The 119,816-nt window shown below is 38.5% G+C and overlaps 7 protein-coding genes across 8 annotated transcripts; 4 read left to right on the plus strand and 3 right to left on the minus strand.

Annotated features, from left to right (window-relative positions):
* Positions 1–13,355: 13,355 nt before the first annotated feature.
* On the plus strand, positions 13,356–45,412 carry LOC134648101 (uncharacterized). The gene is made up of 5 exons (XM_063502570.1): positions 13,356–13,459; positions 32,407–32,515; positions 42,768–42,947; positions 44,110–44,246; positions 45,031–45,412. The coding sequence occupies exons 2-5, from the start codon at positions 32,407–32,409 to the stop codon at positions 45,274–45,276; spliced, it is 672 nt and encodes a 223-aa protein (XP_063358640.1). The 5' UTR covers positions 13,356–13,459; the 3' UTR covers positions 45,277–45,412.
* A 2,034-nt stretch (positions 45,413–47,446) lies between these two features.
* On the minus strand, positions 47,447–58,269 carry LOC134648351 (uncharacterized). Its single transcript, XM_063502867.1, has 5 exons — positions 58,108–58,269; positions 57,560–57,760; positions 56,090–56,236; positions 55,279–55,390; positions 47,447–48,367 (listed from the first exon to the last, which is right to left on the minus strand). The coding sequence occupies exons 1-5, from the start codon at positions 58,258–58,260 to the stop codon at positions 47,943–47,945; spliced, it is 1,038 nt and encodes a 345-aa protein (XP_063358937.1). The 5' UTR covers positions 58,261–58,269; the 3' UTR covers positions 47,447–47,942.
* On the plus strand, positions 49,241–55,025 carry LOC134648316 (trichohyalin-like). Its single transcript, XM_063502814.1, has 2 exons — positions 49,241–49,325; positions 52,563–55,025. The coding sequence occupies exon 2, from the start codon at positions 52,569–52,571 to the stop codon at positions 54,972–54,974; it is 2,406 nt and encodes an 801-aa protein (XP_063358884.1). The 5' UTR covers positions 49,241–49,325; positions 52,563–52,568; the 3' UTR covers positions 54,975–55,025.
* A 2,817-nt stretch (positions 58,270–61,086) lies between the features above and the next one.
* LOC134648102 (zinc finger protein 729-like) lies at positions 61,087–92,821 on the plus strand. Of its 2 annotated transcripts, XM_063502572.1 has the most exons (5): positions 61,087–61,300; positions 82,390–83,337; positions 87,816–89,242; positions 89,469–89,643; positions 89,884–92,821. In XM_063502572.1, the coding sequence occupies exons 2-5, from the start codon at positions 82,396–82,398 to the stop codon at positions 92,605–92,607; spliced, it is 5,268 nt and encodes a 1,755-aa protein (XP_063358642.1). In that variant the 5' UTR covers positions 61,087–61,300; positions 82,390–82,395; the 3' UTR covers positions 92,608–92,821. The 2 variants fall into 2 exon arrangements, with proteins under 2 accessions (XP_063358642.1, XP_063358641.1); XM_063502571.1 differs by lacking the exon at positions 61,087–61,300 and having other exon boundaries at positions 82,013–83,337.
* A 2,581-nt stretch (positions 92,822–95,402) lies between these two features.
* On the minus strand, positions 95,403–96,827 carry LOC134648103 (transcription elongation factor S-II). Its single transcript, XM_063502573.1, has 2 exons — positions 96,642–96,827; positions 95,403–96,410 (listed from the first exon to the last, which is right to left on the minus strand). Exons 1-2 carry the CDS (start codon positions 96,708–96,710, stop codon positions 95,601–95,603), a joined length of 879 nt encoding a protein of 292 aa, XP_063358643.1. The 5' UTR covers positions 96,711–96,827; the 3' UTR covers positions 95,403–95,600.
* A 5,374-nt stretch (positions 96,828–102,201) lies between these two features.
* Positions 102,202–114,142, plus strand: LOC134648374 (putative defense protein Hdd11). Its single transcript, XM_063502902.1, has 5 exons — positions 102,202–102,345; positions 104,610–104,778; positions 109,414–109,581; positions 113,196–113,296; positions 114,023–114,142. Exons 2-5 carry the CDS (start codon positions 104,620–104,622, stop codon positions 114,093–114,095), a joined length of 501 nt encoding a protein of 166 aa, XP_063358972.1. The 5' UTR covers positions 102,202–102,345; positions 104,610–104,619; the 3' UTR covers positions 114,096–114,142.
* A 1,927-nt stretch (positions 114,143–116,069) lies between these two features.
* On the minus strand, positions 116,070–117,437 carry LOC134648104 (MKRN2 opposite strand protein). Its single transcript, XM_063502574.1, has 4 exons — positions 117,121–117,437; positions 116,961–117,038; positions 116,635–116,842; positions 116,070–116,557 (listed from the first exon to the last, which is right to left on the minus strand). The coding sequence occupies exons 1-4, from the start codon at positions 117,243–117,245 to the stop codon at positions 116,324–116,326; spliced, it is 645 nt and encodes a 214-aa protein (XP_063358644.1). The 5' UTR covers positions 117,246–117,437; the 3' UTR covers positions 116,070–116,323.
* Positions 117,438–119,816: the final 2,379 nt, after the last annotated feature.

Genomic DNA, 119,816 nt, shown 5'->3' on the forward strand with positions numbered 1-119,816 from the left:
AATGATAATGTGGTGCCTAAAGGAAAGATCTGCGGTAAAGTGCACCCCCAAATCTCGCATTTCCGTCAAACGCTCCATCGGCGCCCCTTCTACCAGGTATTGATGATGTATCGGGCTGTAGGACCTGCTGAAGGACATCGACGAGCATTTAGCCACATTAAAGTGTAATTTATTGTCGTGACTCCATTGAACCACTCGATCAATGTCATTCTGCAACTCGACGCAGTCCGATACATCCTCGATTTGACATTTTTGGTGAAATAAGTTGCGCCGAATTTAATATACATCTGTTTTATCAGCTAAATAATTAACTCAAATGGGCCAAAATAGTGTCAAGTATATCCTTTTATTCGTTTTTGTGAACTCACAAGATAGCTTTTCAATAACCGGAGTTTGCGACACGATCGTATAAAACGGGACCTTATTTAAAAATTGTCAGTCTTTATAATTAACTTGTCTCTCATTCCCATGGCGCGGCGGCAAGGTCAATGTATCACCTTGGAAACTAATAACACTAAGCCGGAAATTAGGTCAGCGACCTTAGTCTAGGATAGACCTTAATCGATTTACAATTTAATAACGGCTAGAAGAAAGGCGAGTTATTGGGCAATCGATCTTAAGATGCGCTATTAATATATGGAAGTAACTAATAACATGCACACCTACATAAAGTTTAACGTCTGGCTAAGAGTTTATTACTTCTCTCTTTACTCTTGTAAAGAGAGAAAAGTTGATTGACGTAGATTGTTATTTAAGGGCGTCATCGCTAGCGGTATATTTTCGTTGTAAAACCAGAGTTCTCCTTTTACCCTGCCGAAAGGGCCCAGTTTTGGGAGGCTATAGACTTTAGGCAAAACCTTTTAACCCTTTAACCGCCAGAGTCTGATATAAGACATTACATATCCAGCTCATTTTGCCACAGTCTTATAAATAAGACAAAGATCTGATTTGGTTTTTACAGCACATTTATAACTCCCGTAACTATGCCAACCTTACTCTGCGTGGTACAATTACTGTCGGTGGCGACACGAGCACGCTCGATCAAAAATTGCTGGCGGTTAAAAGGTTAGACTAGGGCGCCAAATATTATAATATGCCACTGCCTAAAATTTTAAAACATATAATGTATAATGTGTATACTTTAAGTCGTACGTGTGTACGGTCATCATTTTATTTCTTCTGATACTATATCATACAACAAATGACCTGGCCCAAACAATAGATACGCATTAGCCTCTAAGGGCCGTGCGAAGAACTGTCACTCAGTTATGCAAAAGTTGGTTGGGCTCATTATTTAAACACGGCGATGTTAATTAAATATTTAGCTAATTTACTAGTAAAAAATTGTCACGTGGATGGGATGCATTATGACAAAAAAGTGTTTGTACAACAGTTATACTTGTAACTTGCGACTGTCATCAGGAGAGTCGTGGATTTGCGTCAATAAAACCCTGTAAAACATTTTTACTACTAATAGTAGTAGAACTTAACATTCTATAGCCTTAAGATATTAACTATATCTGAGCTATGAGCGGTATACATTGTGTAAAATATAAATATTCTTATTTGGTATTTTGCAGGATCGTATTAGATTTGGACGGTAGCTATTCTATAGTTATTTTGCTCTACTTTCCGATTTTATTTGTAGATTTATAAGCCATACTATCAATAAATATATATCTTCACTTCACTGCTTCGTCAATTGTCCATTTATCTTTGTAAGTGTCAAATAGTACATGTTTTCCATCAGGCTCAGGCTAGGACGAAACGAAGTGCTTATTTTACTTGACACCACTCAGCAAGACGATATCGACCTCTTAGTAGCATCCTTACTGTCCTTAGCAAGGTCTCCATTGGCACGATGAACTGCTATACCTTTTGATAAAAATGCAATTATAAATAAGACCTTGCTAGGAAAGTGGTTTTTAATCTTCGCGGAAGTAGAATCCATTTCAAAGTTTATCTATACTTTTTGACCTTTCGCATTGTAAAATATATTGGAGTTCTTGTTGTGGGTAATATTTTCATCATTAGTCTCTTCCTGAAAAGTTAAAAACCGGCTAAAAGCATGTCGAGTCAGCTCGATGTTGGATTTCGAAAAGAACTACGTGAAGATTAACTTTTCGATATCTCGTCCGTTGTATTTATATTTTGAGTAAATAATTAGTCCTCCTCGAGTCGTGTTTCTCATTGCTGAGAATTTTCCGTTATCTGTGTCAGAGGGCCTACCGCGAACCACGTTCGAAGTGTTACCTCCCTGTCACACTTACGTTCGTATTTACAAGTGCGACAAAGAGGCAACACGTCGAACGTGGTTCGCGGTAGGCCCTCTGTTTTTGGCATCGTGAAGTGCGATGTGCAGTAGGTACCTACTAGTTGTCCAGGGTGGAAAGGACTTGATCTGCCCACCCTTGTTGGGCTGCAGCCTCTAGGTCTTTTGCCATCAACCTCGTCAGTAACGATCAGACAGAAGAACTACAGTATTCCGCGTAGGTAAATGGTTGAGAGTCTGGTATCGATGTACAGTTCGCATAAGATGTTTGTTTGTACGCAACGCAGTCCAAGGAATCTGCAGCATTTTCCTCCAACACCACACCTGGAACGAATCAATGCCGTCGTAAATCGATCGTAAATAATTAGTACCTAGTACCTACCTAGGTATAAATTCGTAGATTGACGGATAGATACCCGACAACTAAAAAAAAGTATTGCTGTATGCACATGTGACGCACAATGCACGTACCTATAACTTATTTAAATACTAAATTAAGTGGAATATTAGTTTATTATACTTAATGCTCCTTAGATTAGTGTTTAGAGGTCTTAACACTTAACATATTCATCATTTATCTTTACTTCTTACTACAATGTCTCTAGTAGTTCGCCCCGAACTGTGAACTCGCGATTAGTCAAAAAGTCGTGCTATTGGAATAGTTAGTCTTTTATATATTTAGAGTGGATTCATATATAACATAGAATGAACAAAAACCTGTTCATTCATTCCTGCTGCTACACTAATGTGTAGCAGACAAATTGATTTCGGTGAATTTTTTAGAACTGCCTTTGGATTGTAATGTAACAATGAACCTATTAAATTCTAACGTTTTTTAGAATACCTAACTACTAGTTTGGTTCTCGCAGGTCACCGAAATGTGACCTCCTGAAACCGCAAACGGGCCGACCGCGCCGGCGCGGCGTGTCTGCTCAGCTGACTGCTGACAGATGCGACGTAAGCGGGCTAAGGTCGTCGGTGATTACATCTCCAAAACAATCGCGCCGTGCTTTGCTAATTAGACCCTACGCGATTAGGGTTCGCAGATGTCTTGATGTTCTCAAGTTCTCAACATGGTAAGAATTCTGATTGCTCCGGACGGAACGTCTGGATTTTGATGAAAGAATGAAGATTTTTGAAATCTCGCGGTTGGTAGGTACCTGTAGGTATATGTCGCAGTTTCGGCCACGTACTTTTGGAATGTCAAGTAATCGAAAATACAGTGCCTCCAGTTAAGTTGTAAAAATTGAGTAATATTTCAGGACTTTACAATAATAATAATGTTATGAGGTAGAGGTAACCCTACACGAACGTATATTCTAGAGCTATTTTCAATAACTTCTGACGTTTATGATAATAGGCACGTTAGGCACGTACGAAGACGAGGACTTGGTCTTGTAGCTAATATTTTTCATTGTCGTTAGGGTGTAAAAGTTCAAGTTGATTGGAGGATGTGCACTGAATAATGCATTGTTGCTATTCATTATCCAACTATAAATAGATAAAAAACAATCAAAACAGCCTGTTACAGCGTCAATTCTTCGGAAATATTTTCTGGGAACTTTAGTTAATTTCTGTTAAGAGCTGGTAACTACTACAAGCGATCGTTGCACTCTTTACGTATGCTACAAACTGACTGTTCGGTAAAACACCTGTATACGAATCGGAGGCAATCTTCACAAGCACTTCGCAACATGTAGGATACAAAAAAACCTCGGCGAAATCTGTCGTGAACATGATTCATTAAGTGCAGCTGTTAGCGATGCCATAACTCATATCACTCGGTACGCAATGCGTGTACATCGTGAGCCTATTTTTCCACGGGCTCCACTTGGCATGCGAGGCGCGCGACCAGCTTGGCCAGCGCATTGAAATGCGTCGCTATTATCTTGCATTCTAGGCAAATTGACATAAACGTGCAGTTTCCTTTTCAGTTTCGCAATCTTGTTTTGCTTAGGTATAAAAATGAACAGACTTATAGGCTGGAGGATCTAGCAAGTGATGCGAGAAGGCCGAGCAAGACTGTTATTCTGCGATGTAAGCGATCGCTGGAGGCGAACCAATATTAGTGTGGTATTTCATTAGGTTGTACTTTTCGACGTCACATTTATATTGGTTTATCCCATTGGTATAGGAACATCAGCCTTAGGGCGCATCGGAGTCGTGACGCTTGCACCCCGTAAATTAGCGATTGCCTATAATGAATAGAGTTAATCACCGAGATCGCTCAGCCATTTGATCTGAATAAACACAGTGCTACACAATACTGTTGCACGAGCTTACTGCAGTACCTTACATCTAATAATATCGCGATAATGTAGAGTTGCTGACTGATCTCATTGATATTTTCTCTTGTATATGTCAGAGTATAATTAGGTTTATCCGTGTTATTACTACATTATAAAAGGAAGTTGAAAACATTTACGAGTTGAAAACATATGTAGGTGCATTTTAATGAGTTCTTGGAAACAGTGATAATAATTAAAATCAAATGTAAAATATGCAGCTTAAGAAAAATAATAGTTACATTTATTATGTGTATGGAGTCTGAGTTTTCTCAGTCCAGTCTCAATAATGTCCAAATCACAATAATCTTAAAATACAAGTGCACTTAAATCTAGCGTATTTCTAAAATGTCAAAATTACAATTATATTACTAATATGTCCTAACTACAATACAGATTCAATAACTAATTACTTATATCATAAAATGTCAAGTTTGATCTCTAAAGTAATCAAAATATTCTTCAACGGAGTACATTTAGCGCCAATTCAATAAAAACATCAATGCATCCGGCAGGCCTTCGAATCTTTCTGTACATATAGCGCGTTGGTGTTCAAGACAAGTGGGACCTAGACGCATATCTTCTTTATTATTCTGCATCCGTCGATCTGCACATGCCACACTGGCATTGTTTAATAGCTGAGCAGTAGCAATGTATTTTGTCGATGGAAACAATAGCTTTCCCATGGTGCGTTATTTTTTAAGCACACAATGGCGTTTGGCAATTGAATTGTTGCAAGCACGCAGACACTTCGATGTACGACAGACAAACCTTTGTTAAACGTTAAATGATGTTAATCGGCTAATTACCTGATTATAAGTAAGTATATAAGTAGATAATATAGGTTACACATGTTTTTCTAACCCTGTTTTACAAGGTACCTACTTACTTAAGGTACGAAAGTGAGTTGGTGGTATGGTTCGTTTTTTTGAGCATTAGCAATAGCTAAACAATCTTGACGTGTCTTTTTATTGAAAAACACTTAAAATAAGTCACGGCAAATATGTTACAATTATGAATCATATACGATTACTTATTTACATTCGTTTGCTTTCATTAAGTAATAGTTACTGATTTTTGGAACGTTATTTTAAGTACTCTACTTCTACCTGTAGTCCTGTATGTACATTATGTTCATAACCGTCGCCGCTGCCCTGCATCGATGATGCACGGCCACTGCACGGCCATGATTGATTGGGCCAAAACCAAACACTTTTTGTTTTCTCCGTGCATTGCATAATCGCTCATAATTATTATTCGAGACCTCTAATACATCCTTTTAAGTTTGCTATCTGCTCGGCATGCAGTAGGTACACTAACTAAGCTATCTAAGCTGGTAAATGCGCTGCGCCGCGTAACATAATGAATTTGTAAATTTTAGGGCTGTTTAGCGTAGAGAAGAGCTTAATTGTAGGAAGTGGTAACCTACATCATGGGGTTTATCGAGATGGTTTGGATTTTAAACCTATACAGTGTGCCTTATACATTAAAGTACTTAACTATTGTAACTCTTTAATGAATACGATAATATACTTGTCACCATGTTGTGTCTTGTCACCAAAGGTTAGATGAAGAAGTACAAGCAATAGGTACCACATAAATTGACACGGTACCTATTTAAAAATGGATCGTTTCTAGCATATCGGTCCCCATGGTATCCGTATTAGCATCTTTAATGAATCTGTTGAGATAATCTATGACATCATGGTGTGATGTACTTATGTTTAATTCATACAATCACAATTGGTTGAGTTGAGCCGGAGATCCTTTAGCGTGTTAAATTACACTATGTGTTATGACCAACTGCCGTATTCGAACTTCAAGATATTCACAAGAGACGACACGTACTAGATCCATTCTAGATACGTTATAGTTTAGATTTCAACTAGTTCTCTTTTGCAGCGCAATTCGGGCAACCAATGTCACTTTTACGATAGATCGTGTTAATGTGAATTAGATCTCTAAGTAATATCTTGTGGAAATCGTTCAAAAGTATCCCCAGAATCGCGGAAATGTCAAATTTGACAGGTTAGATCTTAAACATATCGTTATCGTGTCTTGGCGATGTCTAATAGATATCTATTACAAAATCGTTTATTATCTATTATAACGTTAATTGATGGGCATGGGAGGTAATGTAACTCGGCGGCGGCTTGGATTTCAGCCGATTACCTAAATGTAGGTATGTACATTTTATTTCTACATTTTGGTACTAGTACTAGATCTAAGATCCCGTTTTCTAAGGGGACCTTGCATTTTGGAGACAAAGCAATACGGTCCCTACGTCAGAAAAAAAAAACTAAAAAGAAGATACGAGCCTCAGAGTTGTTTTCCCTGAACTTACAATCTCTTCCTTGTCTAAAGTTAAAGTGCAGCAAATAACCAGGTAAATAATCAGGTAATTCGAATAAGATAAAACGGAATCTTTAAAAGTACCTATTTATAACTTCCCCGATAATTTAAAAGCCTACAAAAGTTCACATTGGAACAAAGTTCTTTATCGTGCGTTTGGTCAGAGAATGGAAAAGATTATAGGAATATGGGGACCGACTATTTAGATCAAATCTAAGTGAGGGGTAGGATCGTATTAGGACTAAATGAACTGGGACAAAATGGTTAAGGTTGAAATATCTAAAACTAAAATGTTGACGATGTGGAATGAAGCATGTAGGTAGTAGGTATCTACGTAAAAGAGAAAGACCGAACCGACATCAATATTTCAACATTTTATAGGAAGGTATATTCCGTTTTATTTTTAACGTGACAGTAACAATTTCTGTAAAATTATGACCGAATATATAATTCGTGTTTGCTTGAGGAAAAGATAAAAATTATTTAAAATTATATTACAATTCCAATCTTCTTTGTCATTTCATATCTCCGATCAAGTAAATTACTTAACGTATTGAGGAATCGGAGCCAAAAAGACCAAAAAAGCTTGTGAATCACTCGTGTCGCATCGTAAGGTTGCGGACGGACTTCGCAGAATACTTACGGATCACATCATGACCAGTTTTCATACGAGATATCATGAATATTCATTAATTGCTTTATCCTATCAACTAGGAGAGGAATCTATAAAGGCATCTAATATGACCTATGCTGAGTTATAATGATGATAAAAAATGGAGCAATTCATTTGTATGCAGCTTCAAGATCTATACATTAGGTATATAAAGAATTAAACGGTTTAGAGGTATGTGGTTGAGCTAAGTTTGGTTTACATTTTATCAAAATTGAAAATCAATAATATTTTATTACATGGTTATGCCTTTACAAAGGTCTTAGGTACAAATGATTCATGTTTCTTTATATTCTGCCTTCTTTGTAAGGCAGTACGGTCTAATACAATATTTGGTTAGTTGACTTGTCTTGGAATAATTATTAGGTAATTATAATATTATGTGGAGTGAAGGGTCAACTGATAAACATGAACTTGTGGTATAAATACCTGTTAGTTTTATTTTTAGGTAATTTATTAAAAATACATGTTAATGAGACAACTGAGCTGTACATGAGCGCACCGAATATAAATACATAATCTTGTTTATACATTTGTTACGTACAACTAGTAGATACTATAAGTTTACACTTTTATTATTTTTCCACCTCGATACAATTTGTAAATTAGGAAACTATATAGGTCTATAAAGAAATCAGTTTGTAGCTAAGTTGCTCATATGTTTATTATAACACTGTTTGTTTCTTAATAATAAAAAAAACAAGTACGCATACACAAAATGTATCTTACCGAATGCAGAGCGCTTTGTGTTTGGCTTTGGCTCAGATTGTGCTTCCGTCGCACCTCGTGACCTCGCGATTAGTGTTGAGTCGCTCACTCGTGAGGCACCTCATTTGTACCACTCATTTTGTTAATTTGTCGCAGTACTTCGTACAGCAAAAATGTCTTACTTCACTCCTCTATTCATTTTACTTGATTCTAAAATTATCTTTCTCCTAAAAGTTCTATTCTTAACCTCCAGAATTGCACTCCAATTAAATGTTACTATTTATTTATTTATAAAGGAAGTGATGAGTACATAAATATGTATATACATTAAATATTTTTGTCACCGTTGGAATTAATGGAATAGTCGACGCTGAAAATATGCTAGTACCTCACCTCATTTGAAGTAAGACATTGTAACACCTCATTTTAGAAAATGAGGTACTCATACAAACTCATTTTAAATTGATGTCCTACCCATCACTACTCGCGATATTTATTGATGTCTTAAATGACTTAAATGAAAAGACAAATGGCGGGAATCGAGTTCCACGGATGGGTGCTCCTCAGAAAAGGGCGTGAATGTAACACGTAATTCAATAACAAGAGGTAACATGGAAATGTCGTAATAACAACCGGATTCCAGCGGTAATATTTATTAATGTCCCCGCGCCTGGCCAGCAGCCACTTCGTTAATTCTTGCAGTTTCCGGTCACATGACATGGACCCGAAGGTTTAGGTCGATCCCCTATCTTTTTTTTATATATTAGAGTCATTGACATATTCAAGTGAGTATTTCACTACAAAAACGGGCGGCCGTTTGCTCTTTTCAGTGATATGGTGGTGTAGGTTACCTATGTGAAAATGTGGTACTGTCGGCATTAATGGCAACTCGTTTTATCGAGGATATCCTAGCCAATAGAAGGGCACTGCTTATCTGAATTAAAGATCTTTAGTTAAATTATACCGAAATTAAATACCTACCTACCTAATCAGAAATATCGAAAGTTACGACTACGCTTTTATATGGAGAAAAAAATCGTGTTAACGTTTATAATAATTTTGTAATTGTACAGTTAATGTTTCAGAACTCATTTATTATACTTACTCGTAAGAGCGTCTCGTGGATCTAGTCTAATTATTATGAATTAATTTAAATATTAAGATGTGGGTGCCCAGCTAGCAAAATAAACATACGGTGATATAATAAGTAAGTAATAAAAGAACTAACTTAACTAGATACGTTTTTTTTGCTTGTTTTGCTCTATTTTTTGTTGATGGTGCGGAACCCTCCGTGCGCGAGTCCGACTCGCACTTGGCCGGTTTTTAGTATTTGTTGTTATAGCGGCAACAGAAATACATCATCTGTGAAAATTTCAAGTGTCTAGCTATCACGGTTCGTGAGATACAGCCTGGTGACAGACGGACGGACGGACGGACAGCGGAGTCTTAGTAATAGGGTCCCGTTTTTACCCTTTGGGTACGGAACCCTAAAAACCAATTCTAGCTAGCTTGCCGAAGGGGTTTTTTTTTGCTAATATAATGTTTGTTTCTATTGTTTTATGTATACCTATCTAATTATGACCCAAATCCTAGGAAATTCGTAGACCAGTACGGTTGTTGAACCCATGGCCTATCAAAGTCATGACATTTTAGTGTAGGTACTAAACACGACCTATGAAGGTTAATTATACTTATTATACATACCTTGTTATCTTAATTAATAGCAGCTTACTTGTCTCATTTGCTTACTAACTAGGGAACTATCTAGAATTACAACCATGATATTGTGGATTATTGGCCAGCACGAATAGGTAGGTCCGATTAAAGTAGATATCTACTTTAATTTATGAGCAGATTTGGGATAATCTCTAGACCCTAATGTTTCTTATTGTGTAGCCGTAGGGCCACCCCACATCTAGCGTCTTTCGAGCGTCGGCGCGTCTACAACTCTTCACGTCGCTGCGCAGTTACGTCGACGTTGCGTCGAGCAGGGCCATAAAGTTGTAGACGCCGACGAGACGCCGACGCTCGAAAGACGCTAGATGTGGGGTGGCCCTAAACGAGGGACCTCATAACATCCTCACAGTTTTTGTGAATCAAGTTGATTCAATCAACATATACCTATACTAAAATTGTAGGCGAGCTTGGTGCGTGATCTAGATTCTAGAGCAAACCCCCAGCCCCTGTCTTTTCAATGAAACATGTATTTTTAGGAAATGTGTATTTCCGTGGTGTGGAAGTAATAAAATGGACGAGGCTCAATCAATTAATTGGTTTATCTTCAAAACAATGTAAATATCGCCGGTCACATGATAATAATACCTCAAAGGTCATTGCCGGGCGGTCGCCTTCGTCCTCTGCTCCTATTAAACCTAATATACTAATATATGTATATGGTATAACCTAGAATGTTATATTCCGTCTATTTAGTTTTTTTCAGGCAAATATTTTTTTTTATCAAAACAAACTTATACCTACACAAAAAAGTTTCGTTTAAGTACATACAACATTTTAAACATTTTAAGCACTCAAAACCGGTTCTGGAGACGGAAAAAGAAACCATTGTTAGTAGAAACACACGAGTACCTCAAATCGAAAGAAATGTATTCAACTAACCAATTAGAGATATTTTCCTTAAATACGTGGGTCAGCGATATAGATTTAACCGAAGTTCTAAAGTTTTATTAGTAACATAAATATACCTAAACGTCAATGTGACCCAGTGAGTTTAAGAAAATCATGTACGGACTTTATAACATCGACTTACTCAAATTATTATCACATTTATACTGACGGTTCTAGGGATACCGGGGATTCCGGTCTGGCTATGTTTGATCCTCAAATAAATAGTAGTATTAAGTTGCGGTTGAAGGTCAAAACGTCCTCTATGAATGTTGAATTGCTGGCAATTGCAGAAGCCCTCTCTTACATTGAGTCGTTCGAAACGGGTAGCTTCGTGGTATTTACAGACTCAAGAAGCGGTTTACAACACTTGGCTCGATGCACCTCGAACTATCGAGGCGCACCGATAGCCTATAGTATATTAAGGTCAATTCGTAACTTGCAAGCAAATAAAACAGTCATAGTTTTACAATGGGTACCATCACATATTGGGATACCGGGCAACGAGGAGGCAGACCGACTCGCTAAAGAGGCGGCAACGGACGGACCGGGTACTAGGTGGTTGCCATGCCATAATGATCTTTTGTATGGAGTGAAACAGAAGTGCTTTGATATGTGGAAAGAATATTTTAATGAAAGATCGCTAAGCAAAGGTATCTGGTATCGGACTATACAACCCAATCTGCTACGGACCCCTTGGTTTGTAGGGTTAAATATGGCCAGATCGGATATTGTTACTGCTCTCAGACTGCGTTCCGGACACATACCATTAAATAGTTTCGGATTCATCATGGGTAAGAACCAGTCTCCAAACTGTACCGAATGTGGGGTATTATTAAACCTAATATTATTACCTAATATTATTACCTATATATTACCTATATATTACTATATATTACCTATATATACCTAATATTATTACCTAAATTATATTAAACCTAATATACTAATATATGTATATGGTATAACCTAGAATGTTATATTCCGTCTATTTAGTTTTTTTCAGGCAAATATTTTTTTTTATCAAAACAAACTTATACCTACACAAAAAAGTTTCGTTTAAGTACATACAACATTTTAAACATTTTAAGCACTCAAAACCGGTTCTGGAGACGGAAAAAGAAACCATTGTTAGTAGAAACACACGAGTACCTCAAATCGAAAGAAATGTATTCAACTAACCAATTAGAGATATTTTCCTTAAATACGTGGGTCAGCGATATAGATTTAACCGAAGTTCTAAAGTTTTATTAGTAACATAAATATACCTAAACGTCAATGTGACCCAGTGAGTTTAAGAAAATCATGTACGGACTTTATAACATCGACTTACTCAAATTATTATCACATTTATACTGACGGTTCTAGGGATACCGGGGATTCCGGTCTGGCTATGTTTGATCCTCAAATAAATAGTAGTATTAAGTTGCGGTTGAAGGTCAAAACGTCCTCTATGAATGTTGAATTGCTGGCAATTGCAGAAGCCCTCTCTTACATTGAGTCGTTCGAAACGGGTAGCTTCGTGGTATTTACAGACTCAAGAAGCGGTTTACAACACTTGGCTCGATGCACCTCGAACTATCGAGGCGCACCGATAGCCTATAGTATATTAAGGTCAATTCGTAACTTGCAAGCAAATAAAACAGTCATAGTTTTACAATGGGTACCATCACATATTGGGATACCGGGCAACGAGGAGGCAGACCGACTCGCTAAAGAGGCGGCAACGGACGGACCGGGTACTAGGTGGTTGCCATGCCATAATGATCTTTTGTATGGAGTGAAACAGAAGTGCTTTGATATGTGGAAAGAATATTTTAATGAAAGATCGCTAAGCAAAGGTATCTGGTATCGGACTATACAACCCAATCTGCTACGGACCCCTTGGTTTGTAGGGTTAAATATGGCCAGATCGGATATTGTTACTGCTCTCAGACTGCGTTCCGGACACATACCATTAAATAGTTTCGGATTCATCATGGGTAAGAACCAGTCTCCAAACTGTACCGAATGTGTTCCATATCTTGGTTGAGTGTGTCCGAAACGAGGCTGAGAGGGTAAATTTCATGCAAAAATACAATTGTAATTTATATGACATAGGTGAAGCTAACATAATTTTAGCCTTCCCACAATCAAAAAAGGCTATGAAAATATATGAAATTGTTAACCTAGGCATTAAGCGTAGATAATAAGAGTTGATTTGTTTTGCTATGTCACAATAAGGGTGACATTTTCAATTGTGAAAAAACCCTTTTTTCTTTAATAAAGATTAAAAAAAAAAAAAAAAACATTTTAGTTACCTTTTTCCCAGTTGATTAATTTAATTATTGTTATGTGATTGTCATTATAATTAATAAGCAAATCAGTGTGACATACGATAGGGTCCCGGCTCCCATGAACCCGCGGCGGCGTGCCCCCCATACTCGCGCGGCCGCGCGCATCCCCGCTACGCCGACTATATAAGACATCGCCCAAACCGGCCGCGCGCTATTACGACAGTGCCTCTGTGATTTTTCCCGCCGTCATATAGTATTTAATTCAACAATAAAGGTAAGTGAATTTGGGGTTAAGGATAAAAGCGGGATCATCCGGGGTCGCATAAAATTCGGGTTTATTTAACAAAACTAGGTTCATTTTAAATCTTTATTTTCTCAGTTAATTGCTTTAGTGACACACATTTATTTCGCACAGCAATCAAAAGACAAATTAGGGGCACACCCCTGACCCGCCATGCCGATTTTATAATGTTGCGTCGTAGAGCCCGAAGACTCATCTCATCACGTCATGACAGGGCCGACACAAAAATTGCTAATCCGTGCTTATCAGCGTCCTTAACGATTTGTGCGAACCGCCGGGCCAAGTACCGCCTGCAAATTACAGCGAACATCTCGTATGTATGTCAAGCCACAATTGCAACACGGACCGTCGATTCTGAGATTATGCCTAAGAGCCCTTTTCTAGTCATTTCGACACTTTCAGCATAGACGCCGAAGGGTACCAACGGCATTTATAAAGAAATCAACACATTCCAAAAAACTGACAATTATAATTATATATCGCCTATTATCGACGATGTTCAACCAAATTAATGGAAACACGATAGAGTATAACGAAGTAGCTTTTTCGCTTTAACATTTTATAATTTGGCTTTCATAATTTTATTCCTAGTCGAATCGTTAAGAGATCTAGACTAAGATTTTCGGCGAAATAAAATGTAAGAAGTTAACATTAGTTAATATCGTAGGAACCTGTTGACGTCTTGCTACATCGGTCTGTATCACGAGTTGTAAACGGCATCCGGCCAATTATTAATTAAGAATGGGCATCTAATTAAACTTAAGCTACGATAATTTAATCATAATTGAAAACTTATGCGTCAATGGACACAATTGTATATTATATTGCGGTTCTATATTTAGTACTTTTTTATTATCTAGGAAAACACCTACTCGCACTTGGAAACATAAAATAAAACAAGAGACGAACATTACGTACCTACGTATTACTTTGTTGCTGATGAATTGAACAATAAAAATTGATATAATTATAATTTTTGGGTAAGTACTGTTCGAAAATATAAGTAGCTACCTACATACATAGTAATCTAATCAAGTAATCACATATTAATGTTTTTTTACTTTGCTAAACATTTAAATTAATATTTTAGATCGTTCATATTTCTTAAACGTCATCGACTTATCGCTTTAGAAGTAAGTAATAAGTATCAAGTTGAAGATAATCGTAGTTCACATAAGTGCTTTATCAAGCCGCTTAAAGGTATTCGGCCAAGTGATAGGTTAAATCCGTATTAGGTATTATTATGTCATAAGTATGTATCATTAAGTAGCTTTACATTACCGGTTTTCCGACTGAGGGACGTCTGACATTTGAATAGTATACGCGGTTAATAATAATAACCATAAAATATAAAAAACACGTGTAATGTGTTTATTTTGATGGTATTTTTTCAGTTTTTAGTAAATGGTCCAAAACAACAACTAGTTATTGACCAAAATTAAATAGGTACTAATACATCTCTAGAAATACCAAAGTTCCTTTTGTTTTTTCTGACTTTGATTTAAGGTGACGGTAGAGGTGGGTAAATTTTCAGATTCTGTCAATTTACCCCATTTCACACACAATCGCACTTCACGCACACTACCTCACTTTACTGGGACAGGTCACTGACCCATCAAGTTTTTTTTTAAGATAGCGTTTTGAGTTTAGTGGCCTCCTTTTAGGAAAAGCGTTCCATTGAAAGAAGAAAGAGAAACAATACATTTAATCTTGCTTTCCTTGTCTGTTCATGTCACACGTGACGTATTTAAATTCTAATAATTCATTTCAAGGCCCCAACGTTCTCGGTTCTCAGTACAAAATTTATCTGTCAAGCCGTAGCCATTTTGGTGATGGGCAAGCTGTGTATGTGTGCGTTAAAATGTGTATGTGTGAGTTTATTGCACGTTTCTAGGGATGTAGATTTGTCGATTTTAATCATGTTATATATCGATACTCTCTACACAGCGGAACGTAATAGCGATTAATTGAAGCTTCGATATCTTCGATAATGAATACTTTATAAATTTTATAATATAATAATAAACTCTATTATTGCAAAAAACATATTTTATTTGGTTTTAATGTAACATTTATATATGTGGCGTTCCATGCCTCCTTTAGACAATAATTCAAATAATTATAACGGGGTCATAATTAAGAGCAACTTATAAGTAAAGAACTTCTAAATTAATGTTATAATAGTTATCTGTTCATTTTAGATAGTTTAGATCCTTTCAAGTAAAATTTAAATTGTAAAAAGGCCGTATAGTTTATCGATATGACTTTATCGTCGTGGCCACATGCCTCTGGTTCCTCACTGTAAATCGTACATAAAATGTGTCTGTGTGTGTGAGGCTACGGTGACAGGTGGCTTACGCTCCATCTTTAAAAATAATACATCTATGATTCATTTGGTTGTTGACAATTTTCTACATTATGGCTTTGTCGAGATACGCGTTTTCTAAAGTTAAACCGAATAAAACCAGATGTCATTAAGTCAGATGTAAAATTTTATTGACTACTCTATACGACTTTTCATAAGGCTCAAAATCAATTAAATGAGAATTTAAATAAATAAAGTTCCGGCAGGGTGCAAAATTTAATTAAGGCGGACAAAATAAAATTTGAAAATATATGGAAACAGTGTTGGCTAATGTACCCCTAATATCTTACACTACTTACTATTAAATTAATACAATTAAAATAAAAAATATTATACCGGTATTCCACCGGTATTATTTCAGTGCTGAAGCGATTATCTTCGATCGTAGCCTTGATAATGTAGGTGTTGATAGTTACTTACGGCGGTAGGAGCGGCAATGAACCCCGTGCAGAGTAGAACGTGAGGTGCGTTGGGATAAGTGCATATATCTACTTATAATTCTTTGGCTGGTTGGTAACCCTCTATATTTTATTTTTTGTTTTACTGTTATTAGGTTAAGGGAGTTTTAGGGAGTGAAAAAAAAAATGATTTTCGTTTTATGCGCTCGCGTGATTGCCGATGGATTATAATTAGACAAAAGAACTTGTTTTCCACGCATCGAATGTAGATCCCTATGACACTTCCTCCAAGTCTTCTCCAATAATGTTTATACCGTATTTTAATTACCTACCTTAAATGTTACATTTCTAAATATTTTTTTTGTGCTATACATACTTCAAAAAAATCGCTGGAGGCCTAGCGGTAAGAGCGTGCGAATTGCAATTCCGGCTCGTACCAATGAGTTTTTCGGAACTTATGTACGAAATATCATTTGATATTTACCAGTTGCTTTTCGGTGAAGGAAAACATCGTGAGAAAACCGGACTAATCCCAATAAGAGCCTAGTTTACCCCCTATGGGTTGGAAGGTCAGATGGCAGTCGCTTTCATAAAAATTAGTGCCCACGCCAATTTATGGGATTAATTGCCAAGCGGACCCCAGGCTCCCATGAGCCGTGTCAAAATGCCGGGACAACGCGAGGAAGATGATGATGATGTGACACATACTTCCAAAAAAATCTACAAATATTTTACGTGACAACTGCTTATAAGTAAATATTATGTAGGTACACTTATAAAGTATAAAGTAGAAAATATCTTATAGGTACATAATATAAAAACCGATCATGTACGAGTAGGATTCACTATGGGTTCCACAGTTACACATTTTTATTGCATATTTTTTGTTTAAGACCAACTCACCTATTATAGGACATAGGTCTTCCATTAATCTTTTGGCGTTGAACTATTTTTTGTATATGTATTTATGTAATACAATTCTGAGTTAGGTTATGGTACATTTTTGCTCACCTACTTATAGTTATGTATTATATCTGATATGTGAGATACCAAACCTGATACCAAAAATCGCCGCAAAGTTAAAAGTTCATTTATTTACGTTACTCATCTTCGGATCACCTACTACTTCCTTACTTGACATATGTGTACTAAATTTCAATTGAACTAGTCCAGTAGTTACGGTGAAAATTGGCTTTAACAAAATGGCAGACACACGAGTGATCTTATAAGGGAGATTATTTTCCTTGAGTGAAAGGTATGCATTTACCCCAATGCACCTCACGTTCCACGCGGCGCGGCGTGATCTGGCCCCTATTTCACCACGGTGACAGGTACGACAAAAACATCACTGTTATTGACGCCATAGGCATCCATGGACTACAGTTACCGCTAACACTGATTTAAACTTTCACGATTTTTACACATTATTAAATTGTACAACGGAACCGCAAAACGTTCAAGCGGATAAACAAGACCAAGTGCGGGTAGTTCGAAAAACTCGCGCGGTTAGAAGATGCTGATATCAACTTAAGCCAGTCTTCTCCGAGACCACGGGGACAACGCCGTCCTCGAAACGTCGGAGGTAAATCTTAAAACTTAGATACGCGATTAAGTCCCGTTGTACAATTTAATAATACAGTTACCGCTTACCATCGGGCGGGCCGTATTCGTGTTTGCCACCGTCATTGTACCTATTATTAAAAAAAAACTTTATTATATCGGATAAAACAGACATTTCTCTCGCGAAAAAATCTTGTGACAATTGTCACAAGATTTTTCAAAGAATTTTCGGTAAGTCTTGACAGGAAATGAGTTCTGTGTCGCAATTTCGATACAGTTGCCGTGTTTCTTGTGACAATTGTCATTAGCTTCGCAAAATAAGAATTTTTTAGTGGCAATATAATGGAGTTTATTTATTTATTAAAATGTTGGTGGCAAACAAGCACATCGCCTGTCCGATGGTAAGCGGTTACCGTAGCCTATGGAGGCCTGTGACGTCAGCAACAGTGATGTCGACAACTGTCGCACCTGTCACCGTGGTCGTAGTGAAATAGGGGCCAGTAAGTACCTAACAATCGCAGTGGTCTTAAGTGTCACAGACCCTACTGGCGCTTAAGTCCTTTATGACAATTTCTGCCTATTTTAAATTGTTCAAAAAAAAAAGAAACCGAATAATTATATCGGACTACCGAATTTTCACGAGAATCAGTTGAGAAATGTGATATGCAAAGGAGAAGAATTCGGACATACGAAAGCATTTTTGCCCAAGTTGAAACGGAGACCTTCGCCAACGCTCGGTCAATGATGGTTTAGGTACAGCTAGCTGCAGAGAAAAGGTACCACCCCTGCATACAATTATCTATCTGGTCGTACCTTTTCTCTGCAGCTGACTGTACACCTATAAAAATGGTTGTCCCTGCTGTAATTTTATACCGGTACCGTACTTTGTATTTCAACCGGTATAGTTTTACCTTCAAAACGAACCGGTATTGATAAATAATAACGGTACCATACCGCTTATACCGTAAAGAAAGCATGATGCAGTCTCTGCTTTGCACAATTATTGTGTGGACAAAATTCTTATAATCACCGAAACATACATACCTACGCACATAATGTCATTGAAATAAAACATTGTTATTTTATAGTAAATTTATATAATACTCGATATATACACATAACAATAACCAGACCGCAGCGGTATTAGCCTGTAAGCTTCATCTCTTGTCTCCAAATCCGCAAAAACTAGTTAGTACTAAATGCTGGTCTTGCTGTTATTTTATTCTTGAAGATTATGGCTTGTTTCTTGATTATTGAGAACAGCACGTAATCGCACACATATAGACGGAACGAACGGCAACAAAGTAGGTGTAGACACTAAGACTTTCAGGTATTAAACGAATTACGCTTCGTATTAATAGGTAAGTAATATTTAAATGAATATATAATATTCTCTAACGTAAATACAAGATTACAATTGACATCAAATGTCATTGACGTACAGAAGTCATATACTTTTTTTTAATGACGCAAAATTGATACCAGCATAATGAAAATCAATCCCAATCAGTAAAACGAGTCTTTAAACTTTTTTCATTTTAAGCGGGTTTTGAAGGAACAAGTTACTTAAATTCAATTGTAATCGTATTGTTTTAGGATAGTTTACTGCTGTTTTCGATCGTTACGACCTGTAAATAACAACAAATCAAATTTTAAATAAATTTATTTACCCTGTTTTTTGAAATACAATTTATCTACTGGTATACATTTTCGTATGCGTATATGATGAAATGTCTAAATAATGCCAAAAACGAGCTACGACGACGTACACGTCTGCTTCGATCCAAGGCCAGCGGCCATCTGACTCGAAGAAGAATTTTGAGTGATGTCGTCAATGTATGGAAATTGTACGAAAGTTTACATTTGGTATTGAATTTCTGTGTTGTATTTGAGTAAAAATATAAGTAGATAATAATTTGCTAGTTTAGTTATCTAGCTTTCAAAATCACACAACAACTCAATTACTGTTAAAGGCAAAACTGTAATGCGTGTTGCTCAAACGGAACTCCATATTTTGATTTTTGGATACTTTTAGTGTCGATTTGTAGAGAATTACAGCAAATAAAAAATATTATGCCGTGAAGGGCCGGTACACGGCTTCTTCGTGAACAAATTTACGTATAATTTAATGCAGTTATTAAACATTTCTTGAACAAATTGATTGCACAAAGTGAGCTCTAAATCGAAAACGTCATATACCGTCCCCTTAACATGTCTAAATCCTAAAATGTAATAATGGAATCGAAGATGTAAGAGTATTTTGGCCTACAGTGGTGAGCTTTAGGATTATAATCGGTGTGGTGATAGTATTAGACGCCGGGTTCAATACTTGTCGCTCGATGACTAATATGTATTTTGTAGAAAATGTTATTCTGTTAACTAAAATATTCCTTTCTTAAGTTATGATTAACAGCTGTTGACTTTGCTTTATCGAGTAGTATTTATTTGACTGATTTAAACTAACACGATTTCCAATCAAACTTTTATAACTAACACGGGACTCATTATACTTTGTCACTTTTATCTAGACTTAGACCAAGCTAAGTTGGCAGCGATTTTGATAGCCCAGACTGTGTGCCCAACGTCATAATTTCATAGAAGTTTCACGTTTAAAATAACACGGATAGGGTTTGCAATCCGGATCCGAAATGTATGCAATTATCCGGATCTGGATCCGGATCCGCGGCTCTTCCCATACATTTCGGATCCGTCGTGCAAACCCTAAACACGGACTATCGGGGCTATAAAAATCGCTGCCAACATACCTTGGTCTAACTCTACAGTTCTGCTAAAACAATCAGAAATACTAATAAACAAAGGTGTACTTAATAGTGTTATTCGATTTTACATCAACCAAATCAAAAACACGGATTAACCTTCAATTCTTTGAAATGCCATACATAATGTCTGTCCCCAGCCAACAATAAAATTAACATTCCACTTAAAATGAAGACTTCCAAAATGAAGTCCCTTGGCGACTATCACTTGTCGTTACGCATGCGTGACAGCGCTGACAGCTTGCAACAGGCGCCGCCGGCGCATCTCGCATGGATCTGTGTCAGCTACTGGGCATGCCGAACATTGTTCGATACTCATTTGTCATTGTTACAAGGTTTGAGAACATTACGTGGCTAATGTTTTAGAAAGTATGAGAAATGTGGGGGCATTTTCAAAATATGGATATCTATAGTCTGAACTATGTAGACTAGCTGGATTTGACTACCCCGCACAAATCCTACAGTTGTTTACCAAAATGTGAAAATAGATTATTATTTACTACAAATTCCAAAATATGTGCTCACATTGTTCGTCGACGACGATGTGTTTTATTAGATAGAACAAGTACAATTTAGTACATCTGGGTAGGTACATATTGTAGGTACATATATCGCATTATTTTAATAACGTTCAACCAAAAAATACAAAAATACTTCATGTTTTTACAAATATCAAATAAATTATGATATGTAATGAACAAAAAGTGGATAAGTCTTAAAACTTGATTTTTTATAAACATTGTAACAAGTATGTTCACAACTTCAAGGGCGCTTAGAAAAATAAAACATACTGGGTAATTTTATCTTTCTTGGCATTAAATTTTTTTTTATTCCATTCAGAGATCTAACGATAGTAAATGTTACCATACTGAATTGGCCTATCTATCAGCTTAGCACACAAAAAAAATCAAGCATCTACCGCAATAATTCACGTCACCATAAATAAAAATCTCATCGTACTCGGCGATAGGTGAAAAATTAAAAAAAATCATAACTCCTAAAATACGAAAAATCGCGGAACATACATGGGGGTGATTCAGATAGCCCTCTAGGTCCTCTACCTCCCAGCTTCAGCATATCACTACTTCTTGGGACAACCTGTATATAGTGTCCAAAATGATTTTAAGTACTCAACTTGAGGTAATACATTCTGAAATGAGATAATTAACAACTAATTCATCCTGCGCTTTTTTATCTGTCAGAACCGCCAGGCAACCAAGATTGATAGTATCGATTGAAATCACTTCACTGCCGTGTCAAGCCAAACTCACGTATCTTGAGATACAGTAGTTTGGGTTAACCGGGCTAAATCGATTTAAAATAGTGTCTTTTATATGATACAATAAAGATTTCATAATTTTTTGCCTTAATTATCACATAAAACTAAATTGCCTAAATACTGTAACTCTGGTTTTAACTACCTATTTATGCCATACTCCCGTATCTTTAGTTACCACAAATAAGCTTAATAAAAACCGGCCAAGTGCGAGTCGGACTCGCGCACGGAGGGTTCCGCACCATCAACAAAAAATAGAGCAAAACAAGCAAAAAAACGGTCACCCATCCAAGTACTGACCCCGCCCGACGTTGCTTAACTTCGGTCAAAAATCACGTTTGTTGTATGGGACACTTAAATCTTTATTTTATTCTGTTTTTAGTATTTGTTGTTATAGCGGCAACAGAAATACATCATCTGTGAAAATTTCAACTGTCTACCTATCACGGTTCGTGAGATACAGCCTGGTGACAGACGGACGGACGGACGGACGGACGGACAGCGGAGTCTTAGTAATAGGGTCCCGTTTTTACCCTTTGGGTACGGAAGCCTAACAAGCGCGACACGCTTGAGGTTTGCCAATCTGCTGTAACTTTCGATACATGAGTTTGGCGTAAGTAACCGTACTAGTAGGAAGTGTAGGAACTTGTTGCGGGCGCAGCGTGTTTAAGTTACGCCAATTTGAGGTATCTTTTGATTGTTTATAGGATGATAAAAAGACATAACTAGATATTGTGTGGATAGTGATGCTTTAGTTACCAAATTATTATTTTTTATGATTTTTTGATAATCCGATAACAATTATTAAGTTAAATGCTGTATTAGTTTATCCAATAATATGTTGACAACTAACAGATATAGATACTATCTTTATGTAAGAATAAAATAAAAACACATAATGTTATGTTCCAAAGAATAGGATATCAAAAATTATGTTGAAATTACAGATAAAGTACTAAGTTTGTTACAGAGGTCCCTGGAGGTTTGGTGACCATTTTTTTGTTTCAAACAGAATTTACCATTAATTATGTTCATTACTACTTTATTCATTAAACTACTTTTCAAAAAATGCGACCTATGTGATTTCAAAGCACTATTAAGTTACTGTAGATCGGCATAACACCATCCGTATCTATTGTGCTGCCAACGAAGTAAAGGCCGACGCCATATTACCGTATCTGTAGATAGTAGATACCGTATTTCGCGTAACTTAAATGGATACAATTTTAGACGGTCCATATTTTTAATTTGGCATAATTAATTCATATAAATATTTCTTTTGTTTTAAATACATCTTGTCGGTTGTTCATGTACTTTTTATTCATATTTATAAAAAAAAAAACATAAAACGGACCATAATTTTGTAAGTTATGATACATTCTTTGTTTTAACGTCGTTTTTCTCGAAATGGCCATTTTAAAGATACGTGAGTTTGGCTTGACACGGCAGTTCACTTACATTACAACGAAAAGACTTTTTCTCATCAGATATCATCGTCTTTGTTAGTTTCGTGCTTACATTTTGTTACACATATATCTCACATCGAACAGGAACTAAAGTCTGAAACACGGGCGGCATTCTAACCTAACTGCAACATGTATAGAACTACAGTTGGTGTGCAGTTAACAATTAAGTAACCAAGACTAGAGTCATGCACATATTTAAGTACTAGTGTTCATTTTAATAATATAGATATCTGCAGAATAAAAAAATTGAAAAGTTGAGTTCTTAGTAATAATAAATAAAATTAGAAGTGATAGTAACCTGTGCTCTCCGAGCTAATTTTACAGCCTCTGTTTCGTCAGGTGTTACAAATATAAATTGGTTAAAACTTTTTCAAATCAACCTTAGATTCGTAACATACTAACATATACAAACAGATAAGTAGTGTGACGCCCAACCACGTGATTTAATACAATGGTTAATTACAAATGGTGCTCGCAATAGAACAAAACCGTGCCAATACTAAATACTACAAAGCTAACTAATGAATCCATAAAAATAACTTAGTTAAAGCTTTTTCAACTCAATCTTAGACTCGTAACATAGTAACATATCCAAACAGCGTGATTTAATTACAATGGTGCATTGCCAAAGTGCTCGCAATAGAACAAAAAGTTCCAAGTCCCACGACTACAAAGTAATGAATCCGTTGGGCAACCCAGTGCGAATTGGTTCGACAACCGATCGTATCGAGAAAGATCGCTATCTTACAAGATCATGCCGATTATGAAACGTGATACTGACAACTGGTAGCAAGTGTCACTAGTCCTGGTTCCACAGCCTTTTAGTGTGGTAGAACCATTTTATTTTTTTATTTAGATGCAAGGAATAAGTGTATATATTTTTGGAATAATAAAAGTTAAGTCGAGTGGAGAAAACGAGGGTAGGCCTTTTCCCCAGCAGTGGGGACCAAAGTAGGCTAGTAAAAATAAAAATAAAGTTAAGACCTCCTTTTCCGTCAGAATAGGCTACATGACTAATTTTCATTTATGGTATCAATCGATCGGGTTTGTTATTAGGATCAAATGTCTATATGGGACCCATTGCATTAAAGTAACACAAAAGTCAGAAATTGTAGTCAAAGGCCGACAGTCGCACTTCACTCGCGAAACGCCCTTAATAAAACGATAAATGAACGTGACGTCAAGGTCTCTGAGAGCCCATCTTGTCGTATGGACAAAACAAGAAAATTGCGTTTTTGTCGGTGAAATATTGCGTTTATGTATATAGTTGCTATACAATATTTTTTTGGATAAAATGTAAGGAATTGAATGGTACCCTTACTTTTATCGTTTTAGGAAGTTAAATAAAACTTAACATTGTAACATTCAGGTCCTGTATTTTTGTAACATTTCCATATTTTATTTTTATATCCAGATTATTGTGATAAATAGCTTGTTTGCTATCTCTTTTACTAGATTTTGTTATAAAATTCAACATGTGTCATCATCCCTATTGTTAGTGAATTTTTAAATAATACTTTAAGAAATAAATCATTCTAATATCAGGTCATCTAATGTTAAAAAATACTTCGTGATGTGATCTCAGATCGAAATGGTTTCGCTCTTAGCCTACTTACGAGAAACCAATGCAACGGTACAAAAAGCAATGATCGAGTGCAGAGTGGCGTTGCAAATCAGCGAATGCACTTATTTGATGATAGGACATTAAGGCTGAAACCGGCAGTCTTTCGAAAGGCGAACTACCCGCAAGACGAGATATTTACGCCTCAGAACAAATGTCAAATGTTACGCAACCGGTCAAGGCTACGGACCTCTCGACTGTCGTGTTTTAGGTAATAATAATAGCTGGAAGTTTTTTGACCTTAACGTAAAAAACGTCCGGTTATTATTGAATTATTATCATCATGTTACGTGTCAATGAGAACTGTGGATTTTATAGCAATTTAACTATTTTATGTGCGCGGCCATGCGTTGATGTCTTTTGTATGAGTAGTTTTCAGCTAAGTTGTTTGCCAACGTTTAGTGTAAGGCCTGAGTGGACGCTCGAGTTGGGCGTGCAGCGGGGCGGAGCGTGCGTGTTAAACAAATGCAAACGTATAGTAGCGGCCTTAGTGCACGCTGCTCAAATCACTTGTGAGCCCGACGCCACGCTGCACGCCCTGCCGAACGCTCCGCTTCGAGCGTCCACTCAGGCCTTACACTTAGAAGCGAACTATGCTATGGTAAACATCGCAAAGGGTACAAGGAAGACGTAAACTAAAATATGGTCAACAGTACGGATATGATGGTCGTTCTTGTCTACGTGACAGCGTGATAAAACGGTGTCCGTCACTTTCTTTCCCACGGTGTTAAACAGTGACAGTTATTTTATCACGTGGATAAAGATGGATAAAGCTATCCATAATAGGCTGGCAGAACAAAATTTTAACTAGTAATATTTATTATTTGTATAGGTTCAAATAAACCCAAGCGTTAGTTTATGTATCGTTAAAATTCTCGCTTCTCACATGTTTAGGTCATGTTATAGGTATATTAATATTAGATATCAATTTAGCCACTATAGTTGTGCAACGGCGGTCTACGCGTAATTGCTCTTTCCTCATCGATAAAAGCCTCTATTATATATATTGTTTGCACTTACACAAATTAATGGTGAATTATTATCGAACATCAGATCCATAACCAAACTGATTGACTAATAGGTACATATACTCTTGTTTGAAGCCTTTTTAGTGATCAAGATCGTCATAGATGTTTTTATGACGATGAATATCTAAGATAAGAGACAGTAACACAATTTGTCTTAACGTAATTATGAACTTTACACGTAACGTAACAACTCCAACATTCTGCATAGTAATGTTTTTTTTTTGTATGTCAGTTCCCACGTAGCCATATCATTTACATTTTTTTAAATTAGTACTGTTACAATATACAGATTACTGACGTCTAGTCTAGTCACACTCTAGTAGTAAGTTTAATTTTGCTAAAATTATTTTTGTAGTATTTATACTAACACATATGTATATATATGTCTTGTTGGCGTCCGACGTATCGTAACATTGAACTTGAAGTACTATGTGGTTGCTAACCGCGGTTATGCCACCGATTGTCGGTAATTACTCCCTCACATTCACCACACCATTTTGACTTCTGTTCATTCAAAAATCTTCGATAAACGCGCTTTGCCGGCCTTGGTCAACTATAACTGTGTTATACATCATTTCCTATTGTTGGAATGGAGGGATAATTGACAGGAGCATTAATTAACTTAGAATTGTAATCATAAATTATTTATTTATTTATTTTAAACTTTATTGCACAATATAACAAATAAAGTACAAATCATAATCATAAATTATAGAATGTGTATGTGTGTGTGTGTGTGTGTGTAAATGTGTGTGTGGTAGAATGTGTTATCAGTTATGAATTCTACCTTTTACTTACAGCACATAACCTCAGGCCTTATTATATGACATCAACCCTTACTACATATATATTCGTATTAGATAACTACATATTTTTATATCACACCAACTGGCAACTTTAACCTCTTGAGACCTCATACATTTTTTTGTGGGTCTCCATTGTTTCCCAAATAGTTTTAAGCCATAATGTATTGTTTGCCCGCATTTTCGTTAGTCATAATTCATTTGGTTCAGAAACGCGTCACTTTTCAGGATTGCCATAAAACAAACCTAACCTAACCTAACCTATCTACAGGATAACCTAACGAAAATCCTGAAATGTTAACGGTTTCATTTATATGACTAATGATAATATGACAGACAATACATTATGACTTAAAACTTTATGGGAAACAACCGGACCCCTTTTTTTGTACATATTCGGATAAGTACCTATAGGCTTTTTAGAGTTCCGTACCCAAAGGGTAAAAACGGGACCCTATTACTAAGACTCCGCTGTCCGTCCGTCCGTCCGTCCGTCCGTCCGTCTGTCACCAGGCTGTATCTCACGAACCGTGATAGCTAGACAGTTGAAATTTTCACAGATGATGTATTTCTGTTGCCGCTATAACAACAAATACTAAAAACAGAATAAAATAAAGATTTAAGTGGGGAGCTCCCATACAACAAACGTGATTTTTGACCGAAGTTAAGCAACGTCGGGCGGGGTCAGTACTTGGATGGGTGACCGTTTTTTTGCTTGTTTTGCTCTATTTTTTGTTCCCTCCGTGCGCGAGTCCGACTCGCACTTGGCCGGTTTTTCGTCTTGGCAATGGCAATACACTAACATTTGAAACGTACTACTTTACTACAGCAAGCACTTCACCAGCAAGTGACAACCCTAGTATTAGGCCTGCAGAGGATCGTGCATCGTGACCAAAACTGACGGACGAACGACCGACCTCAAAACGCTTGCGAAACGCCCCGTGGAAACACATTGTTCAAATTAGAGGGAACCTCGCACTGCACTCGCGATTACATTCGCGAACTATTGAGCCGAGCCTTGCCTTCAGTCCATTGTGATAACGACTTGTTTGTGATCGAGTAAACGTGGGAAGTTTTGTTTAGGCCTTTGGGGTCACATTTGCGCATTTGTAACTATTTACATTCTTGTGCTTAAAATATGTAGACCGCAAATGATTGGTTTGTCCGTTGTCCGATCCCAGTTGAATTTGACGATCATACACGTATCATACAATATTTTTTGATATTAGATACCTAGTATGTACGTACTTACATACTGCTGCAGGGAATGGAATAGAAGACGTCGCATTTACAACAATAGAAAACATATAAAATAAAAATAACTTTTATAATCGAACAACCTTACCGAGTAATTGTCTTTTTATTATACGCGTCGTAAATTACAAGATGAGCCATCAAACTCAGCGGAACTGAGGTGGTTATGCCCATATTGGTGATCGGAAGTCAATTATCAGTAACCCTGAGCGTGCACGACGATCCTATATTTATTGATGAGATCGAGATGGAATCGCAATTATACCGTCACAGATCCGTGTCAAGGACGCCCTGGGCTTCCGGGTCCGTTTGCCATAAACACGACATCGCTAATCTGGTTTTTGTGAACCATATAGAATTATATAGATCCTCTTGTCGTGACTTTTTTACTTGTCATTTGGTATGCGCGCGAATAATGAGTGTTAACTGTTATGGCGAGTAATGCGGATAATTTATGTTTGAAAGTCGAACTAACCGACTTTGAAAAAAAAACCAGTAGGTAAGTCTTGGCAAGTTCAATTACTCTGTCAAAAAATCTGTAAGTAGGTTGTTTTGAAATTTCAAAAAGCTCCAACACGACAAATCATGTTGTTAGAACCTTTGCGAAAATGTTGGTTACCATTTTTCTGAATTGTTGGTTGAATTGTGAATCTTTCCGATTGAAATTATGAAATAGTATTTTATGCAACCGTTGTTTAAGAGAGGTCAAAAAAGGCGAGTGGCGTGAGTAACAATTTGAGGCGAAGCCGAAAATTGTTAATAAAGAAGCCACGAGTATTTTTTGACTCAGTTAAACAATACAATTCTTTTTCTACGACCAAGCACTTACTTTGAAATAAAATTGTAAATTTAACAAATATTTTTAATTCAAGAAGTAGCAAAAATGGAGGGTACGGGCGGGAAAAGAATGAATGAATGAATGAAATAAATAAAAAAACATGTCTATGGTTCACTTATTTGTCAGAGATGACATAAAATAAGGTTGGCAATACTGTATTTCATTCAATATTTTTTAAGTGGTCATTACACGAAGTATCGTAAAATCGCCAAAAAGATACTTCGTGTAAGCACAAATTCTTTTTTGGGGAATAGACTAAAGACTTGTCTTGACAACTATAAGGTAGGGTTTTAAAGGTGTGTGCACGACCCTTTAAATGACAAATAAAAGTACGGGAGTAGAAAAACGTGTAAAAATATTCCTTATTGACGAAAATGAGGTGGGTAGGTACTAATAATGTTAGGTAACTTGTGTGTGTGTAACATGTTCAATGTATGGTCAAGGTAATATATAAAACTTTATAGAATTTGTTTATATATGTTGGATTTGTAGTACGCAGTGGTAGGTACCTTAATTTGCAAGAATATGTTATAAATGATCGTTAGTTATCAATAAGCGCATGTTCATGTGTGACAAATACGGATCTGCGAATTTTTTGCACCCACTAAATCACCTAGTCATTACATGACTTAGTCATTACTTTAATGACTGGCTCGGCAAATATAGTTAGCTAAACGTTATGTACTTACCTACAACACGTGAATAACTAGGCACATACCGTCTTTGTTAACGTGTGCTAAGATTGTTAAATATAGTAAGAATACATTTCTGGTAAAAACGTAACTTACACCTACACCATCTAACCTAACTATACATATACTATTGATGGAGGCTGTACCTAACTATATGTCGGTACTTCATGTCGTACAGGTCTGTAGATGTTGATAGGTACATTAGGTACATACAGGTTCTTTATACATAGGGGTTTAAAAATGTTCATAGGGGGATAGCCGCTACGATATCCTATCCTAATAATCTGTAGAAACAATTGTTTGTTACGAGTTAACAAAACTTATAGTAATGCTTGAACATTGGAAGTGGGCACTGTCGCGCGTGTTAAGAATATAAATTTTGATTATCGGTTAGTGACACTGACAAAGCTAGAAACTTTGGTTTAAGTACTTTAAGTATTCATGAGAAAAGCCTTGCTGTTACCAAGTGATCTGAAGAAAGTAAGGTTCTAAAAAAATAATAATAAATAAAATAAATATCAGGGGACATCTTACACAGATCAACCTAGCCCCAAACTAAGCAAAGCTTGTTATTTCGAACCCAGTACCATCGGCTTCACAGCCTAACTAACTAAGTAGCTAGATTATTACGTACAGCCTGGTATGACACAGTTAACGGTTAAATTATCAGGTCGAGAGTTAAGGCGTCGCGTCGTGTGAGTCGTGTCACGCGTCGCCTCGGGGAACTTTACGTAACGACACTAAAGTTGACCAACGAGTGACCCGCAATCGTAAAACAATCGATGGGCTTGTACCGACGTCGGGTAGAACAAATATTTGGGGTACTGGACGTCAGTCTTTATCACCTATGTCAAGGTGATATAGTCTTTCGAGTGGGGACTCGACACGACATGAAGCGGGTAATTGCATACGATCCCTGATATATACCTAAATATTTATATTATACCATCAACTGTAAAAGTGCATGGCGACTTTATCAATGAATTCATAAATATTTTTTTCCATGCAATATCGCAGCTCACTGTACGTGGTAACTGTTAAAAAGAATAAAAATCTAGTAGACCCATTAATACTCATCTCATTTTGTTCATTGTTGATTTAAAACTTGACAAATATAGACCAGAAGGGGAATTTATTTATAAGATACAAAATACATATATTTATTTCATCTACCGTTTACCGTGTTGTGTGCTAACCTCGCTAACCCCGTTGAAAAGAAGTGCTTAATTCGTCAAACAAAAATATATTTAGTAGGTAAGTATAGTTTCAACCAAATAAAAGTGCAAATCGTACCTACTTACTAAAGCAAACAACTAGGAAAAAACACATTAGGTACTATGTTATGGCAGTTACGTATTTATGATTACCCACCAATTTTTGCTTAACTCTGCTAATATTTAATCATCAGTCATCACAGGGTGAAGTAAGAAACCTTGTTTTTCAATTTGTTTGTCCAGTCTTAGTCTATTTACCCATGACATTGCTCGCGATATGCCTCCTTGAGATCTTCAATAAGTAGTTTTCGATTAAATACCTCCCCGAAAAGGTGATGTTACCCAACGCACCGGCGCGCCCCAGTCCGTCATCCGCCTACAATCTGACTTTCCAACAAGTCGCAGACTTTTGGAAATAATTCAGGCTTTTGGTGGCGCAACTTTTTTGCATCGCAAGCACCTGCACAAGGCTTTACCACTTGTATTATTACGCAAATTGAGTTGATAGATTAGTCAACTTAATAAGATAAGGCCAAGTTATTTAAACACTAACCGTACAGCCTGCATGCCGGACGGCATCCAAACATTTACCGCGTCACATATATACAGCATAAGTTCTCAGGGAAAGTAAGGTTATCTGAAACAGCACAAGGTGTGACGAAGGACCTGTTATCAGCAAGCGCTGCCGTTGTAAAATCAACTGTAGACATCATGTCAAATTTTAAGCACAGCTGCCCATTACACTAGCGATAGACCACACAGTCTCTTCGTAGTCCTTCAAAAAAAATACATATATGCAAATAAGAATTTGTAAAGAAATAATTAATTCTGTTTCATAATTTTTAATGTGACTAATGACTTTACTATCGTAATTATTTTGTAAATCTAATTTAAACTCGATTAGTAGTATTAAACTAGAACAGCCTCATTAATACCCATGATCACATGACACAGGATGAGGTATGAGGTTGCACGCTTGCGTCACGACACGACGCCGTGAGACCCACATGCCACTCCAGCCCCGACTATATTAAATAACCATTAGTCCTACTGGCATTTAGAATAGCATAATGCATAGGCACGCTAATTTGCAAATCTTCTGGCATTCGAAATTATTATGCACATGTTTCCATTACGTTAAGCGCGGCAATAAGTGTCAGAGAGCAGTCATCTGTAGGATAATTTTATGCTAATCAAAATTGATCCTTGATCCCTTAACAGTGTATGTAATCTTACCTTTTTTTTTATGGCTTTCCCCTCTTGTGGTATTGGCAGGAGGGATTTTGCCAATGATGACGTTGAAAGACGTACCACGCACGATAAGAATGTTCGGTGAATAATTTTGATTTAGTGATAGGAATTGTGCTGGGAACCTAAAACAAAAACATTGTTATGGACATCACAGACAACACATAATCCCCTGGAAAACCTAAATACGAATAAGCAATCAATAGAGATAATATATTTGAATACCTAGGTCACGAAAAATAAATAATCTGTTGAACAAATCATTCCTCATTCAAGAATGTTGACGAATAATTTAGTAGGCGATTAATTGCTCATTCCAATAAACACATGGGCGGTTTTTATTCATGACAAAGTTTAACAAGTGTTTGTTTTGTCCTCAGATGCAAACGTGGTTGGTGGTGGCGTTCGCGGCAGCGCTGGCGTGCGTGGCGCAAGCGCAAAAGCCTGGCCGCTTCCTCTCGCTGCCCGTGCCCGATAAGTGCGCTAACAGTAAGTTCACTGCTCATCATCAGCATTAGCTTATACGTGTCACGAGTAGGCATAGACCTGCTCTTATGGCTGTGAGGAAATAATCTATAGTCTTGCGGAAAGAGAAGTGTCGTGAAATGTATGGGATCTAATACATTCTACGACTCTTCTCTTTCCGCACAGGTTCTAGTCCTGAAGATTTCCCAGTGAGGGTTAAGTAAGGTGCACCTATAAGCTATAACCCACCAAAAACATTTCATTTGCAACCCTATTTCATACAAGAAACCTAGTTCGAAACTGTACTTTGTTGTGCGTGTACAGTCAGTATCAATTATCAAATAGGTAGGTAGTAACAGCCAGAGTGGCAAAATACGTTGCAACATACCGTTGTTATCATAGGAATAAAGATGTGTTGCGATATACTTGGCCACTTTGGCAGTCACTATTTATTTGACGCTGACTGTACTATGTGCAGGTACTTGTTTACCTACAGCTGAACGAGTTTTCTAATTTCGAGTTCATAAGTTATTGGTAGAAGAGCTGCAGGTACAGGAACTAGCAGAATTGCAAAGGATCGGTCAGTATTACGTATCCTCACTGCTTATTTTGTGCTTCTACCGAAAGCATGGGTACGAGGTCATAGCCTTGTCTCAGTACCTATTGGAAAGACAAGTTAGATTGGGAACTAAATCTAGGCGCATCTAAAATACATATCTATGCATTCTTTCATCTCTACGAATAACCTCTCGTGTGCCGTGATTATTTTTTTCTAATATTTTCCTGGTACGCGGATCCGCGCTCCGGCATACGACGGCATAAACTATAATACCTATCGAACTCCATAACTAAGCGAAACCGTCTCTATATTTAGTATTTACCTACCTACTAACACTTAATTAAACTATGGTAACCCCGAGAGATCAAAATTTTTAGATCCCATAAAACAGACATAATCGTGTTTCGCAAACAAGTATTCTCTGTTGCTGGGCACTTAAGCTATAAGCGGATGTAGCACATTCTTCGATAAAAACGTTAATTAGAATGAAGAAGCAACAAAAAAAATATGGAAAACACGAAAATTTATTTGAGCCTGTGATAACTTCTCATACAGATGATTTTTATTGCCGGTTTCAGATGATCCGAAATTATGTAGTATAATATAACGTGTTTTACAAATTGTGGGTTTATTCACTTTAGAAGGTAGCTAAACCATAAATAATCACTTAATTAAATATTCTTTACCTACAACATAGTAGATATCAAATTAATTCTTCTCAGTGATTAATTATTATTACAACAATTTATTCATATCGCGCATATTTTTTTCGTTATAATTATTCCATTATCAGTATTGGTATCATGTCAATTCAATTTAATATTTTATTTTCGGCTTTATTGCATACCAGCAAAATTAAATTAAAATAAGGAAACGTTCATCAGGAACTACGTAGCATGAAGTGGTCTTGAACTTCACTTAATACCTTTAACCTTACGTGGTGTTATGTGACACGGTGATGGTCTTTTATTAGATCATCGTGTTAACATAATGTACGTCCTGTTCTTAAGGACATAATATAATCTTCGTATACGTTTTATATGATCGGAACATTCACGCTCTAAAGATTTCTCAAATCGAGAATGAAACATTCTGATATAGAAGAAATAGTCATTGGTAACCCCTTTTAGGGATATTCATTACAGTAAATAAGTTTTTGGCAAAAATTTAATTTTTGGTACAAGCTTTTATCGCTGACTGTACTTTTTTTACGACAGATAACTAATACTCATCGAGACAATTCTAAAAACCCCTAACACAATAGGTTGCGTTGTTTCATCACAGAGTTCCTATGGCCACATCCTGTCTCCATCATCAGATCAGTTCGACAGTACCATATTGTATTGTCATCAGAACTACATACAGCTGCCAATTTGCTGCCAATTAGTTACCTTAGATTCCATTACATATGTATTTACATACAGGTCGACCTAATAAAAGCTTGTTAAAAAGTAGGTATCCTGTTTATTTCGAATTGTAAGGGACTGTGTTGTCCTTTTAATTGGTATTTTCCTATAGTAAATACATACAACTAAACTTCCAAGCATATACTTACTTAATACTCGTAACTGTAAAATTTAACTTTTGTTCCGGTTCCGCCATAGTTAAAAGTAAAGAAAAATCAACATTATTCATTCATTAGTTTACTCCTGCTTCTCCTAACGTGCAGAGTATGTATTTACTCCGGAAACAAAAGCCACAGTTAATAAACAATCAAAAGGAAGCGAAACGTAAACGTAGGGAAAACTAGCGGCGCGGCGCCATAGACTAGAGGCCCGATTCGGATTTTGAAATAGACATCTGTTAGATATCTTTTAGACATCGCCAAGATATGATAACGATATGTTTAAGATCTAACCTGTAAAATTTGATATTTGCGCGATTCTGGAGATACTCTTGGACGATTTCCACAAGATATGGCTTAGATATCCAATTCACATTCTAATAGATATCTAACTCTATCTAACGTAAAAGTGACATTGGTTGCTCGAATTGCGCTGCAAAAGAGAACTAGTTGAAATCTAAACTATAACGTATCTAGCATGGATCTAGTACGTGTCGTCTCTTGTGAATATCTTGAAGTTCGAATACGGCAGTAGGAATCCTCTAGACGGAGTTTAGAGCAATTATTTCATGAAACCGATGCTGCCAAAAATACTGGGGTGCGGGGGACGAGGTGAGCGAGTCCCGTGCCGTGATTGGTCCGTTCAAAGACACGGACGTTACACAAAGACACTTTGACTCGAAAATGGAGTTAAACTACCGTATATTTGTGGCAGAGGGGGTAGCGCTACTATGCTCAATTGCTCAGTCTGGAGGATGTCTTGTCTGTGCGCGGTGCGGAGCCCGTTACCGCAGGCTCCGTACGCCCACGAAAGTAAAAGCTCATCACTTTCCCCGGTCGTTGCCCGGCCCGGGAAGGTCGCGGGCGAGGACGCCGGCTCCCGGGCGTCGGCGCTCTAGCCCTTGCCCCGCGCGTTCCAGACCCCCGGAGACCTCACGTGCGTGGAATCTGAAACGCTCGTCTTTGATCACTCTATAAGCGTTTTGAAATTTGAAAATGGAACCTAGGACAGTGTCATAAAGACGAAACTGGAGAGCTAATAAAATCACTGTACCTTGATACCAACTTGATACTGGCGAAATAGTCCTACTGGACTGAAGCCATAATTTTGAAAGTCATAAAAATGAAGAACAAATAACAATTTACTTGACGTTGGCTACGGGCAACACCGTTCTAGAAACAAAAAAAAAGACGAAACTTTGCCGCACAAACCTTTTAGCCAGCAATATTCTCACATCGTTCACATGTGTTGAAGGATGAACATGGAAGAAGTTTAAGATAGCAGATTTTAAATTTTAATGACCAGGCTCAGACACTAAATCGCCGCAAATATGCGTTCCTAACGGACCAATACGGTTTTTACGGCGCTCGCCATTGAAACACTGGGCCCATGGTCGACCGACACCAAACAGTTAATAAAGGAAGTGTCGGTCAGACTAATAGAGGTGTCTCGGGCGACCACATGGCGGGCTCCTTCTTGGCTCAAAGATTATGTCTGGCGGTTCCAAGGGACAACGCCGCCAGCATTCTAGGTTCCATTCCAGAAGCGGGTAGCTTTGGAGAGATATTTTATATTTAGTTTTAGGTTTTATGTATTGTTTCAAAATGACCTGTCAAGTAGCAGTATTTTAATGGTTAAATTAATTTATAAAAGTCATATACCTACCTCCGGAAAACCCTTATTCTAACTGCCTTAACGACTGAAAACATTTTGGAACCAGGTCATACTCGTATTACAACTTTTACGTAATAATATTGTTTGAAGTAATTACTAATATCTTAATTCATATTAATTTAAGGCTGTTAAATAACGTAAATATGTATTAATATTAATGCAGTGAAGTTCACGATACTCATTACGGTGTTGCTCTCATTTTAATCGGTTTAATTATGAACATAAACTACATAATACCGACGTAACTTATGTATTATTTCTAATTACTGTAGATATTATAGGAATATTTTCATTAAGATGTCTTCGTCTAATGCGGACTAATTAGGTAGGTACTCAATTTCTGAACACATAATATGTGGAATGACAATATAGAGTACCCAGTAATAATAATTTAATGTGTTCAGTAGTTCTAACCTGGAACAATGGCTTATATGTGCGTATTTTTTACAATACATATGGTGCTACTTTACCGCACTAGTGCGATAGTTAGCACATTACGTAACACTAGGTATGTCAAAAATCTAAAGGGCCATATGTACTGAAAAACGTTGTACGATACATGTGCGAATAGTCAATTCGCAACTCGTGTCGACTGTCGACTTAAAACCTCCCTTCGGTCGTGTTTTAATTTATTGCCACTCGTTGCTGATTTCCTATTTTTCCCACTTGTATCGTAGTTTATACTTAAAAGAATTTGGAAGTCTGTTAACCAATTAAGTATAGAGTCGCGGTCCCTTGACGAAAACATGATAAGGTACCTAACGTCATTAATCATTTCACAGAGTTGAGCAATACGGGATTTTTCGCAACTTGCAACTTTGTAAACATCTAACTTTACAAACTACGATACGACTAGATAATGAGTAAATGACAAACTTATGATATAACCTTTGTAGACATAGCAAACACTTGTGGCTGTATAAAGCTGGCCGGCTTAGCTTGTGTACACAGTTGTATTTGCATATTACTCACCCACACATCGGCTGCTATCCTCATAAATATATTCTTGACCTAGTGTCACGGAGGCGTACTCCTAGGTCGCAGGCTCTCATGTATTTAACAAAGATGCCTACTCTCAAAATATCCTCCCAGAATTGTACATTTAGTTAAACTTTTACTAGTAAATAAAACTAATTTTCCGGTTATTGTCCATATTCGCCAACACTACCTACTGTCAGTTTTTGCAGAGCAAACACATAATGTTAATTAAATTATTATTACCTATCAGAGACTTAGAAATTTTCAAGACGCACAAGCTCTATACAACATCGCGATCCTCTCGTGCCTTTTAAATACTATTAACTACATTTATCTCTTAATCTTGTAAAAGAAATATTTTGTTTCATAGAGCTAATACCTATTTCAGTGTAACTACTGTAACTAAGCTAATGATACAGTAATGATACACCTCTTGTAGAGCGTGCTTAGACACGTTATGAGTAAATACGTACGTTTATTCGTGGTCTTATATTTAATATTAGCACTTCAGCGAGGAAGCGAAATTGGATATTTTGTAATTCCGCCTTAATAGCGAAGCGTTATTACTTGACTTCTGTTTACTTAATGGCTTCTCATTAAGTTTAAATTAATTCTGATAAATAAGCACGGTAGAGTTTTGGCTCAGGGCCGGCCAGTCACGGGACACATGACTTTGCGGCGTCCTCGATACCTCAATATTCATAAAGCCGTCTCATTTTATTACCCATTCGTAAGCCGATAACGGTGTTAAGACAATTTAGTAATAAAATTGCAAGGGTCACATCCATTTCGTTTCAATCAGCAACGTCTTTTGAAACTGATCTTTACAGGCCAGACCCTTGATGAGTTTTTAATAGCATGTTGAAATATTCGAATAATTAAAAGGAAGAATGTTTTTTTATTGCATTGGTAGCCTTTAGAGGGGCTATTATTGCTGACGTGATATCGATTTAGGGATTATTTCGTCAATGATTACAGTTCCAACGGCAATCAATCTGTCGTAGAACGATCAAAGCTTTCATAATCACGTAGATGTGCGCAGACTTTTTAACACTCATACATTGTATAGCATCTCGTCTTTTGCCTACAATGTAACCGATGAAAATATTACTTACTAATAGACTCTGAGCACGGTCACTTTGCACAAACCTGGCAGTGAGAACGATACATATCCCTATAAGCTCCATACTTGACGCAGCACTTGGCATGAAAACTTAGAGTGGTCCGACTCTTAAGACAATGATTCAATGAATTTATTACGTCAATCTTGATCCAAGTCCATTTGTACTTAGTTATTTTATGACTTATTATCACCTCGAGGCGTGACTCGGATTTTGTCTATAGATGAGCACACACCACGTCTATCTTTTGATGCAAGAGCAACTTATCTCGACGATCGATACACAAACTAAACCGCACAATACAGTCACGAGACCCTCTGTTTCGCAATCTAGCCTTCGTCCAAATACCCCAGCCTCTCAATATTGCTAACGTGCAACTTATTACATCTTTATGCAGCCTCTCTATGCTAAAGCTAAAACCTATAAGCGGCGCGATCATTGCTAAATGCTAATGTTTTACGACGATGCGAGACGTAAACATGAATGTAAATGCGTCGTCATAGACGTCTAGGACTTGTTAGTCGTTTTGGTACGCGGCTACTTGAATAATGGAACGCATTAACGACGTACTTGTGTGTGAAAACAATAAGATAGGTTTATAGCACCGGAGTTGCGTGCTCGATAGACGAACAATCGCACATCTGTCTGTCTGTCACCGCGCAAGGTCCCACTATAATTGTCTGCGTGCGACTCATGAAGTCTTAACACATTCCCTCGGCAATCACCACTCGTTACTAATATTTGTGCAATTCAATGTAAGCAATTAACTTTAATGCCTTCTATTGTATCAATATTACGCAAAATAAAGAATCGGCATCTCATTGCGATTACGAGTTTTAAATCCACCAAAATTAAACCTATTGTGGGTTTTATTTCTGGCTGTTGTGATCGGCTGCAAATAATGCTTAGCAAGTAACTTACCATGGGCGTTGACCTTCTGTACAATGATCCAGCTGATCTTTCTGATCTCATCTGAGCCAGGTATACGACACAGTCTATGAGAATAGCAAATTGCCAAATAAATATTATATCTAAACGCGCTTTCATATCAAAGGATTATTAATGCAATACCTATATTATTGTCCGCCGACATTTCGGCAAATTATCGTAGTGTCGACGGCCGCCTCGGGGGCATTGTATTGTTAGTAAATAACAATTTGATGTACATTATCGCCCGCGGCTCCTTGGCCTAGTTGGCAGTGTTGGCACCGCGTGACCGGCGCATCTGCCGCTACACCACGTATGTATGCTATAGAACCTCACTTATGAAATAACTTATGAGGCAAATCAATCATTCATTCAATTCATATTAGGCCAAGAACGCACCACGATTTTTTGTCGCGCGATTATTTTGTCGCAGAAATGCAACGTATGTGTTTATATGCCAGTGCGCGCACATGTGACAAGAAAATATGTATTACAGCGCGATTTTAAAATCGCGTCGCACAATTTAAAATCGTGGTGCGCGCTTGGCCTTAAAGTTCCAAACTCGGACAGACATAGCCGCGATATTTATTAAACTAAAACGAACATAAATAATCTTTAATAGAAAAAAACCGACTTCTCTAACTACTAGCCTGGACCCACTTAACGGCGCTTATACTTTATTTGGTAATATAGCTGGTCAACCAAATCTTGTCAGTAAAAAAAGGCGCGAAATTCAAATTTTCTATGGGACGATATCCTTCGCGCCTACATTTTTCAAATTTGCCGCCTTTTTCTACTGTCAAGATCTGGTTGACCAAGTATATGTATACATTTTATGGTAATCATAGTGGTATATTTAGTTTAGGTACCATAGTGATTTTCCGGGTCACGGTCCGGGTCCGTGTCCGGATCCGAGTCCGGGTCCGAGTCCGAGTACGGGTCCGAGTCCGGAGTCCGGGGCCCAGTCCAAGTCAAAATCGAAATTCAAAATCACAAAACGTGTACTATGCGTCGTTGAAGAGTTCTGTTCTGATCATCATCAGCAGTTCCACTTCATCAAATGCCACAGTTTGTAATGTAAATGCTTGATTTTCTGATGAAAATATATAAAATCCTATACGTAATGCCTTTAAGATTTTAGAAGTTCCCTCTATTTCTCATGGATCCCATGTTCAGGACTTGAGATTGACATAAATGTGCCTAAAAACCTAACTTGCTTAACAAACATAACGAAAAGGACAAATCGCCAAATGCGAGCTATGCGTCGTTGAAGAGTTCCGTTATGATCATCATCAGCAGTTCCACTTCATCAAATGCGACAGTTTTTAATGAAAATGCTCGATTTTCTGATGAAAATACAAAAATCTCTATACGCATGCCTTTAACATTGGAGGAGTTCCCTCGATTCCTCGTGGCCACATGATGGGAATCATCAGAACTCGAGCTTGACAAAAATGTGGCTTAAAAACTTAATTTGCTTAACAAACATAACGAAGAGGACAAATCGCCAAACGTGAACTATGCGTCGTTGAAGAGTTTTGTTCTGATCATCATCAGCAGTTCCGCTGCATCAAATGCGACAGTTTTTAATGAAAATGCTCGATTTTCTGATGAAAATACAAAAATCTCTATATGCATGCCTTTAAGATTTGAGGAGTTCCCTCAATTCCTCATGGATCCCATCTTCAGAACTCGAGCTTGACAAAAATGTGGCTTAAAAACTTAACTTGCTTAACAAACATAACGAAGAGGACAAATCGTCAAACGTGTACTATGCGTCGTTGAAGAGTTCCGTTCTGATCATCATCAGCAGTTCCACTTCATCAAATGTCACTTTTTTGAATGTATATGCTTGATTTGTTGATAAAAATACAAAAATCACTATATGTATGCCTTTAAGATTTGAGGAGTTCCCTCGATTCCTCATGGATCCCATCATCAGAACTGGGTTTTGACAAAAACGGGACCAATCTGTAAGCATATACATGCAATCAAAAAAAAAATTTCAAAATCGGTCCAGCAATGACGGAGATATGGAGTAACAAACATAAAAAAAAATAAAAAACAAAAAAAAAACATACAACCGAATTGATAACCTCCTCCTTTTAGATTTGGAAGTCAGTTAAAAAACAGGCCAATCCGAGTTTTAATTTTTAGATCAGACATATTGGAAACAGATCTAGAGTAATAAGTTACTCTAAGGAACGCACTACGATTAATTTATTGCAGTTTCAGAACCGCAAACAGTGTAACATACGGTATGCTTCATAAGGTCGCACTAATATACAACACGCATAGACATGCATAGAATGTAACGCTAGCGTTTATATCAGTGCCAAAACTGGTGGTGGCTTTACAGAGAACTACTTATTTACGATAGGTATTATAAAATTCATGTACCTATTTCTCAATGACCTTACGTAATATTTTGTATTTACTTACAAAAACAAGTAGTAATTTGTAAACACATTCCTTATACCTAGATGTCTAATGCAAATATAATGCCTAAAGGTCAAGTGATGCACCTTGAGAACAACGTCATCTAAGTTTTTTATTTTTATTTTTGCATAGTTTCGGACGGAAGTACCTTAATTTGTACTTCCCTCATTTTTGTGTAGGTACCTATGCTAATATGGAGCTGATCTGATGGTAGTTGATTGTTGGTCTTATATTTATATTATCAACTCCTCAATGGATAAAAGCAATTTAACCACATCTAGTTGGTGCCACGAAATGTACCTACCTACAGACTGTAAATAGTTTAAAAATGCTACAACGCTAAGTGCATGTTGTGCAACCACATGGACAATAGACAATTAATTCTTATTTGGCATATTCCAACCCAGGAGCAATGTCACGACCGTGATCGCAGAATCCGTGGTGTCGCAATTTGGGGTACACGACACACGGCCCATGTCGAGGGTCGCTTATTAGCTCCGCGGATGTATGTAAATTATTATTCACTATTTATTCATTCACGCCTGTATATTACGTGAGGTTAGAACATGCGACCTCGTGGCTGTGTTTATTTATAAGTGTGGGACTAGGACGCACTTATAAGGGCCATCGGTATAAAGGCTCGTGTTGAGGAAATTGAGTTAAATAATCACATTTTGTAGTAATTCAATCCGAGACGGAATATTATGCATGCTCTACCAACTCAATGGCCAATAAATGCAATTATTTACTGAACACTTAATAAAATTCGTTTTTATGTTATTTTAGGTTACTTGTAATTTTAATGCAATATTACGTGCCTAAATACCTACCTAGTGGCGTTAGCATTACTCAGATCTAATTATGGGAATAAGTACCTATAAATTAAAAAAATGTTTTTCTATTGTCACAAAACCCTGTTAAGCGTTGTAAATTAAGCGCAGTAAATTACTCAATCCCCTGTCGAACTTCTTAAAGTCACACAAAATGTAACGATGACCGTCCTATTTCCTCAGGACCAAAGGAATTCTTCTACCGCGGGCACAACTACTTCTACAGCGGGCACGTGCCCGCGCTGGCCAACAAGAAGATGGACTGGCTGGACGGGCGCAACCTCTGCCGCGAGTACTGCATGGACCTCGTCTCGCTCGAGACGCAGGAGGAGAACAACCTCATCTTTAAGCTTATACAGCAGAGTAAGTTTACTTTTTAAATATCAGTAAATTTGTCAAATTTTGTAACGTGGCTCTTCTGCGTTCAAATCCGGTAGGTAGTTCTGATTTTTGGCAGTCTTATTTATGATGTTGGCCCAATTAATAATCCAAGTTTGTGACCTCGAGCGCTGAACGCAACTTTGTCAAATATCGAATAAACCGCGAAAATTACAATTACGGGTTTCTTTTAGATTTTGATAACTAGGTTTTGATAGTACCTTTTGGGCGTTTTTAAAGAAGACTAAATTTGCTGTAGTAGGCGCTTTAGTCTCGGGCGATGCCGCTTGGCACGATTGTTCCTAAGGTCAAACAAAACTGATTTGGCCCGGTAGCCACGAGATCGTACCGTGCCTACCCCCCCCCCCCCCCCCCAAAAGGGAGGGGAAAGGGTTGGATCCCCAGGTCTAATCTAATATACGCAAATGCTGAACGTATAAATTTACTGTATTAATTAGTAAATAGTAATTATCCAAACTATTAGTCTCCAATAAACACCACTGTGTAATGGCCGTGTTTGACCGAATCACGTAGTTGGCTAGTTAAATGCGATCATCATGTGGGTTCAAATCGTCATCAGCATTAACACTGCCAGTGCAACTGCTGGGGCAAACTTATTTCGACTTAGAAGCAGACGATTCAACGGAGCCACGAAGTTTTGGCGCCTAAATAGTGTTTAGTTTTAAGACTTTTAGTTTATGAAATTTATATGTAAGTAAAGGACCTAAGTTAGTCATCAAAATACACATAGATCATCGTAATTTAACATCCAATTCTTTGAAGACAAACTAAACGAAATATGTACCTAAATTAAATCCCTTATATTTTTCTTGCACCATTCAGTCCGCCATTTGTATTTTGTGCAATAAAGTTTTAATAAATAAACTTCACATAGAACCATTACATACATTTAGTCAGTTTAGAGCTCTCAATGAACTATTTGGTGTTACAGGTTATGTTACCTCTGTAATTATAAATATATAATAACTCCTTTTTTTCTCACTTTAAAAACACCCAAATACGAAAATTATATGGTTAATTATGTACATCGCTCCTTTCAAACCGCGATATCTCAAAATGTTGTCAGAGTGACTAGACATGTTCTTTCCGTGTACCCTTCATATCTAATCAGAGTACCTCCTTGCAGATGACGTGCCCTACATTTGGACATCTGGTCGTCTCTGCGACTTCAAGGGCTGCGAGGGGCGTAAGGATCTCGAGCCCAAGAACCTCTTCGGCTGGTTCTGGTCCGCCAACCGCGAAAAGATCACGCCCACCAACAGGGTAAGTGCCACGGAATTATGACCACAACATAGTCTTCACACGCTTCTTTTTCTTTATATCCCAGTCGCCAGTCTGTATTCTACAGGTTGCAACTTCGGGGAGTGTGTTTAAGAGCTGCACGAGCTTATTCCACCGTCGCCATTCTACCATCGGACTTTTGTTCCCATCCTTACTTGGTAGATATTCCACCAATTTCTTATGCGCACTGCCAAGGAATGGAATTCCTTGCCGGCGTCTATATTTCCGAGCTCATATAACCCGGCAACCTTCAAATCAAGGGTGAACAGGCACCTTCTGGGCAGGCTCCCTCCATCGTCGGCCACGTCTTCGCCTCGCCTAGTCTGTGGCCATGAGTAAGCCCATTTATAATATATAAAACCGGCCAAGTGCGAGTCGGACTCGCGCACGGAGGGTTCCGCACCATCAACAAAAAATAGAGCAAAACAAGCAAAAAAACCGGTCACCCATCCAAGTACTGACCCCGCCCGACGTTGCTTAACTTCGGTCAAAAATCACGTTTGTTGTATGGGAGCCCCACTTAAATCTTTATTTTATTCTGTTTTTAGTATTTGTTGTTATAGCGGCAACAGAAATACATCATCTGTGAAAATGTCAACTGTCTAGCTATCACGGTACGTGAGATACAGCCTGGTGACAGACGGACGGACGGACGGACGGACGGACGGACGGACAGCGGAGTCTTAGTAATAGGGTGCCGTTTCTACCCTTTGGGTACGGAACCCTAAAAAACTATATATTTATATCGCTCTCGTTTCTATTACAGATCCCCAACGGCTGGGGCTACAACCCGTGGTCCCAGACCGGGCACAAGAAGCGGCCGCAGCCCGACAACGCAGAGTTCGACATCAACCAGACCGCCGAGTCGTGCCTGTCCGTGCTCAACAACGTGTACAACGACGGCATCGCGTGGCACGACGTGGCGTGCTACCACGAGAAGCCCGTCGTCTGCGAGGACTCCGAGGAACTCCTCAACTACGTCGCCAGCACCAACCCTGGGCTCCGTCTGTGATCAAACCGCCTTCTAATATTTAGTTATTTAAATCGGAACAAGCTAACTGTTACCACAATCACTAATTTTACTGTGATCAACACACTAGCCATATATTTTTTTTAGGGACAAACGCAAGTTTACTACTACTCAAATCCACTAAATTTAAAATGTAGCATTACTGTGATTTAATCAAGACACTGTTAACCGATGTTATCGGTTAGGTACCTTATGTCCGCAGTTAAGGTTGACGAATTATAAAATGAGCCGATCTTTCGAATAAGTTTGAACAAGATCGGCTCACTTTATATAGATGGTCAAACAAATCTTGTCAGTAGAAAAAGGCACGAAATTCAAATTTTCTATGGGACGATATCTCTTCGCGCCTACATTTTTTCAAATTTGCCGCCTTTTTCTACTGACAAGATCTGCTTGACCATTTATATTTCGTCAACTTTACCTATGGTGAAACTATGGTGTGGTCATATAGCAATAAAATACGATTCACATTAAAAATGTGGAAATTAAATTCCTGATTGTCAATGTGTGAACCATTTTTGGGCCAACCGACAAAGAATAAAATTGTTTTTAAAAAGAATTTGTAAGTAAAGGGCCGTGTACACTGTCCAACTTGCCATACAGTATGACATCGAAAACTCCCAGCAACACTGCCTGTACATCGTACAATATTTTGTACAGTAACTTTAATTTAAGTACCTATCAAATAAGTTGAATTTAGTGTATCACCTTAGGGACGAATTTTCTTTTGTATATAAAATAAAATTAAGAAAGATAATCAACTGGTTTTATTCCTTTGTCATTTTACTTTTCTAGTTTAATAAACACAAAACACTTTCAGTATAGTTGAGGTAGTATTAGGTTTGTCTCTCTATATTGAGTATTATTTATCATAATTTGTGAAGAGGTATAATCAAGCAGGCTGATGGTGATTTACAGGCAATACTCTAAGACCGAACTTTGTGTAATGTTATAAAATATTTTCCAGTTTGGCTACACTATATCGTCAGGCGACAACCAAAACTCACTTATTCCTAACAAAAACTCACTTATTCCTAACAAAAATCAACCTTATTTAGGTATTAATATGGTTCATTATGGCTATTAACTTGTGGTAGTAATTAGTGAGATTTGAATGTCACCTGACGATATAATATCCTTCTAAGGCCCAGCAACAATTGAAAAACCCAAAATTTGCCACTGAAATTGAACCTATAGTGCAGGCAGTAGAGTTGATTTTTATTTGTTTGAAAATTAAACGAAACAAATGAAATGCAACTCTATTCCAATTGAATATGGTTTAAATTTTATCGAATCTGAAGAAGTACTATAGGTAGGACCTTGGGCCTTAGGAGGATATACTCAATGTAACAACTACTGTTTAAATGAATTAAATTATAGATGGTTATATTATATAGACTGAAAACCACACACCAATTAGGATAATTACTCCTCGACTTATTTAAATATATATTCCAAACATAAAGATAATTTTAATACAAAGTCATAAGAACAAAAATAGCATATTACTCTCAAACTTAAAAAATAAGTTCACTCTAGATAAACAACAATTCTTTTTATAGCAACATATGTATATGTTGTGGAGACATAGGTATAGGTACCTATGTACACGTCTAATCAGTCTAATGCCATGCATAAGTATTAGATACAATTGTTTACTTAAACAATACTCACTCAGTATAACTTTTACTTATACTCGTAAACGTATTGAATTTGCTTCGATATATATTATTTTAACAGCATCTGCAGTAAGCAGGGAAAGCGCCAGGATTCAACATTTAATATAACATTCAACTTAAACTATGCATAGTTTAAGTTGTGAGCATGTTAGTCACATCATGATGTGACCAACATGCTCACAAAATTAAAATAAATACTGAAAAATACTTATTAAACAAAAATATAAACTTCTCGTTAGCAACAGCACTATGTTTTAACTATAACCTATTAAACCATTGTAATACACTACAACTACACTTAAAAAGCCTTATATTATTTTGATCTCTTACAACACATATAACCCTGATGTCAATTATAGAATCTAAATCAGTACTGACAGAAAACCTACAAACATACTTTTCTGTCCATTTATCATAAGAAAAGAAGGTACCTAGTTATGAAGTAGCTTACCAAAATAACAAACCTGCTTAAAGTACCTTCGCAATGTTAACGCATGCTTCATTTTCAGTTGAGTATACAAGAAAATAAAAGTCCAGCTTTTAAGTGTACATACTTAAAAATAATTCTGTAAATGAAATAAGTAGCTTCATAAGCTCAGTAAACAAATAACAAATAACTTATTCACTATAGTAACGTGACATATAAATGGCTAAATGTTTAATGTATGGCACCCAGAAATATATGTAGCTATGGCTAAATTATGTACCTATTTACATAAAATATATAACCAGGGAAAAATAAACTCTCACACGTCTTAAAAACAAAAACATCACTGCACAATTACAGCACTACAAAACTTCCATAAAGTGTATCCACCGGCAAGGAGAGGCGGGTTTGTTTTATCACTAGTATTAAAAACAATTAATTATGTTCTGCCAATGGATAAGCAATCTGCTTGGACACTTGTAGGCACTGCAGTCGAAAGCTAGAGGTATGCGGCTTGCGACTGTAGCGCCTTCAAATACTTTCTAAGCAAACTGTTCGAAATCATCAAAATGCCGGCGTTGATAGCCACAGAAAGTAGAATGACGCGTAGTCGCTCTTCCGACTGACTTTCTATCCTTGTACCTTTCACACATGCTCAGATCGTGGCACTTGTTAAGTATTATCTTCAAAACGTTATACTGTATGCCATTGACTTTGATATACATCTTCGAGTACTCTTCAATCTCGTCTGCCGTGAGCCGATTGTCCTGGCGGTTGGTGACGACAGTGCTACATTCATCCGAGCTAGCGTCGTCGGCAAGTTCGAGCTGCGGGGCGTCTTTGGCGATGGCTTCGTATTGGTCGACGGTGATCGTGGCGGGAGACACCACGGGTAGTTCCCTCGGCATGACCGGCTTGAGGATGCATGCGTGGTGTTTACGCCGGCTCGAATAAAACGTGGAAATATCTGGAAGACAAATAAATTGGAGTAAATAAAAAAATATACTTATATTTACACAGTCTCTGATCTAGAGACAATAAGCCCCCACGCAAACTGGTGATGGTGCTCAGTGGAACACCACCCTAAATAATAATAAAAAAAAAACATAAACCATCTGATTATGGCTAGAACAGCCGATTACAGATTAAAAAAAAAATTACACAGTCGTCACACTTAGTTAATTACCATGTATAATTAGACATTTATTAAGTATAATTTGCCTTCACTTCACGTAGGTATTTAAACTAATTAGCAAAGCTCCGTATCAATTAGCACAAACGAAGTATACTTGGTACTTGTACAGTTTCAAACCACCGTCCATCAGGCGATACCTTTAAAAAAGTTTGATTTTATTTTAAACAAGTTTACCCTAAAACCGAGTATTTCTATTGCCATATTATCGCTCACCGGATCCCTCTCAAGGCTCACACACTGACATCCATTATTGTAGGTATGTTGTAGGTAGGTTAAAAAACTTAAAAACAAACTATGTAGGTACTCGAGAATACTATTGTATTTACAAAACATAGCATAGTTTAAAAAAAATGCATGTATTAAATATTAAATAATGACATTAGTTTGTCGCTTTCCTGCCCTGTCCGATTAATTATGAACGCGATCACTGTGTAAGGTTGGTACCTATTCCACCTGACCAATTTCTTGGTCCAATGTGCATTGCGTCTCATTCTCTCACTAAGAAAAATGTGAGACTCAAATACACATTGGACAAAGAAATTGGACAGGTGGAATACGACCCTTAGCGCTATTCCGTCTCGCTTGCCTCACCCCCGGCCCCCGCCCCCCGTACACCGATATCTTTTCTTTAGTCGCCAGTCGCCAGCTGACACTGCCAGGCTGACACGTCGTCATTGTGCCCTCCATAATAAACAAACACAAATCTTATGCAAACGGGAGTTTTTAACTAGTAAGTACACGTTTTACTGATTCTGTTTTAGTTATTTTGTTAAAGATCGTATCGGTTAAATCACATTGGGTTTTCATTCACCTAACGCGGTCGCGGAAAGTCTGACGTAGCCAGGCAACTGACATTGTTTTCATGCGTCGAACGGAACGACCCAGTGAGGTTGAATCATGATGTTTTTATTTACGTAATACTTATGTACTTGCCTAAGGTATATAACAGGATTGGTAATTAACTAAATGCTTATTGTTACCCATCGCATAACTTATATCAGTTATAACTAGGTTAGTCTAGGTAGGTAGATATACAGGGTGGCCCATTTAGATCGGTCAGTATGGGAAAATCTGAAACTATAAGACATACGACGATCTCTTCTTAGGAACCATGTCATCGATTTTAGTAACAAGAAAAACTGCATTCATACATTTAAAAAAAATGTGTACTCAGCTCGGGAATCGAACCCGGACGTTTTGAATAAAAATATCTAAAATTATTTCTATTTAGATATCGATTGTGTAGGTCTTAAGCAGTAAATGTTACTATGAAACATGATGTCTGAAATGAATAAAATGCATTGTATTCATATCCTTTAATTTATTTTAGTATGTTTTCGAAATGGCCACCATTTTTTTCAATACATTTTACATAAAAAAAAAATTAAATGTATGAATGCAGTTTTTCTTGTTACTAAAATCGATGACATGGTTCCTAAGAAGAGATCGTCGTATGTCTTATAGTTTCATATTTTCCCATACTGACCGATCTAAATGGGCCAACCTGTATACCCGTGTCTAAATTCTGACACGCAATGTGCCTCAAACTTGATTTTAATTACTATAAACTGAATGATTTCTTGGAAGATAAAAATGATCACGAATGCTATTAGTTTTAATTATTATTCATTTTATAATTTTATCTCATATATTTTTTAATCACTATTATTAAATTTGTGTGACATAAAATTTCTTATTCTTGACATGACTATTAAATAAATAAATTAATATTATATACTTATCCTACAATTTCAATGTTAATTCAAATTATCAATAATATTTCCTAGACATTCATTGCTATAAAATGTTAAATTACAATCTCTTAACCATTGTGTTAAAAGACCTAATTTTATAATTATTATATAAATATACTGTCGAATACCTAGCATAATTTAGATTTAGATTTAAGACTATTGCTGTGCCCTACCAGGGTCCATGTGAAACTCACTTTCACTATGTAACACCAATGTAACAACCATGGATGCAATAAATAAATTATGAATAAATTATGAATAATGGCTCCTCTACACGATGGGCCAACGCCGGCCACTCCAAGGGACGCATTTATGCGTTAGAGGGAGCAAGTGATATTGCTATCTCATTCTACCGCATGGCTGCGTCCCTTGGAGTGGCCGGCGTTGGCCCATCGTGTAGAGCAGCCATAACGCGGATTGCAACAATACCTGGGTCTGTTGCAGGGATGTTGCGAATATCCGCATCCGCAACCAACCGTGGAACTTCCGCATTATTTTCAACATCCGCATCTGCATCCGCATCCGCATAAAATCGATGCGGAGTTTAATGCGGATGCGGATGTGCAACAGGTCGGTACGTCTTAGCACCGGCGTAAGTGCTAGACTGCTAGGTAATTTAGTCATTAGCCAAAAAAACCTATTAGAAATGAGCAGTCAAACGTGAGTGGGACTTAATGTACGGAACCCTTGGAACACGAGTCCGACTCGCACTTGGTCGGTTTTTTTAAATAAAAATTACTAAAATGTAATATGTATTTGACTTTTTTATGTACCTATCTTAAAAATCCATGAAACCAGGGCCGGATCTAGGGTAGAGCGAGTGGAGCGGCCGCTCTAGGCGCCGGATGGCAAGGGGGGCGCCAAAATGGCAAATGAGAAAAAAAAAGGTCTAAAAGACGCGAGTGTGGCGAGGGGGGGGGGGGTGGAAAATACGCTTGAATACTTCAACGAAGGGCGCCAAAATCCGATTTCGCTCTACCCTGATCAAGGGCTCGGGCCGGCACTCAATGGGTACGGTGACATGTGTCATTTCTATACAGTATTGTGAGTTTTGGCGTTATTAGGTTATAAAACTTATAAATATGTGGAGATGGCACCTGGCAATCTACCTAGAGAGTTCAAAAAACACTATAGTCGATTAATTAAAAAAAAAAAAACCGATCAAATATGAGTCGGACTCGTCCACCAATAATATGTTCTGTAGAAATGTAACTTAATTTTTATTTTTTTATAAATTTATAGTTTTCAGATTTTTCCCTGTACTTTGTAGTGTAAGATGATTTATTACTTGCCAAATTTCATAGTTCTAGCCTAGCTAGGTCGACGGGAAGTACCTACCCTATAAATTTGATTCCCTTGAGTGTCGAAATATATTTTTTATGCGGCATAAACGGCCGTATATTTTTTACATTAACTTAGAAGTTTGTTCCTTTTTTCCTTTTGAGATAAGTACTGAACCCTAAAAAAGAGTGAACGACATATTAACTTGTAACTCACTGAGTCATATTTGACCTGTGTATGTGACAGACACCTCTTCCCTTTTTATTATCCGACTTCAAAAATGAGGTTTTCAATTTATTATGATTTTAGATAAATCTTGAGATAAGTCATTAACTTATATTAGATTTCCCCTGTTTCTAATTTTGTTCTATTAGATCTGGCTTACATCTGGATCATAAAATTTAAACAGAATAAAAAATAATTTGACACTACCTTAAGGCTCGTATCGTATGGTATTTGGAGAATTAAGTAACAGGGGAAATCTATGTGCGCCATCTGTAAAAGGCTTTGACTAGCCAATCCCATTATAAAATAAAATAAAAAAAATCCTATTTGGCCAAAACACAGCTAATAGGTATAGCTATGATGTGTTGTGGACCAATTATTAAATAATTGATATTAGAATTAGAACTATTTTATTAAATTATACAACGGGACTTAATCGCGTATCTAAGTTTTAAGATTTACCTCCGACGTTTCGAGGACGGCGTTGTCCCCGTGGTCTCGGAGAAGACTGGCTTAAGTTGACATCAGCATCGTCTAACCGCGCGAGTTTTTCGAACTACCCGCACTTGGTCTTGTTTATAATTTAATTTAATAATGTGTAAAAATCGTGAAAGTTTAAATCAGTGTTAGAACTATTTTATCAACTCACTACCTAGGTACTCAGATTATTTATATTTAGGTACTTAAATACATTGTTTCTGTTTCAGTTAAGGATGAGTCAACTTAAACCTGATAATAAAGAAGAATACTTAGCCAAAAAGAGAGAACAGGCGAAGTTATGGTACCAAAATATTAAAAACAACCCAGAATTATATGCGGAATATCAAAGGAAAAATAGACTAAAATATGAAAATAGGCTAGCGCGAAAAAAAGTAGTCCCCATAAGTGAGATGACATCTACACAGCAAAGAAAGCAGAGGAAAAAATGGAGGGAAGAATCAAAGACAAGATATCAACGAATGAAAGGTAAGAAAGAAAGAGATAAACAATCAGGAGCTGAAAATAGTTCACCAGAAGATGACAGTTACCCCGTTCATTTAATAGAGACCATTATACTACAACCTAACCCTGAGAATACCGAAGAAGATACTATAAAGACAGATAGTCAGGATTTAAACAGCCAAGGCATTGAAGATAATCTGGAATTAAATTCAAATTACCAAAATAGATATGAAAATTATACAATGCAAGAACATATTCCTACAATAGAAAAGACATCTTGTCAGCAAAAAAATCAAACGGGAAATATAGAAAGAAGAAAGGGAAGACAGGAACCAGATAAAGATAAAAATGAAAACCTCAAACCTGAGGACACTGCAGAAGTTTTCACCATAAAGATGGTAAATGAGGACCTAAACTACCAAAGTATCAATGACAATCCGGAATTAAACTTGAGTGATATTGGAAACCATGAAAGGAAAAAAGCGCAAGGCATAAATGTCCCCTCAAACGAAATGACATCTTGTCAGCATCAAATGCAAAGGGAGACGTTAAGAGACCATGAAGGGGAAGTACAGAATTACAGTATTAATAACAATCCAGAATTTAATTTGGATTATCAAGGTCAGTATGAAAGGAACAAAGAGCAAGAAAATATTACCCCGACGTCATGTAGTCAGCAGAAAATGCAAAGACAGAACTTAAGAGAAGACGGGAAGAGAAGATGTCAAGCAAAGAAAGATAAAAATGGTAAACGTACAGAGAAGTGGAGAACGGAATCGAAAAGGAGATATCAACAACTGAAAGAAAAAAAAGGCAGGGAGAAACAAGCTGTGGCTGAGAATAGAGAAGATTATTTAACCAAAAAGCGAGAACAGGCGAAGTCATGGTACCAACATATTAAAAGCATCCCAGAATTATACGCGGAATATCAAAGGAAAAATAGACTAAAATATGAAAAAAGGCTAGCGCGACAAAAAGTAGTCCCCATAAGTGAGATGACTTCTACACAGCAAAGAAAGCAGAGGAAGAAATGGAGGGAAGAATCAAAAAGAAGATATCAACGAGTGAAAGGCAAAAAAGAAAGAGATAAACAGTCAGGGGCTGAAAATATTTCACCAGACGATAACAGTAACCCCGTTCATTTAATAGAAACCATACTACTACCTAACCTTGAGAATACCGAAGAAGTGTTCACTATTAAGACGGAACGTCAGGATGTAAACTACCAAGACATTCATGATAATCTGGAATTAAATTCAGATTACCAACGACAACATGGAAATAATACAATGCAAGAAGAACATATTTCTACAATAGAAATTACATCTTGTCAGCAAAAAAATCAAACGTACGAACCAGATAAGGATAAAAACGAAAACCTTGAACCTGAGAACACTGAAGAAGTTTTCACCATTAAGATGGAAAGTGAGGACCTAAGCTACCAAAGTATCAATGACAATCCGGAATTAAATTTGAGTGATATTGGAAACTATGAAAAGAAAAAAGGTCAAGAGAATAATGACCCGTCGACAGAAATAACATCTTGTCAGCTTCAAATGCAAAGGGAAACGTTAACAGACCATGAAAGAGAAGTTAACAGCGAAGAGGATTTTTCCATAAAAGCAGAGTTTGAAGAGCTAAATTACAGTATTAATAACAATTCAGAATTGAATTTGGATTATCAAAGTCAATATGAAAGAAACAATGAGCAAGGAAAAAATACCCCAACAAAAGAAATATCATCTAGTCAGCAGATAATGCCAAGGAAGAACTTAAGAGAAGGGAAGGCATGTCAACCAAAGAAAGATAAAAAATATAAACGTAAACAGAGTAGAGAAGAACTTTTAGCCAAAAAGAGGGAACGCGAGAGGCTAAGGTACCACTATATTAAAAACAATCCGGAATTATATTCAGAATATCAAAGAAAACAAAATACAAACTATGAAAACAGAAAAGCGCAAAAAAAAATTCTCCTCATAACTGACATGACACCTCGTCAGCAAAAAAAGCAAAGGGAGAAGTGGAAGGAAGAATCAAAGAGAAGATATCAACGAAGGAAAGACAAAAAAGAAAGAGAGAAACAATCAGGGGCTGAAAATAGTTCACCAAAAGATGACAGTTACCCTGTCCAGTTATTAATTGTTAGAAAAACAAAAGCTGTAAGTGTGGATTTGTGAGAATTAGCCTTATTGATTGCCCAATGTCACAAAGACACGATGAGAACGTCTGACAGCCGAGGCTTTTATCCTCGCGTTTTGTACTCTTGGTCCAAAAAAACACAATTATAATTAGGAAACTTGCAAAATGCAACTTGCACTTGAAAAAAACACGCAAAATGGATGTTTGCCAGATATTGATTTCGTTCACCTGCTTACAATTAGGAGTTCGGTGCTACAGCATAGATAGACAATATGTAAAACCTGTAAAATTATAAAAAACAATTTTATTCATATTTCATAAATTAAAATGCAAATTGCTTACTTTGAATGTACACCGCCGGGTTCTTCTGCAGATGCACGGGCCACAGCTCCATGAGTTCAATAAAGTTAACCACGCCTTGGCTAGGAGAGTCCACGTACAGGTCTCCGAGCACCTGCAAAAAAGGAAAGTTTATTTTTTTGAACAACAAAATTGTGATGATTGAGCATATTGCTTACCTAATGGTAAACAGGTAGTCCATCAGTGCTTGGAACTTCGATACCTACTATTTTTGATGGCTAATAACAAGTTGCCTAATCTCTTAAAGGAGATTTACACAAATGTATATTTTGGTAGTTTAAAAATAAGAAGTGATATTAATTTAGAAATATTTAATAAAATGTCTCTCTTGTATGTTGGTGTTTATTGGTTTCACATTCAGGTGCACATTTCATACCTTTTTACAAGATTTTAATTAACTTGCTTGATTTTAATTAAAATTAATCATATTATGTTTGTAGGGGTCAAATCTGGCAAGTTCAATTTGACCCACTTCCTGACTTCCAATTAAACTGAAATTATGCATACAACCTACATATGTAAGTCGGGTGACAATGTAATATTATGGTACCATCGAGCTGATCTTATAATGGAGGTAGCCATGGGAACTCTGTGATAAAACAACGCAAACTAATTGTGTTTGGGGTTGTTAGAATTGTCTCAATGAGTAGTAGTTGTCTGTGAAAAGAGAATTATAGTCAGCAATAAAAGCTTGTAATTTTTTTTGAGAAAAACTTATTCTACGATACGATTCTGTCTCTTTTGTACGATTTAATTAAATAGACCCATGAATCTAAGAGGTTTTGGTACTTACAACATCGTTTCCTTTAGTACACAACAGGGCTATGGGCACAAAATATATAGCCCTGCTTTGATTGATTATGGTCTGGGATTTTTCAATGGATCCATGATTCCAGGTGGTGGCAATGATATCTTTAATTTCACATTCATCTGAGAGTGCCTGGAATTTTTAATTTCAATAAATATATTTATAGGATGTAGGTATAATAGGTACCTGAAAAAAGCTAACACAACAAGTAGTGTAACTAACTATTATTTTTACAATGGATGTCATATATTACAGAAAAAGCGGCCAAGTGCGAGTCGGACTCGCCCATGAAGGGTTCCGTATTTAGGCGATTTATGACGTATTAAAAAAAAACTACTTACTAGATCTCGTTCAAACCAATTTGGGAACCTCAAAAATTTATTGTTTTTTTTTTTCTATTTTTGTGTGAAAATCTTAATGCGGTTCACAGAATACATCTACTTACCAAGTTTCAACAGTATAGTTCTTATAGTTTCGGAGAAATGTGACTGACATACGGACGGACAGACAGACAGACATGACGAATCTATAAGGGTTCCGTTTTTTGCCATTTGGCTACGGAACCCTAAAAAGTGGCCAAGGCTTTACTTCAAATCAAAACCAAAAATAGCAGTTGTGGAATCTTTATCAAAATTAGTTGCAAAATTTCAAACAATAAATTGTCTAAGGAGTGTCTAACAAATTATAAGTAGTATTTTATTCATGTAGGACGTAGGTACCTATTCACAAATAATAGTTTTGATTATGATGCAGCTTAGTTTATATTAACCCTTAAATGCATGACTTTTTCTTTTTACCCGAAATTAATATATGTATCACATAATTGTTTGCCGATTCTAGGAAAAATAGTTAAAAAAAATATAACTTCGATTTTCACTGCGAAATCAGTGTTAGAAGTTGAATTGGCTAAATCATATTTATGTAAATATGTAATTTTCAGTAATAGATATATGAAATTTTTTACTACCATTAGAAAGGTACACTATTTGTGATATACCTATGATAAAGTTTTTAAATATAAAATAATTACAAACCCCGAAAAATCTGCCCAAAATGACATACTAAAAATCATCAACTTCCAGGTTTTTCCAAGTTTTCCGACATTCCGTCTATAAACAAATGTAATTTTTATAAATTAAAATACTGCGTAAATTTATGTAATGATTCGGAAAATTTATTAGTTTTACTATTGAAATAATATACAAGAACAAATAGAATTTGTTTAATAATGCATAACATTTGATGTTTATGTTGTGTGTATAAATGCATCACTATGCATTTAAGGGTTAAATCGTAAACTCAGTGGCAGATTTGCCCTAAGCCTCAGTAGGCAGGCAAGATGTTAGGGGCGGTCAATCATGACATAAAATTAGACAGAGGTGGTGGGTAAGTACTTACTACATGGCCTAGGATGGCCAATACGCCACTATGTAAATGTAAACTATACTTCCATACCTTATCAATTGGTACCACTCCATGAATACTGGCTTCAAACACCTTTGTAGGCAGTTTCTTGAACTCCGGAGCTAAATCCACATAGACCATGGTTTCATCCGGTCGTACATAGTACCCACAGTCAACCAACCAGATTAAAACTTGGGTTTCCATGTGGACAATACCGCGGGTCCATTTACTCTTGTGCCATACTGCAACATACTAGAAACAGAATTAAAAATGTGTCTAATGGCTAACTTTCTGTTTACTGAAAAATTTGTATAGAATCTCTAGGATAGACAAAATTTATTAAACAAATTGTTGTGTTAAAAGAACAGGAGTTTTTTTTAAATAACTATGAGGTACTTATTCATGAATATTGCTAAAGCCGCCAAAGGTAAGTAAGTAAGTTGACTGACGAGATCGTAGCTTCAGTTAGATTCAATAATATTATGAAGATTTATCTAAAACTCGTCACTTTCCTCTAACAAGAAACCGAGTTTTAAACACTGTTGTCAGTAGCCTTCAGAATACATACAAGAACATGAAAGAAGAAATAATGTACTCACTTTTCCGTGATTCACATCCGACCACTGTTTTTTCAAATAGGTGTTCAGCAGATCACACCGATCCTCATCTTTAAGTGGTCGATCACTCTCATTACCCTTTTCTTTTAAAAAGAACGAAAATGGGTTTTTCATATGTGTAACCGTAACTTCCATTACGATTAATTGTCTACAGCTAGTCTAGTACTTTATAAAAACTTGTTAATCCGTAATATGACAACAAATCAAATCACAATAAACAAAAAAGCGCCCGCAACACGCACTTTGTTTTCACACTTTTGCATTATGGCGGTAAACAATGTAAATTGTAAACATTTGACATGACATTTGTCTGATTGCTTGGTTTCAAAAATGTTTCAAAACCGTGAACAATATTATTATGTGCAACAGCGCTATCTATGAAAGATAGGCAACAATACCAAATCTACTAAGTTTAGAAGTTTCTAGAGATTAACAATACAAACTAGTTCGATCTAAAACTGCCAGATGGCGCAGTTTGACGTTATCAATAACAATTATTTCAGTAAACGTTTTTCCCATCACGGAACAATGGTGTTAGGAGGCGTGTGCGGAGCCGAAGCCAACACGTAGAGCCCCTTTGACACTTTAATGAAATGTAAGGGGTACACCGAGTGAATGCCCCGTATCATGGGACGCACGCAGAGGCAGCAGCAGCAACCGCCAGGCCAGGGTGTAAGGACTATTGAGTGTTCATGAACACTAAAATTAACTAGGTTATTGGGTGAAGGCTATGGTCTAAGTACTGAGCCATGGGATAAAAAAACGGTAATGCCTAATAAACGGCAGACGGTGACACGCCCTCACAAGTTGGGCCCGCACAACGCACAAGCGACATATATATATGTAGGATGGCTCAAGGGCAACAGTACCTAAACGTTTATTATTTTTTATTTTTTTCAAAATTGTACACCCAGTCAGTAGTTTCGGAGATAAAGGGGGGCGGCAAGCAGATCTTGTCAGTAGAAAAAGGCTGCAAATTTGAAAAATGTAGGCCAAAAGGGATGCCGTACCATAGAAAATTTGAATTTCGCGCCTTTTTTTAAATTATAAAAAAAATTAAATTTAATATATCAAATTTTGATATACAGGATGGATTTTCTTTTTGGGTCAGTGAGGGCAGCTACCAGATCCCGTGTTGCTACGAGAAAACGGTCTAAGAAGACCTTCCCTCGATTTCAAATTAATGAAGATTGGCTTTTTAGTACATTACCGTAAGTTGACCCCAAAGAAACTATTGATACTGGATAGGAATGGAATCGATTGGCATACAAAAATAGCATGTGAAAAATAAAAGCTTTCATTTTCATACAAATTGTATGGGAAAAGTTTTTCTCGATTTGTGGCTTTTCTAGCCGGAAATTTTTTTTTGGTTCCATACAAGCTTTTGATCCTTAATAGGAATGGGACGAATTGGCATAAAAAAAAAAGTTTGTCAAAAATGACCTTTTTCTCGCACCCTGTATGTTTTTTCCAAAATCTGTAAAAGCCAATCTTCATTAATTTGAAATCGAGGGAAGGTCTTCTTAGACCGTTTTCTTGTAGCAGCACGGGATCTGGTAGCTGTCCTCACTGACCCAAAAAGAAAATCCACCCTGTATACTTAACACGAGTACCTAATAAGTATAGTTTGAAAAACTTTGTTTTTTAACGTTCTCATTTACCCCGAAAAGTGGCCCCCATGTTTAAAATTATATTTGGTCAACCAGATCTTGACAGTAGAAAAAGGCGGCAATTTGAAAAATGTAGGCGCGAAGGGATATCGTCCCATAGAAAATTTGAATTTCGCGTCTTTTTTTACTGACAAGATTTGGTTGACCAGCTATAATTGGTTTATGTCATAGACTAGGAATCCTCTAGACGGAGTTTAGAGCAATTATTTCATGAAACCGATGCTGCCAAAAATTCGGGGGTGCGGGAGGACGAGGTGATATGACGAGCGAATCCCGTGCCGTGATTCTGACACTTTGACTCGAAGATGGAGTAAAACTACCGTATATAGTGGCAGAGGGGGTAGCGTTACTATGCTCAGTCTAGAGGATGTCTTGTCTGTGGTTTATGTTACCTACATGTTCATTTTTGGGTCACTAATTTACATATGTGTACCAAATTTCAACTTAATTGGTCCAGTACCTAGTTTCCGAGAAAATAAGCTGTGACAGTCGGACAGACACACGCACGAGTGATCCTATAAGGGTTCGGTTTTTTTTTCCTTTTGAGGTACGGCCTTACGGACTCCTAAAAAAGTATGAACGCCAATATAGGTACTACTCTGTCAAGCCATTTCCGTCAGTAGAAAATTGAAAAAATATAGGCGGGAGGTCGCGGGTTCAAACCGCAGCTCGTACCAATGAGTTTTTCGGAAGCTATGTGAAATATCATTTGATATTTACCAGTCGCTTTTCGGTGAAGGAAAACATCGTGAGGAAACCGGACTAATCCCAATAAGGCCTAGTTTCCCCTCTGGGTTGGAAGGTCAGATGCTAGTCGCTTTCGTAAAAACTAGAGCTAGCCTACGTCAATTCTTGGGATTAGTTGCCAAGCGGACCCCAGGCTCCCATGAGCTGTGGCAAAATGCCGGGATAACGCGAGGAATAATAATATAATAATAATAATATTCTTTATTTGCTTAAAATATGGAAGAAGAGTAAGCGCGAAGAGTTATCGACGTTATCGTCCTATAGAAAATTTGAATTTCGCGCCTTTTTCTACTGACAAACTTGTTTGATTGACCGGCTATACATTGCATTGTGATACAAGTGTGCGCAATAAGAAAGCCGATGTGTGTAATGAATGAGTTATAAGTATAATTTATATTACCTATATGTCTGTGATAGGGTTTTTGTTGGACTTGAAAAAGTTATACTTCATTCAGAACAAGAAATCGAAACAGCGCAGAGTAGCTTTAGCCCGTAGGTAGATATGTTGTTAAAGGCAGGAACGACGACCTCGGCCGGCCGGGTAGGCAGGGTCGGGAGGGTCACGCAGAGGTGACAGGCTCGCGCGTGAGATACGGGCTGATGTCAGCGGCAACGCTCCCGACGGCGGCGACGCACGGAATGCACGCGCGGGGCGCGGGCGGCGGCCGCTGTCGCCGCGCCGTGCTGCCGCCTGCCAGTCCGCCGCGCGCCTCCGACTTGAGTGCCGTCCCCGCGACCATCCACTACGCCCGCTGCAGGTACGTACCACACGTGACTATACCGCGCGGCTATTTCGGCGCGATCCTGTTGCTTAGCGACCAGAAATAGCCGATGTGCGACGTCGTCGGCGTCTATCCCGACGGCGCGATGACCCGCGTTGTTTGTTTGCCGAGAATCCCTAAATACGCCGGTCATCGCTTCTGCGGGTTTATCAGTGTTACATATTTATTACTTGCCGGCGGTCGGTGCGGTGAGGTCAGCCGCGCGCGCGGCGTTTTGGGCCTTATCGCGTGAGCCGTAGGGTCGGCCGCGCCGTCGGCCGGCGACAGACGCGCGGCGACGCCCGCCGGCCTCGAGCTGCTCTGTCTTTGCTCTGCTCTTGCGTCGTTTCCTACAACTACGTACCTATAGCACACGAAGGACTATGTCCTGCGGTCAGCTAAAGCGCAACACTCGCACACACCAAAACAATGAGAACAGTACAATAGCGTCAGTTGCTGAGTTTTCCTCTGCTAGGTACCTGAACCTATAAAATTGTTGGTTGACATTTTAGTCACAGCAGGTAATTGCTACATGATTCAATTGGTGATAAATAACTTACCTATACCTACCTACGTTACGTATCAGTTACTAAAGTAACTCTAGATACTGATACTTATGTATTAGCTTGTTGTGCTTCTACAACATGCACGCACTAGTATAGTGTACTGTACCTACTTGAAGCATTAATTGACGCTGAATTTGCAAGCAATTCAATGAAGTAAATAACCTAGGCATCTATCGGATCGGATCGCATTACGTAAGCGTGCAATTGATAATAGCATTGCCCATGTTTATAATATGTTTACTGATTGGCACATATCTTCAAATGTTTGTAATAGTTACCAAGTAACTACCGCTCTGCAATTAATTCAAATACCTACTTACAGTTCTGTTGTCAGTGTTTTCACACAAACAGTTTGAGTCCAAGCCCAAGTATTAATACAGCGCAGCGCTTGCCTGCGACTTCGTCCGCGTAGGCTACGTAGATTGCTATGATGCTCCGACGCAAACGGGACCCCCTTGACCCCTCAGGAAATACATTCTGGAACAAAAAGTGTGCTCCATCCAAATACGTTCAGCATTTTGTGCATATAACAAAGTAACAAATCCAAAGTAACTACCTAAATATCTTAAATTACTAAGTTAAGAATCTATTATTCCAACTGCGTACCAAGTACCCCATCAAATCATCTGACCAGACTCAAGCGAATCAATACTCGGTGGGTTTTCCATTAAGCATAATACCTAATGTTACGGATCTAGATGTCACACTTAACACTTTGTCACGCGGGTCGCCTGTCGAACATCTGCATGTCCTCGGGCCTCCCCTTTACCACACGTCACGTCCCAAGATCTATTCTATAGCAAAAATATCATTGACAAACCATTGAGACACGTAAGAAATAAAGAGAAAAGAAGAGCTTGTTTTCAGCCATAATTAAGTACCTATCATGCGATTCATGCTACTCTCACGAATTGTTAGCACATTGTTGCGTCTGCTTAAAGCAGCGGTCATATTTTTAAACAGATTTTTAAGTAAAAAAACTTTGTATTATGCCCGGTTACTTCTTTAATATTAATTTAAACGTGAAAACCTACCTCCACGTCCTAATCTCATACACTTACCTACCTAAGCTAAGATATGAAATAACTGGTGACGAAGGATCTGGTACAGCGCGTTCTCTTCGGAAGCAGAGTACGTTGCACGCCACGCAACCGCGTACGCTAATCTAAACCTTAAAGAAAACTGCACAGCTTTTAAAACCCGGTGAGACGCGTCAAGAATACCCTAGACGCATCGCTTAAAATGATTCCGGCCTCGCACCATTCAAGTTCTCGCCAAACTCACACTTACGTCGGCATGGTAAGGGATATAACCGTGTGGGCACTGGCGGCATCGGAGCTGGCTATGTGTTCCTATTGCTTAACAGCCATAGACGAAACAAACGGTTAGGCTGACCAGTAAAACTGTGACCTCGAGGTCCGTATCAACTATGCGTAATCAGAGATAGCAAAGTTCCTCAGAGCGTTCGGCTCGTGTTAAGTTTGGAACATTTAGAATAACACCCGTGCGTGGCCGAGGGCCCGATGAGAGTGAAAGTCGGGGGTGGGTGGGTCGGTTGCCTCCCCGCAGGAGTGCTCGACCCGGGACTTCCAACCAGGATTTGCTAAATCTGCTGCTTTACTCGACGTTGAAGAAAAATCGGATGTTCTTGTAGATAACACGCTTACAGCCCCGTATTTGGAAACAGAAATTTAATGCCATTTCAAGATTTTTTTCTTGGTGCGTCGTGCTCGCACACGTGTTGGTACATAGGTACTTGGGAAAGTTGGGGGCAGCGCAAGTAAATTAATGCATTCTCATTGGCATTTCGATTCGACAATTCCACAGTTGAGAATGGAAACTTTAAATTTTAATCGACATTCGCACGGGTTCAAAAACCTCATTTTGCTGTTTCATATCAGCGCACAGGAGCTATTAGTTATGTCCGTGGACTCCGTGGCATTGGTATTGTGATCAAAAGCAGGTCAAGTGCGGGTCTGACTCGCGAACCAAGACTTCCGTGTCACGTGGATTTGTATTTAAATCATTGTCATCCATGTTTTAATAACACTAACACCACACCACCGTCTACGAGCTCAATTAACTCAACTGACGTACTCGTACCTAGAGACCTACGGTAGAATTTTTTATGTTTTTTGTTAATGGTAGGTAAGTAGGTTTTATTAGTTATTTAAGTACCTAATCTAAAAGCCAGAACTAAAAGTTGTAACATCGGCATTATTAGCGAGATGGATCCTCATTTCTTCCAAAACCAGAAGAACAAATTGTAGTAAAGGCCATGAAGTTTTAGTTAGCAACCAACCAAGAGTAGGTAAGTTTATAGTGCTCATGCAAGGAACTAGAGCAGCGGTCGGCAACCTTTTAGCAGCCAAGGGCCACATAGTAGTTAACGAAGTTGACGCGGGCCGCACGTTGTTAATATTTATGACTTTATCAGACATTGTCCTTTGTCAATATTATATACAAAATAGCCAGGGAGGCTCGCGGGCCGCAAGTGACAGGTTCACGGGCCGCATGCGGCCCGCGGGCCGCGGGTTGCCGACCGCTGAACTAGAGTAAGCGTAACGAAAATGTTAAGTGACTCGCGAGTAAGTAGCAGGACTTTTTTATGTTGACATGAGGAAATATGCATTAACCCTGACCATTAACTTACATACCTCTATCTATATAAGTGTAGTGTAGGTGTAGCTATCCAAGTATCCATGCAGTAATCTTACTCCATATCTATTTAGGGACGGTAGATACAGATACCTTTTGACGTGAAACATAAGGACTTTATCATACCACTGGACGTCATCATCATCAAAATTAATCTTTGTCCATCCAACATACGAATAATATTGAACTCTATTGGCATCTATTAATAAAGTTCAAATTTAAACAAATAGTTTAGGACATGCACTAGGACTAAATAGAGGGTAAGGTTGATTTTATATTAGCTTCTGCTCGCGATTTTGTCTGCGCGGCATGATGATCCTTATGTCTTTCCTTGGGCCTCAAACTATCTCCATCCATACCAAATTTCATCTAAACCGTTTCAGAGGTTTTAGCGTGAACAAGGTAACTTAAAGTTAATATACTTAAATAATATATCAGAGGGGATTTAACTATAAGTTTTCAAGCCGCTCGAAACATGACTTAACAACTGCTAACGTCCTTATATGTCCAGGCAATAAGGTTGTGGACACACATTTTGTGCATCTTAATTGCGTGTCGATTTACTTTTTTATAAACTTGGACGATACTGGTAGCGTCTGGTACTCGTAGTACCTACCAATTTTACCAGGCGGCGGCACTAGTGCCCTCCGGAGCACGCGAGCCGCGCCCGTGATCACGACATGAGTCCGCTAAATTGCCCGCTAACTTTGTTAGCACTGCTGGTGCCGTATTGCAATTATACAATACACGCCGTCAGCAAAACGATTAGCTGAGTTCTCCTCACGGCACAAGTTTACGAGATACCTATACAACCTTCATCTCAATTTGACCTGAAAACTCGTAGCAACACTAGCAACTATGTTTTCGCCGATATAACTCAGATGTGCCTTTAAAAACTTGTCATGCCCTACCGCTTCGGGCAAAGTGTCAACACTTATCACTTTACCTGCTGCATGAAACTCTCTTGGATTTTGTCAAATCGTTTAGTTTCATAATAGTTTCACAGAACGAAGTACCATATCGTAAGTTTCGGCCCGGCCGAAAGGTACATGGCGGTTTTTTGGCCGAAACCGAAACTACTGGCCGAAACTGGCTGAAAACCGAAACCGAATCTTCGGTCGGACACTATCACTAATAATTACATATTTTTGGCCACAACGAATCGTTTGTTTACATTGTTCTCATCCATGTCCAGACTCTCGCGCGAGCCACGAGACGAGCCGCGAGCCGAGCCACGAGACGAGAGTGTAAGCGGTGGGCTCGCGGCTCGTCTCGTGGCTCGCAAGCTCGTCGAGCTAATATAATTTAAACACTAACGGCACGGCATAAGGTTTATATTATAACCGAATGACAAGCCGAACGCGAGTGTAAACGGTGGACTCGCGCGAGAGTCTAAACCGAGTGTTAAAAGTCATGCTTAATCTATCTAATACCTTTAAACGAGCAATTCTTCTCTATATTTATTTATATATGTAATATATTTCGGGGATCTCGGAAACGGCTCTAACGATTTCGATGAAATTTGGTACTTATATGGGGGTTTTCGGGGGCGAAAAATCGATCTAGCTATGTCTTATCTCTGGGAAAACGCTAATTTTTGAGATTTTATATGATTTCCGAGCAAAGCTCGGTCTTCCAGATATTTTTTACTTATCCGAGCATTTTTATCGGAAAAAGGATAGGTACTTACCCTTATGCGTAATATTGTCGCATCGCTAAAAATAAAGCTGCATATACTGTACACTCTTTATTTACTTACTTACTTACAAATAGGGTACGCTCGGGCTCGGTACGAACCCGGCATGTTGTAGCGTGCATCCCAGCTAGATGGTTGAATAATTCGCGTGCGTCGAGATTGGTTGGCGGCCGGCCGCCGTCGGGCGCACGGCAGCTGCAATGCAGCTGGCACGGCACTCGTTTTGCTGTTGGCTGCACCGACGGCGCCCAGTGCATCGTTGCAACCTATTACGGACACGTTGACGCTGCCCGTCTCGGTGCATTTACGCTTCGCTGCATTTTAGATACGAAGCGAGGATGCGTTTTAGATGCAAGATGTATCAGGCTCGCCTTAGGTTTCATTTTCAACTTTTACCAGGCCTAAAACTTTTAATAGAGTTTATAGATAGGTATATACATTATGCATTTAGGTTTTAAAAAAGGGTTTGAAATCTGTCAACCTAGCAAGTGGCAACACAAGAAGTAACATTTAGAGCTTGCAAGTTAGAAGAAAATTAATGATTTACGTACTTAGGTGCATAAGTAAAAGGTACCTATTTACGAACGAAAACTGAAAATCAGTATGTATACAGGTGAACTCCGTATCTATTCGAATTTCACTTACATTATATGTATTACCTACCTATATATAACTACTGGAAATAGTTATGCTATACTTTTCTTGTTGTTCTTCTTCATTTTTTCAAAATATACCATCGGTACATAATAATTATCCTAATACCAGTAGATTTATGGCATCATGCCACTTTCAATTGATTTCCTTTGCTTTCCTTAAAGCTTTACGAGTACTTAAAGCTTTAAGGAAAGGAAAGTAGGATATAACCTCGGTACCTAATATCTTAATAGTTATTTGGTTTATAGGCTCAAAGTCATTGTTTACCTAGTCGTATATTGATACCCGAGTAAGCGAAAGATTCAAAATTGGGATCTTGAGCGTTGCGAGGGTGAAACAAACTTTGTTACCGAAGTACCTAAAGCAAAAGTTTTCACCACATCAACGCGAGGAAACTACGAGCTGTAAAACATTATACAAATCAAATCAAAATGAATGCTATTAAGAGGGCAGTATAGCTACTGACAAAAGGTACTTTTTTCATTACAATTTCCATTTCGGACACTTTCCACTTTGATTTTGATGTCGATCGCTTCAGTTCAGCATAAGATATACTGGGTCTATAGATTTTGCTTAAAAAAAAATGTTTTTTGTACCTACTTATTGCAAATTTAGAAAAAAAAAGTAGGAAAACCTAAACCTAGTTTCTCATTGTGTCAATAACATACTAAAATATCATGGAAAAAAGAAAATGTTTAGAAGTGGAAAATCGTGTTACTTATTTTTTTTTATGGACGAGTACGTGCTATACTTACTTCCCTCGTACTCGTATTTATCATTTAAAAAATATCACTTAAAAAGTCCATTCTACCAAACCAATATGAGGAAACTATTCAATTTGCACCAAATTTACCACCTGTACCACTCTTGTCAATAAAATGAAACTTTCCAATATAGAATAAAGAGAGCCTGTCCGAGCTGGTTTGATGAAAACTACTTATGTTTAGCAGTTTTCCATAAGCCAGTAAGATCAGCCCAGGATGCACGTAAACGATAACAGGACCACGTTAAACATTAATGCTGCTTTCATACAGAATAAGTAATCTGAAAAAAGTTGCACGACTAGAGGAAGACGGGTCGCATTAGGATAGGTAGGTTGGAGTATTCCCAAGGAGGTTGGGTGGCCGGCCTCCCGTCGTTTTCCGCAGCCAAGAGTTGCCTTACTCACCAAATATTCTGTTTCAACACTCAACATGTCCAGTGTAACTTGATCCCAACATTCTTAAACTAGATGCGCGATCGGAGGTGTAACTATGCTGGTTTATACTGGTTACCACAGGGTAAATTGGACCGTAAGCGCTACGAACGCGCCCTCTGCCGGGGGTCGGGCGGGGCTGTAGGGCACGTTGGCATCGTGTCGTGTCGTAACTGTAGCAGCCATAGCCGCCATGAGGTAGGCGCGTCTCGTCCTTGGCTCGGTGCGGTGCCTGCGTCCTAACAAGCAATTAGGTCAGTTTTACTCGACTGGTGATAACTCTCGATTACATTTCAATGATTGATTCATATTCATACATACGAGCGTTAAATGTTCTCAAGCATGCTATCAACAGTATCAACTCGGATCTTGCTTGGATCAAACAAATGAGTACACGCGTATCTAGTGCGTGCTCCTAATGTTGATACTGTTTAAAGGTAGTTGGTGTACCTATCGTTGTTGAAAAGCGACCGCAGCTAGCTGGTACACTTATACATACCGGTTAGAAATGTTGAATTTGATTGAGCATAAAAATTACTAAGGGTTAAAAGATAGGATTTGCTAAAAATAAAGTGACAATTACTTAAAACATGCAATATTATAAATCTTATAAAATGTGCCAAAGCAAGTATAAAAGTAACTCAAGCGAGTAGTCAGGCTCAACTCTAAGCATTTGATAACATTACTTCTAGATATTATTCCCCTTTACGAAAACTGAAAACCCATCCACAATTTTCCTGAGCGGGTAGAGCTAGAGCTCGTTCAACGTTTACTTTCAACGATTACTTACTTCAAACGGACCGGTATAAGTGTATCCCCGTTTACGCTTTACTGTTACGGAACGAAATGTTAAGTTACGTTAGACAAGATTTGACAGTCGAGGCAAAAGCGGTTTATGAAGTAGGTAGCTGTCACGCCGCTCTGAGATAATGTTATCAGCGATAGCCTTGCCGAGGATTCTGCGGCCGTGTGTGCATTGCAAACGCCTCCTGAGCAGAAGCGGGTCGATGCTCAGGAGAACCAGTGTAACGCTCTCCGATTAAACGTATTGTTTTTACGTATCTCGAGGTCAAGATACAGTAGGAATTTTTAGAATATGACTCCCCACGCCCGTGCAAGCAATAGGAATGTAAGCACAGCTCGCCTTTCTCTTTGCGTCGGTTGCACCGCGTTGTCCACAACATATATAGCACTTAATTGCAGCTCATGAAGACTGCCAGCGCCTTAAATAGTGTGAAAAACATCAACCTAATACTTATCTGGTGGAGAATGGAAACATACCTAGTATGCTTAATATACCTGTTTGCCCAAATGCCTAAAACAAAATCGCATTATCAATATTTATCATCAAAAGATACCCTTTTGATTAAATTGATATTATACCTAGGTACAGTTAAATTTCAAACAAGGCTTCACATCTCTTGTAATGAAATAGGTAAGTGTAATACATACGCCACTTCTTTTATATTTAACTAGAGTAGAGTAATTAACTTATTGAGCTGTTAGGAGAAAAAGACGGTAAAGTCTGCTCGACAACGCGGAGGCATTAAGAGCCCATCAACGGGCACACTAGCGCCACTGCTAATTATTTAATCGTGATTATTTAAATTTAACGAAAGATATTTAAAAAAGGGGGCCGCTACGTATTGTATCTTGTATTACCTAAAGTACCTTTTGATTAAATCAAACTAGTTTCTATGTTGCTGGATTCGTCAATCTATCCGTCCAAAGTTAAAACGGCCGTTTTTGTTTTGAGTTCATAGATTGACGAATCCAGCAACATAGAAACTAGTTTGATTTAATCAAAATTAAGGTACTTTAATACATGATAGGTACAGTACGTAGCGGCCCCCTTTTTTTTAAATATCATTCGTTAAATAAACAAAATCACGATTATTTAGCAGTGGCGCTAGTGTGCACGTTGATGGGCTCTTAATACCGTGCTTCCCTATAATCACGTACCTAAATAAGTTAATGAACAGCTTCATAATAATCATAAAGTTTCTAAACATGCGTTATTTAGTGTAAATTTAGTTAATTTCAGCATCTGTTTGTTGTTGCTGGGACTCGTATTTTTCTGCCCTAACTTTTCCTATTCGATAATTTCGATGGTGATGCGTCAAAATGACGACCACTCGTTTGGCGTGTCGCCCACTTTAACGAAATTTAGCAGTCACGGCCGTGGACTCCAGTTCATCGTCGTATCGTATTATGGGAATCGCACTGGCAGGATGCTTTCAATGCGCCCCCTCTCTGGGATGCTATTGCAATCACATACCGCTCACATCGCTTCGGGAAACTGGTATAGCTTTGATCTTCAATTACGCTGTAGCTACGGATCTTGTGAGGTCACGTTATATTAGGGACGGGCTGGGATATTTCTTGTGAATTAAGCAGCTGGAGTGTCATGCTCGCTGTCACTGAAACGAAAAGAGGTCGGCCTCTCGCCTCTCGCCAACCGCCATCGCCAGCGCCTCTATATCGAGTATAACCACGCATACATGCACAGCGCACACAGCGGCGCGTGTAAAGCACACGCGTAACACCGCGATGTACTCGCCGGTATCCTGAATCTGTTTTATGCACGCTTGACACATGGGGACATGGGCGAGGTTTTAGGACAGCTCCACGAGACAAATGCTGTGTGTATTGCACTAGGAAAAGCTATATCCACCCACTCCCATTGTACTCGGTGCTCAATGTACTTTGAGACTATGTAAAAGTACCTACCCGTCATTTTCGTGACAGAATTTTCAGCCAAGTGTCAAGTGTGCAATAATAATGGGCAAAGGACTCACTAACGAATAAGCTCGTATACGATGTTGAACTAGTATATTGTGGCACCTACTTATTTTATTTCTAGGGCTGAAAATAAACTTTCGGTACAAGATTTCATCATGGACTGTACTTTTCTTTAGACCGCCATCCGTTGCTTACCAAGATTATTTGGACGAGCATTAGAATTAGTATACGTCTACGATTTCTACGAACTTTCTTACGAGCGAATGATTGTTTCAGCACTATCGATGTCGTTGTCTTAGAGAATTCAGCGATAACGATAGCACAAGATTTTCAACGTTCGTTTCGTTCCGTGATAAGGGTTTTGCAAGTCTGCATAACATTTCGTGATGTTGAATTGAATTTACACAATCGCAGTTTAAAATAATCGCAGCTACAATATTTCATGCGATTATCATTGATCATGTTTTTGTCACATTTGCATGGCAGATAAATTAGCCAAAATAATTAAAATATTTACAATAAAAGGTTTAGATTTGGCCCTTGGCCCGCTATTATGTTAGTTTTGTTTTGACGTGAGATGAGAAACAACAAGACGTGATAGGAGAGGTACATTGGTACTATTGGTAGGTACCTAATTCATGAAAATTAAAGACTATAATACCTACCAATATAGGCAAGTAAACTCTACCGTTTACTTTACTATTACTCTCGGGCTTTTAAAACTTCCTATTCAAAACTCATTCTTGCTATTTCTCGTTTCTCATGCTCATGATTCTACAGTGACAAGGGGATGTGTCAGTATTTCAGCCTCGGAGTTAAGTTATTATAGCCGACAAGAGTTATTGTCCCTCTGAGGCGGAGGGTTTCCCGAAGTGACCTCACCTCACACAGGCGCTGTATTGCCTAAATAAAACCTACATAGTATACAATGCACCTTAACCTATTACGGAAAAACAAAAATTTCCTCGAGAAGGTTTTTTCCCGCGATTCCGATTTTCAAATTCCGACAGTTCCGAAAAAATCCGAAACACATAATTATGAAACACGCGTGTCTAGTAGTTTTGTATCTATTAAAGTAATTTTTTTTATTCGGTAGACTAAAATGACATTTCATATTATGAAATGTTATTATAAAATAACATTTCATAAAATGAACATAAGTTCATATTATGAAATGAAATGTCATTTTAGTCTACCGAATAAAAAAATCGACTTTAGGAACTATCGGCCAATACTCAGTGCTTTGGTTTTCTTTACGCGAATTTTCTTTTTAATGGACTGTATTACCACGGCGGTCGAAGGTATATCGCGTATGTTTAAATAATAAATACCTAAGTACAGTATGGTAGAGTTGGCGCGCCTTCATTGGTTGGCCGGGCGTAGCACGCTAGCAAGAGCGGCGTCACCTAATTGACTCCACTGCAGAGTGGAGGTGCAGACCTTAATTAGTGTTTGTCTGCGATCGCCGCGGACTGTTATAGAGGCACCAGTTATATTATACACTACATTACTAGCGAGGCCACCACCTGACACGAGGGCAGCTGCCGGCCGGCTGCCAGCGCCGGCTTCAAAACTTGTTTCCAGGCACAGACGCGGCAATATGGCCGACTAACCACCAAACATTCAACAATACTTATCGCGGGACAACAGTAATCGCCCACGTTATCATGACCTTCATCCACTACCTGCAGATGCAGCGTCCGTGTCGTCATCGTTAACGCAGAACAATAGATACCTACTCTTCAGCCCTACGGTTTCTGAGAAGCGGGCGCACGGGTTTGCTGGCTCTCTTTGTTGTCGTGCGCATTGTCGAGCGGTTGTCCTTTGCCGCGTCCGTGATCGTATTTTTCCGCCGGTGTTGCGAGCGTGCCTTCTTGTTTACTCGAGTCGCTAGAGTACATAGTCGTGTATAGCTATTTATGTGGGTACATAGGCGGCTGGCGCGTAGGCAGCGACCGTCGTGAGCCCGCGGCGGCGTCGTCGCACGGCCCTGATAATTTGCTGCGCTTATGTTACTTCAACGGCTTCTTGCGACACGTTGCGACCGCTTTCCTGGGTTTCTACTCCCTACATACACCACCCATATGTAGGTGAGTAAAATTTATCGCGCTGTTTGTTTGAAGAACTGTTATTTCAATTTTCGCTATTTCATAGAGAGCCAGGTGTGAGCGAATCACTTCCATGAAATGGGTAAGATACTTAATTTATTTACACTTCGCCCAAATTTGTTTATATCACGAGAACCACGCCTTGACAGCGGAATGTACATGTATAACGTAATTATGTATTCGGCGACAGTATTGCTATATAATATAGCTGTAGAAAATTTTAAATAACTTTTTTCAGTCACTTATAAGTGAGCTAGGTACTTATGTCACGGCTGCGAGTGTAACTAGGTACCTGTCACTAGCATTTTGAAGTCAAAGTATTATTTATATAATATGGTATGAGAGCTAGTTATGTATTGTATATGTGACTTTGTAGTATATAGGACCTATATATTATAGGTAGTGCATCTATTGGTACAACACGTTAGTAATTAAGCCTAACTCTTGTTACACCATACATTAGGTATTAGTTAGTTAGGTAGGTACCATTGTTCTCTGGCATCTATTTCGAGCTGTCTGGTTTAATCTGGAATTGACCGAAGCATTAATATTGTAGGCTTGTTGTAGGCACGCACGCCGGTACGTCGCTGCCTCGCCGCGTTGTATGATCCACCATCGCTTTGTGCTATAGAATTATAGATATGTCCACTCTCGGAAACTCAACCATCTACCTAGACGTAGGTATGTATTATTTACGGGCCACCACACTATACGGCCTACCGCATTATAGCAATTGTGTTGTGGACTCTACTTGATTGCACATTTAACAACATAACATACCCGCCGACCCTATCTATACCTACATATAATATACAACCTGTTTACATGGTTGCTAACTATGATTTGTAATCAAACCTACCTACATACACATAGTCGTGTCTTAATATAGGTATGGGTTGTTGTTTGTTTGCCGTCTCTCATCGTATGAATAAACGACTCGTGAGGCACAAACAAAGTTGAAGCGGTTGTTTGTGATAGTGCGCGACGTCGTCGTCCGTGACACCTACACGAGCGAGCAGCACCTCTGCTATCTGGTGGTTTGATAAGAGGGCATTATCAGCGGGCCTCCGCGACTGCGGTCGGGTGTTGGCCGCAGTCGGGCGGACGCGCAGAGCCGGCGGCGGCGGCTCTCACACATGTTGCGGAACGTGCAGCGGGCCGAGGGGCGAGGGCGCCGCGGCGAGGGGCGGGAGCGCCAGGGACGGCTGGCGTCAGCTCACCGGCACGCACACATCCGCGCCGACAACACGGCGCGGCGTCCGCGCCCGATGCCCGAGGAGCGTCACAACTGCGCCTTATCGCAGCCATCTTTAAACGAGCACAGAGCACGCTACCCGCCCGCGCTGCTCGGTACGAATTCCATTCTAGATCACGTTGTTAATGCGACGGCCATCATCTGCCGCTGCACTCCTTTCATTATGTGCGGCTGCAAGCGTGCGCCCGTCGCGCCGCCGTCGACCTCTTTGCCTCATCAAGGTTATGCTAATAATGTTAATGGCCACTTGGACAAGCAAAGTGAAATGTTCATGTTCACTTAGTACTGTAGACAAAAAGCATTTATTTATAAGTAATTGTTAAAATGACACACGTATGCTTACCGACTTTTACATACTACCGCCGCGTGTCTTACCGCCAATGATTTATTACCAATTCTATTGACTATTGTTAAAGTTATTTACTCTTTCATTGCGATGCGAGCATTGATACTTACCAACAACTCTTAAGACTTTATCTAGATTCTAGTATGTATTATGTACGTTGTCTTTGCTGTGCATTGCATTATGAGTAACACAATGGGCCGGCCGCGCTAGTTGTCATATTTATCGAATAAAGTTCCCTTCGCTTGGGCTTGGCGCTCGGCTGCCGTGTATACCTACATCTCCACACTAGGGTGTTCTTGCGGCGACCATCTGTATCGATCCCGGAGGGAGGCGCGGGTCGGCATCCCATCGCCTTCGTCTCCATAGCGGCAGAAGCGTCGCTTCCGTAAAATCCAGCTAGGCTGTCGGGCGGGTGATAAAGGAAAACTGCCTACGTAGTCGTCCCCAGGCGGGTGTTCGCTCGGCGTGGCGTGTTGTCGCAGCTATATATAGCGCGTGTTGGAGCCGGTGAGACCGCACCCGCCGCGCCGCGCCGACGACGTCCGATGAAAGGTCAATTGGCGCGCAAATTATTTGCGTCGCAAAATCCGCAGCGTCGGTCGGTGCACCATCAGCTAACACTTAACATTATTAAGCGTTATAACCGCTGCTATCAACACAAGGTATATCTGCCCAACCTACAACATAGCGTTTGTCGTTATATTATGTGAAATCAGTAAACAACATTCGTAATAGAATTTACTGTCCTTAATACAGACTCTGTTAAGAGAATAGTTCGCCTTCCCGGTGTTGGCGCAACGTCACGTCAAGTGTTAATTAGGGCGTGCGTATCAAAGAATCAACTCACGACTTATCAGTTGACAGCTCATAGGCTGAGTGGCATATGTAATATTTGTCGCTGTTGGCTGCGTACTTTAGGAGTCAGTACTTAATACTCAAATAAGTACATACTACCAAAACTAAGTACTTCCCACCATGTAATATAAACTGCATTGGAAATTGTTAAGTCAGGTGCCTTTCGAATCGATAAAGTGTTTCAAAGAGGGTATTCTGTATAGGGTCTACTCTACTAAATTGGCGGTAATGTTATGATCGCATTATAAAGACGAAAAACATTAAATCATTGCTCGTAACCGGCGTCGCTAGACTCAAACATCCTATAAAATAATTATGTCCACAAATCACTACTGCTGAATTAATGAATATGGTCATTAGACCATACCTAAAGCTATTAACTTTTCTTTTGCACCATCTGTACGTTGGTCCTGTTTATCTTTATAGTCGACTGGTAGAGTTAATAGGTAGGTAAATAAATAACATAGAACCTATCTAACTTCTTTGGTCCTAGGTTATTTTTAATTTTATCCTAAGAAAATATCTGCCGGAGTGCCGGATAACCGTTTGCAAGAACAAGTTTCGAATGCAAGAAGTGTTCAGCGGAGGCCGCGGCGAGGTGAGCGCAGTACCATTACCAGTACCACGGCATTTGCGTGGTTAGTCACGCGTGGAATGCCCACTTGCCCACGCCAACTGAGGACCAGAGATTCCTTTGGTAGAACAACGACATATGTGTCCTTGCATCCTAACGCCTTTACGACATGCTGTCGTTGTTCCGTGCGCTCCGGTTAACACTACGCTTTACCGAGTATTCTAGCCCGACGGACGCTAACGACGCCAAAGAGTATAACCATCAACTAAGTAGGTATGTGACGCCACAGACAGCCACGATTGTTATAAATAATACGCTCCGTCCACACTTCACCGACGCTAAACCATACATGTGCTCGCCGCACGTGCTAAATCGCCGACTCTGAAGATAATGTCTTGCGAAACCTCTCCGGACCTTAACTAATTTGGTTATAAAACTATGTATTTCTTCGGACAGATTTCAAGCATAGTGGGCTACTTTTTTACGATGTAATTATTTCCGACAACCTATGTTGTTAAAGTCGATGTGAAACTCTCGGAATGCAAATGTAAACAACGCTAAAATATTTCCTTGAATGACATACATTGCGGCGCTACAATGGAACAGAATAAAAATTTCCTGAGCGCAAGCGGTATTCTCTTTATGTCGTGTAGGTAGGTAATGAATATCGCTTAGTGAATACTTTTATTCGCATCATACGGAGGCGTTGCCGGTGACAATGGAGCGTACCGATGCGAGGTACACCTGGTTAAAGGGGGTTCATTGCACCAAATTAAGCGCTCGCTTTATTTGCAACATGAAGTTGTAACTACCTATGTACTGCTCGCGTACAAAACAATTAAAAACAAGACGGTGAATTACAATGGGATAACTAATTGTTTAACGTTTTATGGCTGTAATAGTGTTTCAGTCTTAAAATGAAACACCAAGCATTAATAACTTTAGGTGTTTTTAACACTCGTGCGTGTCGGGTTGGACACACGCATAATGGAGGGTTCCGAGCTTACGACACGAAATGAAAATAAATATTTAAATACTATAAGGGTTCGTTGACCTCTAAAAACAACTCATCATGTTTAATTCCTGATAATTTCACAGTTTAGGACCTACGGTATAAAACTTAGAAGCGGGATTTGATTCTTCTTCTTTTGGAGAGTTAATAGTTTCAAAACTGTTCAATTTATCTATTTTTTTCTCAAAAACATTCATCAAATTATATTCATAGACTACTTATCAAATCATATGCCATAATTAACAATTAACGATATCGGTCCACAAACGTGCTCTATGTAGAGTCGATTATGAACGGTCCGAGAATCGGTAATAGAGCGATGGTCGTTGAAAGCAAGAGTTTTAGTATGCGTCCTCGATAACTCCAAATGACTCGTGTCTCGGGAATCGGACACGGGCAACGAAAGTGAAAGGAATACCGGGTACACTACTAATTTTTATGACAACGGCTGCAGTTGCATACATATACTTCGATAATAAATATGTACTTATGCCAATTCACTTGCACTTGCGCTTAATAGAATGCTGATTGGGACTTTTAACATATTTATATTTTAAACACATCTTTGATACAGCGATTCTTTTTACAAATTTGGTCTGGATTAATATACGTACATAATTTATGCGAAAATATAATTTGAAAAGCAACTACGGGGCAAATAAGAAAAAAATGCGGTAAGTCGAAGCACGGCCACATTTCACCGCGATGCAGCTTCGTTCAAATAAAATGTGTATCCACTCGCAACAGCGCACATCTGACGACATCGAGTACTCCTCCATACCAAGTAAAAATAGCATGTTGAAATGTTAGTCGCATCCATGTGGAGTGCTATTGCGGCATTATATTATACCATGTTTTGATCCGTTGGTACGAATAGTTATCATGTTGCTGTGCCACCACGTGCAAGACGGAACTCGCGACAAACGTGTGGTATTTTTACGTTCGTTGTGACAAATGCCGAGCGTCAAAGCGTCATCCACGTTGCGTAGAGCGTGTGCAAACATTCTGCACTCTAGTTCGCAATGCTTGCGAAGCACTTACTCACGGTCAGAATTAACCAGTATAAGTCTGAGCTCCGCATTGTTTATGAATTTCGAGGTAACGTTATACTAGGTCGAATATAACAGCCTGCCTGCCCTATATTGCAATCGCTAACCGAGTGCATGGGAGCGATCGTCTAGGACTCTGCTTACCTGCGCATAATTAGATTACTTGCGCAGAGTAGACTGGTTCCCATGAGTCGATTGCCCGTGTGCCTTCCTTAAGCGATTGAAACTCAAGAGAAGCAGTATAAGTGTGATATTCGATTACGCACAGTTTATACGAATCTCGAGGACATACTTATATTGGTTCGCCCAAGGGAATGTGCCCGGAATAACAGCCTTGTGCGCACGTATCCGCAGATAGGTAGAGGACCGTGGTAGCCGACATCCCTGCATCCCCGGGCTCTATAAATACACAGCAGGTGTGGTGGGCGAGCGCGCGCGGGGAGAGGGCATCCGCCTCTGCAGAGCACAAACCGCTCGCAGCGGCCAACGGACCTTAGCGGCGCCATATCGATTGTGAGGGCTCCCCCTGCGGCGCGCCGCCGCCATTGTGCTCGGGCTGGGATGCCTTCTTCCTGCCTCGGCCCTGACTTGCCTCGCTCGCTCGCCGCGCCCCGCGCCCCTGTCCCACCAGGACACGTCCGACCCGACAGCTGCCGGCGACTACATAACTGCAGCTCACCACTTGCACGAGGCGCGCTTTTAAATTATTCACTACCGTTGAAAAATGATTACCTACTCGCGAGTTCCTGCCATCGATCTATAACTTGATTTTTTATTAATACATTAAATAACTAAAGTATGAAAGTAAATAGCATGGCAGTTTCACATTCTCTTTTTAAATCACATTTTATAGGTACGCAAGCTGAACTGTGTATAATACCTCTACTATATAGTATTTTCCTAAGTTATATAGGTAACTCTGACTGAAGTAGATTGCTATTTACAATACCTAATGATGCTCTAACAAAAAATACTTGTCAGCTTATGTTCATCGCGATGTAATCAGAGGCCAGATTTACATTGGTCTGACATACCAAAGTTACAGCCCAGTCTATGACTAAAACTACACCGGAGCACATCACACCATATTTAATTCCTTCATCGCATACATATCAACAGATGAGTCAGTCGGCTTCAGTTGCTGCAGTTTAGTGACTTAGGTTAGGTATTGTTCGGTGTGCCGAGTCACCCGATGCTTCGCACTGATAACACTGCTTTTAGAATTTCTTTTACAAAGATGCAAGATATGGGATATGGGTAAATCTGTCTTGAGCCAAAAACATGTAAAGTTATTAAGTTAGCTGGGATAAAGGGTATTTAAGAACTTGTCTCAAAACCAGTAAAAACAACACCGAACGAATAATATTATGCTCGAAGTCAACTGACGAAATTGGCGAATGCTCCTTCCTGAATGTTTAATATTTCTACTTTATTTTTCTAATCCGCAGTGTACTGTTTAAAACAGAAAATTAAATCAAAATATATTCATTTATTTATATTATTAAATACCTTAGTCATTGCAAAAACCTCAATAAGGAAAAGTTCTTATGAATCTATAGAGTTTATATTTATTGTACCTATGTGGTATTTAACCAATCACGATTTTACATTAGTTTTTTCAAAGTGGACCACCGCTGACTGTTTCCGATTATTTTTACATAGGTTTCGTGTATCTCTCTAATTCTTCTATCGGTACTATATATATAGGGAAACGTGTCATGTGTATTACCCATTTTATAAAATACCTATATATAAATCTAAGTCTTACATACATGACTATTAACCAAATCTCCCTGCTCGTTTCATTTCTTCCGTCGCTTCCCAACATCACGTCACGTAATAAAAGACGTGAAATATTTTTGTAGCAACATCGTTTCATACATACACATATATAAGGTACAGTCAACATCAAAATTAGAGTATGTATCAACGCACCAAAAGTATCTGCCACCCTCAATACTTTTCAAAATAGAGGTAGGTATATTTCAACAGTTCGGGTTCAAAAGTATGCAATAGTTTAACTGTTCTATATAGAGACATCTCTTTTTTGTTAAGCTCTCAGAGCTCTACTTTTGACGCATAAGTAGTCTGACACGCTACTTTTGATGCTGACTGTACACACCGTGCGGCTCCAGAGGAATTTCCTCCCGCAAGCACATCGGCTGTGGAATGATCTCTATGCCGAGGTTTTCTGATGACTATTTGTACCTATATTGTATGGAATAATGTATAAGCACGTGTAGACGTTCCTGGTAGTTGCAAACGTTCATAAGCTACGCAAACCGCTTACTATCAGGTGGCCCGTTTGCATGTTTGTCAGCCACGTGTTTATAAACAATAGTAGGTAGGGGAAATAAGACGAAGGAACTAAATATTTCAGCAAACCGCTCTCCCCTCTTTCGAACCGTCTTCGACACTATTTACTGTCGAGCAATAAATGAGACACTTCGGTAGTAGGTAAATAATATGTCAAAAAAGCTAAATCGTCGCCGTGTGTAATTCAATATATTGCAACTAACAAAATATCGTTTTAGAATTTGAGGAATAAATTACATTGCCATTGCCTATGTATATAAATATGTAAGTTCATGTTATATTGAGTATGACATTAACCTTTTGGACGCCAATGACCGATATATCCGCACCGTAGGTTCAACGCCAAATACCTTGGAGGATACAACTAAACGGAGTAGCCATTAACAGGCTTTCCCCTCTGTCGAAAATAGGCGGCCAACGGTCATACACAATGTATGGACTGACGTTTATCTGACATGGCTATTTTTACGTTACGCATACATTTGACGTTCCCCTCCCCCGCAAAAATCGGCAGACGGTTTTGTACAGAAAATTACAGACATGGCGTCTCCGTTTGATTATATCCTCCAAGCCAAATACCGATTAATCGGTCACAGACCACAGAGCAACATAGACCTAAGTACGTGCATATGCATAAAGTTCAATTTCAGTTTTGACACTTCGGTGACGTGGCGTCAGCGTCACAGCTTTTGTGTTTGACACGGCGTCGAAAAGGTTAATCAACCTTCACTCGACATCACGCATATCATCTCGCACGCAATCTCGACAAAAACAGTTGAAATAAGATTTGTAGAGAATTTAACAATTTCTCAAAAAGGTTGCGTAGACCGTAGCACTATCACCTTCGTAGCACACGCGTAGCACGCACGTAGCGGTGATTAGTGGCGTAATTATTATTAATGTGTACAATGCAATTAGTGCAAGATTGCATAGTTATGCCACGTGTGCCTGTGGGTGTACGGGTGAGGGGTACGCGATGCAAACGCAACGAGCGAGTATCACATGTGTCCCAGAGGGTTAGATATATCGCACCACATACGTATTATTAACGATACTTTACGCAAGTTGTCCTTACTTCAATAAAGAAAAAAGTTGCTGTAAGAAAAAACGTAATTTTTTTTTATGTCAATTTGAGAGTTTCTGAGGGTTAAATGAATAACCTAGGTATAATTGCTTAACAAGCGATTTTCATAAGAAAAGACATCAACGTTCTGGCTTTATAAATATAAAATTTTACTTTATTACCAATGTAATGACACGTTCATAATAACACTGTTTGGATTTGATGCATGAAAAGACATTATGTCGAATGAATGAATTCGTTAAAATGCCGCTCTCTTTCGTATATGAAATGTTAACGTACCAAAGAAAATTCTCCGACCCAGATAACTATATGTACCTACATACAGGCATAAGTAAGCACATTAAGTAGAGTTTTGTAGTTTCCAAGTCTAAAAATGCAGGACATTTAGATATAGGTTATTTTTAACTTCGCTGGTATTATAGACTGTGCGTTTAGTCTTACTTAACACTTGAGACGTAAAGTAAGTATACGAGTAGTAGGTACGTGTTGGTAGATGGATTACGAAGAGCTGACTTTCATGTAGTTACGTAGGTATGGCTTGCTTCGCATGACGCTATTGTACTGTTGATCTTTAGCGACCTTCCGCTTGCTTCGTAATGCCATACCGTGTTGGAACGTAATGAAAGACATTCAAGCGTCAAGAGCGGTGCTCCTGATCTCATTAGGCCGGTTGTCGAGTGTTGTGCGGCGCGTCCCCGCCGGCTCCTCTAGCCGTCGAGGACGATGAAAAACATAGGAGCATCGCATCCGTCCGACCCTCCGCGCCCGTCCCGCGCCCACGCGCCCTCGGCCCGGCCGCCGCCGCCGGGGCGCTCGGCCTGCCGTCGCCGCCTGCCGCGCCGCAGCGACCGCCGCCTCACTCTGCCGGCGACGCTCTCGCGGTCCGCACACGTGTCGCTCCGCAGCGCGCGTAACACCGCCCCGTACCGCGCGCCTTCCCCATTACTTTAACCGACACACGATTATTATGTTCCAGCGGACTATGCTCCAGCAAATGTCCTCGCCGCCGAGCGTTCACGTCGGCGAGGTCGCATCCCTAGTACGACTCGAGGGCCGCACGTGCGGCGACGCGTCCTCTGAGGCCTCCTCGGACGCCGCCGAAGATTTTGAACTACCACAGTGCAAGATAAGAAGAAACTATAATTGCACCAAGTGCACATTCTACACACAGAACCCGCGGGTTTATTTAGTGCATACGAGAGACGTTCACTTTGAAAAGATTAAAATATATGACTGCCCCCATTGCGTTTACGCGTCGAGACATCACCAAAAGCTTGTGAGACACATAAAGATGGTACATGCGGCGCCATCGCAAGTGGTCAAAGCGGATTTGGAGCCTCCGCCGGTGCCCGTGGCCACGACCACAGCGGAGCCGGAGGAGCGAATTGAAGATTTACTCGAAGAAGTCGAGGACACCGAAGAAATTCAATTAGATTTAGAAGACTGCATCGAAGAGTCGATGGACCACTCCGCAGATATGGAGGTCGAGGGCGACAGGGCTGTCGCCGAAGAGCCCTCGGATTTACCAAAGGACAAGACGAAGTTTTTCTCCTGTACCAAATGCAACTACGTCACCCACATCCGTGCAAGATTCACCAAACACGTCAAATATCATTCAATGCCAATGATAAAATGTACAATGTGTGATTTCCGTACACCTTACAAGTGGAATTTAGATCGACACATGAAGAATCACGGAGGGACGGGGAGTTTCAATTGTTCCATGTGCAACTTCACCGCCGACATCAAGCAGAGTCTGACGGTGCACGAGATGAATCACCACACGCCGCCCGTGGGACAATCGGTCGCGAGTCGCCGACGCAACCGGGTGGGCGCCAGCGACATCGCTCTCGCCGACGCGGCGCGCGCGCTCGTCGTCAAGGAGGAGGAAGGGAGCGGCGACTCGCGCTCCTCGCACGCATCGGTGAGTGTTCCCCTGTGGTGGAGGCCGAGGGGCCGCGCCCTGGCCGCTGGTGACGTCATGCTCGCCCGCTGTTATCACGCCACCGTTGGTGTGCGATTGCACTCAGCTCTCGACCCCTCGATGCTCTCTTGCATCACGTTTCTTTTTATATAAGTATATCTATATCATATGTGCCCATATTTATGCATGTTGTCCTCATACCGCTTGCGCTGCGTGTGGTTTGAAAACTCCAGTTATAGGTAACTATAATGTAAATAAAATGCATTAAACTCGGGTCGGAATCAATTGAACACTCATGTTAAACATATAGGTGTTATCTCATGGTACAGTTTCCTTCCAATTTAAATCCAATAGGACTCAATATAATAATCTCAAGTAGCGTAATAATGACTAGATTCATTGAACGCAGTACCTTAAGTAGTGTAGGTACCCATAATTAATTCGATGCCTATTCAAAAATCCACGTACCTTTTGGTTTAAATCTCTGTTATTTTATAAAAAAAATTAAGGTAGTGTTTTTCAGACTTTTTCGTAACGCGCCCATCTTTAAATAAAAGATAGGGCCCTCTATCATCGGTTTGTAAACTGTATCGTGTTTTTTTAATCTTTTGCGACGTCCCACCAACCCCTTAAAGTGGCTCCACGACCCCCTGAAAGGTTTATCATTATGACTATTTTTAAACACTCAAAACTTGAAATGAAACATTAATACCCTAATTATTATACTCTATTATATAATCTGTGACTATACCTAACCCTTCACAGTGTTCCTCGAGATATACTTAAGTAAGTACCTAAGGATTGTCTAAAGCACGAAACGGAAAAGTTTATTCTGTTTTCCTCAGTTCGGGGTCCCGTTAAGGGTCGGTTATATAGTAGGAACTGGAGCTGAGAAGGAAAGTAATTTGCTTTTGTTTGGAGATAATAATAACCAGTTTATACTTTTCACCGAAAATATAAACAATAAATCAAGTAGTGATGTTTAGTGTTTTACTAAAACAACCCTAATAGCAGGTATCGCGTTGTTGATCATGATCAGGGACACAATGACATATCGTGATCAAGTAATTTAAAATAGGTAACTACTGTAAAACTTTTTTGTTATTAGGTTACTTATCGTTATCACGCTATTTGTTGTGAGTGTTGTGGTATCGTCTTTTATGTACCACCTTCAATTATCTACTTTAACCTACGATCTGTAGAAGGCAGGTATATAAGTACCTAAAGCCCCTACCCCATGGCATACAATCCAACTATGAATCCAACCTGTGTAATAAAGATTGATACTTAAATAAAAAACGCGTGTTGACAAATAATAATAAAATCTTGTACACAATAAATAAAAATTGCGTGACAGAGTTCTAAAATAAAACCTAAAATCGATGATGAGATGATGAGTATCGAGATAATCTATTTTTCTCAGCAGCTTACTGTACCTACCTAATACGTAACCTTTTAAAAAAATACTGATAAAACTAAACTGTAGGTATAGCGATATGAATTTCTGCAGGCGTCTAAACTAAATTTATACGCACAAGGGTCGTCTGTGGTTACCTATACCGATTGATATAGGTAGGTACATAAGTAGGTAGAGTATTCTACAGAGTGCGCTCCTCTCCTCGCCATCGGCTCAAGGTCGACCGTCGTCCGACCACTGTCTTCGCTATCGCGGCGATTTATGCGACTAAAGACGCTCGCAGATGTGTTAGCTTACTGCAACGTTTAGATAAATAAAATATTTTAAAAAGCTGCGTCACTTCCGCAGTCTAGTCCAATTGAAAGACAAGTTAAGTAAAATCCGTCAAGCCATTAGGATTGTTGGGAACGCTAAAGAAAGTGACAAATACCTATCAATATACATACACACAAGTGACCTACATAAATAAAAACAACGGGTTGCACTCCGGGAGTGCCGATAGAAGTGAAAACTCACCTCACTATGTTACCGACGCCCGGTAACACGATACATACGTTTAACGGAGGTATTCTATTTATTTATTAGGTATATATGTATTATTAACATTCTCAAATAAGATCACACTTTTTCATTGACATGTTTATTTACATACTGCCATGACAACGTCAAATTATTTGAACATAGGTAAAGAGTGTGTAAAAAGGTAAGTATAGGTTTTGAAAAGGAGTCTGCAACATAAATGTCAAATAACATTGAGTTTTTCTTTATTGATTTAAATGCCATCTTAATTATGAGTGGCCACCTTACGGGGCTTACGGTCACGTGATCGCCTTACGCTGTCTCGAGTTTATCATTTTTTCCCCACTTCAAAAAGTGCCCAGCGCCGCTAAAGAAGTTTTCCCTTCAAAAATTTCCTAACTTCTTCGTTAGTTGGGTAAAAAAAACTAAACAAAGTAGTTACTTGTTGCATTGTTCGTTTCGGTTCTTTATAGTTTTCGGAGTGTTTATAGTTGTCCATTGTCTTAGTCGATAGATAGATTCAGGATAGGCAACAATAAGCAAAGCAAACAAATATTAATAATGACACGATAGATAGGTAGGTTCGCGGTGTCGACTTTTATCTTTACCGAGGAATTATGCATAATTCACGGTGTAACAAAACACGCAAACATTTGTTTTATCACTATCACAAATTGCAGAGCGTTAACAGGAATAAGAATTCTCGCCATTGAATTTTGACAAATACATAGAGTCTAAAAGAAGTGCTTGCAGCCGCGTCGTGCCGTAATAAGGTTACCCCAGTTACCCCATCGTGCTGCTCCCCGCCGGCGCTATGCCCCCCGCTTGCGTGTAATGGGCCCAGGCCCAAGCTTGTACAAAATATCGCGTTTTGCAAAAGAACACGTTTAATTTGCACGTAAAATACATTGCAGGCAGGCAACGTTTGTTACGCGTAGGTACTAGGTACCGTTTTCTAATAAGTTTTACGAGTAGGTAAACAATGTTAAATTGTCGAATGACATAATTAATAATAAGTGCATGTGAATCATTTTTATTCACACGCATTTCTATTTAACTTCACATGTAACAAAACTCGCAAAACAAGTATAGATAGCTCAGTATACGGTTGGAGGAACCCTACGGAGTTGAAAAGTTTTTGTACCTGCGCGGCGTAGTGAGGGCTATTGCCGGTTTGTTATAGGGAGCCCGAGCCCCGACCACTCGTCACTCGTTAGGATGTTCCGCGACCAATTCAACTTCTTTTAAAAAGCTAAGATTGTGAAAGTTCTTTACCGTAGAAGCAGAGATGCGATTTATTTGAAATACTTCTATTTAAAATGCAAATACAAAATGCAAAATACCTATTTTGTATTTTGCATTTAAATGCCTTTTAGTAAAAAACATTTTGTATTTTATTTGAAATACTTTTCGAGATGTATTTTGCATTTTTAATATTCATTTCAAAATGCAAAATACTTTGTGATTAAGTTTAGCCAACATTACCAGTCAAACAAAATGAAATGAACGAATGACGCTTGTATTGCCGAATTTGACCGATATTTACCGGCGTCTGCTAGCCATGCGCGCCCTTTTTAGGATTCCGTACCCAAAGGGTAAAAACGGGACCCTATTACTAAGACTCCGCTGTCCGTCCGTCTGTCACCAGGTTGTATCTCACGAACCGTGATAGCTAGACAGTTGAAATTTTCACAGATGATGTATTTCTGTTGCCGCTATAACAACAAATACTAAAAACAGAATAAAATAAAGATTTAAGTGGGGCTCCCATACAACAAACGAGATTTTTGACCGAAGTTAAGCAACGTCGGGCGGGGTCAGTACTTGGATGGGTGACCGTTTTTTTGCTTGTTTTGTTCTATTTTTTGTTGATGGTGCGGAACCCTCCGTGCGCGAGTCCGACTCGCACTTGGCCGGTTTTTTTTCTTTGGTCAGAGTGCGCGCCTTATAGCCGTTTAGACTCGCGGCTCGGCTCGCGGCGCGTCTCGTGGCTCGCCGCGACACACTCGCATTCGGCCTGTCATTCGGTTATAAACCTTATGCCGTGCCGTTAGTGTTTAAATTATATTAGCTCGATGAGCTTGCGAGCCACGAGAGTCTAAACCGGCTATTATGTCTGACTAGTGTCAATATCAAACGAAAACGACGAACATTATCTATTCTATGGCTATTCTCATGATAAAAACCTAAAATAAATAAAAATATCTGAGATTTGGTCAAAAGGTATTTTATTTTGAAAAAGTATTTTGAAAATACCTATTTTGCATTTAGCATTTGAAATACAAAACGCAAAACGATTTGGTATTTTGCATTTGAAATAGTAAATCTGAAAAGTATTTTGCATTTTGTATTTAAATGCTTTTTTAAAACCATTTTGTACATCTCTGCGTAGAAGCAGGTAGAGGGGCATTCTCTACCTGACTAAAGGAATTGTGGAGAAGCGTAACAGCACGCATTGTCGTAATTACATATTTTTATACTCTAGTTGAATATATCCTAAACGTACAGTTTAATTGTATCTATTTGTTTTGCTTCATTTCAGGAAATGGGTCTCCAATATGCAGATATAGAAATGATTACTTGTACCAGTGACAACGAAACGAGCACTGAATCAGCTGCCAAAAAAGACTCTGAATTGGCACAAGATACGCAACATCGACAATCGCCAAACAGCACGATGGGAGAAGGGAAAACAAACAAACAAAGCAGAAAAATACCCAGACCGATACCGCAACTAATACCCCTGAACACGTCGACGCCCAATCAAAATAAGTCACCACCAGGAGAACCACCGCTCAAAAAGTTTAAAGAAGATCTAAGTAGACATACAGTTGATAATGTCGACAATTTTCCAGCTGATATCACAATTATACCTGTCACCAATGGTACACCCCTTAGTACAAAAGAACCCGCGGTGAAGAAGAAAAACGAATCCTTTTTTGACAGACTAAAAGAAAGGTTGCTAACAGCAACCGGAGAGGAAGGAACGTTGACATGCAAAAACTGCGGTTTTGAAAGCAAATGCTTATCAGAACATTCTGTACACGAAAAGAACTGCACAGTATCAGCAAACAGGGTTTTGGCAAATAACACACACACGAGCCTTGGCTCTACGCGTTGCCAGAATTGTCGGCATAGATGCAAATCCAGTGCCGATTTATATGTTCACATGCAAACATGCGGCAAAGTGGAGAAAGCAGAAAATGAACAGTCAAATGACAGTGAAAACAAACACGAAACCACGTCAACAGCCCATGAAGCCGATTTTGTTAAAGATGAACCGCATCCCATGGAAAATGTCGTCTTCGTTTGGAATAATATTAATCCCGATACCGCCAAATTTGAGACGCCGTTAGACATCAATATTAATGATGATTCAACTATGCCCGAAACAAATAAAAATTATGACTCAGAAATAGTTGATGAAAATGAAGGGATGAACTTGTCACCTAGCCAAGCTGCCGGAAAAAAGGTGTTTAAATGTCCGCACTGCACTTTCTGGGCATCGACCGCATCACGGTTCCACGTTCACATCGTCGGGCATTTGAATAAAAAACCTTTCGAATGCTCCCTCTGCAAATATAAATCGAATTGGAGATGGGACATCACCAAGCACATAAAACTGAAATCAGCAAGAGACCCTGAACACAATGATGCAAAGGTTTTGATGACTGATGAAACTGGCCGGAGGAACTACAGTAAATACAACAAGTTCTTAGCAGTGCCCGTCCTAAACGAATATGGAGAAACCGAATTTGACTATATAGATCCAAACGCACTGGCGAACGGTAGCATGGAACTCGATGAATCATTCAACGACACGAATGATAATATCAACACAACACTTGAAATGCAACCTCTTAACTTGCAAACTCTACATGGACAGCACAGTATCGAGACAATGGATATTAAAAACGAAGATCAGAAACCTAAGAAAACGATGTGGAAATGCAAAAAATGTAACTACAAGTAAGTGTTATATTCTATTACTATTACTACATCCAAACCTGTCTTAAAAGGTATACATATAAGTTTATGCATTTATAACTAACTTGTCTTTATCACCAAAGCTTTACTTCCCCATTGATTTATTTTTATTCCAAGTTAAATTAATTTGTTAAATAAAAAAACAGAAAGGTTTCCAAATGCAATATAAATAATATAATATACTTAACAACAAGTGGTTTGGTTTCAGGGACCCATCGAAGGAAGCGCTACTAGCACACGTCCGCGAGCACTCGAAGCCCGAAGACGGACACGAGGAGAACAAGTCCTTCACCAAGAAACCTGACAACACGCCGGACCCGGCCGACCTGGCCTACCGCTGCGGGCACTGCAACCAGCTGTCCAACTGGAAGCACGTCATACAGGTAAGATAGTCTACCATATGTGACATTAGCAGTTCCGTTGCGAACAACACTTACAAGAAATCGACAACTACACGGAGTTACAAAGTTTGTACCTATTTATTTGAACTGAAAATTTAAACAAATACCTTAAAAATACTTAGGTAGGTACCTACTAACATTACAGCAGCCTAGTCCAAATTTGTTGGATGTTATTTTCTTATCTTTCTCGTGTGTTTACATCCATTTTCTCTTTTTTTTCAGAGACACTGTCGTTTGAAGCATGATGGAGTCATCAAAGTTATTACCACGGTCAAACCGAAACCGGATGCGTCGTCATTGCTGAACGAAATGAACGACACTTGCACCAAATGTCCGTTCAAAGCTGCAGACAGAAAACAACTTCTACACCACATGCAGCAGCACCAGCCTTCGACCCTGTCCATATTCAAATGCTACTTCTGTCCGTACTTCGTGAAAACTGAACACGACTTAGTGCAACATCTAGCTTTACATGGTGTCACAGACCCAGAAGAATACATGTCCAAAGCAATGGGATGCAAGTCGCCGCTGCCAGAAAATGCTGGCAATTCGAGCGGGTCCGTCTCAACCAAACGACACAAGTGCACGGAGTGTCCCTACGAAACCAATAGCAAGTCTCAGTTTATGTATCACGAGCAATTCCACCGGCTCCCAGCAGACACTCCATACAAATGCCAGGAATGCAACTACAGCGTTTCCAAGAGACACCTTCTCCATCAGCACATGAGAGTTCACGGAATCATGCCTAAGAAAACTGAAATGGAATTAGAAATGGAAGCGTCCTCGTCCTCTTGCAAGATGGAGATTCCTATCGATTTAAACGAAATTCCTTTCGTGTGGGTTTCGGCTAAAAACGAATTCCACAAAATGTACAAATGCCGCTACTGTTCGTATGTAAATTCACAAAAGTGCAAAATACCAAATCATGAGAAGATTCATTGTATCGTCTTTGAAAACAGTGAAATCACTATTTACAAATGCTTGGAATGTAAGTTTACTTGCGATAATGCCGGAAGGTTGGCCGAACATTCAAGGACGCATGGAGAAATTTACGGACGCATCTACTGTCCAGTCGAAGCCGATGTTCCCGAGGAGGAGCAGATTACTAAATTACGCAAGGTTATAGAAGCTGAGAAACTAAATAACCCGGATAGCCCCAGAGACGAGATGCTTTTAAAAGATAATGAAGAACTTAAAATATTGTTCTTCTGTCATAAATGCCCGGCTAGATTTTTCATTGACAGTGATTTGAGGATCCATGACAAATTCCACGATCTGTTGTTTGCAAATAAATGCAAGCTTTGTGAGTTTTCAGTGCCCCAAGAAACTGAATTAAACGTTCATGCGGTCCACCATTCCGATGAGTATGCGACGGAAACTAAAATGCTCAAGTTTAAGCATCGATCTCACCCAGCGCACAAGGAGCCGAAATTGGAAGTTGTACACTGCCCGCTCACTTCAAAAGTAAATTGGATAGTTTCGCACCCGACGACTAACTTTGAGATTGTAGATTCTTCGAAAAAATGCAACGAGAATAGAGTGCCTAAGCAATATTTCTGCAAGGAATGTCCAGCCAAATTCTTCAAAACTTCCGCGTTAAGTTATCACATGGGATTGCACGGAGGGGATGGCGACCACAAGTGCAAAAAATGTAGCTACACTGTTAAAAACTTAGGAAATTTGGCCAAGCATGAATCGTTACACGAGAATGACGGAAAAGCCAACACGTGTGATTACGAATCCGGAGAAGACAATGATTACAAAAACATTCCACTATCGGGCACTGATCTATTTCAACGGAAAACTGAAGCGCAGAAAAGAGTTGTAAAAGACAACAACAAGTTGGTGAAACCAAACGACCATTTCCCACCTGTGCTACAGGCAGATCCTCAATTCGGATACCTAATGCATGGTAATCCAGAGTTTATCTATCCTACGTACATGAAAAATGGCCGTCAAAAAGAGAAAAGATACAAGTGCCACAAATGCCCATCCGCATTTGAGAAAAGAGAACAATACAAAATACATTTATCGCTACACGGATCGAAACAGAGATACAAGTGCGAGGTTTGTGATTATTCTGTAAAATACTACGCCAACTACGTCCAACACATGAGGAAACATCAAATGAATGACGAAGCCCACGCTGAAAGAAGAAAAAGTAATGAAGAGACTAATGAAGCTGAAAACGAGACACAGGAAGATAAACCAGCAAAAGGAAATATTAAGCTAGCTATTAAGACAATGCCAAAGGGGCCAACAAGGCCAAAAAGTGATTTTCAGCAGTTTTCTGTCAGTGACCAACAAACACTCCGCCTGCTACAACTAAGACGGTCTATAAATAATGCTGAAAAAGAAAAGCAACCGGACCCCACTCCCGCAAAGGAACGTAAGCTACACATGTGTTTGTTGTGTCCTTACACGAACCAGCGCCAAGACGCTTTAACAAATCACTATAAGAGACACGAAGATAACCTAAATGCCGCCAATGGCATTCATAAATGTCCACATTGTGACCTAGTCGTCGTTCAATCACACTTTCTGCGAGAACACCTAAAGACTCATTTTAATTATCAAAAGCATTTGACCCCTGAATGCTATGCAGCTAGTGAAGGTGTGACCTTTATCATAAAACAACTCGATGATGATGAAGATACAAAAGATGAAGACAAGAGTGAACATTTAAATGAAGATATCACTGATATTGAAGTCAAAGAAAAGGATGGTTTAATCGATGACAAGAAATCACAAGAAAACAACATATGTGATCTGAAAGATATCTTTAAAAATGGACAGAAAAAAGGTCCAAAATTAAATTTAAAAATTGCGGTGAAAGAAGAGACTTCTACTGATCTAGTTATTACTTTAGATGAAAAAATTACTTTCGACTCAAATGATAATAAGATATTCGTCAAACTTAAAACAGGGGAGCTTATTGTAGAGTAATTTTAATATTCCTATATAATGTTAGTAAAATAAGTTGATTGTTACGATTATGATATGACCATACATATTCGAATAACTGGCAGAATAGCTTTTTAGTATAGGTACGCCAAAATAGGAATTGTTGATATGTTCACCAAAGTATAGCTTGCCATATTAGGTTAAAAAATGTTTGCCCTTTGTTAAAATTGTATTGGTTTGGACTACCTACTAATTACATGTTATTAGGTAAATGGTACTTAATGTAAAACGGGTAAAACCAGTTGTTACCGTTTACAACTATGCTAAACAAAATGTTGTACCTAGAACTTGTGAGTTTAGGATAGGTGATAGGTACCTCAATGTCTACTACTTACAGCGTTTCTCATTTACAATGTCTGACTACTTTAGGCATTTTTGTTATGCAAAGATTGCAAAGCACGCTACAAAACTATTGCCACACAAAGGGGGAAAATACGTTACAAATAGGTACCTAAGAGTTATAGATTGTATAATTGATTTGAAATTCAAGCAAATATCATGCCTCCTAATTTGACAGCTGAAATAGATTGCGCTGTACTGCGCTATATCGGCCTTAGTCACTGGAAGCGTCAACTTAAACCGATTTGCTTCATAATAAACGGGCAGAACAGTAAGTACTTAGGTACAGCGCCATCTACAAAACCTGACAAATTCGAAGCACAAATTTATCTTACGATTTTAGTCTCAATCTGTAAGGCTAGACTACAATGATTATCCTCGTATTGTCTTAGTCGTGTACAGTAGGTATTACAGAGCCCCTAGCCAACATGCCCACTGATATGGAAGCGTGATAGAGAAACACAAAGCGTTTCGCTGTAGCTATAGCGATTGTCACCTTGGCTAGGCCGGCAGGGCCCCTAGCCAAGATGACAATCGTTTGCGCTACGACAACGACACGCTATCTATCTCCATCGCACGAATATTATATGTACGAGTGATAGAAAACGTTTCGTTGTCGTAGCGCAAACGTTTAGCATCTTGGCTAAGGCCCCAGATAACCTTAAGCTTTGGTTTCCTCCGATAGCGGTGCCGTCATATAGCGGCCGTCTCCATACAAATACTACGACATCCATATTTAGCCGTATTATTTAGTGTGGAGACGGCCGCTATATGACGGCACCGCTATCCTAGGAAAACCGATCTTTATGGAAATCTGGGCCACTATGGAACCATGTCATATTGACAAACAGTACAGAAAGTATCAAGGACCTTTTTTATTTAAGCTGCATATCCCGTCTAAGCCTTCTTGCTGATTGTACTAGAAGATGCTAATATTATAAATATTATAATTATGTGTAATGTAGTGGTAAATGAATAATTGGTAAAAATCGGTCTTCCTAGGATAGCGGTGCCGTCATATAGCGGCCGTCTCTATACTAAATAATACGGCTAAATATGGATGTCGTAGTATTTGTATGGAGACGGCCGCTATATGACGGCACCGCTTTCGGAGGAAACCAAAGGTTAACAAAGTATAATTTATGGTCGTACATTTCTATCCAAAAAGGTGTTAGATATTATATATTTTAGCAATATAATTAATTAAGTCAATTAGATAAATAAGTTTAATTTATATGAGCATGATTGTTGATTATCCAGTAAAACTGGAATATCCTGAAACTTTTTGGACATTTGTATGCAGACAACTACGAAATAACAGTTAAGGCTGCTTCGCAGTTTTATAGAAATGTGGTTGATCCATAAACAATTTATATTTCATTACCTACAAACAATCCTGTGCCAAGTATTAGATACGGTGAGATTTTGTAAGTTAGATGTAACAATAACAGCACTGATAACCATTATATTTGCTTGAAAACATGTCCAATTCATATTTGAATGTAGTCAAAGTACTTTTACGATTAATCTACTTTAGTACAGTCAGCAGCAGCTACACACAGACTCAGAGAGCTCAAAGAATAGTACTTATTATCTAATATTTATCAAAAAAAGTGGGTATGAGCTTGTGTTTATGTATGTACCAAATGCTGACTGTACCTTCAGGAAAACTTGCTCGCAGAGTCGCAGGGCAAAGGCCCATCAATATAATTTCAATAACAATAAAAAAATTAATCAATAAAAACTTGTTTTAATTGATTAGCCATATTGTATTAGGTATGTCTACTTAATATAACTAAAAATCTATAAAGATACTAACATGATGGAAATGTCAAAAGTAACAGTATATTCTGAAGGAAGCCTGAACAAAATGTTATCACTTAAGATCGGTTTTCCTAGGATAGCGGTGCCGTCATATAGCGGCCGTCTCCATACTAAATAATACGGCTAAATATGGATGTCGTAGTATTTGTATGGAGACGGCCGCTATATGACGGCACCGCTTTCGGAGGAAACCAAAGCTTTACAGTATGAAGTTCCCCGTTTTGCAATATTAAAATACGATGATTTGATTAAAATGCATAGTTTACAGAAAACAATAAAATTGTTTCTCTGGGCATAATTTCTTTCTTTATACCTACTAATAACACTACAATTTAAACTATGCGTCAGAGTAATGAGTTTCGCAAATATTTATGATAACATTTCTTAAGGTGTAACAAGATAGTTTAAATACTTTATTTTTATTTGGAAAATATTGTCATAGTAGCATTAATCATGGTTCAGGCGCTGGCCAATTTTATGAAAGCTTGTACTACCAGACAATGTAATAATACACAATAAAGTAAGTATCCTTCCAATAAAAGACACTTCCACTCGTATTACAAGATTTCTTAAAACAATCCCAGCTGTTTTAAAAAGGTTGAATGAAACTATAATTTCACTTACATAAGCACATTAATTTATTGGTATTAAACTAAGAATGCCTTATCTACTTAATGTGATTCCTCTGTCAAACTTAGCAGAAAGGTCACAAGTAAAATAGAAAAAAACAAATTCATAATTCATAATAAAACATTGTATGACAAGATACATCATACATTGACACAATATTCGTCTACAGATTAAAAGCAGTCTTAGCAGAATTTCCAGCGGTTACCACACTCGTTACAGAGTACAAAAGTGGTCATAGGTTCATCAGAGCTTCTGGTCTGCAGCTGGTTGTAAGTACAATTCTTCTTTTTGCACTTGCCGCACTTGAGCATTTCAGTTTTGGTGCCTTGTACAGTGGCCAATTGAGCATCATCAATAGCTTCTTTAATGAATTTCTCTCTTAGTTTCTTCATTTCATCGCTGGCCATTTCCTCTGGAGTCATCTTAGCTAGCCGTGAAGCTGAAATGACACCATTGAGGAAGTTTGTGCGGAGGGTCGGGTTCTTAGGATCTTTTAGATTGGCTACTCTTGACCTCACCCTGTTTTTGTATCTCATGTCTGTGTTCTTAAATTCACCATAAATGCATTCTTCCAATTCTTCAGCAAGCTCTTCTGGGGTTCCACAAGAATTGGGGTTTTCTCCGTCTACCTTAAGTGCGCTAGTGAGCAGTTCCCTGCACTTGAGTCTTACAGCATCAGTTGTGTTTGACTGAGGTGGGAATGATTGGGGCAGTTTTCTGTCTTTTTCCTTGTCTTCCTTCTTATCCTTGTCTTTCCCAGAATCTTTCTTAGACTTAGATGACCCTCCAGACTCCTTGGACGGAGTATTGGGCGCGGACAAGAACTTTTTCCAGTTTTTAATTAGCGTTTTACAGAGAGATATAACTTCCTCGTCCTTACTTGACTTACGTAGAGCATTAACAGTCATGCCTATCCTTGTTTTAGTCAGCACATCCAGGTTAATAGCCATGGTCTGCAGAGTTTTAAGCAACTCCAATGCTTCTTCTTGGCCCTATGAACAACAAAAGATCATTCATCATTTCATTGTAATACTAATAAGTATAGCTGCAACCACCGCTTGCAAAGCTTCAACCGGTGTTTAGTATAAACCTATAAATATCATTTAAATAAGTTACTTCGTTCTCGTAATGTAGGAAATTATAGGTAACCGGCGTTCAAAGCTTTGTGACAAGCGTTGTTGTACGGAAATCTATATCCATTAATTTCTATCTATAAAACTAACCGTGCCATCATCCGATGTCATTTTGGTCAATTTCTTTTGTATTTTCATAACATCTTCTTCTACGCTCATTTTTGCAGGTTTTAATTGAGAAATAGCTCTTCCCGCCTTTATTCAGCACACAAATCTTGGAAAAATATTGATAAATCGACCACCACACCGATTTGGCGACTGAACCATAGACATTATTTATTTTTAGTATGGCCAAACCACAGATAACAAAAGATGCTGTCAACCGTCTTTAAGTGGAGTCCAGACGAGACAATTTTTCGCCAATCTGATGAAATTGTCCGATCGAATCAGGCTATTGCTTATTCTACACGATTTAAGCCGTATCCATACGAGCTGGGCAAATCGACCGATTTGATCAGGAAAATAATTGGCACCAATCTCATCTAGCGTCCACACGTACACAATTTAATCACCAATTTGCATTCCATAGATACTAACTTGGAAAATTGGCATTTTTGTGTCCACACCTGTTGATTTGATCGAGCAATCAACTTGGCATTTGCGTCCGCACGGCCTAATTCAATCGGACAATTTCATCAGATTGGCGAAAAATTGTCTCGTCTGGATTCCACTTTATGAAGTTGAAATTGTAAGGCTGGGTGCAGACGCACGGAATTTTCATTCAACTTCCGAACGGAATGACAGGTGTGAACGGGACGTCGCTATACACATTCATGGTGTTGTCTAGCTTGCACTACACTAGTGTAAATTACAGACGACCGCACATGACCGCGGCTTTTAAAGTGTTTGTAACACACTATCGCACCGCACCGCGACCTTGGAGCGCCGCACCCATAAGTGAGAGCAAGAAAGAAATATCTCTTTCTTCCTCTCACTTATGGGTGCGGCGCACCAAGATCACGGTGCGGTGCGGTGCGCAATGCGGTGCGGTAGTCTGTTACGGGGGGTTGGCAACTGTCAAAGGTTTGCATAGATGGCGATATCATCCCCTATTTCCTTGGAGCCTATTTCTATAGGCCCCTGTACACAATGGGCCAACGCAGGCCACTCCAAGGGACGCATTCATGCGTTAGAGGGAGCAAGTGATATAGCTATCTCATTCTACCGCATGGCTGCGTCCCTTGGAGTGGCCGGCGCTGGCCCATTGTGTACAGGGGCCTTATGAGATTTGGTTTAAGGCCTCATTCGCACGAGCGCTTTTCAACGCGCGTTAAAAAACCGGCCAAGTGGGAATCGGACTCGCGCACGGAGGGTTCCGCACCATCAACAAAAAATAAAAACCGGCCAAGTGCGAGTCGGACTCGCGCACGGAGGGTTCCGCACCATCAACAAAAAATAGAGCAAAACAAGCAAAAAAACGGTCACCCATCCAAGTACTGACCCCGCCCGACGTTGCTTAACTTCGGTCAAAAATCACGTTTGTTGTATGGGAGCCCCACTTAAATCTTTATTTTGTTATTTGTTGTTATAGCCGCAACAGAAATACATCATCTGTGAAAATTTCAACTGTCTAGCTATCACGGTTCGTGAGATACAGCCTGGTGACAGACGGACGGACGGACGGACGGACGGACGGACTGACGGACTGACGGACTGACGGACGGACAGCGGAGTTTTAGTAATAGGGTCCCGTTTTTACTCTTTGGGTACGGAGCCCTAAAAACGGTCACCCATCCAAGTACTGACCCCGCCCGACGTTGCTTAACTTCGGTCAAAAATCACGTTTGTTGTATGGGAGCCCCACTTAAATCTTTATTTTATTATTTGTTGTTATAGCGGCAACAGAAATACATCATCTGTGAAAATTTCAACTGTCCTAGCTATCATGGTTCGTGAGATACAGCCTGGTGACAGACGGACGGACGGACGGACGGACGGACAGCGGAGTCTTAGTAATAGGGTCCCGTTTTTACCCTTTGGGTACGGAACCCTAAAAAGCGTTTGAATGGCACAAATGGATACATGTGTATTTATTCACACGATGGCGTTGGCGCTTTTTACCAAGCGGTGTTGGATTTTCGACTTTAAGCCTTGGACGTTAAATTGAATTTAGCGTGCAGACAGATTCAAGCGCTTATATAACGCGCGTTGAAAAAGCGCTCCTGTGATGGGGCCAAGGGCCCAACGTTGTCTGTTCTCTTTGACGGCGCAGCAACTAGTATCATTTCTCTCTCCTCGCTCTTTTAAAAATGCCGTTTGTCAAAAAAGGACAACCATACTATTGACAAGATGGACTTCAAATCAAGGTGTTACCGTTTTAGGTGGTGTCAAGTTGTGTATGTGTGCGTAAAAACGTATATTATGTGTGCTCTTTTAGGGATGTCAAAAGTCGATTTTAATCATGTTATATATCGATAAACGCTACACAGCGGAACGAAATAGCGATTAATTGAAGCTTCAATATCTTCGTTAAAAATAAACATAATTGAAATGCTAATGGATAATGAATATATTATAATATCATAATATAATTCAATTATTGCGGAACACATATTTTAGTAGGTATTTGTGTATTGTAATTAAAAATCTGAGCTTTCCCTTTGTTCCCTGCTGTGGCGTGACGATAAAATCGTGATATGATAACCTCCATAAAGAATAGAAGCGTTTTTTGTTTATTTTAGCTGTCGTTAAACCTTTCAAGTAAAATTAGAATTGCAAGAAATGTCGATAGTTTATCGATATGGCTACAGCAAGGTGGATTCACATTGTTAATCGTACACTAAACAAAAGTGGTAACGGTGACAGCTCGCTTAGACTTTATCTTTAAATATATTATATCTATGGATGGGGCACTAAAGGCTGGCATCCAGAGGGTCTACCGCGAACCACGTTCGACGTATTGGGTCTCTGTCGCTCTTGTAAATTCGCACGTAAGTGTGACAGGGAGGCAACTCGTCGAACGTGGTTCGCGGTAGTCCCTCAGGGCATTAAAAGAACAAAAATTTTACCCAATTCTAGAGCCCCCTCCTCACTCGTGCGCAAATCGCGGCGCGAAGCCTCGAACACGTGTGTGAAGTCGATTTTCGCAGACAGCGAAATCGACTCCACACTCGCGTTCGCGGCTTCGCCCGCGATTCACGCACATAGTCTGGGATTGACAGGGCAAGCTATGATAGCGCCACCTGCTAAATACTTCGACCGGCTCTTTGCGGCTAAGTAGGTGCCTACATAGTACACAGGTGTAAAACGAATTCAGTGGACCGATCAAACACCATAATATGAAGCAAGTCGCATGCAACTATCGGTGGGGTTTGTAGAGGCCCTTAGCAATTTTTGCTACTGAGCACCTTGTTTTTAGGGAATCCCCTATTTTTACTGATAATAATTAACTAAAACTAGCTAAATCATTAATTTCTAGTTCAATACCCGCATAACGTTGTAATATTTAGCCGCATTGTGATTTCTTGAAATATAATGTTTTCCTGTTTATAGGAGAAACCGATATGTTGAGATAATTAAAATATATTCCTCGTGTAGGTACCTATTATGTAACATAAAAATATCGGCTAAGTGCGAGTCAGACTCCGTACCATTACGCAAAAAAAGGCAGACGTTTGTTGTATGGGAGCCCCACTTAAATATTTATTTTATTCTGTTTTTGAGTATTTGTTGTTATAGCGACAACAGAAATAATTCATCTGTGAAAATTCCAACTGCCTAGCTATTAAACGATTCATGAGTTACAGCCTGGTGACAGACAGACGGACGGACAGATGGACAGCGGAGTCTTAGTAATAGGGTTCCGTTTTACCGTTTGGATACGGACGGAATCCTAAAAAGTAGCGATTAATCGATGAGTGTTCCTTTTGTTCAAAGGACGCTTCTTAGGCTTCCTCATTCGCGGTAAATGATGTTTGCAAAGCTTTGTCACAACCTAGTTAGTTATTTTATAGTCAGATATTAGTCAGAATAATAAAAAACAATAAGTGTGAGATGTTTCAATGAAATACTTCTTGTGGTTCCCGTTCCCGGGAATTTTTATGTAGGTACATTCGCCATAAGATATATATATCGTGCGACCATGGTGTTCATAAATACCTGAAGGTCTCTATTATCAAAATGTTAAAGACCATGTTCAGATATTTTTATTTCTCATGCTCTGAAAGTGTGTCATTATTTATAATAGATATGAAGTGTGCAGAAAGTGATACGGTTCTGCTCTAGGGCGTTTTACTTTACAAGTAGGTTTTTTTTGTTCAATAATCAATATAAAATTTGGTATTAAATGGATTTGTTGTACAATTTTCATTCAAACCTCGAATTCATAAAACCGGTATCTTGAGCGTTGCGAGGGTTTCGAGGCAGGAGAAATGACCAAACTTTGCTGCCGAGTGAAACACAAAAATGTTTACTTCACGATCGCGAGGAACCTTAATTAATCGTATTATCTAGTCTTAAATAATCTAGTCCAAATTAATGTTTTTAAATATTTATGATTCAAAATTCAAAGGTCAACTCAACTAAGTAACACAAAAAAACTACTCAAAATGTACATAAAATTATCTACTTTGTATTTTAAAGGATAAATGCAGCTTTGCCCACTGTTTTCAAAGAATAAAGAGAGCTATTCCGAGCGGATTTTTTTGAAAACGACTACCTACTAATACTTATTAGGTAAGTACCTACTACCTGCATAGTTTTTTTTCTACAAGTGATTTGTCACAAATCGACAATAAAACAATAAGTTAGGTAGGTACCTTTAAACTTTGCAAGTGTAGTCCAGATGCCATATTATAATATGTAATCGCATTAATATGGAAGAGTGATAGAGAGAGATTACCGGAGCGAATGATTGGCATCTTGGCTAGGCATCCTGATGAGCTAATGTAGCTGTAACTGCTACTCTGCTGCTGATGAGCTAGTGTAACTGTTAATTCGTAGCTCTAGCTGAGGGGTCTCCAAACTTTTTTACCTGAGGGCCATATTGCCCTCAGAAAATCTCGCGCGGGCCACTGTCGGTTTTTTCGCCGGGGGAGGGTGTCTGGTTGCTGCTGTTATAGGAACAGTTCCACTCTCAATGAATGCGGAACCCCTGGAGCCTGGCTTCCGCGGGCCGGACAGTGGGCACTCGTTTTGGGTGTCGGCGAGCCGGATTGGAACGCGTCGCGGGCCGGATTTGGCCCGCGGGCCGGAGTTTGCAGACCCCTGCTCTAGCTAATCGAACGAGTGTAAGCTCAAATGATTTGTTTTGACGAGTCACATACTTTTGAGGTGCGCGAAAAGCGTGTTTTTAGAAATGTAATTTTTTTGTAAGATGTTAAAATTGTACGCGATCAACTCATCAAGTGGGTAAGGTATATCTACTTTTTGCAAGTCGCGCATTAGCGTAATAGGTAGGTAACTACCTATAGCCAAAATTGTTTGGGTTAAGGGTAGTCATGTTTCTTGAAGCTGTAGACAGGACTGGACCATCCCAATAAAGCCTAGTTTCCCCTCTGGGGAAGGTCGGGTGGCAGTCGCTTTCGTAAAAACTAGTGCCTGTGGCAATTCTTGCTAGCTTGCCAAGCGGCCCCAGCGTTCTCATGGCAGAAGCCGGGACAACGCTAAGATGTTGATGAGCCATAGGATAATGAAATTGAAAAAGCTAGGGATTTATTTGCGTGTGTCATCTGTGGCCTTTAGCCCTCCCAGCTCAGCCGAAGAGCCGATATATACCGCCGCGGCGGCGAGGTCGCCACACTCGCTCGGAGACTCCAGCATCATTGCGGCCGCTCTACTACGCTAACTAATCGAGGTAAACAAACTGGACATATATACGAATTTGTTTATTGTGAAATTAAAAAAAAAAAACAATTAAATATAAATTAAGCCTAGCTAAAAAAATCAAATTAAAAATGTTAAAAAAAACCAGATTTTTAAATTTAAAACGTCCTAAATAGTGAATGAATTCAAAAACTGTCTGTCAGTATCCTTCGGTAGGTAAGGTATAAAACGATCTCAGTAGATCAAAATTAGTTAAAATAATGTTATAACTAAAAACATACTTATAAATATTACCTACCTGAATGCAAAAATTGTTTGAAAATTTGCTAATTAAAAGTAAAACAAGATTTTGATATTTTTAATATAGGTATGTAGGTAGGTAAACACACAGTCCTAGTTAGAGTTTATGAGTTGCAATGTTCAGAAGTTAATCACATTCCTACATGAATATCATTTTGCAATGGATCTGAGATTTGCATTGATTAATGTATTTTAATCTTAATGCGAATTTTCTGCTAAGGCAATCGTGCCTTAACAGTACTTCCTAAAGTACTTAATACCATTCATAAACAAATAGGTAATTATGCAAATTATTTGTCTTACTAAGGCCGGTTGTAGGTACATCAAGCGCTCTGTAATCGTAATTAATTACATTCGCTAAAAATGTTATTGTACCTATAAAATATCCCTAAAGTATACACCGTGTTTTTATTAAATTCCGTTAATTTCGGGGTATGGTTAAGTACGTTTAAGAAAACTAAATGGCATAGTTAATTTAAAAAAATATATATATTGATTACTTTTTTTACAAAAAAAAATTATGTTTAAAAACTAATTAAATGTAGCATATAGCGTTGTTGTAACACGGGCTTTACATTTAACTCAACCAAACAATTGAAATCTGTGACATATCAATGTCATTTCGAACATCGATCGACCGAGATTGTACTTTTTAAGTTTAGTAGCAAATGTATGAACTCATTCTAAACACTAATCAATATGTAAACCGGCCCTAAGGCCAGTGTACACGCTTGTAGAGGCCTTATAGCAAAAAAATAAATTATTGATTATCTCCGAAATGGAGTTAATTAGAATATCGGTGTCTTTGAGAAAGTTACTTGATTTAAGCTCAGGAATGCACCCTTGAAATTAACGGAAATCAAAAAAACACGGTGTATATTGACACATTTGTATGAAAGCTACGTTAAGTTAACCATAGTTACTTTGTGGTTGGTGTAACTGGCTCTAAAGTAACACAAGCTTAATAATAAGTTATTATGTCTTCGATCAAATTTTAAAGAAGTTAAGCCCTGTATTATGTACCTGTAGAAAGGCTTATTCATGTAAAATTTTCTTGATTAAATTCTTTGTATTAAAAGTACATACCTATTATTTACATAGGTATGCCTTAATGCCATGTGCAACGGTTTGTCAATATGTTGACATTACAACACATATAGAACCTGTCGCCTAAACGAGTAGCTTTGCGAGAACTTGAGTTCTGAAGAACAGAAAGGACCGTGACCCGCTTTCGTACATAATATAGATTGATTGAATATAATTATTCAAATATTGTACTTAAGTGATATTTTACTATATTTTTGACCTTTATTTTTTTACGATATTCGCGTCTAGCCTCGCCGCCTTATGCTAAGTGGTCACTGTAGCCTGTAATCGCTTGAAACTCCGAATAACATAAGTATAAATAGCGGTACTTAAATAATCTACGCGGTTTATAGATTGGTATCAAAAAAGAAACAAAAAACGAAAGGCAAAATAATATTTGTGTACTTACTAAAAATATGATAGAAAATGCGTCGAACAACTATAAAGATTACCCTTTACTCGATATTATCACGAATTATAGTGTATAGGGACTTAAATCGTAATAGGTTGGTTCAACTTCCAACGTCCAAAAATTATTATCGATTTTTTTTATAAGATGACTGACAAATTCGGTCACGATTCTTGTCATCATGCACAGACGAAAGGTTAAGTCAAGATACGAAAGACGCGCGATATTGAAGGTGTGGCTGTCTTTTTCCCACCCGCCAGAAGCAGTACAACTCTTTACAATAACTACGTTTTAACAATTGTTATTTTAATTCAGAACATTCAAGATGTGGTTCTCTTACCCACTCGTCGGTAAGTTACCTACTTGCTCTGGCCATTTTACGCAATTTGACATTCAAAGTACCTACCTATTTTGCCTATCTAAATTATCTAGAACAGACATTCCAGACCTTGTGATAATATCTACCATAACTGCGTTCTAAAAATTGTTCTTCTAATCAGGATATCAAAGATGTGGTTCTCTTACGTGTTGGTGGCTGTCTCCGTGGCGGCGTACGCGGACGCGTACTCCAGCGGCGCCCCCGAAGGCGCCTGCAAGGACATGATCCCGCGGCACCCAGTGTCGCCGCAGAAGTCCCCAGCTCCGTACACCATCACCACCAGCACTAAGGTAAACATACCATTTTATAGTGTAATTGGTATAATTGCATCCATGTATTGCTGTATTGCAACTTCCGACTCAACAATGTGCAATATTGGAAAACTCGGAAATACCTCTATACTTATAATTATAAATTACAAAAAACATTAATTGCAATAAATCAAATATTCCGCTAACATTTTTAAAATGCCTATGTAGTGCAACATTCACTTATACCTAATTGAGATATTGCCTAAAAAGTTACCTTGAGAAGTTATCCCGGTGACCACAAGATAAAAGGCACTAGATATATACCTACTATAATATTCTGTTCAAATACAAAACCGACAAGATGTTAAGTTACTTGACATAAACATTTGATTTCTGTCATATTTCTGTCGTCAAATCAGTGACAGAATTTGAAAAGAGGATTAACTAGCAAAAAGCAGAGCTTTGTAAGGGCTCGCGGAGTTTTTCTACCTAAACGTACCGGACCTCGACTTTGATCCAATCCGATGCTTGTTTCATGTTCGATCGAGTGGGTACGTAATAAGTCCGTTAAGAACGCAGCTATAAGTGAGAGCAAGAAAGAAATGTACTAACCGGACCCCGGTTGCTGTCCGGTACGCCTGTCTGTCACAGCTTTTACTTTGTCCATTAAAAACGTGTCCAGACGACAAAATCATATTGCCAATATCATCCACACGTAATATACAATTTCATAAGTGCTTATTACATCCTACACGGTCGCCCAGTACTTTTTGTAAGGAAGACAACTGGCTTTCCTACATAACGTTGGGTCAGCGAACTCAGCGAGCCAATGTCCTTGAATTTAATTTTTGCGTCCACACCACACAATTGAGCGAAAAACTATCCCGTCTGGATACCTACTGGCCACCAGGTACACTGTTCCACTAGGTACAGCCAGGGTTAAGCATCAGCTCTATCTTGGGTACTAATCTCCTAAGTGCTCATCAAGACGAGTCGGATGACCAAAACAGCGTGTGCCTACGTTGCACCTAACCTGAGTTCCAATAAGCACAGCCCGGATTCAGCATCAGCTTTATCTTGGGTACTACTCTCCAGCATCAGCTTTATCTTGGGTACTACTCTCCTAAGTGCTCATCGAGACGAGTCGGATGATCAAAACAGCGTGTGCCTATGTTGCAACAAACCTGATTTCCACTAGGTATTGCCAGGGTTCAGCATCAGCTCTATCTTGGGTACTGCTCTCCCAAGTGCTCATCATGATGAGTCGCATGTCCAAAACAGCGTGTGTCTACATTGCAATTAACCTGAGTTCCAATAAGCACAGCCCGGGTTCAGCATCAGCTTTATCTTGGGTACTACTCTCCTAAGTGCCCATCGAGACGAGTCGGATGACCAAAACAGCGTGTGCCTATGTTGCAACAAACCTGAGTTCCACTAGGTATTGCCAGGGTTCAGCATCAGCTCTATCTTGGGTACTGCTCTCCCAAGTGCTCATCATGATGAGTCGGATGTCCAAAACAGCGTGTGTCTACGTTGCACCTAACCTAAGTTCCAATAAGCACAGCCCGGGTTCAGCATCAGCTCTATCTTGGGTACTGCTCTCCCAAGTGCTCATCATGATGAGTCGGATGTTCAAAACAGAGTGTGTCTATGTTGCATCAAACCTGAGTTCCACTAGGTACAGCCAAGGTTCAGCATCAGCTCTATCTTGGGTATTGCTCTTCCAAGTGCTTATAAAGACGTGTCGATTGACTAAGACAGCGTGTGCCTGTGTTGCAACAAACCTGAGTTCCACTAGGTATTGCCAGGGTTCAGCATCAGCTCTATCTTGGGTACTGCTCTCCCAAGTGCTCATCATGATGAGTCGGATGTCCAAAACAGCGTGTGTCTACGTTGCACCTAACCTGAGTTCCAATAAGCACAGCCCGGGTTCAGCATCAGCTCTATCTTGGGTACTGCTCTCCCAAGTGCTCATCATGATGAGTCGGATGTTCAAAACAGAGTGTGTCTATGTTGCATCAAACCTGAGTTCCACTAGGTACAGCCAAGGTTCAGCATCAGCTCTATCTTGGGTATTGCTCTTCCAAGTGCTTATAAAGACGTGTCGATTGACTAAGACAGCGTGTGCCTGTGTTACACCAAACCTGAGTTCCACTAAGTACAGCCAAGGTTCAGCATCAGCTCTATCTTGGGTACTACTTTCCTAAGTACTCATCAAGACGAGTCGCATGACCAAAACAGCGTGTGCTGTTGTATAAAACCCGAGCTCCACTAGGTACTGTCAGGGTTCAGCATCAGCTATCTTGGGTACTTAAGCGGTCTACCCAGTGATCACATGACGAGTCGGATATCCAAAACAGAGTGTGTCTATCTATATATGTTGCAGTTACATACAAGTTGCAGTCGTGTACGTATCGGCCCTAGGTCACTGAAGTTTGTAATATGACTTTATTTATAATTTTAGCAGTTCCAAGCAATAGTAACACTAAAAGCGCCAGTCATGAATTACGTAAGAAAATTTTGCCAGTTTCTGACCCTCTCCCTCCCCTAGAAATAATAAGAATAAGCTGACCCCCTCCCCCCTCCCGCCCCTATATTACCATATATTACGTAAAAATCTAAAGGAAAAAATGAGTAGGTACACGTGTGGTTTGTTTTAGTGTTTATTTTTCAATAAAATATTTTATGAATGTTTATTTGTACGTACGTTTGTAGAGGACAAAGGTACTTATTTTGAGCTCGTTTAAGCTAACTCTGCACCGTGTTTGATAGCATAGAGTGTAGAATTATTATTATTATTTGTTATTATTTTAAACGTCATAATTTCATAGAAATTATAAAAAATCGCATCTTTGTTATCATCTTACTTATGTAAGAACTATGAAAACCCCTCCCTCCCCCGAGTAAGAAAAAAATGAAAAAATAAGATATGTTCGACGCCCCTTCACCTCAAAATCGTCTTACGTAATAAATGAATGGCGCCAAAACTGTTTCTCGAACTGAAAATACCCGATTTAAGTTAGCTAACACAACATGACTGATCAGTTCATGAGCGTCACACATACGAGTGAATTGACCTCCGCAGTATATTCACAGCAAGATTAATTATTCTAGTAGGTATTCACAGAAACTTAATTGCTAAATTGGGAATCAAACCAAGCGAAGCGAGGTGGGTCTGAATCCAAAATGTTAACCCACTTTTGTATTCATCGTTGTTAATGGCGTAAGCGCCATCGACATTATTGAAATTGAAAACACCACATAGGTATCGTTGTTTGAGTACCCACAACCCACAATTGAGCTTTTCTGGGGCTTAGTCGATTTGTATAAGAATGTCCAATATTTATTTATTTATTAATTTACTACTAACGCCATCTGATTTTATTAACATTAGCACGAATGTTAACTCATTATTTTGCCAACAGATGGCGCTAGTAGTAATACAAAGTTTTATTACTTTATTTTATTTTTTTAAGTTTATAAGATGATATTTTTATGTTTGATAACACATCTAGACATGAATTTAAATTATTATGTTAAATCTCAAACCTAATAGTGCAGTAGTTTTTCCGTAAAGTGTACCACAAGAATGCATAGTTTGTCGAATAGTAATAGGGCTCGCTTCGCTCGCCCTAATAATAAAATAACGCATCTCCGTTCGTTTAGTCCCGATCATGTCCTCCGATTGTGTCCTCATGTAGTGGGTTTGAATTACATATGTATTTTAAAATACCTACTATCTCCATATGCGCTAAGTATCGGGGTCTACATTCATTGACCATTTGGTCTCGTATTGTTTGAATAGTGCCTAATATACACGGTAGGTATAACAAAACAAGTCTATGTAAAAGCTTTGCTCAAGTCTAATTCAAATTATGTATCTACGTAAGTAACTGCCTAGAGAAGCCGATACTTAGTACTTAGGCATTTATTCACGTAGGCAACAATTCAGGCTAGGTACGAAATACGACGCACTATAGGCTTGTATTAAAATCTTTATCAGCTCTACAATTATGTTCGAATAAGATTGTAAATTTTCTTCTACAATTTTATGGTTGCTGTGAATGTTATGAATGGTGGCTGGTAAACATTGCACAATTTGAATGCGATGACTACTTATGCTAAAATTCTGGACGCTTTATGTTATTTACTGTAATAAATAATATTATGTTATTTGTTTGGAACGATCCAGACATACACTATCGACGACAACATCACAACATGTACTCGCAGTCTACAAAAACCGCACCACCCTGCATGCACCACGTACCTACTGTGCCATTTCAGCAATCTATAAAAGACTTGATATTAGTGAGTCTGTGCGGAAAGCGAAGAGTCGTAGAATGCATTGGATCTCATACAATTCACGACTCTTCTCTTTCCGCACAGATTCTACCTATTGTAAAGAATATACATACTTTTCTTACTAAGTTTTTATTCTATTTCTTTTAATTACTGATAGGTACTTAGATAACGTTTCATTTATGTTTGTATTAAGTAATACGTTGGTATAATCCGTATCCTGGTCATGAATGAAGTTGATTCAGGATAACTTATAGGTAAGTACGAGTAGGTATTTATTGAGCCTTCGAATGTATAATTTTCTAACGGTGTTAATATAGGTGTGCAAGAAAAAGTACTTCTATTCTATCATATATTAAACCCTATCATCAGGTGGTGAAAGCCGGCACCCCCATGGAGGTGGTGATCGCGGGCAAGGGCCCCAAGAACACCATGCGCGGGCTGCTCCTGCAGGCGCGCAAGGGGGACGAGATCGTGGGCAAGTTCACCCTCAAGCCCAACGACCCCTTCGCGCAGCTCATGAACTGCGGCCAGCCAGGAGTAAGTCACATGATTATAGTCAATCCATTATGTTATTGTTGTTATACTTAAATAGCTGACACCCTATATACTTATTACCGTAAACCGGGGTGACTTTCAAATGCAGGGGCGACTTCGATATTTCAGTTTTTCAGCCGTTACATATTTTATTCGGATTTTTTAGTAGTAGGTAAACAAGTATGTATAATAATCTAACTTGTTACACGAACAGTTCGAGAAAATAATGAATAATGATAATTTAGTGGCAGTTTTAAAACTATCAAAGTATCCCCAAAATTTCCTAAAGTCACCTCGTTTTACGGTACTTACTTTACTCTTTGGCTGACGGTGACACCCTTGGCAGTGATCGCGGTCAAGAGACAAGTACCTTTATTAATGCTTATCTGTCTACTAGCACAAAGATAGTAATAATTGCTTGTATCAGGTAGGTATCTAAATAAATTATGGGAAGTGGAAAACGTAATGTACCCTGTACAACTTAGATCACTATGTTCACCCATGTTTCTAAGGTCTTAAGCAGTTCACCTATAGCTCAACAACGAGTTTTATGCGTAAAAAACCTGCATATACAATCTCTAGGTTAAGTGAATAACCTTGGTAAGTATGCGGCATTTGACTGTTCATATTAAACGTAACTGCTTAATTCAGGAACTTCCTTAAAAAGCGCTATTATGTTGCAAGGTAACAAAAAATGCCATTGTTAGCCATTGTTGTTGTCTGTTGAGATTGGTTTAAAAAACAAGAAGATAGATACATACTTAATTTTAATCTTATGGCGTAAACAAGACAAAATTCCCATGAAACACCTAAATAAATTATGTAGGTGCATAGGAACTTTTTACTTATGTACTAACAACAATACTCGTAAACAACTCGTGTAGTAAACAATTAGTGCAGGACCTTATAATGCTTGTTACATCGACTCTTTAAGTTACTTTCGAAATGGGGCCAGTGTACCATGGATTTCCAATGACCGGGTTGAGTTTTCCTTTTCATGAAATATCACAAAATCGTTAACAATACCTACTCTAAATGTGAAAAAAAAAACAGAACTATACTGGCCGGATTTATTGATCAGTTTTTACTTTAAAATGACGAAAATATAGTTGAAGAGTTGGTACATAAATAATGCATCCTTTCCGTTCAACCACTTCAACCTGTGCAATTAAGTATAAGTAGGTACATACATACTTATTAGACTATAGTAGAGCGTTGACAAAGGTGCTTAAGTATTTGCACCTTTGTCACGTTTGAACATTTGAATTTGCAAAGATTTTAAGTTAATTAAATTAATTTTCTAAAAAAAACACAAATGATTAGGATAAAGAAATGTTCTCTGGTAGTATTTTAGTACTTAGCTATGGATTAAGCAAACTAATTTAGCGATTACTAAAATATTTACTAGGATCGATATCCGTACAGAAGGCATAGTAGTGGATTTCATAACACCAGCTCGTTTCCTCAAGGCTATGGTTTGTATTGCAAGAGGTCGCATCGTCTTGTCTGTGATTAATGATAGCACTATAATTCTCTTATACGTATATTTATCATGCAAATTTTCTTAGTTATATACCTACGCTTCAAAATGTTAATAAGTCCCTCATAATAAATAAAATAGTAGGTAAGTAGCAACCGCAAAAGAAGCTTAGAAAACAAATGTTGAATTTAATAATTAAGTTGCATGTCTATTATCTTACTTACAAGCATGTCAGATTCAGACAAATGAGTTTAGTTCTATAGGCTGCATGTCATATGGTATTTTATGTAGGTAACTAATACTACCACTGACTGAATGTAAAAGTGATAGCACAAAAACCCCACGCGACCACTTTTTGCTCCTATTTGTCGTATTGATATAAAAACACAGTGAGAAACGATCGTAAAGAAAAAGTAAAGCATTTTTTCTCTGAACGATTAATTTATAAAGTCAATAGTTGTTAGCTTTAATCTATCAAACGCGGCAAAAAATAAAGCTTTAAACTTATGGGACATGCTAAATTTAAAATATTGAAATTCATTTGAACTGGTTGTCATATACTTATCAGGTTTTTGCGATATGTATATCTTTTTTTATGAGCTCAGTCTTCTATCTAGTATAATAAAAAGTGTAAGTAGCCAAGTACTACGCTTTTCATTCCAAAATGGCTGAAATTACATGTCACAAGGCGTCATACTTAAAGACCAACCCTAGTAGCACGGTCGCATTTTTATCATTTATCACCATGCCTGTCACGTTCTAACAAGTAGGTAAGTGCGAAAGTGACGGGCATAGTGATAGTGGATAAAAACGGATCCGTGCTGAGCCCGCAAGTCAAATTTACGGCTGAGTGACATAATTTCAAGTTCCCGCATCATGATGACTCGCGACATTGACTTAATAATAAAAACCGGCCAAGTGCGAGTTGGACTCGCGCACGAAGGGTTCCATACCATTCCGTAGGTAATATCAAGCAAAAAACGGCAAAAAAATCAAGATTGTTGTATGGGAGCCCCACTTAAATATTTATTTTATTCTGTTTTTAGTATTTGTTGTTATAGCGGGTAACATAAATACATCATCTGTGAAAATTTCATCTGTCTAGTTATTATAGTTCATGAGATACAGCCTGGTGACAGACAGGACAGGAGGCTTAATAATATGGTCCCGTTTTTATCCTTTGGGTACGGAACCCTAAAAATGAAGTACTTAAAGGACGGCGTCGTCGACAAACATTACCGTTAGTAACAGAAATTAACACGCACTCTGTAGGTACTAAGGTACGCACGGTAGATAGAGGTCCTATAATAATAGTGCGTGAGAAGCTGCATATTAAGTAATTTACAATTTATGCCAAATGCAGTATGCCGACACTTAGACGGGGCTAGCTGCCTTGACCACAGGTTCCAAACTGCCTTCCGTTCATACCACTCACTTGTTACAGCTGTATATAGGTAATATAGGTGCATACAGACACATATTTGTAAATCTAAATCTAGGAAGTAGCACTTATTATAGGTAGAGGTTATTAAGTAGGTAGATCTGATTATCCGATTAATCAATGTGCAAAGCAAAGAGAAAAAAATAATATATACCTTATCAAATTTTCAAACACTATCAAACCAAATAAAACGTTACTAATATGCTACCTGACCCGGACCTGATTTAATTTTGTGTAGGTAGGATGTGTTCCATTCCAAATTTTAGACTGAATGAATAAACTTTCATTTTGGTTAATGCATTAGGTACCTTAAAGAATTACGAAACGTTGGGCAAACATGTTTTTAGAATACCTATCATTAGCCCCCAATACCCTGTTGTATTGCAATGGTTAATACAGCTTTCGATTAAGGAGCTTCTAATAGCAGCTGACACCTCTAACATCGCATGTAGCTTATGAGAAAGATTTTCTGACTTCCTAACTGTATGAACTACTTAGAAAGATAAATGTTTTCTCGCTATTACCACTCCCTAACCAAATAAATTGAATTTTGTGGTCTAGTATATTATATTCATCATCATCTTCCTTGCGTTGTCCAGCTTGATTGTCACTGCTCATGAGAGCCTGGGATCAGTTTGACAACAAGTCCCAAGACTGATCTGGTAGGTATTGAAATAATACTCTGTATTGTTTTAGAACGCCGTGAGCCACAAGAAACACGACGAGAAGGACGACCAGCACACCGTCACCTACACCTGGACGCCACCGGCTGGCTTCAATGACGAGATCAAATTCAGGTAATTAATACCTTCAATGTGGAGTAATCCCAACTCAACGTTTCAAAATTCGCCTAATAACGCACTTAACGCAGTAGACACTTAGGTACTGAAACTATGTAGGTACTTCATATAGGTAGATACAATTTGTAAAGTTATCCCGTATGTAATTCGCTTCAAAGTAAAGCAGTGGTCAACGTAAAGTGGACGTGGGATGTGGACAATAACTTCCAAATTTTGCAATAATACCTACTTAGTAAATCGTACGTATTATACAATCAGCAAGAAAACAACTACAAAACAATGTTTCAGGATTTGTTTAGTGTGACATTTTCCTTGTAACTGTTGGTATTTCCAGCAGTACTCTTTGTGGAGTTTAGTGCATCGTACAGTACAGTGCGCTGCATAAGTTCACGGACACGTTATGAATGAATTAATTCATAAATTGGCCATGCACTTTTGCAGCTGGGTGTACATTTGCTTAGCAACAACCTTGTCATAGCATAGAAACAAAATTTATGTTGTATGTTAGATATCTACTATTATTTAGTGCCCATAGCCAATTGAACTACAGTAGGTAACATACATACCTACGCCAAATGAAACAAGTTTTTTGGAAGAATATGGCTGTTAGTTATAATATATCAATGTTTAATTATAAGTGTTAATCATGAATGTTATTTATTTTATAACATTTTACGACCAAGCAGAACTTATTATGTACTAAACTTGTTTTTTGTTTTACAGAGCGACTATCGCACACAACGGAGCGGTGTTTTGGGTGGGAGTCGAATCGGCCCCCGTCAAAGTTACTGCTTAAGTTATAGTACTATTAGTATGTTTTAAGTACAAGTATTATACTTTTAATCTCGCTAAACCAATTTATAGTTAATAAAAACTTTGTCTGAACATTCGTAATCATAATATAAATTCGTGTAGATTGAACATAGCATAATTTATTATTATGAAATAAATCAAATCATATCATATCAATGTTACCAGTAATAGATCCTGTAATTAAAGACGGTACCTATATTAATTATACATCCATTTTGTTTTACTATAATATGAGTTTTAATGCAGAAAGCGTGACATCCCTAACTCTCGAAATAAACAACCGAGCTCGTAACCAGGCCATAAAATAGAAAATCGAAAAAAACAATTGACATACTAAGTAGGCCTAGCACATGATTGACGCGACAGTATTTCGCTGCGAAATAGACTACCCGTCTTTTTCTATGTTAATTAAAGAGGGACGGGACGGGTAGCGGCTCTCTCCGGCCACTGATTCGCAGTGCCGATCAGTGGACGCATTTGTGTGACTTTCTATACAAATAGAGTCTGTGCGTAAAGAGAAGAGTCGTGAAATGTATGGGGTCCAATACATTCCACGACTCTTCTCTTTCCGAACAGACTCTAACACTAAAATCTGTTGCGTGCGATGCGTCAGAGTCCGATGCGGCCCAGTGTACGTCTACCTTTAGGTGTTTCCTATTCTGGTAAGTAAGAAATGAGTAAGAACTTGATTATTTTCTTAGTACAGTCGTGAAGTCGAGAAAAACAATAATTTTGACCTGACTAGTTTAGTTTTAGGCATCTAATAGAATGAGGAATAATGAAGATTATAATAAAATACGAATTAGAATTTTAACAAATCCTTTATTTCAAAAATGTAGCACCTAGAATTTTTGTCTTTGAGATCCTTTCCGCGTACAAACTTCGAGTCTTAGAAAAAGGAACTGAAAATAAGTTATAATATAAAATGGTCATAATGAATGGCTACAAGTCAGACAAGATATGCAATGATATTCACATTCCACATACTACAGACACACCTAATGATTATTTGGACAAGCTTAGTACCTAGCAAAGTTCACTCTCCAGGCATACTTTTAACATTTTATTGATCCTAAATCTTAACGTGGATAAATGGATAGTAATAGTACACAGTTTGTTACGCAACTAATGCAAGCTGATTTGAGTAACTTATCAAGATTGTGGTAATTATATTTCTTTGAAAACACTCTTTAACTATTATATTGTTATATGGACAATATTACTACTAGAAATATGTTGTGTAAATCAACTCATGATAGTGGAAGATGATATGAGATGCTACACACAGATACATTCATTTTAATAAGCATAGAGTGTATACAGATTCTTATGAGCAATATAGTTTTATCATTAATATTTGAACACTACTTTTTAAATGTTTGCTTCTTAATATACCTATGTAAACAGCATAAGGTTTTGTTTTGTGTAATGTTATCAAAATTTGAAGATGACTACTGCCAGTTCATTTATAATTAACCCTTTAACCACCAGAGTCTGATATATAAGACATTACATATCCAGCTCATTTCGCCACAGTCTGATAAATAAGACAATCTGATTTGTTTTGTCTGATCTGATTTGTTTTTAACAGCACATTTATAACTCCCGTAACTATGCCAACCATACTCTGCGTGGCAACACGAGCACGCTCGATCAAAAATTGCTGGTGGTTAAAAGGTTAAAACAATCAGTGACAAAATGATTCCCATTAATTATACAATAACACAGCAAATTAAAGATTTGATTAACTAAATTTAGGATACATTTAAATAATTATCAATTATTGTCATTAATCAATTACTTATTATCCCTTATATAACTGGGATAAGGATGTGTCACCTTCAAACCGTCACTAATGGAAGTTGTGGGCAGTACAGATTTCAGAGAGGCACCTACATGAAATACTAAGTAGGTACATCAATTCTTTTATGAACCTATCCAAGGAAAAGAATTAAGGTTCATAGTGTTCAGTCTATATTTCCAACAATAACCTAAACTAATTAATGATTACATCATAACAGGCAACATAAATGTAAGTTGAATACAAATTCATATAAAGGCAAGAAGACAAAGCATTATAAATATGGAATTAAAGTTATGATTTGGTCTAACTTAAATGCACCACATTTTCAGATATTTCATACCTAAACATTTAACATCACAGTTAATACTGAGTAAAATAATAAATAGTAATTAGATAAAGTAATGGTATCATTGGCTCTGTATGAAGTAGTCCTGTCGCTTGAGCTGCCGGTACAGGGAGATGTACTTCCCGGCCGCAGAGGTTCTAGGGACCACATATTGTTTGCAGAAGAGTTTGGGGTCTCGCGCCTTGTCAGAGAGTTCTCCACAGTCCAGAGCTCTCAGGAAAGCCAGTACAAATGTAAAGCAATTGTGTCTCTCCTCATTATATCTCTCAGCTTCCCAAAGTGGACTGAGGCTCACCTAGAAGAGAAAAAAAATATTAGTAAATGATAGAACACCTTTGATATACATTTACGAGTAATTTTCCATGCATTTACCTTCATAAGTACACTATCCCAAATCTCATTCCATAATTCATCAAACTTTTCTAGAAGGAGGCACTGGTCCCAGTCAGAGCTTGCATCACAAGTGCTCCATTTTTTGGTCAAAGTGTCCACACCATTCACTCCACCTTCACTGAACTCCACAACACACCCATGCGAGTTAGTCACCCCTATGTGCAAGTCTTTGGAGTTGTAATAATCGCTGAAAAATTAACGGCTACGTAAGCGACGTTAAACGGAATTTCGTGACTCATTTTAACTACCTTTGAATTGAGATTGACACTTGAGTAAACAAAGAAAAAATACATCTGTTAACTTACTTGAGAAAATCTCCATGAGTAGGCTTCATGACTATAGCTCTCGGGTGCTGAGACGCCTTGACGAAGGGATACGGTACCCTGAAAATGAAACTTGGTGCTTAGCAACCTGTGCCAATTAGCCATCGATTTCATCAGTCACGACACCGCTAAGTACACTTACCTGAATGGTAACAAATTGTAGTCATATCGGTCTAGTTTCTGCTCACATACCGGACATTGTTCCGGAATAATTGTGCAGAAAACTTTGTTGCCACAATGGTGGAAACAAAGGATCCCCGGATCCATCTTTCACAACCGAATCTAACAGTATATTCAATGAAACCGTAACTATTTATGGTCTCCAGTTGATCGTGAAAAAGTAAAGACCGCTTGGGCAAAAGAAAACCATAAATTATAGCTGATGAAATAATCAAGGAAGCAAAATACTCGATGTAACACTTTCCACAATTCACATTTTGCACTTTTTCTTTTCCGTCAATGGCAATTGGCATGCATAGATAAGAAATTATTCTAATGATATTTGACATTTAAGTGGAGTCCAGACGAGACAATTTTTCGCCAGTCTGATAAAATTGTCCGATCGAATCAGGCCGTACGGACGCAAACGCCAATTTGATTCCCCGAACAAATCAGCAGGTGCGGACACAAAAATGCCAATTTTCGAAGTTAGTATCTATTCTATGGAATGCAAATTGATCAAATCGGTCGATTTGCCCAGCTCGTCTGGACTCTACTTTAGTGAAATCCTCATATCTGGCTGGTCCATGAAGTTATAATGTTTTAAACTGGAGGGAACTGTCACTTTTTTTGCCATACTAATTTGAACCTTATCACCGAGACAGAAAGTTGTTCGTACCAGACTAGAGAAAACGGTCCACTTGAGATAGAAAAACCAGAGCCCTGTGTCTCACTCGCACATGTTGCCAATGTTAAAAAGATACCACTGTGGTAGAAATCATATCAATATACTACTGAAATTAATTACCTTCTTATACAATTTTAGTGCTATATTCAGATTACAGTTCTGATAACTTTTAAGTAATTTGTAAATAATTATGATGTCAATATTATTAACTGATTAAACCAAACATGCGCACAACAAATAAAGCATTTAAATTTAACATGGTAGAAATCGTAGTAACTTTGAATATGAATTGGTATCCCAAACTTTTCGTGTATTTTCAAAATACGTAAATGGCGCCGCTCAGAATTTATTCGTAAAATATTAAAAAACATGGTTAAAAAAATGTTGTGTGAGGGGTTGTAGAAGTGAAAGCTATGCTGATTGTGGAATATCTTTTCACAGGTAAGTCACAATTATTCAATTTTACGATAAAAATACAAAACGATATTGTCAAACTCATTAGGGTGACTATGATGTCGGCACGATGTGGATCGATCTTGCAGAATTATTATTACGTACTTAATGTAAAAAAAGTTTACATAAATAGGTATATCTTTATTTCGGCATGTTTAATTATTTGAGTGACGTAATGAGAGCTATATAATTGCCAAAATTTAAATCCAAAGTCCTTAAACATTACAGATTCATATTTATGTGATTTAAACATAATATTTAATTACTGAAACGTTGGTTCAAACTATTTACATATATGTAATCGATTCTATATAGACTGAACACACATTTCCGTCTGTAGACAAAGGCGGCAAATTTGAAAATTTTGTTGCAATCACAGATCTACGATGAGTACGATGACGCTTACGCTTAATGAATAGCTGAAGTGTGGAAAAGGGAAGCCATCACGTATATGAACACACCATGAGTATGATATTGATAGTGATAGGTAGTTTGTAAAATTATTAAGAGCATAAATAGTGAACCAAAAGGGCCCTCCACACCCGTGCGCGATTCGCGGCGCGAAGCCGCGATTCACGCACATAGTCTAGAGGGGGCTAAAGAGAATTTAGAATTCTCTTTGATCTAACTCTAATATGCTTATCTTAGTGACAAGCGCCTTAGTTAAAAACTGTAATAGACGGGCATACCGGTCCGCGACCCTGGATATCTGTCTCGCTCTCACATATAGCTGTGTTTTTAATGGACGTACGGCGGACCACCTTCGTCACAATTATAGCTGGTCAACCAAATGTAAGGCGCGAAATTCAAATTTTCTATGGGACGATATCCCTTCGCGCCTAAATTTTTCAAATTTGCCGCCCTTTTTCTACTGTCAAGATCTGGTTGACCAAGTATAACAATGATCGCGAATCAATACGCTCATCCAATCTGTAACAGCTTTTATAACTGACTTACTTAATTAAAGTGGTATCCAGACGGGACTGATCAAATCAGTCGATTTGATCAGGAAATTTGCATTCCATATAGGGTTTGCAAGATCCGTCAATTTTTCGGATCCGGATATTTCGGATATTAAAATTTCCCGGATCCGGATATCCGGATAATTCGGATAATACGGATCTGTATCAATAAAGGTGACGAAATTTACAACTTACATACAAGGAACAGCTAGTAAAATGTAAAATGTTCATATTTTAGTTAATTACAATTATTAATAATTATTATTATTATCTCAAAACGATATAAATATGTATAATAAGATATTCAGTGTAGTCTTAATTAGGTATTCCTATTAATAATATTATGCATTTTTTTTAGGAGGCCGTAGTCGATTTGTAACCGAAAACGCCAAAAATGAAGTAATTAAAGCAAATTTATTTCTATATATCTGCTCAGAAGAATTAATTCTAAAGGTGCCTAAAAACACCGCTTGAACTTCGGCGTTTTTTCTTAAATTTGCCATTATAAGCTCACAAAATAGAAAATGGAGAAAAAGTTACATTTATGTACTTTTATTATTTTATACCGGTGTGGTG

This window comes from Cydia amplana, chromosome 5 (genome assembly GCF_948474715.1).
Source record: "Cydia amplana chromosome 5, ilCydAmpl1.1, whole genome shotgun sequence".
In the NCBI taxonomy this organism is placed as follows: Eukaryota; Metazoa; Arthropoda; class Insecta; order Lepidoptera; family Tortricidae; genus Cydia; species Cydia amplana.

Excerpts from the sequence above, each read along its gene's own strand:
- LOC134648101 (XM_063502570.1), top strand. The coding sequence starts at position 32,407 with ATGCAAACGTGGTTGGTGGTGGCGTTCGCGGCAGCGCTGGCGTGCGTG. Across the intron at positions 42,948-44,109 it reads CTTTAAGCTTATACAGCAGA|ATGACGTGCCCTACATTTGG; the intron begins GTAAGTTTACTT and ends ACCTCCTTGCAG. Across the intron at positions 44,247-45,030 it reads AGATCACGCCCACCAACAGG|ATCCCCAACGGCTGGGGCTA; the intron begins GTAAGTGCCACG and ends TTTCTATTACAG.
- LOC134648316 (XM_063502814.1), top strand. The coding sequence starts at position 52,569 with ATGAGTCAACTTAAACCTGATAATAAAGAAGAATACTTAGCCAAAAAG.
- LOC134648351 (XM_063502867.1), bottom strand. The coding sequence starts at position 58,260 with ATGGAAGTTACGGTTACACATATGAAAAACCCATTTTCGTTCTTTTTA. Across the intron at positions 57,761-58,107 it reads CGGATGTGAATCACGGAAAA|TATGTTGCAGTATGGCACAA; the intron begins GTGAGTACATTA and ends TTCTGTTTCTAG. Across the intron at positions 48,368-55,278 it reads CCCGGCGGTGTACATTCAAA|ATATTTCCACGTTTTATTCG; the intron begins GTAAGCAATTTG and ends TTTGTCTTCCAG.
- LOC134648102 (XM_063502571.1), top strand. The coding sequence starts at position 82,381 with ATGTTCCAGCGGACTATGCTCCAGCAAATGTCCTCGCCGCCGAGCGTT. Across the intron at positions 83,338-87,815 it reads CGCGCTCCTCGCACGCATCG|GAAATGGGTCTCCAATATGC; the intron begins GTGAGTGTTCCC and ends GCTTCATTTCAG. Across the intron at positions 89,644-89,883 it reads ACTGGAAGCACGTCATACAG|AGACACTGTCGTTTGAAGCA; the intron begins GTAAGATAGTCT and ends CTTTTTTTTCAG.
- LOC134648103 (XM_063502573.1), bottom strand. The coding sequence starts at position 96,710 with ATGAGCGTAGAAGAAGATGTTATGAAAATACAAAAGAAATTGACCAAA. Across the intron at positions 96,411-96,641 it reads TGACATCGGATGATGGCACG|GGCCAAGAAGAAGCATTGGA; the intron begins GTTAGTTTTATA and ends TGTTGTTCATAG.
- LOC134648374 (XM_063502902.1), top strand. The coding sequence starts at position 104,620 with ATGTGGTTCTCTTACGTGTTGGTGGCTGTCTCCGTGGCGGCGTACGCG. Across the intron at positions 109,582-113,195 it reads TGAACTGCGGCCAGCCAGGA|AACGCCGTGAGCCACAAGAA; the intron begins GTAAGTCACATG and ends GTATTGTTTTAG. Across the intron at positions 113,297-114,022 it reads AATGACGAGATCAAATTCAG|AGCGACTATCGCACACAACG; the intron begins GTAATTAATACC and ends TTTGTTTTACAG.
- LOC134648104 (XM_063502574.1), bottom strand. The coding sequence starts at position 117,245 with ATGGATCCGGGGATCCTTTGTTTCCACCATTGTGGCAACAAAGTTTTC. Across the intron at positions 116,843-116,960 it reads ACTCATGGAGATTTTCTCAA|CGATTATTACAACTCCAAAG; the intron begins GTAAGTTAACAG and ends TTAATTTTTCAG. Across the intron at positions 116,558-116,634 it reads GGGATAGTGTACTTATGAAG|GTGAGCCTCAGTCCACTTTG; the intron begins GTAAATGCATGG and ends TTTCTCTTCTAG.